This window comes from Diaphorina citri, unplaced genomic scaffold (assembly GCF_000475195.1).
Source record: "Diaphorina citri unplaced genomic scaffold, Diaci psyllid genome assembly version 1.1 scaffold449, whole genome shotgun sequence".
In the NCBI taxonomy this organism is placed as follows: Eukaryota; Metazoa; Arthropoda; class Insecta; order Hemiptera; family Psyllidae; genus Diaphorina; species Diaphorina citri.
This window is the reverse complement of record NW_007377884.1, coordinates 816-144,994: the sequence shown is the minus strand read 5'-3', so window position 1 is coordinate 144,994 and position 144,179 is coordinate 816. Positions and strand designations below refer to the sequence as shown.

The window sequence follows — 144,179 nt, the reverse complement described above, 5'->3', positions numbered from 1 at the left end:
TGCAAATATTAGCATGATTGCAGCAACAAAGAAAAAAAAATGGATACCTTAGCCTGAGATTATTCACAATGAGAGCCAAGAGAAAGTTTAAAGTTAGCTGTAGGTGTGGGTTGCAAGGCAGGTCTAACAACTTTTTGTCTAGTTGTCTATAGATGCAAACTGAGCTAGAACGAGAAAGAGAAGAGAAGAGGGAGGATTTCAATTTTTAGTGGATGTGCCAAAAGTACAATCTTTTTTATGGGATGTGAAAGAAGAGAATGATCAGAATGATTATTTATTTATTTTACTATTATTATTATTTTAAGCTTAAAAGTTTTTGATTTCCATTGAAAAGGTGTACGAGTATCTTGATGAATAAAATGGACTTCCATTATTAATGGAGGTATCAGAACGAAATAATTCGAAACAGAACTCCGCAAAAGCCGTTTTACACAAAAAGAGACTTTGACCATTCTTCGGTAAAAGTCTTCAAGTATTGATGACTTTTCTGACAGCCGGTCATACAGTGTAGTAATTATCCTTCCAAGAAGAAGAATGCCAGTAATGAATTCTGTAACACGTTACAATCATTACTTTAGCAAACATGAGGACATGTCTGTAAAAGGATTCTTTGATTCTAGTTAAAGATGTATGAGAGTTTAGCTTTTTTTATAAATAAACAGATACCTAGTTCTCGCTTTTTCCATTCTCCTCTTCTTGGTTTGTTAACGTAAGAACAAATGGATCTTTCCGAGAAAGAAGAACGAATGGTCATTTGGGAAAGAAGAGAGCCTTCTGTTCCAAGAAATAATTTATTCGACCTTTTAGCATTCGCCGATATTTTGGCATAACATTTAAAAAAATCTACTCATACTTTTAAATTGATAAGAAATTTTTCGTTGATCAGTGGACCATAAAAATAATGAAACAAATAGGTAGAAGAATTTATTCTGATAAAATCCATTCACACATTTCAGACTGAATCCCACTTTATTATTATTATTATTATTATTATTATTATTCTTTTAAGCTTAAAAGTTTTTGATTTCCATTGAAAAGGTGTACGAGTATCTTGATGAATAAAATTCCTCTGATACCTCCATTATTAATGGAGGTATCAGAACGAAATAATTCGAAACAGAACTCGGCAAAAGCCGTTTTACACAAAAAGAGACTTTGACCATTCTTCGATAAAAGTCTTCAAGTATTGATGACTTTTCTGACAGCCGGTCATACAGTGTAGTAATTATCCTTCCAAGAAGAAGAATGCCAGTAATGAATTCTGTAACACGTTACAATCATTACTTTAGCAAACATGAGGACATGTCTGTAAAAGGATTCTTTGATTCTAGTTAAAGATGTATGAGAGTTTAGCTTTTTTTAGATATTCTATGCATCCATGCCAAAGGATTAAAGGAAAAAAGCTAATAAATTATGGGATGAATATGGGATACATTTCTTTTTTTTTCGGAAAAAGTTTTTTTTTTTTTTTTTTTTTTTTTCAGGCTTAAAGTGAATCAATAATTATAGGAGAGAGGGAGCGAGAGAGGCAGTACACGAAGACCAAGAAGAGAGAAGAGAAGAAGAATATAAAAAAGAACAGGAAAAAAAGGAGAAGAAGATCAAGAAGAAATAAAAGAAGAAGAAGACGACAAAGAAGACCAAGAAAAAAGAGAAGAAGAAGACTAGAAGAGTTCAAAAGGAAGAAGAAGAAATAAAAAAAGCCTTATTAGAAGATCATCGAAGAATAAAATCTTATGTACTTAGTACTTACCTAACAAGAATCTTATGTACCAAGCGTATCAAGTACATGATCAAATAAGTATACAGGAAAAACGCAGCAAAAACTATTCCATGCATTTTATCTCTATTGAGGTATCATAGGTATAGATACCCGTACAAGTACCTATTATAGAAACTAGAAAGTGTCTAGGTATGAGCAGAGATTGCCTGGAACTTTTCAATCAAATCTACATAGCGTATAGCTTTAGCTTGTGATTCTGCAGGCTTGCAGTTAGATCTGATGAGGCCGGGGTTTACCGAGTTGGATTAGTATGGGGTTGAGTTCAATGCCAGATCGAGCTGGGTATTAGGCTTAGTTAGTACTTGGATTAATCCGAGAATCTTGTTAAAATATCAAAAATATCAGAAGAAAATCAGAGTAGGTAGGTATATTGACTATACCGAAGTGCGTATACGGAAAACTGATGAAGAAACACAGTGACACGAGATATCCCAGCCCAGATAAATCTGACAATTTTCAGACATTCTTAGCTTTTCAAACCCAATTTTTTCGTTTCTCTTGAACTCATCTTCTTTTTCTTTCTTTATACGTCCTGGATTTTACCTATCAGTTTCCATACACACTACATACGCATCTCAAGAATCTAATAATCCCTTTTTGCCTGTCAAAGTATATTTTAGTCTGGCATATTTATTTGTATCGCAAATTCCCTATCCCCCATTTCTCTTTACAATTTCTAATACGTCTTTTGAAACGGCGTTTTTATTAGAGTGATATTAGATATTGAGCCAGATTTTATTATGGTGCTCATATCGACACAATATTGAGAATGTCATTCTGCTGTGCCTTTTAAAGTTGACTTATTCTGACTTTACATAGAATCTTTTTTCTTCTTATTCTTTATATGTACTTCTTTCTTCTTCTTCTTCTTCTTCTTCTTCTTCTTCTTCTTCTTCTTCTTCTTTTTCTTCTTAGGTACTTTTCCATTCCGCAAGTTGTTGTACCGTAGATTCTTTTCCAATTCATGATTGTAGTTAGTAGCTCTTTCTATAATGGACATTTCCTGATTTGCAACGTATTTCTCACTTTTTTTTTTATTCTGTTTGTCATTCTTTCATAAGTTTTTTTTTTCTCCTTCATTGCCATGTACGTGTATGTTGGTACACTAGAATTAATTATTTCACTAAAAGATGTTCTGATTGAAGTTACTGGCAAAATTTACGAGATGTGTTGTCCCTTTCATGTAGTTCTCAAATACATTGGTTACCACTTTTATCATTGATTGGTTGAAACTAAAATTATGTAAATTTTCATAAGAGTACATTAAAGACAAGACATTTTGCATTTGTCCACAGTTGGCCCGCACATTATTATTCTCTGAGAAACCCTGACCTACTCAATGCTTCGCAGTGATATCAATATTGTTCAAGGTTCTAGGAAAATTCTATGCCTACTAGGCACAAGGACGATCTTAAGATCAGTGTCGAGCCTACGCCTAGCGCCTTCTGAACAACGGAAATCAGTTCTGCGGATGCTCAAAAAGTTGCCTAAAAAGGGGATTCTTTGAAACCTCATTACAAATGGAAAACCATTAATTACTGTCCAAGTTTCACAACTAATTTCGCTTGGCATACTTTGCTTCCTACGTTAAAAATATTTGAGTTGAGCGCAAAAATAAATTCATGATGAATGTTGCAAATGAATGTTTGCAAAATGGTAATAAACTGCGGCACTGGATTACAAGAGCTCTGCGCACGCTTAATATTAAGCGAAAGAGAAAAATTTGTCCTCATCTCCTAAGCTTTTTGGAGGGAGTAAAAGCACCGGGGTCATTGACATATGAGTGGTTTCAACTCTGGCAACAAGTTTTCTAAACGAAGAGCACACAACAAGAACAACTTTGCCAATTCTCTATCTGCTGGCCATTTTGAACTTTTTTTCCTCAACTTGAGCGCAGATGCTGCAAGCTCAGAACATTTAGATCTCTCGATACTCATCCACTTGCAGTTTGCAGTTCATCAGGTTCATACTCGTACCTTCATATAATATAGTTACAGATATGTACCTATCTCGTATACAGTACCTATAGGATTCTATGGCTGGTTACCTGGTAGAGTTGCTAGAGCGTCTTAGCACGGAAGTTCCCTGGTTGGGACCTCTTTTACTTCTTACAACTCATAGGAAGAATCTTTGTTTCAAATAAGGTAGAATTTAATACTCCCCTCTTTCTTGAAGATTCTTTGGTGTAGATTGAAGGGGTATTTGAACCGTAAACTTATGTACCACGGGAAAATATAAGTTATGCACAATTTTCTAATATTCAATATTGTTAGCCATATTGCAGTCCAATTTTTTGTCGGATTTGGGAATCAAAATCTAGATATCTATTGATCAATGTCCAAAACAATTTAATGTTATTTTCTAAGAATGCTGTATTATTTGTAAACCTCAACCTAAATGTTTCAGGAAGATCAAGAGCAGTGAGGCTATCAACATAAACAAATCAATCATCAGTACAAGATGGTAATTTTAATAATATCCGTAAAACAGTTATAAAGTGTGCTAAAAATGCATAAATTTGAATTATTGAAATGAGTAGGGTACTACTTTTTGCAGAGATGCAGAGCCTATCTTATAAAGCTCTTGCAGATCGACACCCGCTTCTATTGAATCAAATAAATTATACCTCGTTTGATTTTAGTTGAAAATTTATGCTTGCTATCTGTTGCTACTTATTAGGATACATTATGTATAAGGAAAAAATCTTATATTAAGTAGGTATGCCTGTATGCATGTTGTGTGTACGTGCACTGGTAAGTGACTAACTGACCTCAAGGTATTTTGCTGTACAATAAATAAAGTAAAATATGAAACTCCGTAAAACGCTTGTCTATTTAAAACTCATTGAATTTCAAAAAAAAAAAAAAAATCATAGGAAAATAGGATATTGTGAAGATTATTTAATTTAATACTATTGTGTTTTCATATGATAAATTATTTAATTTTCCTTGATTGTTATTCCATATGATTCCTATGTCAACATTATTTATTTTCCTATAATCCTCGGAAAATCAAAGGAAAATCATTTTCAGTTGTTTTTATTTTCCGAGCTGCTCTTTGGAAACAATAACATGGTTAACGTCCTGAAAACACAAGAGAGGGCATGCTAAGGAGTTCACAGACAGTCAATGCTAAGAAGATGCTACAGGAGGGCCGGGGTTTCTTGTTTAATTCTTATATCTTAAAGCAGACTAAAAAATGAACCCATTCGGTTTGTCTGCAATATTTTTTCTTCTTCTTTTTTAGACAAAAGGGTCAATAACACTACACGAGTTGAGCGCCGCTGTCAGACGGGCTGGAAATTCGGGAAGCGTTGTGAACGATGTCCAAAAAATATTGCTCATCCCTGATTTGTTCATAATTATGATTAGTCTCATACGAAATTTCTCTTTGGACTAGTTTGGACTGGCAGCGGGTGTGGTAGGGAGCCATTGTCCAAACTAGTCCAAAGGGAAATTCCGTGATGACTGAATTAAAAGTCATATAATCGAATACAATCTCGATTACTCATAAGTTCACAGGTCTGTTGTGAGTTGTGATAAGCTGTGTCCACACATAGTCTACGCCGTCGACTGACCGTCGATCGATGGTCGATCTCGGTAAAGAGGTGACAACATCGGTATCTATGTTGTCGAGGTAGTGTACGCTTTCAGTCGACGTCGGTCGACGGCGTCGACTGTGTGTGGACACAGCTTATAGATTAGTTGTACATATTTTCTTTTCGGAATTTCCTCTCTTCTGAAACTCGTTTCCTCTCTTTTGTTGTGATAGCGCCTGTATTAAACCACAGGAAATCCAAGATGGCCGATCTTACCACTGAGAGTTAACACGGTGTCAAGGGTTTTCTCTAACGTCACCCATTTCATTTACATAGGCCTCAGTATTTCTTGGACTCAGTGGATCACCTGAAACCTCTCTGTGGGCCAGCCTAGCTGGGTTAACGCGCCTGCCTTCTAAGCGCTAATCGCGGGTTCGATTGTTCTTGGTTTGTTAACGTAAGAACAAATGGATCTTTCCGAGAAAGAAGAACGAATGGTTATTTGGGAAAGAAGAAAGCCTTCTGTTCCAAGAAATAATTTATTCGACCTTTTGGCATTCACGGATTCACCGATATTTTGGCATAGCATTTAAAAAAAATCTACTCATACTTTTAAATTGATAAGAAATTTATCGTTGATCAGTGGACCATAAAAATAATGAAACAAATAGGTAGAAGAATTCTGATAAAATCCATTCACACATTTCAGACAGAATCCCACTCCCATGCCGTCATTTAATAAGCAATTCGGTTCAAAATCAATGAATTGCATACTTCAATTCATTGATTTTTAAACAGAGTACTCGTTTAAAAGGTATTTATTTCTTATCAATAACAAGGTTTACGATTTTGGCGGGGCCAATAACCTTTGAATCATCGTTGACGTTTTTGAAAGGCTGAGAGGCTACTGTAGGTACAGAGAGTATTGAAGTCTAAAACCACTATACCTAGGTACTCACAAATTTGGACTTGGAGTGCTTTTTTTTTTAATTTACCTGTATGACTTAAGAGGCCCTAGTTTTCTCCTTCTTCTCCTTCTCCTTCTTCTTCTTCCTCTTCTCCTCCTCCTTCTTCTTCTTTCGATAGGATCGAGTAGGGTGGGGTTGAAACCTTCCCAATATTTCGTACGTACCTATTTTCGACCTACCTGCCTTTAGGTTCGTGGTAAAAGGTTGGTAGCTTTGTACTGGCTAGGACAACGAGTAGGTACTGATTTAGATTTTAATTAGATGCATAATGCAAGGAACGACGGCCTTGTTGAATAAAGAGGATGATAAACGAGCAATAGGACGTGGGAATTAAGGAAAAAATGGTGCAATAAATAATTTCTCTCCATTTCCATAATTTTATTACACTTAATTTGTTGAATTTTTCTCCGTTTAGGAAGGTTCCAATTCTGGGCCATTTAGAAAATAATAACACTAAACGCCTGCCCTGCAGAATTTTTTTTTAACCCTGGTTCTTAAGGTCTTTAGAGTTTTGTAGTTATTTTCTTGGAACCTTTTTTTCTGACCCAGGAATTTGAATCCCCATAGAGAACTTGGATTAGATAATAATATTATTTGGTAGGGGGTTAAGGCTTGTGGGCTTCTACCTCCTGGATCTCTAGACATCGTCAGAGTAGAATATTACCAGTTACTTCTACCAATCACCTCCAATTCGAATGAACAATTCATGAAAATGTGTACCCTCTGCTTCCTGGTCTCGTAGTCAAAAATATGTTTAGATATTCTATGCATCCATGCCAAAGGATTAAAAGAGAAAAAGCTAATATATTATGGATGAAACCGGGATACATTTCTATTCGGCAAAAGATTTTTTTTTTTCTTTTTTTAGGCTTAAAGTGAATCAATATAGGAGAGAGGGAGCGAGAAGTTTTGTAGTTATTTTCTTGGAACCTTTTTTTCTGACCCAGGAATTTGAATCCCCATAGAGAACTTGGATTAGATAATAATATTATTCGGTAGGGGGTTAAGGCTTGTGGGCTTCTACCTCCTGGATCTCTAGACATTCTAGACAATAATGCCAGCAGCACAATCCCAGCCATTGCTTGTTTGCCAGCCGCTTAAAAATTGACTATAACTCCTCCTACAGAAATAGAAAACTCACAGGTGCAACGTACCAAATTATCTCTAACAGACCTCAATGTGGCCTGTTCATAGATACCTATGAAGTACACTCGCGCAGATCCGTACCTATGACTATTTTACCTTTACCTACTTAAAAACTCACAGGTGCAACGTACCAAATTATCTCTAACAGACCTCAATGCGGCCTGTTCATAGATACCTATGAAGTACACTCGCGCAGACCCGTACCTATGACTATTTTACCTTTACCTACTTCAGCGCAGATGCTGCAAGCTCAGAACATTTAGATCTCTCGATACTCATCCACTTGCAGTTTGCAGTTCATCAGGTTCATACTCGTACCTACATATAATATAGTTACAGATATGTACCTATCTCGTATACAGTATCTATAGGATTAGAGAAGGTTTTTCCCGGAACGGCTGGCTTTCTCCTATCCTGTCTTCCTTCTCTCTTCCATTCGGGACGATGAGACCTTTGCAGTTACAGTTCCCTCTATCAAACCTCTTTTAAAAAACTCCCTGTGATAAGATGGGGCATTATTATTTTTATTTCTCTCATAATTTCGCCTGATATTCCAGGCAAAATCTGAACGTGTGTCGTCGGCTTGCAAAGAAATATATATTTTGCGAATATTCTCTCCCTCTTCACCCCCTCCTCCTCTCCGCCTTCGGCAGTCTCGCGTATATATGTGACGTCACATCTATGTGAAACGTCTAGCTTTGTGTTTGCGCAACGAAACAAACCTTGTCGTAGGTCAATGAACTAAGTATAGGATGCCTGGCAAATTTCAGTGTGCCCGGGCAATCGTGCTTTGTTCATGTTAATGTTTTTTTTCTTCTTCTTCTTCTTCTTCTTCTTCTTCTTCTTCTTCTTCTTCTTCTTCTTCTTCTTTTCAGAGCGGGAATTTTGAGGATTTTTCCTCTTTTAGGAAATTTGTTGACGTTTTTGAAAGGCTGAGAGGCTACTGAAGGTACAGAGAGTGTTGAAGTCTAAACCCACTATACCTAGGTACTCACAAATTTGGACTTGGAGTGCTTTTTTTTAATTTACCTGTATGACCTAAGAGGCCCTAGTTTTCTCCTTCCCCTTCTTCTTCTTCTTCTTCTTCTTCTTCTTCTTCTTCTTCTTCTTCTTCTTCTTCTCCTCCTCCTCCTCCTTCTTCTTTTGAATCATCAGAAGGCTATTTTCTTAGGAAGCTAAAATACAGCCAAAAGAATTTGATGAATGGACTGGAGAGTTTTTACTGAAAAAAAGAAGAAGAAAACTGTTTTCTTTCGAACGTTGGCGTTAGACCATCGCATCGTCAGATTGAATCATCAGAAGGCTATTTTCTTAGGAAGCTAAAATACAGCCAAAAGAATTTGATGAATGGACTGGAGAGTTTTTACTGAAAAAAGAAGAAGAAAACTGTTTTCTTTCGAACGTTGGCGTTAGACCATCTCATCGTCAGTTCAATCACTTGATTTCAAGAAGACTGAAGGCAAATTCTTTTGATTCTTCACATTCCTAGATTCACAAAAGGAAAACTAAACGGGATTAGATCAAGACTAGAATTGATGATTTTCACAAAACTGATCAATCACTTGATTTCAAGAAGACTGAAGGCAAATTCTTTTGATTCTTCACATTCCTAGATTCACAAAAGGAAAACTAAACGGGATTATATCAAGACTAGAATTGATGATTTTCACAAAACTGAATTTTAGGCACACAAAGAACTCCTTGCCTAAATTTAATTTGTTGGAATGATGTTAAATCATAACCTCAAATAAACAATCACTCCTCCACAAAAAGAGTAGGGGTCTCAAGGAAAACATAGAGGAAAGAGCCAATTAGATAAGAGAAGTTGTCTGGCTAGAGGTAGGTATTTTTGAGTGTGAATTTTATGGCCACACAAAACCAGAGTTTTCCTACCAATGCCCTAAATAGAGTTATCAATACATTACACGTTATTCACTTTAATTAATGGTATTTATCTATGATCTGTTATTCGAAAATGAAAAAAAGGCTAGAGGTAGGTATTTTTGAGTGTGAATTTTATGGCCACACAAAACCAGAGTTTTCCTACCAATGCCCTAAATAGAGTTATCAATATATTACAATTTATTCACTTTAATTAATGGTATTTATCTATGATCTGTTATTCGAAAATGAAAAAAAGGAAACAAAGAAAATTCACGTGATTACACAAACATAGATACCATTGAATTCTAACCTCACTTTGAAAGAAAAACTTTTCCATTTTTTAGCGGGGACTTTCAAGTTGAATTATAATGACGCGTAAATGTACAACTTCAAGGATTTATCCACAGACCCTCGAAAATTCAAAATTATATTTCAAACAGTACAATGCAAATTGTTGCAGAAAAAATTGCATACAGTTGCATATAATGTTGGTACACAGACTGAGTAGTGAAATAGCATTATGTAGGGTGGATCAATAGGCATAGGCACTTCAGAAAATCAAAAGTAGACAATTTTTCTTGACGTTGTTTTTTCCGAGCAATTTTGAAATATTTTTCTAAAAAAATTATGGATTCTTTCTTGTTTTACGGATTTCCAAAACAGAAGCTCTTTAGAGCGATTCTATTTCCAACTTCAATGAACATGATAGGGGATATTCTAGTTAAAAAAGCATGATTGTCTCCAAGATACCTACTCGTAAGTATTGAGATTACATTAACTACAAACTTTTTGCCTACCGAAAGAAATCGAACTGTATTTTGTTAATGAGATTTCGGAACAAAATTACTCTTTCCAGTCTAATTTTTTTTTACTGAAATGGCTAAATCTCGTATCATGAATTCGGTTGATTACTTCTATGTCATCAATTTATGGCATCTAATGGCAAGAGGCAAATCAAAGGTCACTTTGTTACTTTTCATCCATGACTTGGTTAGAAATTCAAGGCCATTCAGACATGCATTTTATATGTCTTAAAATAAAAGGATTTTGACTTATTTTAGAGTAATAAATTACTAAAAATATACTAATAGCCTTGGTTCATGCAATTTTTTGATACCTACGGATATGCACCTACTTTTTAACTTTTGAAAATATGGCACACCAATTTGCTAGTCACTGTTGTGTGGAGCGAAGGGTCTATTCTTCGACTCAACAGAAATATATTATATCATTTCTAATTTTTATTACCTACCTACTTTGTTTGCTAACCTTTCCCTCAAATATTCTAGGACCTTTGGAAGAATTGGAAGGAGCAAAAAAAGAAGGACGCGGAAAAGAAGGACATTTCTGATTTTTTCAATACCTACCAACTCGTAAGTATTGAGATTACATTAACTACAAACTTTTTGCCTGCCGAAAGAAATCGAACTGTATTTTTTTTAATGAGATTTCTGAACAAAATTACTCTTTCCAGTCTAAATTTTTTACTGAAATGCCTAAATCTCGAATCATGAATTAGGTTGATTACTTCTATGTCATTAATTTATGGCATCTAGTTTGTTCATTATTTACGAGTTCTTCGAATTAAAACAAAGCTGAAACCAAAACTGATCCCCTAAAAGTCACGGAAAATTAATTGCAAATTCCCAAAAAAGAAACTCAAACCTTCGGCGAAAATTCCTTGTTCGCAAAATAACAATTTGAATGAAAACGTCAACAGGTATATTGTCAACTATTGATTGATGGGAAGCTGAAACCAAAACTGATCCCCTAAAAGTCACGGAAAATTAATTGCAAATTCCCAAAAAAGAAACTCAAACCTTCGGCGAAAATTCTTTGTTCGCAAAATAACAATTTGAATGAAAACGTCAACAGGTATATTGTCAACTATTGATTGATGGAACGCTAGGCCTATCAGTCTGAATCACCCAGTAGTGACATAAACCTTGCGTTTCTCTTTGCATCGGCCATGTTTAGGAAAAAAAAAAAAAAATGCATCATGTGATTATTAGGTAGGTACTCATTTCTGCTGACTTATAGGTCATTCGCAATTATATTTTCAACTCCGCCATGCATTTTATCAGCAGATAAAAACTGAATAGTGCATTCACTCTGACCTAGTCCCGAGATAATTATTCTAGTTGGTATCTCTCATAAGTACCATAGTAAAGTGATAGGAAACAGCTCGAATATTTTTAATAAATAATGCAGATAATGTCTGTTTTTCATGCTAATTATCGTAGGAGGGCACATTCCACTTGGGCCTAACTATTACTTCTTCTAATGCTGCTGTTATGGCTACGGTTTCTGGAAGATTTTCAGATACGCCTAATGGAGAAGTTTAGAGTATTTCTGCGTATTTTGGTTTTTGGAAGATTTTCGGTTTCTGGAAGATTTTCAGATTCGCCAAATGGAGAAGTTTAGAGTATTTCTGCGTTTTTTGGCTTTCAAAAGGTCTGCTTTTTTTAAAAGTATGGGTTTTGGAAACTGATAGATAACTGGGGCCATAACTGGATATCTCCTTTTTAACTAACCAATTTGTTTCGCTAGTAAATATCTAGAATCGATAGTTGGTACCTATTTTTCGTCACTATAATTGACGTCATCCTTTTGCCAACCGTCGAATCTTCCCATAATCGAATCTACTAAATGTAATTGTATCTATTTGTAGCCGAAAGTGTAGGTTTAATAAATTAGGTTATTCAATTGATTAAATAAAATAACAATTTGGCAGTCTGAATTTCCGTAAATAAATAAGTATTTATAGTCACCTATAGAAATTATGACATTTGGGGAGATAAAATTGAAATAGGTATTTCAAGACAAGCACATATCTACAATTCTACAATGGCAATTCAAACTCAAAGCAAAACTTCAATTTGGCAACTCGAGTAAAATCCTATACTCATAAAACCCCTGGAATGTAATATTGAGCTATGCAATACAAGTACATTTTTGCCTGGCAATAAGTTCAAAATAAACCGTGAAGAATACTCGTTTTGTATACGAGTCCATGGTGCAATAGGAGAATGAAGAAAAGACCTTGGTCCAACCTGAAGAAATGATGAAGAAGACATAGATAATAACTGTCCAACAACATCCTGAAACAATCACAGGGTAGATTTCAATGTAAGAATAGAGAAGAAAACATGATCCAGCAGCAGACAAATATGTGATGCACATGATTCAAAGACAAAAAAAAGATATCAGGACACAGATTTTAGAAGAAAAATCTTTGTCCATTAGAGGACAAATAATTGTTTTCTCTAATGAAGATGTGCATTTTCAACCTAGTAAATTTAACAATTAAATTTATGAAAATATTAAATTTTCTTGGAGTGGATTTCAAGAACATTGAATATTCATTGACCTTGAACATTCCTTTGTGAGTCATGCCTGTTACCTATGGAGAATCTTTGGTCAAAGTTGGTGTTGGTGATTCCTTTGGCTATGTACTTAAAATCCTTTTCAAGATTTAGATATCTTTTTCTTTCCCTCTCCTTTCTCTTTTTTTAGATTCTGTATTTAACTTATCAATGATCAGCTCTTGCTTCACTAAACCCTGAATCTTAGGAATCTTTAGAATGAAATAGATTTAGAAGAACTAAGAGCTTTTGGTTCAGTAGATAAAATTTAAAAGAGAATTTCACAAGAGCATTTTAAAAGAGACTCAAGGAAACCTTGGTTGAACCAGGAAGCATGCCTTCTAGAATATTAATCATAAACTCACCATGATTTTGAACTAGAAGGTCGTTTGATCACGTTTTATTTAAAACTAACTTTAAAGATTTATTCACTTATTAAAAGGATTTCTTTTATTTAAAATAAAAAACTAACAAAACAAAAATACCTCTAAAATGGTTTAAATTATGACCTTTAAAATGATTTAAGAGAATGATGGTACTCTGATCTCGGAAACCAAAGTAAAATTAAAGGGTGTTGTACTTAAGGAATGCGTTAACTTCCTGATTGGTGGGATGAACTACCATTTTGTATTTTCATAGTAAACAAATATATTCTAGTTATATATCAATCACTTGATTTCAAGAAGACTGAAGGCAAATTCTTTTGATTCTTCACATTCCTAGATTCACAAAAGGAAAACTAAACGGGATTAGATCAAGACTAGAATTGATGATTTTCACAAAACTGAAATTTTAGGCACACAAAGAACTCCTTGCCTAAATTTAATTTGTTGGAATGATGTTAAATCATAACCTCAAATAAACAATCACTCCTCCACAAAAAGAGTAGGGGTCTCAAGGAAAACATAGAGGAAAGAGCCAATTAGATAAGAGAAGTTGTCTGGCTAGAGGTAGGTATTTTTGAGTGTGAATTTTATGGCCACACAAAACCAGAGTTTTCCTACCAATGCCCTAAATAGAGTTATCAATACATTACACGTTATTCACTTTAATTAATGGTATTTATCTATGATCTGTTATTCGAAAATGAAAAAAAGAAACAAAGAAAATTCACGTGATTACACAAACATAGATACCATTGAATTCTAACCTCACTTTGAAAGAAAAACTTTTCCATTTTTTAGCGGGGACTTTCAAGTTGAATTATAATGACGCGTAAATGTACAACTTCAAGGATTTATCCACAGACCCTCGAAAATTCAAAATTATATTTCAAACAGTACAATGCAAATTGTTGCAGAAAAAATTGCATACAGTTGCATATAATGTTGGTACACAGACTGAGTAGTGAAGTAGCATTATGTAGGGTGGATCAATAGGCATAGGCACTTCAGAAAATCAAAAGTAGGCAATTTTTCTCGACTTTTTTTCAGAGCAATTTTGAAATATTTTTCTAAAAAAAAATATGCATTCTTTCTTGTTTTACGGATTTCCAAAACAGAAGCTTCATCCACTAAACATTCTCATTTTTCTCTCCTCGATCAGCATATTTCTTCATTAATTTATGAGATACCTTTTTTACTAGATTTTTTTTTTCATCATTTTGGAGGGGGGGATTGGATTGCAAAAGATGAGGGTTAGAATGAGTACCTACCCTACAAAGGTCAATGGCACTTCTAAGGAGAGGGAGCTTCTTTAATCCTTTGAAGAAACTAACTAACCATTTCATAGTTTTTTCAAGATATTTTTTTTTTTTTTCAAATTATTAATCTGGATTTTGATGGATTCAGTAGATTCAGACAAAAAATGCCCCTTTTAAGTAGGTACAACACGCAACGGCTCTCAATCTACTCAATCCAGATCAAAACTGCACAAGTCCCACTATAACTCCCCCACTGAGGCATTCACCTTTAATGTAGTCTTCATACTTTATGATTTCCCTCGTGATCTAAGATTTTTAAGATCCACCATTTTGGATCTCGTTCTTATACTCCGAAGAGCTACAAGATACCTGTAACATGCTAATAAAAAGATGTAATTTTGCTGCATACTGCATAGGGCAATAAAGTTTCCAGTGAAAGGTAACTCTAGGCGGAGATAATTAGAGGCCTGAGGTATGCTCTACCATTTAACACTGGAATCGGAAGAGTGAAAATAGTCAGCGTCCCACAACTGACTCACAAAGTCTAGGGCCCTTCAAGACCTTCCTGGTAAAATATCAGAAAGGCTCACCAGTAAAAGAAACGATCAGTGGTTGCGTGGAAGAGCGCCTTTAGGAGAACCCTGCCACTTAAAACCAGGAAAAACAGAAAGTAAAAACTCTAAACCTTTTCATGTACTCCAAACCAACAACGAAAAACTGAAAAGTCTTCAAGCCTTTTTCGTGTCATCCGAACCAACAACAAAGATTCGTAGAAGCTTAACGCATCCTTTAGGGCTGTTTGCCCCTACACTTAAGCCTCGGTGTGGGCTCTTCTTGTCTTCTTTTTCTTCGCCTTTTCCCGTGTACAGACGGGGTCGGCGTTTTTTGTCAGCCTCTCAATCAGCCCTAACTAAGGTGATTGCTTTGCGTTGACATTTGGTTTTGGCTACATACCTATTTTACAGGCTTTTTGTATATAAAGAAAGAAGAAAAAAAAAAACAAACAAACAACAACGAAGACCAACGAATTTCACCGTTGAGCCGGCTTGACCTTCACCATGAAAACGGTTTCCAGGTTTTTCAACCCGGAGTAATTGGCCTGTCTGGCTGGTGATCTCTTTTGGCATTGAGACCAGACAAGGTCAAGTAACCAAAATAATTTCACCAGACCAATTCTCTCGTTATGGTACCACGCTGATTATATCATCCGCGAAATACCTGAATCGAGACACGTGTTGCAGATTCGGTTCAGGAGGAGGCACTATGGGGCAGGACTGGGGCTCATTGGCAAGAACTGAAAACTTTCCAGGTACTTTAGTTTTTCCCGCGGCTGGTCTACTACCTAACTTCTTCTGGACTTTCAACATAGCAACGAGTGTCCATGATAAAGTAAGTCTAATTTCCAGGTACAATGGGTCTCCTCTAGTCTAACCGGTCTTTTTTAGTCCGTCCTTCCTTTATTATTACGATAGTAATAAAAAAAGGTATAAGGGACGCCGTCCCTTATACCTTTTTTGGGACGGGCTATTGTATTCGCTTCGGTGTCGTCTGTCAGTCAGTCTGTTTGTCAGTCTGCCTGTCTGTCTATCCCCATAGAAGGACTTATCCAAACCTGGTCGACCTACATATCAAATTAAAGGTCTTTTTACCAGGAACACGAAAGTGGTGGTGCAAATTTTGTCCGAAAAAACAAAAGCCAAAACAAACAAAAAATGTTTTCGGCCATTTTTTTTTCCCACAGAAATGAGCTCTGATCTTGAAATTTGTCAGGACGACCTATGAACCTCAAAGCGAGAAAGTTTTAGATAACACTTCAGTCGTTATTTTAAGACCGGTTTTGGCGTCACCTATGTTAAGCTACGCCGAGCAATGTGAAAAGATCAAGCCAAAAAATAGCTACATTGAAAAACAGTTCTCAGAAACCCAATAAATCGGCATCGTTCCCCTAATTTTGCTGTCAAGTGTAAAGATTACCGGTTTTGGCGTCACCTATGTTAAGCTACGCCGAGCAATGTGAAAAGATCAAGCCAAAAAATAGCTACATTGAAAAACAGTTCTCATGCAGAAACCCAATAAATCGGCATCGTTCCCCTAATTTTGCTGTCAAGTGTAAAGATTAACAAGCTAACAATAGATAGGTACTACTCTTACCCACTGCTATGGAATTGCAAATGTAGGTTACAGTTTTATCCTCGTTGAGATTACGATTATGTATGCAAGCCAGATAAGATGAAGCGAAATGATCAGTGAAAAATTGCGGACCTCGCGTTAATCAGAAGCAGAGGTCACTAAACTACTAATAGAACTAGAGATGTGAAAAGAGTGAGTGAGTTGGAAAAAAGAACTACTCAGCGAACAACTCAAAGAGTCCGATCGTAAAACTAGGTACTCTTCATCTCCCTAACTAAGGAGTTAGGATCTGACTCATTGACTGAGTAGTCCACTGAAAGAGTGGTTCTGTTTTAATGACTCACTCACTCTTTATACATTTCTAGTATGTTACTCCCTTAAGGTGTGTCCAAACATACTCGACCGGCCTTTGATCGACGTGGTGAATCTATGTTGTCGAGGCAGTGTGGACGGTTCAGTTGACGGCCGGTTGATTTTCATTTTGGTTTCTTGCAGGTAATTGGTGAAATGGGGTGGCATATTTGCAAAAGTACAGAGCATACCGAATCTAGGAAAAGAAATTCGGTTGGACATGAGCATTACCGGATTGACACCTCTTCGATCTAGGTCTGACCAAGGCCAAAATAAATCAAGAAAATTTCTGCCAGTTTTCTGTTGAATACCGTATTTCTGCCAGATTTCATTAAAACCAGACGGGCTGTTCCAGAGTTCTGGTAAAACAAATAGACAAACTTACAAAAGACAAACGGAAAAATTGTTGAAATCTTGGTTTGTTCATGAAAATTTCGTTTGTCTTTTGTAAAAATCAGACGGGCCGTTCGACGGTTGATTATGTGTGGACACACCTTCACATTGAGTTTCTAGGAGTATTTTTTGCAACTTAAGCCAACAGCTAAGATGTTTACGCCTGAGTTTAAATTCGCTACCGAGGAGGTCTACAAAGGCCATTGTCCTGACGAGTAAGTATTTGGCCCAGTCAGCCGATCAACCATCCAAATACATGCTATACTCAATGCAAGTTCTTTAAGAGTACGAATTTCATGAGACTACTCCTATAGAACTTAAACTTATAGAACTTATACAACTGTTTTTTAATGATAGAATAGAAATAGATAGAATAGAAAACAGTCCTATAGAACTATAGAACTTGAACATGGAAAGATAAGGTCAGCTTGCTTATTTTAGCATCTTTTTATCTTGGATCGAAAGTCCCCAGGGAAGAGAAAGACGAAGAGAAAGCTTGGGATAGAAAGAGACTAGTAATGGTCCATTTTCGAAGGGGGCCCGAAGGCCCCTTACAGAAAATTGATTCCTTCATTTTATTGAGATGACGTGATGATTTCTACATCCGGGTATCTACCCAATACCACGATTAGAGTCTTTCTGATTTGGGTGACAAGGTGGACATACACCATAATGCCTCTCTTTTTAACGGAATTCCTACATGGTTGGTAGGTACCTACATATTTTAATATTTTATGGATTGAAAAAGGAAGAACCTTAGGGAAGAAAAGAAAGCAGACACGGGATTTTTGAATCTCACAAATACTTGTTCCTCATGGATATTTTTAGCTCATAAATCCGTTTTGTTGCTCACAGATACATTTTCTAGCTCGTAAATACGTCTGTCAAAAAGCTGCAAATATTAGCATGATTGCAGCAACAAAGTGTTGCTCACAGATACATTTTCTAGCTCGTAAATACGTCTGTCAAAAAGCTGCAAATATTAGCATGATTGCAGCAACAAAGAAAAAAAAATGGATACCTTAGCCTGAGATTATTCACAATGAGAGCCAAGAGAAAGTTTAAAGTTAGCTGTAGGTGTGGGTTGCAAGGCAGGTCTAACAACTTTTTGTCTAGTTGTCTATAGATGCAAACTGAGCTAGAACGAGAAAGAGAAGAGAAGAGGGAGGATTTCAATAGATCAGTTGCGCTTACTTGGGTGGTGTTTCAAAGTAATAAGTTCACAGGTCTGTTGTGAGTTGTGATAAGCTGTGTCCACACATAGTCTACGCCGTCGACTGACCGTCGATCGATGGTCGATCTAGGTAAAGAGGTGACAACATCGGTATCTATGTTGTCGAGGTAGTGTACGCTTTCAGTGTGTCGACACAGCTTATAGTTTAGTTGTATTTTCTTTTCGGAATTTCCTCTCTTCTGAAACTCGTTTCCTCTCTTTTGTTGTGATAGCGCCTGTACTAAACCACAGGAAATCCAAGATGGCCGAACTTACCACTGAGAGTTAACACAGTGTCAAGGATTTTCTCTAACGTCACCCATTTCATTTACATAGGCCACAGTATGACAGTATTTCTTGGACTCAGTGGATCACCTGAAACCTCTCTGTGGGCCAGCCTAGCTGGGTTAACGCGCCTGCCTTCTAAGCGCTAGGTTGCGGGTTCGATTCCCTCTTATTCGTCTGTCTCTCCTCTCCATCATTCTTCTTCTTCTCCTCTTTCTCTCCTTCTACTCCTCCTCCTAGACTTTCTCTCTCATCCCTTTTACTCTCAATTTTTCGTCTCTCCCTCTCTCTATTTCCTTTCTCCCGTCTGTATTTTCAACAAAAGGAAATAAACAGAAAGAAAAGATTTTCCATCTTATTTTCGTAAGGAAAAGTGCAGTCTTGTTTCTTGTGAATGTAGAACTTTGTTGGTTATTCTGCTTTTTAGAAAACTTCATCACCATGTAGCGAAATGAAAATACAAGTTGTAGATGTAGGAAAATTATAATACACATATAGGAGGAGATTTTAGAGAAGGTTTTTCCCGGAACGGCTGGCTTTCTCCTATCCTGTCTTCCTTCTCTCTTCCATTCGGGACGATGAGACCTCTGCAGTTACAGTTCCCTCTATCAAACCTCTTTTAAAAAACTCCCTGTGATAAGATGGTGCATTATTATTTTTATTTCTCTCATAATTTCGCCTGATATTCCAGGCAAAATCTGGACGTGTGTCGTCGGCTTGCAAAGAAATATATATTTTGCGAATATTCTCGTACCTACTTCTAGGAGGCTATTAATAACTATTTTAATAAGCGCAAATATTTGCCTGCTTGCCAAGTCTATTAAAAGTAATGTGATTTTCCTTTCACCGCAAGAAACGGTCACTTAATCCTTGGATATAACTAATTGAACCATTATTGTGAATTTTAGGCATTCGTTATATTGATTTGTGAACAGCAATTATCTATCAGCATGTAGGTGTGGTAATTTTCAGAACTTTGTTGGTTATTCTGCTTTTTAGAAAACTTCATCACCATGTAGCGAAATGAAAATACAAGTTGTAGATGTAGGAAAATTATAGTACTCGTACACAAGGAGATTTTATTGAGAGGTCAGTATCACAGCTCACATTTTCTGACGAAGTAAAAGAGTGAGAAGTTCTGCAGTAAAATATAGTGTAGCCACAACCACAACATAGTGATGAAATTGGATGGTGGATGTACCTACCCTTAGGCAAAAAAATGCTTCACCAAAAGTTCGTCTACAATCTACATCAACTGGATCCAGTGGGTACAAATATCTTTTTGATGAATTCGGTGAAATTGAAAAAAAAAAAAAAATCAGTACGGACTTGTGTCAGTCTCAAGTGATCATTCGATGTATGTCTGGATCATACCCACCCTGTTCTGTTTACCAGTCAATCGCCTTTACGTCATTGTTATTTGGTAGTTTCCTCAGGTAGCAGACCTTTCCAAACACCCTGTGCTGTGAGTATTGTTAGTATACGATGATATAGAAACATTATAAGCCGTATAAACCCGTTTTATACCTCACATCACAAGGGGGAAATATTTTCAGCACCCCCTGTCCATTCTTCAGTCCCTCTCCCCTTACCTGAACTTCCCTTTCCTCTTTGTTTACCTCACTCCCCCGTCCGTTATTTAGTCCCTTCCCTCTTATCCCTACTTCGCCTACCCTGTGCTGTGAGTATTGTTAGTATACGATGATATAGAAACATTATAAGCCGTATAAACCCGTTTTATACCTCACATCACAGGGGGGAAATATTTTCAGCACCCCCTGTCCATTCTTCAGTCCCTCTCCCCTTACCTGAACTTCCCTTTCCTCTTTCTTTACCTCACTCCCCCGTCCGTTATTTAGTCCCTTCCCCCTTACCTCCTCAAGCCCCTCTTCCTCTTCCTCCTACAACAAATTTCACTTTCCTTTTTTCGGTGGAACGTCAGACAGGCAAAGAAGAGGAACGATTTAACCCTCTCTGGCTACCTTCAAGGGCGTTGAACCCACCTTTACAACGGAATAAAAGCCCACGTCTAATAACTTAAAAAAAAGAGAGAGAGGTTTCATAGAGGGAACTGTAACTGCTAAGGTCTTATGGTCCCGAAATCGAAGAGCTCTAAAAACTAGATGAAGAGAAAAACCATCTCCTCAGACATTATTCTTTTGATGAAGCTGATGTGTGCACACATTGTCGACACCGTCGATGGACGAGGTGTCGATGCATGCTGTCGAGGCAATGTATGGTTTCAGTCGACGTCGATCAACGGCGGCTACCTTCAAGGGCGTTGAACCCACCTTTACAACGGAATAAAAGCCCACGACTAATAACTTGAAAAAAAAAAAAAAAAAAGAGAGAGAGAGAGGGGTTTCATAGAGGGAACTGTAACTGCTAAGGTCTTATGGTCCCGAATGGAAGAGCTCTAAAAACTAGATGAAGAGAAAAAACCATCTCCTCAGACATTATTCTTTTGATGAAGCTGATGTGTCCACACATTGTTGACACCGTCGATGGACGAGGTGTCGATGCATGCTGTCGAGGCAATGTATGGTTTCAGTCGACGTCGATCGACGGCGTCGACTATGTGTGCATAAAACTTAAGGACCAGGTGAAGACCAAAATTTCAATCGCTTCAGTAGTGAATATTCAGGACGGTAATAGTCCACATTTAGATCACTATTTTGTCGACTATGTGTGCATAAAACTTAAGGACCAGGTGAAGACCAAAATTTCAATCGCTTCAGTAGTGAATTCAGGACGGTAATGGTCCACATTTAGATCACTATTTTGTTAACAATGTAGTTGAACTTTGGAAAGATCATTATGGATCCCCTAATAAAAAGGACACCCGACACCTGTATTTTGTCGACTATGTGTGCATAAAACTTAAGGACCAGGTGAAGACCAAAATTTCAATCGCTTCAGTAGTGAATTCAGGACGGTAATAGTCCACATTTAGATCACTGTTTTGTTAACAATGTAGTTCAACCTTGGAAAGATCATTATAGACCCTCCCAATAGAGAGGACACTCGACACCCAAATGGGTTAATCCCTCTCTTGAAGTCAGATCATTTCCAAATGTTTTCAACACCTCTCTCTTCCACTTTTTCCTCCTTCATCTCCCATTCTCTACTTTCTCTTGTCTCCTACTCTTTCCCTCAATTCTCTTCCACCTCTCCTTCTTCTTTTTCCCTTTTGTTCCTCGTTTCTGTGCGTCTCTCTCCCTCCCATTTTCCGTCCATTTCCTCTCCTTCTTTTCTTCCATTCTCCCTCTCCTCTCATCTTTTTCTTTCCTCTTTTGCCTCTCCTTCTTCTTTCTCCGTCTCTCCTACCTGTTTGCTTTGTATTTTCTCTTTCGCTCTTTATATCCTCTCGTTTCTCTCTTCCTTTCCCATTGCCTCTCTCCTCTTTCCTTATTTTTCCCCTCTCTGTGTCCCTCCCTTTCCCTCTCTTCCCTTCATACTCTATTTTGTGTTGTCTTTTTTATTTACGATGCTTTTTCTCTCCCACTTGAAGTCATTGCTCCCTTATTCAACATATAGAATCTATAATATAGATATTGTTAAGCTTATATTTTTGGTCGTCGCGTAGGTAGGTGGTACGTATGACTGTAGCACCTCGAATCTTTCAAAAATATATCCAAATTCAAAACCTTTAAGGCCAGCCTAGTTAGCTTAGTTGGTAGTGCGTCTGCCTTGTAAGCGCTAGGCCACGGGTTCGATTCCCGCCCGGGGCGGAAATATATTTTTGGTCGTCGCGTAGGTAGGTGGTACGTATGACTGTAGCACCTCGAATCTTTCAAAAATATATCCAAATTCAAAACCTTTAGAATAGAATAGAATATACCTTGTTTATCCTGCTCGAATGAGACTAAAAAGTCCCTCTACCCCTTTAAGACTTTTCATGTCAGTAATAGGTATCAGGTGTGTGGTGGGTAAGTAGCAGGTATGACTACTTAAAGCACATTGGATCTGTCAAAATCTCAAAATTCAACAAATTTAAAGGTTATTGTAATATAAAAACGTGTTTTGGCCCTAAAAACTGACCATCGAAACTTTTGTCGAATAAAAATGTCCTGTATTAATATCCATCTATAAATAACACACACGGGGTTAATACAACCACCTTGGTGTAAAAACTGCACCACTACTTTGGTAATAGGTTACAAGAATGCAAGTAACATGGTCTTTCAATTGTTTCGTATGTTATGGACATACTAATTGGCATAACTGCGAAGTGATTATCACTGTATTTAGGTCACATAAAGCCATGGCGTAGCTGCTATGCAGTTGCATTCGGAGAGGGAGTCCGAGAGAAGAGAATACTTAATATTATAATCGAGAGACAAAACGCCTGATGTCATAATGTGTAGGCAACCTGGAACCTGGAACATCATCTTAGCGACTCTTCTGATTCTGAAAGCGAAAATGAGTACCAAATCTCTTGAAAATCAGACCAACCCCTCGAAGAGTTACGTGGAAAAAAAAGTACCTATTTAAAATGAAAAGTCGTCGATAAGTTACGTCGATAAGCCCGTTCACACTACACAAAACGAATTTTTCTTCCTCACAATTTTTTTTTCGTGAGGCGGCCGGGAGGAGTAGGTCGGTACCTATACAGTAAATTAGTGTGTTCACATTGCCAACGAAGAAAAATTCGTAAAAATTGTAACTTTGGACGAAGAAAAATTCGTAAAAATTGTAACTTTGGACGAAGAAAAATTCTTGCAGTGTGAACAGGCTTTAGTCGTCGAGCTAAAACTAGACTTCACTTCGCTCAATCAATAAAATTCATAGAACCTCCCTTAAAATTGCAGAATATTCTAGTTCTCACTTTTCTAGTTTGAGAATTTCCTTATTACTAGGAATTTGGCCCCAAGTGCCCATTTAATTCAAGTTATTGAAGAATCAGAAAACAGGTGGTTGGCATTGCAGTCCTGCCAATAACCAATGACTCACGCACGTAGGTACTTAAGTATACTTAGTTATAAATTAATATTATGGTGTTTAAATGAAAATTATGTTTGCAGAAAAACATAGATTTATGGTGTACCTAGTAGGTGGTAGTGCACCTTGAAGTAAGTCACATTGCAAATTTGCAATTGAATGGAAGGTCATTAGAGCTAGTTAAAACAAAGTTAAAATAGAAAATCTCGTATGTTTTCATGCAGTTTGTCTATTCAAGAACTTACAAAGGCTTAGGTGTAGGGTGGAAGGTCATTAGAGCTAGTTAAAACAAAGTTAAAATAGAAAATCTCGTATGTTTTCATGCAGTTTGTCTATTCAAGAACTTACAAACCGTCCCAAATCAGTAGGTTACTATTATAACTGTGGTCAAATTCTCAAATTATATTGAGGATGAAATTCCATACCTAGGCTGGGATTGAACCCACGCCCTTCTGTCTTGACCACTACACCACCGAGGCAGATTAAAGGGTTAACTCCTATGATTGGATATCTATCCATACAGAGGTGTAGGTAATTCAATAAATCCTATACGACCAGTTATAAAGTGTGCTAAAAATGCATAAATTTGAATTATTGAAATGAGTAGGGTACTACTTTTTGCAGAGATGCAGAGCCTATCTTACAAAGCTCTTGCAGATCGACACCCGTTTCTATTAAATCAAATAAATTATACCTTATTTGATTTTAGTTGAAAATTTATGCTTGCTATCTGTTGCTACTTATTAGGATACATAATTATACTAAATATTATTTATGTATAAGGAAAAAATCTTATATTAAGTAGGTATGCCTGTATGCATGTTGTGTGTACGTGAACCTACTGGTAAGTGACTACTGACCTCAAGGTATTTTGCTGTACAATAAATAAAGTAAAATATGAAATAGTTATTTAGATTTTACCTAAAATACCTGGTTAATTAGAGACATCAAATTTCCAATAAGGTATCAAATCTAGTGTAATTTGTTAAGATTAGGGGTGATGTGTTACTTCTCCGATACTCTACAAGAAAATCACTTGGAAACTCACTGATCCAATCACTCAGAAAGTGGCAAGAACAGTAGTCCTGATAGTCCAAAGGCAAATGGAGCCCAAAAACTATAATCAGCAATGTCTGGAAGTGTCTATCCACTTTTCCTTGTGACGCTGATGAGTGCGAATTGCAAGCACAAAATCGAGAAAATGTCAACGCTGGCAAGATCTGAATCCGGGACCGCCAGAGTGTAAGATCAGTCATGGACAACGAAGGAAACTTGCGAAGCACCTGAAATCTCTTCAAACCCCCCGTACATTGCCCATATCAGCAACAGAGTTGTAAAAGATGCTGTTTTAGATTCTCCCATTTCGTTGACTATAAACTCTACACTTTTCAGTTCATTCACAGCATGATACAAACTGGATAAAAAAGGTATATTATATTGTTTAATGAATTTACTTTACCTTTCTTTTACCTACCTTCTCAGAATTTTGTTTAATTTTAGAATATTTCCCTTGAACACAAAGAAATGTCTTTGAATAGAATTCTATTATTAAATTAGTCTAAAAAAGAAGTAATAATGAAAATAAACAATGGCTTCAATGAAGTTACAACTTTTCCCAGATAATTTTTCAGTTTTCACCGGGGATTGAACTTTTGAAAACAATATCGAGTTCACTGACCCTAGCGAGACTTTTCATTTTATTTATTAAAGAAAAGTCTACTGACTTTCCCTCTCCTACCATTTTCTTTGAACTCTCTTTCGTCTCCTCGTTCACACTCTCTTTCTCTTCTTCTCCTCTTCTCTTTTTCTTCTCCTCCTTTTCACCGGGGATTGAACTTTTGAAAACAATATCGAGTTCACTGACCCTAGCGAGACTTTTCATTTTATTTATTAAAGAAAAGTCTACTAACTTTCCCTCTCCTACCATTTTCTTTGAACTCTCTTTCGTCTCCTCTTTCACACTCTCTTTCTCTTCTTCTCCTCTTCTCTTTTTCTTCTCCTCCTTGTCTGTCTCTCCTCCTCTTATTCCTGTCTTCCTTCTCTCTTCGATTTCGGGACGATAAGACCATAGCAGTTACAGTTCCCTCTGTCAAACCTCTTAAAAAAAAAAAATCAAAACCTTTAAGACTTTTCATGTCAGTAATAGGTATCAGGTGTGTGGTGGGTAAGTAGCAGGTATGACTACTCATAGCACATTGGATCTGTCAAATAAATCTCAAAATTCAACAAATTTAAAGCTTGATTTTTCATGTTTTGAGACCAAATCGTTCTTAACTCGTTTAATGAAGACCCATCTGTTCCATACACTATTTTCTCCATTTATTTTCCTGTAATTTTTCCTGGTTCTAAAATAGATACTAGATCTGTTCTAAATAGATACCAGTAGATCAGTGACCTGAATCTACTGTGTTTATTTATTATTTGTATCTTTGTCCGAATAGTTTAGAAAATATGATAGAGGAAAAAAAATCAGAATGGAGCAATAGACCTTCCTAAATGGTCCACAGATTTGACCTAAGCAACGGGATTACAGTCAAGGGTTCGGGGTTCGATTTTTCCTTGGCAAACCTCGGGGCAAACAGCTAGTATATATATAATTAAATATACTATATTTAATATTCACTTATTGATTGAAACCTTTATTGTTTTTCATTCAATGTACTCTTACACAAACACAAGAAATAACTTGTAGGCGAAATACATACTGCCTAAGGGCAATCTTCACCACATAACCGTTCCAACCACTCATTTTTAAGTAGGTTGTCTACATGATATTTGCAATTAGGTATTAATTTACCAGCGAAGGTACCTACTCTATATTATTAATTTCATTACAATACATATTACCTACTTTATGACTATTTTATAATCCAAAGTGTTTTTATTTTGTCTATAGGCTAACAAAAATGAAGATAGTACGATAGTTCACCACAATGCAATACGTAGGCAAGTCATAATCCACGAGTTCCTTGACCTGGGACAACAGTCAGGCAACACAGGCCTGCATTCTGTTGGCCAACATGCAAAACGAATCCGCAAAACAGTTTGCACAGAATTCCAAGTATTGATTTTACCAGCAAAATTGTTTTCGTTGCAGAAATTTCCCAACAGATGGCGTTATCAATATGCTTTGTGCACGGAAATGAAATTCCTAACCCTAACTCTATGACTCCTACCAGGAATGCCAGGATGGGTGCGAAAACCCTATTAATGCCCCGGATGGGGTGCAGGAATGAGAACTTTACGTACGTAATATTGTATTCAGGAATATTGCACGGCGTATTTTACTCATTTGTGGAGCTTTCGTAATACATACTGGAATCTTTATGTGTAGATGAAGGTACATTACATCTCTATTCCTAACATGATGATGGTCTATTATGATTTTATTTATTATCAGATTATCACAGATATATATAAAACATTATTCAGCTTGAAAAGATAGGTATCGCCGCGTCTGCCGATTCAAACTAAATAGGGGTACCTCCCTAACAACATTTTAGGTTGAGTATTATGTTAAGGCGGTCTCTTCTTGATCCCTTGTGTGCAGCGCCCATTTTAGTTTAGGACTATTGCACTACAGGTTAGGTTGAGTAATTTTTAGCCTTATGGTATATGTATTTTGGTGGTTGCCAAAATTTATAGGTTGGCACGCTGTCTTACCGTTGGCCAACAGTTCCCACACAATGCAACCTTTTCCCAACGATGGGCGAACCTTTCGATGTTCCAACCATCGATGTTGTTAGGACTGGTACCTTTTTGTTTCTGCCCCAGCTTCAATGAGTCACTAGGTACCTACTGATTATCACATCCGCAATTCACCGCTTTCAGAAAAGCTACTGGAATAAACACTGGCGTCCGAAATATAAACGATTATTATTATTATTAATAGGTACTATTTAAATTATTTCTTCCAATTCATCTCGCGAAGTCCACAAAACAATTTCCCGGCGAGAATTTCCCCGTTAATCCTGCTGCTGAACATGCAAATTGGGTTTATAATAGCTGAGAATTTGTATCCATAAAATGTGCAATATTTTACAGCGGAAATACCACATTTAATTAAGATGTCAGCTAGGAATGAATGTTTTAAATGCTGAATGAATAATGACGGGGATGAAAACTGAATTAACGATCTACATTATTTACTTCCATTTAACCTATTTATCTCTTCCTCTGCTTTTCATAAAAAAAAGGTTTATTTATAGTTAGCTCTCTAGTTACTCACTCGGTGAAAATTAAGCACGGAAAGTAGCCCAACAGGAGAACCGCCAAAAACGGAGACCCCATTAGAACTAAGCAGATTCGTATAAGCTCAACCGGACTTTTAGGGCTGTTTGCCCCAGAGCGTCAGAGTGGACTTTTTGTGTACGATTCTTAAGCTTTAGTTTTTCTCACTTTTCATCTTCCTTTCTTCTTCTTCTCCTTCTTCTTTTTTTTCTCCTCTTCTTTTTCACCCCCTCAGGGAGGATGCCAAATATTATACCTAGAGAGTTACAAACGAGACGTTCCCTCCATCTTTAAGTCCATGACTTGATTGTTGGTAAGTCAAAGTACGAGTGGTAAATCTCTTTCAGTAGGTAGTGGTAAATATTAAATATTCATTTATGTCTGTCCATAAATCACACATGGCTTTTCATTTCTTCTTCCAACATGTTGAAACCAAGATTGAAGTCTTCTTTCTTGTCCTTTCTTTGAAAGTCACCTACCTCCTCAGAAGGCTGAATTTCCCGTCCTAAAATGTGTCTCTAATTTCAAACTTTCCAGTTAGTCTACAAAATACAAATGTGGAGGATTACACAAAGAGTAATAGAGAGAAGAATGTGCAATTTTAGTTTAGTAATTCCAAAGGCTATAAGAAAGAAAGGACTAAAGAAAGAAAGGAGGAAAAACACTTACAAAAGGACATATAGCTAGAACAACGGATAACAGGGACAAAAAGAACAACGAGATGGTACCCAAAAGAAACAAAGGAAGCAAGAGGATATCCACCAACCAGATTGGGAAGATTCAATAAGGAAAGTGGAGGGCACAATATGGATGAGAACTGTACGGGATAAAAGGGAATGGAAATTCTGGGACTTGAAACTTTAGAGGAATCCCCGCTCCACTTTTGATACCACAAATCCATCCAGGTGTAACACTCGTAATATACGTTTCCCGCTTTCTACGATGTCTAGGTAGTAATTTTATGTCACTATTGATTACCTAGCGAACAAGTCCATTATTACTACATTTACTACCGACAAGGAATGATGAAATTGTAATATGGCAAGTAGGATACCTATTAAACTTGTCTCAAATATAATGTCCGACGTTGAATTTAAAACAAAATAAAATAGAAAGCGTTTTGCAACCCTTAACCAGCAATAATTTGGAAAGCAAAGGAGAGGGAAAAGAAACAAGATACCGCCTTCTATAAATTATATAAAGCTTAGGTAGTTTTGATAAAATCAATTTCAACCTAGCAACTAGAAAATTTCCAGCCAATGGGAAAATTCCATTTCGAAACATTTTATTTTGACCAATGGTAGGAGTTTTTACACCCTTTAATGAATCTTTTGGGAAAAATGAGCTAAGGCTCCAAAACAATAATACCTTATTATTAGGGTTGTCTGTTGTTGAGGCATTTTACAAATATTTTTTTTTTTTTTTCAGGTCTTTGTGTTTCTTTGTCTTTATCAAATTTCCGAATATACAATAATTTTTATTGTTCGTACAAATATTTTTTTTTCTTTTTTTGATAAAATTTAATTCAAATTTTTATTTTTCAAAATAACAATTTGTTCCTTTTAAAATAAAATAAATAATGAACTTTTTTTAAAAAATGTAGATATTAATAGTAAACATTTAAATGGAAATATTTTCCATAACAGAATAAGTTCTTTTCAAGATAAAGCACGTTTCTCAAAATGGCTTCAATTCATTTCCGAATGGACGTCCCAGATACAAATCAAGGTAGACAAGTATCCCGGAAAATAATACCAGCAGGAAGCCAAATATGTAAATTCTAGGTGAGAAAGTATTCATTTTCCAACAAAAGGTTTGAATATACCTTGTTGTTACTTGATTGTCTATAGGTATAATATTCCAATAGAAATAAAAAAGGAACTTTAATTATGTTAAGCACAAATGCTTGTCACAAAAGTCGTTCCCCGCTCAACACACTATGCTAAATTTCATGTCTTGACTTGGACTCGAACCACCAACCTTCCAATAGTTATATTCTTGTAGGTACCTACATGTTTTGATGAATATTAGCTTGGTGATAGTAATATAGTGACAAATTGGAAACAGGTCTGTTCCTTTCAAATCGGATGAACCAACAAATAATATTCAGTCATTTCCATATACGAATCTGTTTAGGCAATTGGCATCAATAAAATTAATGAAATATCCCGATGATTAGGTACTTATTAAGGTATTACTAGGTACATAGGCATCTATAAATTTGTTTTGGTATTAATAAATTGAATACACAGTTACTTAGCTACCTGTAGATACCTATTTATCCAAACTTACAACTCAGATTAGTCAGGTAAAACAAAACAACATCTTGTTTAGAAAGTTTGTCTTTATACATTCCATTCAAAATTTCATTGGCATATTTTCTCTGAATTAATGTTTGAACTTTTTACTAGGTCTTTAGGTTGATTTGTTTCACTATCCCCTGTCCTTCCAGTTCAAAATTTAGCAGTAGGTAATTGGTTCTGATCATAGGTAGGTATAATGTTTCCAATATCTTTTAGCTCATAGGTTCTATCGAAATATGATCCTTGGTGATTATAAAATGGAGCTCTAACTTTATCTCAATTCCTTGTGTCATGTCTTCTTCTACTGTACTAGATAATTTGGTGATTTTGGCACATCCACCAAAAACTTTACGTACGTTACTTCTTATTTCCTTCTGCTCAACATTAGAAATTTTGGAATTTTTGCACATCCACCAAAAACATTACTTCTAATTTCCTTCTGCTCTTATCATGAGAAATTTTGGAATTTTGGCATGCACATCCAACAAAAACATTTCATCTAATTTTCTTCTTATCCTATAAGTAGAAATTTTGGAATTTTGGCACATCCACCAAAAATATTTTATTTCGTTCCTCTCCAACTTTCGAGGAAAAGTTCTAATCAGGCAGTAGCCGATACGATAGGTACTCATAAGTTCTAGAATCTAGTGTATCATCAATTTCTTTACAACCTGTATCAAGGGTATCAATAACAATATTATGTTCATATAGATATCCATCAAATTCAAGTTCTAAGCTTGACACAATATACATAGAAATTTAAATCAATTCACTGTCGTAACCAATATTTATACCAGGGTCCAGTTTGTAGAATTACGGACCAAAGTTATTTTAAGATGTAAGGACAACGGATGTTACAATAAGAAAATTTTTGACCGAATACATTACTTTCCTTGTTATATAGTAGGATAATACGGGATTTTAAGGTAAAATTTCTTGGAATTAGGGAAAAATCCTGAAAATTAATTCAAATTTATATACCCCACAAGTGTTTCCCGCAGGAATACAAAGTATTTCGAGTCCTACCTTCATAGATAGCTCAGTATAAAGAAAAGTGGACCCTGAATAAGTTATTTAGTTAATAATGGTGATAATTTGTTTCATAATTAGTCATTAGAGAGCATCACTAGTGCGGTTAGGGCTACTAAGCTCGATTGTTTCAACAACTTTGATTTAGGTCGACAAGAAAAAAAATACCTTTTTATTTTCTTGCTTTTTTTAATCAAAAAAATCTCGTTTTTTCGTCTGATTGTCCTCTGTATGAAGGATTATGAAGAATTATCAAAGAAGAAATGGAACTGAAATATCTAGATTTACAGAAGATCTCAATTGAAATGTATTTTGAAATTCGGACAGCTCCCAATTAGGTAGGTAATAATATTATTATATCTAGTATGTTATTTCACAAAATTCTCTCGGAAATTTTAAATTTTCAAAGGAAGGGCGGAGTTTTCCTACTGTCCATTTTTCTAGGGGTGATGAAATTTTAAAGTAGGTAGATATCATTTTCCTATGGCTAATTAGCTTATCAGTAGCCTGTATCCAAAAAGAGATGGCTTTTCCGTTTTCCCAAACTTTTTACTATGAGAAATGGTCTTACTCTAAAGAACTGTCTAAAGCTCCTGACTCAACTTGCCTATATGTAATGAAAATATTTACATAAATCTAAAGCTTTTATTATTTTTGTCTTTCATGCGACAAACCGTTCTTGAGATATTTTGTTCACAACTTTCTACTTTTTTCCCATTTTAACCTGTAGTACGTGCGTAACGTACAGACCATGGGCTAAAAACCACTTTTTTGGAATCAGGGGACCCGAAAACGGATATTTCCACTCATTTCCCGATCCGTCCTTCCTTTATTATTACTAATAATAAAAGGTATAGTGGACGGACTATTGTATTCGCTTCGTTTCTTATTGGTTGAAATAAAATGCTAACACACAAGCTTTCCCCTATTTTCGTTCTAACTTTTCCTGAAACTTTGCAGGGGATGCTGATCAAAACATTCGAAGATATAGAACGGCGTTTACAAGGGATCAACTTGCTCGGCTTGAGAAGGGTCTTTTTACCAGGATCACGAAAATGGTGGTGCAAATTTTGTCCAGAAAACCATAAAGCCAAAAAACCAAAAAAAACTGGTTTTTAAGGTCTTTTTACCAGGAACACGAAAATGGTGGTGCAAATTTTGTCCAGAAAACCATAAAGCCAAAAATCCAAAAAAAATCCCGATTTTGAAAATTTGGACCGATTGCAATATTTTCTCATTACCTTGTATAGGTTCCCTATACGTAAGGGTAATAGAAAGTAAAAAAATCTCATCAGAACTTTTTACAAATGTCTGGAAAAAGTTCATAAAAACAAATCCCTTTGCCCCTTACTTTCATGATCAGATTAATGAAATTATAAACATGTAATATAAAGGTCCATTATTACACTTTAAAAATAAAATTCTCCCCAGTTTATATAACGGAACCCTACATAAAAAAATATACATGTATTTTTAATACCACTAAAGTGTTTAGCATACACATTATTACATAGAAACCTTTAAATTGTATCCGCCCTTTCTTTAATACCTCGTTTCTTATTGGTTGAAATAAAATGCTAACACACAAGCTTTCCCCTATTTTCGTTCTAACTTTTCCTGAAACTTTGCAGGGGATGCTGATCAAAACATTCGAAGATATAGGACGGCGTTTACAAGGGATCAACTTGCGCGACTTGAGAAGGAATTTTACAAAGAAAATTATGTGTCCAGGCCGCGAAGGTGCGAGCTAGCCTCTCAATTAGGACTTCCAGAATCGACAATTAAGGTACGGGAATGATGTTAAATATCCTTCAACGAAATTTAAATACTTTTATAGCAAAGTTGAACGTTGGAGATTGCAAGTTGTTGCTTACGACTAAAAATAAATTATGGTTCCTAGGTACTAATTTTCATGTTTGATTTAACAAATTTAGTATAAATACCTACCAAACTAATGAAATAATGTTGTATCCATGTTACTAATTTACCATTGTTATATGAACTTGTAACGTGATAGCTGGACTTCGGATCCGGAGGTTGGTGGTTCGAGTCCAAGCATATTTGGCCTTGACATTGGTCTTGTCTAGTTAACAAAGGCGTTTAAGACTCTGTGCGGATTTGTCGGATAGCCTTTTTCCAAAGGGTTCGTTTAGGCATGAAATTTATTTACCGTTCGCTTATTATTAGGTAAACTTTAACATGAAAAAAGTTATAGCAGATGGAGTAAACATTACTTATCAATACCAGAAGCTTTGACGGTTCGGAACAAGTTTGAAAATTCACACCTCGCGAGACAAGATTGCAGAAATAAATAATTGCTTTACTGATAAGATTTCTGTGAAGAACTTGAGATTGCAAAATTCAAATCCTTCTTTTTTGTAAGTGGTCATTTAATTTGGCACAAAAAAGACTAAAGAAGGTCATCGTGTAGCTTGTAGATCTTGTCCTAATATTATTATAATTTTATTGTGACATATTCTATGAAAGTGTGTTGATAAACTTAGCATAGTTAATTAGTTATAGACTTGGTGAAATATTGCTGATTTGTCTTATGAATAGAAGCGGCTGGAAAAGTTGTAATTTCCAGGAATAGATCTGAATTTTCCGAACCCTCGTGCCTTGAAATTCTTGAATAACATTATAATGACTCATCAAGACAGCCAAGTATTGTACAGTTTCCACGAATGTTTTTATAGACATATTAGGTAGTCCAAATTTTTAGACTTTGGGACATCTTTCCTTCTTTAAAGCGCTTTTTCAATGCTAAAGGGGATAAAAGAATTTTCGTTCTTTTTTTTTCCAGTTTTTCCATAAATTTATTTTAATAGGTACCTAGGTAAAAAAAAGATCCAAATTTTTAGACTTTGGGACATCTTTCCTTCTTTAAAGCGCTTTTTCAATGCTAAAGGGGATAAAAGAATTTTCGTTCTTTTTTTCCAGTTTTTCCATAAATTTATTTTAATAGGTACCTAGGTAAAAAAAAAGAAAAAAATCACAGGAAACACTTCTTTGGATTTTTTGCCATACTGTATCTAAAATTATAACGCACTAGACTCCTCATTTTGGCTGAGCTTAATTATTGAGATTCTGAAAATACACGGGTAAAATACGATGCTCAAGCAAAGAAGGAAGTGTTTAACATTGTTTTTCACAGTATGGAAAAGTTATGTTGGATTTACCACATAATTATGTTCGTATCTTATGCGAGAGGCATGTTTTACTCGTTTACCTATGGTAGCCCAAAAGGGCGGACTTGATAAGGTAAAAAAAAGAAAAAAATCACAGGAAACACTTCTTTGGATTTTTTGCCATACTGTATCTAAAATTATAACGCACTAGACTCCTCATTTTGGCTGAGCTTAATTATTGAGATTCTGAAAATACACGGGTAAAATACGATGCTCAAGCAAAGAAGGAAGTGTTTAACATTGTTTTTCACAGTATGGAAAAGTTATGTTGGATTTACCACATAATTATGTTCGTATCTTATGCGAGAGGCATGTTTTACTCGTTTACCTATGGTAGCCCAAAAGGGCGGACTTGATAAGGAAAAAAAACTTCCTAAATCCCCAATAAAAAGTAAAAAGTTTGTAATCGAGCAAACCCTGTTGTAATCTTTTGGCACACGTTTCAAGTGTCCCGACCTACCCAACTCTATCAGTCCAACTAATCACAAGACTCATGTACTTACGGCTTTGGGCGGACGCCTTTTTTGGTCACCCACTTCGCTTCTTTTATGAAAAAAGATCCTTGTTTCTCTCGGATAGATTTCAATAGATAAATACTTGAATGGTTCTGTTATGAGGTTAAAAATTGTTAATGGTCTGCGAGTGTTCGTGTTTCCTCTACTCCATTTAGATGTTTATCTCTATTCATTGAGTGCTAAATAGACGCCTTAGACACGGATCAGGAGAGGCATACGTATAATCACCTGTTACCAAGAGTTACATAGTAATTATAAGAATAGAATGGCCTTAACTTAATGTGTGTATGTGTTTCTAGATAAGCAATTATACTGGAGGGATGTAAAGTACAAAACCCGTCGTTGGTAAGAGAAAAACGTCTCTTTAGAAAACTTGCAAAGCTAGAAAATGGAGTGTTCCCACGCACCACACGATACGATGGCAGCTCTTGAGTAATAATGACGAGTATTTATCATAGTACAATATAAAATATTTTTCTCTAGGTAACCACCATCATACTCTTGTAATCAATTATTGATATATTCGAAGCACGTAGGGTCTAGAACTCCTCAAAGTCTAGACTTTCTGATGATATAGAAAATCTTCTTAATTTCCTTAAGAGGCATAATTATTGCAGCCCCACCTTTTGATGCATTTTAATAATAAGAATAAGATTTAAACATACATACAGTTTATATTTTCCAAGCCACTAAAGGCCTACGTTCACACCAGAGCTTCCATTACAGCAGCAATGTTCTTCGTGTAGTAATGTTCTCTTCAATCCACAAGTAGTGTTACTATGCAAAGTGCAAAGACTTGACAGCTTAGGCTTAGACGAATACATTTATTCAGATTTTCTGACTAATCAAAGCCCCTTTCATTCTTTTCTCCAAATCAGTATTAAGTTTCATCTTAGTAAGTAGCGAGGGAGTGGCTTTTGGTGAAATGTCAGTGGAAATCCATAATCTCCCTGTATGCCTCTCCGCGAAATGATAAATTGCTCATTAGTTGTCCGCTGCATAAATCATGCCATTAATAAATAATTCATCACGGTACAAATCCAAAGTACATAATAATTACAGTGCATTCATAAAACAAACTTTAAGGATGAAGAAAAACGTCTTTTCCTTCGCGTCAAGATTTGATTAGAATTGCTGTGCTAGATCTCAAGTCTAATGCATTTTGTATTGTTGAAATACCTTAAATGCCTGATCAAGGTTTCCGATCCATAGCGTTCATATAATCTCCATTACAAGGCTGTGGATTCAAAAAAGAATTAATCTAATCCAATGTGTGAACAATTCACACATATTTTTATGGCAATACCATGTTATATTGAGCTATGCAGAGATATTTTACTGCTATACAGTAGTAATTTAGGTGCCTACCTGTCTTAAAAAGTTGAGCATATTTTCGCCCGGTAATAAATAATCGTAACCGCTACCATGTTGCCAAATATTTTATAATAATTATCACATTATACGGGGGCGTGTAACATGAAAAGCATTGCTCTTATTAACTTAAGATACAGTAGTAATTTAGGTGCCTACCTGTCTTAAAAAGTTGAGCATATTTTTGCCCGGTAATAAATAATCGTAACCTGGTAGCGGTTACCTGTTGCCAAATATTTTATAATAATTATCACATTATACGGGGGTGTGTAACATGAAAAGCATTGCTCATATTAACTTAAGGGGGATTAATAATGTCGAAAAAAAGTTCCCATGCAGAGGCAAGAAAAGTTCTAGACAATGTGGTAAAAGGCAAGTGAAAGTATAAAATGCCACACTGAGAAAGGTAATAAGAAGATTAAGGTTAACCAAAATAAGTTGCACCTTGCAGTAATCTCTAGTCATGAGCTTTTCATGGAGCAGGCACATTGTCTCCTTGATTTGACGAGATATTCCTCATATTTATTATCCCGGATATTATTAGGCTTCATGTTAATTATGAAATCAGTCGATGCTTTCATCGGAAAATAAAAGTTTACTACTTATTTTTAAATAACTCGGAAAGAACAGTGTATGTTTATTGAAAACTGGAAACATAAAGAGAGAATAAGATGTCAGAACTAGAACAGTAAAATAATCATTTCCCTTTCTTTACAATAAGTGAATTCTTGATCTTGTTGACAGAAAATAAAAGTTGTGGAGTAGTTACTTGTCATGTTGAGGCCAAAAATAGAAACATTGAAGTTTTCCAATACCTTTTTAATGTGTTTTATACCTATCGATATAATTGAGGTCGTAAACAGAGAGACCTGAACGCTGGCATAAAATTACAAAGGATTATTCTACTCACGAACCAAACAACAGAATGCTATCTAATTGTTGACAAGTAGGTCTGAATATTTCCCTCTGCTTCTATTTTTGGATCAGAATCGGTTGAAAAGAGATTTTCCTCGTTCTGTTTTGGCAAATTGGTGGAAATAGTACCTAAATAAACAAGATCTCCTTACATTTAAGGTACATTTTAATGGTATTACCTGTTTTCAGTACATAATGTACTAGATCCGGATGAAGTCCAGTGAACACCCAGCGTAAAATTCTATCTTATGATACACCATACATTGCTATCCTTGAAATACTGAAGCAATTTTATTAATCAAGTTATAACTTTACTGTAAAGAATTTCTTAAATTAAATACCTAGATACCGATCCTATTAAAGATTTTGCTTAATACCAATGAAATCACCAATTCAATTCATGAGACGTAATACTTACCTATGTTCATAAAGAGAAGAAGAAAATAAACTTGTCCTCTTACCTCTGTACATATTACAAAATTTGGTAGTTTTGGCACATCCGCTAACATTAATAACTAACTACTCTCCCTTTCTCTCTCTCTCTCTCTCTCTCGGGGATAAATTTAATGGTCTGTTGGGTCTGTTCCCTGTTCCTATCTTGTTGAAGTTTTCTTTTTCCTCTCAAGACCCCAAGTATGTTCATTAAAGTCATTATAAAAGTTAACATGGAGTAGCCAGGGCATAAGTACCTAGAGGACATATTACAGGATTGACAGGTTGAATTTTTCTCTCTAATCTTTATGAGCCATGTTATATTGAGCTATGCAGAGATATTTTACTGCTATACAGTAGTAATTTAGGTGCCTACCTGTCTTAAAAAGTTGAGCATATTTTTGCCCGGTAATAAATAATCGTAACCTGGTAGCGGTTACCTGTTGCCAAATATTTTATAATAATTATCACATTATACGGGGGTGTGTAACATGAAAAGCATTGCTCATATTAACTTAAGGGGGATTAATAATGTCGAAAAAAAGTTCCCATGCAGAGGCAAGAAAAGTTCTAGACAATGTGGTAAAAGGCAAGTGAAAGTATAAAATGCCACACTGAGAAAGGTAATAAGAAGATTAAGGTTAACCAAAATAAGTTGCACCTTGCAGTAATCTCTAGTCATGAGCTTTTCATGGAGCAGGCACATTGTCTCCTTGATTTGACGAGATATTCCTCATTTTTATCCCGGATATTATTAGCCTTCATTTTAATTTTGAAATCAGTCGATGCTTTCATCGGAAAATAAAAGTTTACTACTTATTTTAAAGAACTCGGAAAGAACAGAGTATGTTTATTGAAAACTGGAAACATAAAGAGAGAATGAATTAAATACCTACTCTCTCTCTCTCTCTCTCTCTCTCTCTCTCTCTCTCTCGGGGATAAATGGTCTGTTGGGTCTGTTCCCTGTTCCTATCTTGTTGAAGTTTTCTTTGTCCTCTCAAGACCCCAAGTATGTTAATTAAAGTCATTATAAAAGTTAACATGGAGTAGCCAGGGCATAAGTACCTAGAGGACATAGTACAGGATTGACAGGTTGAATTTTTCTCTCTAATCTTTATGAGACCTTACATTTTTTCGAATGACAAACATTATGTTCTATTTATAATCAGGACGGGACTTTAAACGTGCTCAATTCTCAGGAAAGTTTTACTGGTCGCATTAATTCTAACACAAAATCAATTCCTCTGTAGACAAGTAGGTCTGAATATTTCCCTCTGCTTCTATTTTTGGATCAGAATCGGTTGAAAAGAGATTTTCCTCGTTCTGTTTTGGCAAATCGGTGGAAATAGTACCTAAATAAACAAGATCTCCTTACATTTTTTAGAATGACAAACATTATGTTCTATTTATAATCAGGACGGGACTTCAAACGTGCTCAATTCTCAGGAAAGTTTTAGCGGTCGCATTAATTTAACACAAAATCAATTCCTCTGTATTTTCTTTGATAACAGAGGGTAGACAGGTATTTTACTAAGAGAGTAAACCCTTAGTAAAATATAAACTCATACACGCTAGCTAGTACTAGCTCAGGCATAGTGGTCTAGTGTAACTTGATTTTTTAAAGTCAACTAGTTGGCCAAAACCTTGAATTTATTAAACTCTATGAGTCTAACGTATAGAATGATACATAAATTGAATTGTGAAAATTGTTCGTACGTAACCAATGTGGTATGCAGTGTTAATTGATAGGAACTTGATTTTCCTGAATTTATGATCGCAAAACGTAGTAGAAGTGCCTAGCTGGTTTTTAAAAAGTCCCATGTTGTGGGTTGACTCACCTTATTGTAACATTCCACTTCATCCCAACTTATTCAGAAGTACCTAGATATTGGCTCAGAACTAGAACAGTAAAATAATCATTTCCCTTTCTTTACAATAAGTGAATTCTTGATCTTGTTGACAGAAAATAAAAGTTGTGGAGAAGTTACTTGTCATGTTGAGGCCAAAAATAGGAACATTGAAGTTTTCCAATACCTTTTTAATGTGTTTTATACCTATCGATATAATTGAGGTCATGTTTCATTAGGAATTTTAAATTATGTTTCTACTTACACCTAGTTGTATGTTTTGCGAGGATTACAGATGTTTTAAGTATATGTCCAGCAATTGATAGACACCAGTGGTGTAAGGAAAGAATTTGTGTCTCTAATGTAATTTTGAAGTACGAGTACAAATTGTCGTTTTTCGCTCCACCTCTGAAAATCCATTTAAGAATTTCAAGTGTATTCTAATTTATTGCATCAATCTCTTCACTCTGGAAATTTGAAAATAATGCAAAATGTGATCAGAGATAATAGATAAGCTTTTTTAAAAAAATAAAGTCATCAAACTTGGCTGAGACTGGAGATTTAAATATTAAATTCAAATAGCTACTAACGTGATCCCGTTTCAACATTACATCATACCTAAAATCAGAATTTGTGTCTCTAATGTAATTTTGAAGTACGAGTACAAATTGTCGTTTTTCGCTCCACCTCTGAAAATCCATTTAAGAATTTCAAATGTATTCTAATTTATTGCATCAATCTCTTGACTCTGGAAATTTGAAAATAATGCAAAATTTGATCAGAGATAATAGATAAGCTTTTTTAAAAAAATAAAGTCATCAAACTTGGCTGAGACTGGAGATTTAAATATTAAATTCAAATAGCTACTAACGTGATCCCGTTTAAACATTACATCATACCTAAAATTACTGGCACCGAATGAATTGGTCAATGAATTCTGACTGAATTCTTCAGGCTCATCAATGCCAATATATTGAAGATTATTTTATGGAATTTCAGAAACTCTGAAAAAGGTAACACAAAGGACTTGGAAAAAGGTCAAAGAGCCACTCTCAAATTTATATCAGTGTAATTATTTACTATTATATTTTATTTATCAAATTTAAAAAGCACCGTGCCCATGCTAGTAATTATGCTGTATTATACCGTGTAAATTTGGCCTTAGCTTTATTAGAGACCTTTCAGTCTTGTGAAGAGGAACATCAAGTCTCTCCTACATTCCTTCCTAACTGGTCTTGTGCTTTATTGTTTTGAATTTATAAAAATGGTAATAATTTGGGGCATGTTCTGTACACTCTGCACTCCCTAGTTTCTAAACCAAGCACAGGAAAAATGTCGTACCACTGGTCTTGTGCTTTATTGTTTTGAATTTATAAAAATGGTAATAATTTGGGGCATGTTCTGTACACTCTGCACTCCCTAGTTTCTAAAGCAAGCACAGGAAAAATGTCGTACCGTTTCGTTATTTACTGTGCGAGACGTGAAAATCAGGGAGTAATAATAGTCCGATAATTTACTCAGAACAGTCAGATCAATTGAGTTGGGAGTAAAAGGACAAAAAGAGCGTTTATTATTTGATTCATAAATTTGAAACTAAATAGTCAGTGAATATCAGAATATACACTTTACATTGGGTTCAAGATAAAGAAGTACAACAAAGTTGGAACTTTATTACATCTTAACTAAGTTTTCTTGTTCGAAATCCTGGGAATTATCAAATTCGAAATCTCGGTAAATCAATAGATTAAGAAAAGATTAGGCCATAACAGTACCAGAGTCTTAACCCTTGGCTTGTTTCAACATAGAGTGATTTCGTCACAGTAAGTTGGAGTAAACCGTTTATGACTATATCTAGGTGTTTTGTGTCTCCAAAATATTGTAGGAGTCAAGAAGACAAGTGGTGCAACAAACGGTTAATCCTTTTTTAAGCAAGAAACTTTTTTCTAACCTAGTTTTCTATGCAGTTATGCTAATTTTATGGCTAAAACCGTTTATGACTATATCTAGGTGTTTTGTGTCTCCAAAATATTGTAGGAGTCAAGAAGACAAGTGGTGCAACAAACGGTTAATCCGTTTTTAAGCAAGAAACTTTTTTCTAACCTAGTTTTCTATGCAGTTATGCTAATTTTATAGCTCTATAGTACTTGCTTCATAGATGTTGTACAATACTCTACTCACAGGTTCAAATCCTCGAAAGCTCTGATTCAACACCCTGAAGCTTTCACCAGGCATCTGATGAACTTCTAGTTCTGATGACGCGATATAAGCACCAAATTTCCAACAAAGTTTACATAACTTTTCCCAGGACTTCATTCAAATTTTAAGAAACATTTATGAAGAATTTCGCAGGCATAATAAGCATGTATAATGTATAACTTATCATATGGTCCAAATTTCATGAAAATATGTGGAAAATTACCGGAGATATGATAGGGGTAAAAATGCTTCGAAATGTTTCGTGTAATATACACACTATACCTAACTCATAAATTTCTGAATTTCACTCTCATTTTTATGCCTCCATCCAATGCCCGAATACATGTAGGTCCACGAGAGTACAAACTTCTTTGTAATCGCAATGCTTTGTGATCTGCATTGTACGAGATTTTGTCCGTCATAATGGGCTCTCAGTTGGGTGAGGTTTGGCCTCTGAATTGTGACTGTTTGTAAATAGACCATTGTTTTATCTACCAATTTTCATCAGGCGATATAAGCACCAAATTTCCAACAAAGTTTACATAACTTTTCCCAGGACTTCATTCAAATTTTAAGAAACATTTATGAAGAATTTCGCAGGCATAATAAGCATGTATAATGTGTAACTTAACATATTATGGTCCAAATTTCATGAAAATATGTGGAAAATTACCGGAGTTATGATAGGGGTAAAAATGCTTTTATAGCTCCTATTATTTAGACCTCAAAATAAAGTTGTAAAATGAGTTCCTGTGTTGAGACTTGTAACGGGGTTTCTTTAAAAGTCTTTACATTGTAGAAGTTATGTCTGTGTTTTTGTCAACAGAAATTAAATAACTGAATTTTAGTTGCTTATTATTTTTTTATGAGCTACTAAAATCTACTAAATTTTACCAAATTTAGAAACTCTTTACAATGTTCACCTGTGTTTAAAGGACTATTAAATCAATGTTGATATTTTAAATCATGTTTTCAAAATGATGATGTAAATCAACAACTATGACATCATCTTTTTTTCCACTCTGGGAATTGAACCCCGGACTTCCTGTCTGCTGAGTAATTTGCACAATTCTTTTCAAAGCTAATAGAATCACACTCAAAAACTTAAACTAATAAAAAAAAACCATTGTATATCTCTGGGAATTGAACCCCGGACTTCCTGTCTGCTGAGTAATTTGCACAATTCTTTTCAAAGCTAATAGAATCACACTCAAAAACTTAATTAAACTAATAAAAAAAAGCCATTGTATATCCCCCCCCAAATTCGAATTCTCCTTAAAAACGCACTGAAAGTTTTCCGGTTATAATTGAATGAAACCGTCAAAAGTTCTACATGCTGAATAAAATTATAAATCAAAGAAAAAATATCTATGACTAACTAACCCAGTATGTAAAAATGTACAGAAACTTCATCATGGCGTATAAGATTCTGTAGGCGAAATTTGTAGGAGTTTTTGTAGGGGTCATGGTCGCTTCTGTAAGCGAACGACGTATTTTTTCTCTCTTATTTTATCAGAAGAAACTGTTCTATTAAAAATTAATTTTGCAGTTTTAAAAAATAGTTATTTTGGAGAGTTTTGGACTGACAGAGTTTTACGAGTCTGTAGGTATCATTTTGAGGACGGTTCAGACATTTCTCGTTCAAATCGATCCCTACCAGAGCTATGATTGTTTTAACTTCAAAGTGTGAGGTGGTTGGAAGGATTCGAATAAGTAGTTTCTCGTTCAAATCGATCCCTACCAGAGCTATGATTGTTTTAACTTCAAAGTGTGAGGTGGTTGGAAGGATTCGAATAAGTAGCAATTACAGTCATACTCGTATGTATTGTATTGTTTGGTAGCAAATATATTAGTATTCACATCTTGGTAGACATCTTCCGAATTCTGACAGCAAGAAATAAACCAGACTGCCACCAAAAAAAAAAAAAAAAAAAAAAAAAAAAAAAAAAAAAAAAAAAACATGGACCGTTGTGGTGTGGTAGTAGGTACTAATAATTATGCTTTCATATGTTTGTGTCCACCTTCTTCGATTCCTCAAACTTTCGGTTGCTCCAAAGAGAGATTGGCTAGAGAAGATAATGGGGTTTTTCAGCCTTAGGTTGTACCTGGAAATACAGAATGAGATAAAGGAGATATTATTAGTGGATGTGCTAAATGTACCAATTTTCTAATCGAGGAGCAAGGGAATGTGTAAAATTTTCCAACAGTGTAGAATGTGTAAATGTATAGGTACCGAATTAGTGGATGTGTAAAATTCCCTATTAGAGTGGTGAGAGGGGTATAGGAAGCTTTGCAAAATCCATGTGCAATAATGTAATTTACTTAGTTATGGCTCACGTGATTTGCACATTTGAATTTATTAAAAAAATCTACTGGTAAGTAATTTGATTCACTTCATAAGCCGTGGCCATGAGCGACTTTAACAATTGTTTCATTACTGCTAAGTGCTGACATTAGCATTCAGCAATGAAGTCTTCTATAGGAAGCTTTGCAAAATCCATGTGCAATAATGTAATTTACTTAGTTATGGCTCACGTGATTTGCACATTTGAATTTATTAAAAAATCCACTGGTAAGTAATTTGATTCACTTCATAAGCCGTGGCCATGAGCGACTTTAACAATTGTTTCATTACTGCTAAGAGTGCTAAGTGCTGACATTAGCATTCAGCAATGAAGTCTTTACTAGACTACATTTAGTAGCTATTTGCTAAGTTCAGTTGTCTTGATAATAGATCAGTTGCGCTTACTTGGGTGATGTTTCAAAGTCATAGAGCAGGAAAAATGAGGACCAACGGAATTTTTCTTTTTCTTCTACGACTTCTAGATCCCGAGATAAATCGATTTAAAAAAATACCGGTAAAACGTGAACTTTGACGTCACGGCATACGCTCCCATAGGCGATGACGTCACATCAAATGTCCTGAGCAAAGCTCCTTCGCAGGCAACACATTAATGTGTTTGTGCGCATTCGTTTCTGCGCATTTCTTTCTGCTCCTCCGGAAGCGTGCTTGCATACTGGCACTACCTAGCGAACGAAAAAAACAACTGCGTAAAGTCTGACGTCACACATCTTTGAATTCTCTCCATTAATGTGTTTGTGCGCATTCGTTTCTGCGCATTTCTTTCTGCTCCTCCGGAAGCGTGCTTGCATACTGGCACTACCTAGCGGACGAAAAAAACAACTGAGTAAAGTCTGACGTCATACATCTTTGAACTCTTTCATTAGAACGGAAAATAACGGAAATTTAGACCTTTGACATTTATTTTTTCGGAGTTTTGACCTCAGATTTGGATTTTTCCCAACTTTTTACATAGGAATCGACCATTTAATAATAATTTTTACTTTAACATTTATTTTTTCGGAGTTTTGACCTCAGATTTGGATTTTTCCCAACTTTTTACATAGGAATCGACCATTTAATATACATATATTTTTTACCCATTTGCAACTGCTCCATTCACCTAATTTTCTGAAGCATACAGGTAGGTAGTAAATTACTACATGACACAATGGCACATGCTCGTTACTGATGGTTTTGTAAGTTTTGTTTACTCACATAGCTCGATCAGTTCAGAGAGAAGATATTTATTTATAATTTTTACCCATTTGCAACTGCTCCATTCACCTAATTTTCTGAAGCATACAGGTAGGTAGTAAATTACTACATGACATAATGGCACATGCTCGTTATTGATGGTTTTGTAAGTTTTGTTTACTCACATAGCACGATCAGTTCAGAGAGAAGACTGGTGTTTTGAAGAGGAACCCAATGCAATGAGAAGAAGATTCCTAATCATTGTTAAATTATAAATTAATTTCAACAACTTCCATATGGTTGGGTTTCATTTTGGATATTACAAACTCCCCCCAGTTGTGTATTTAGTACCTTTGTATGTGTGTTTAGTAAGAGTTTTAAGAGGTAACTAACTGTAGGTACCTCCTTGAATTAAGAAGTTGGCTCCATTCTTCCAATCTATTTATGGGTAACAACCTTTGTTAGGTAGGCATTAATAGGTATATAAAGCACGGATCAATTAGTTTCACATTTTCAAAGCGTTTCGTTCTCTCTTTCATACCAAACCAATGCAAAAACTAAAGTTAGGTACCTCCTTGAATTAAGAAGTTGGCTCCATTCTTCCAATCTATTTATGGGTAACAACCTTTGTTAGGTAGGCATTAATAGGTATAAAGCACGGATCAATTAGTTTCACGTTTTCAAAGCGTTCCGTTCTCTCTTTCATACCAAACCAATACAAAAACCAAAGCGCAAAGTTTCAGTAGATACCACAAGATAAAAGAGTAATGTGCGAATTTTTTTCAGCATTTCTCTTTCAATCCGATTTACATTTTTTTGGTAAATAATTCAAGGTTGTATGAATCTAATCACTTGTTTCAGTAGATACCACAAGATAAAAGAGTAATGTGCGAATTTTTTTCAGCATTTCTCTTTCAATCCGATTTACATTTTTTTGGTAAACAATTCAAGGTTGTATGAATCAAATCACTCGGAACTCCAAGCACGTAATGTTGCCATCTTGTAAACCAGTGCGACTATATTAGGCATTCAATTTTAGATAAATTATCATTTTTAAACACCAAAGAAATGAGATTCGGATTCTTTTTGTTTCCAATCCTCAAGTCAGTCAAGTACATTTCATTGATTCTTACATAATGGGCGGTACTAGATGGAAGGACAAAGTGTGCTCCTGAATAGTGTTGAACATAAATATACATTTCGCTATAGATTCGCTGCTTACAATTATTCGTCTGTAAAAAAAAAAAAACCTTACTCCGTTTTCCAGCTATCATTATGACGAAGAGTTACGTAATTCAGTAAAATATGCAAACCTCCTTTGGAAAAGGTCTTGTAGGGGCCAAGTAGCGTAGGCTCACCGAGGCCCCAAAATCGGTGTCCAAGGAGCTTCGACGGATACAAAACTCATTGTTACATCTGATTAATTTGTACTCTGGGACCTGTAGGTTCTACTAAGCTTGCAATGAATGAAAAGGATTGTACAGGTTACTATGAATGTCCTCTTCCTACTCCTAGGACAAGGACCTTTTGCTTCATTGATAAGGAGCTAAAACTACCCTACTATGTCGTCAATGAAAACATGACCTCAGATTTGTATGTTGTAAGCTTGCAATGAATGAAAAGGATTGTACAGGTTACTATGAATGTCCTCTTCGTACTCCTAGGACAAGGACCTTTTGCTTCATTGATGTCAAGCGTAATAAGGAGCTAAAACTACCCTACTATGTCGTCAATGAAAACATGACCTCAGATTTGTATGTTATTCTCATATCTTTTTGGCTTCATTTCTGATAAAATTATATGATTGAATAGGGTCTAAAATCAGGGAGCTCCTCGTTGGAAAACCGGAAGTTCTGTAGCCGAAGCTGTCTGTTTTGAATTTTAATATCTAGTTTTAATTTTTCTGTAGCCGAAGCTGTCTGTTTTGAATTGTAAATATTTACTTTTCATTTTGAGGAATTCCTAAAAATAGAATAAAACAATCATATTTTGCTGTTTGGCTGTCAACTTAATATCTCCATTCCGTTAGGATCCAAATTGATTACTCCCTTTTCAATCACTAGTGGCCATTGGGACCAAGGCAGGTAGAGTGCAATGAGTAACTGCAAACATAAATATGTATATGATCTGCTCAGAGATCTTGTTTGTGTGTTTAACACTCACACACAGTCGTAATAAATCAACCCATTCAATAGGTCTTCCACAAGAAATCTGCATAGATAGAAAAAAAACTGGATCTTTTGTTTTCCGAGGCAGCTCCTTGCAACGTTTGTAAACTAGATGTAAACTCTAGGCATATACAGTGCTAACACTTGAAGCTCAGGTGAGCATGGAGTTATAACAGTATTAATACTACAATGCTGTTTGTACTGTTCTAGTGCTAGTTTAATAGGCAATAGGACTAAAGGGTCCGTCTAACTTAATAGTTACTTTTACTGTGCTTCAATTTTCAAAGAATAGTGAGGAAAAAATTCCAAACTTCGCCTGAAATTGAAACCACGTTTTCTTGATTACCAGGCGAGCGTACTGACCACTACATTTAATCTCATTGTACGTGGCGGTAGAATAAGTCAGCCACGGAAAAAGCACCGTGCCCATGCTAGTAATTATGCTGTATTATGCCGTGAAAATTTGGCCTTAGCTTTATTAGAGACCTTTCAGTCTTGTGAAGAGAGGATCAGTTATAGTACTTGCTTCATAGATGTTGTACAATACTCTACTCACAGGTTCAAATCCTCGAAAGCTCTGATTCAACACCCTGAGGCTTTCAGCAGGCATCTGATGAACTTCTTGAGTAATCTTTCATTATTAACGGTTACAAAGAGGGGAAGAATTATCTCAAAGATGAGAAAGAGCAAAAATAGCAGACGATTAAAATGGTATCACAAATAGGTAACCTGTACTCATATCAACAGATACATATAGGCATTGATCGTATTGAACGGCAGTTATTAACAATTATTACATATTAAACATACATTGTACAGACCCAAAGCAAGTACCAAACCTATTATTATGTTAAGGTGGTCTCTTCTTGATCCCTTGTGTGCCGCGTCCAGGCAATTTTTAGTCCTATATCCTATAAAGGATTTTAGAGATAAACTTTTTCCATGCATTCATTTTACATTTTTTCACGTCCAGCTTCGCCAGACGATTAAAATGGCATCACAAATAGGTAACCTGTACTCATATCAACAGATACATATAGGCATTGATCGTATTGAACGACAGTTATCAACAATTATTACATATTAAACATACATTGTACAGACCAAAAGAGAGGTCAATAAAACAGTCCTGTACTTTGTGCCAAAGCAAGTACCAAACTAAAAGCAAAGTATCGTTAAATATTACGTTCAATTAATAATCCAGATAATTTTTTTCTACTCTTAACAACAAAACGTTACGAAATAATCTTTTCTTATTCGCAAGACAACATAATATCTACAAAGTATTTTAACAAATTGAACTCAACTTTCCCAGCGATATTTTCATTTGGTAATGTTTATTATCGTGAGCAAGAGAGCCAAGGTTCCGTGGGTCATGTACATAAACCACATGGTATAATAATTAATTACTATGTAGTACTCACATGTCGAAATTGATAAATAGACTAATCAATAATGTTATTAATGAAAGAGCTGTCAAAAATATGATTTGGTTGACACATATGAATGAGAGGGGATGTCTATTTTTGTACAAAGTTACTCGTATAATGTTGGAACTTTCAACAGTGGTAGGTTTCTATGCAATACTCCAAAGTTTTCAATAGGCATGAGTAATCTTTCATTATTAACGGTTACAAAGAGGGGAAGAATTATCTCAAAGATGAGAAAGAGCAAAAATAGCAGACGATTAAAATGGCATCACAAATAGGTAACCTGTACTCATATCAACAGATACATATAGGCATTGATCGTATTGAACGACAGTTATTAACAATTATTACATATTAAACACACATTGTACAGACCCACAGAGAGGTCAATAAAACAGTCCTGTACTTTGTGCCAAAGCAAGTACCAAACTAAAAGCAAAGTATCGTTAAATATTACGTTCAATTAATAATCCAGATAATTTTTTTCTACTCTTAACAACAAAACGTTACGAAATAATCTGTTTCTTATTCGCAAGACAACATAATATCTACAAAGTATTTTAACAAATTGAACTCAACTTTCCCAGCGATATTTTCATTTGGTAATGTTTATTATCGTGAGCAAGAGAGCCAAGGTTCCGTGGGTCATGTACATAAACCACATGGTATAATAAATATGTCATATGTTGTATTATAACTACAAGGTGTCTGTAAACCAAACGCCATCAGTGGGTCATAAATTTGAAAAAAGATCTTAATCTGGTCTTGGACAACCTAATTATTATGAAAGTGATTGACTGCCGTCCAGGGACTGATTTCAAAAAATATCGCCCCCACATAACCCGTTAGCAATACTTCCAGTTATCCATTGTACCTAGGGTCATAAATTTGAAAAAAGATCTTAATCTGGTCTTGGACAACCTAATTATTATGAAAGTGATTGACTGCCGTCCAGGGACTGATTTTAAAAAATATCGCCCCCACATAACCCGTTAGCAATTGTGCTGCTAAAATTTATTAATTTTGAGAACGAACTTGGCAAAAATCTATATCAAAATTTCACAACAACATAGTAAATAAATACTGAACAAAATCACTAATCTATTTAGCAGCCCACTAATCTGATCTTCAAAAATTTGAGCTTATTTGCTGACCATCATCCGTGATAGCTCATAGCTTTCAGTAGTGTTCAAAGTGTGGGTGGATTCTACAAATCACAATTTGTGGAATCCCATCGTGTAAGGTGGAGTTCTACATACCCGTGGTTAATTCCTTTGTACTTTTAAGATTGTTAAGAAAATTTGGAAAATTCGGGGGCCCAAAGATAGCTTTCAGTAGTGTTCAAAGTGTGGGTGGATTCTACAAATCACAATTTGTGGAATCCCATCGTGTAAGGTGGAGTTCTACCTACCCGTGGTAAATTCCTTTGTACTTTTACGATTGTTAAGAAAATTTGGAAAATTCGGGGCCCCAAAAGTACGGTACACGATTTTTACCAAGTTCTTGTTCTAGACTAATCTAGACAGGTCAAATTGGCACCGAGTATCAACCATAAGGTTCAATTACTTTCCGTACACACTGTATTAAAAATACGACACAAGAATAAATTATGTAAACGGCCTCATTACCTAGACCTAAACTATATTAAGGATGCTCCATTCTATTATTATACATGAAAACCTTAATAATTAGGATGGATTTTTTCTACAAAAAGAATGGTCCCCGCGATTATCACCATCTGTACAATTTCTCCATGCATGCGTCATTCAAGGTTATGCAGAAGTTACTCATCTGATTCGGGGCCAGTCTCTTTCCAAATAAGGAAGTCCTCAGCTACACAGCTACTAACGATTGACAGGTATACCTTCTTATTAAGGTTACATCTACCAAATACAAAATACACACTTGGAGACCTTTTCAGTCCTGCTTATCTAGGTTTGTGTATTGTCCTTGCAAATTGCTCGTTCCATTCAAGATCTGAAAGTTATTTTCTATTGTAATCTTTCATGCAAAATCAATCAATGCTTTTAAAAATTGCAAGTTATGAGCGGAGGTAAATGTATACCTTTCTATTTATGTATATAACCAATATAAAGTTATTTTCTATTGTAATCTTTCATGCAAAATCAATCAATGCTTTTAAAAATTGTAAGTTATGAGCGGAGGTAAAAAGTTATTTTCTATTGTAATCTTTCATGCAAAATCAATCAATGCTTTTAAAAATTGTAAGTTATGAGCGGAGGTAAATGTATACCTTGCTATTTATGTATATTGAAACTTATAACCAATACCTTAAAACCAATATCGCGGAGGTAAATGTATACCTTTCTATTTATGTATATTGAAACTTATAACCAATACCTTAAAACCAATATTTTGAAACAACCGGTGCTACATTGACTGTTGAGATAAAGGGACTATCTCTTCTACTTTAACAGTCTAAAAAACTTGTAAAACTTGTACCTCTCAACATTTTGGAAGAGCATGTCAACCACAAACCCACAATATCCTTGTGGTAAAATTGTCTCTAAGCCCATTTTCATCTTGGTAAGGTGTTTCCAATAGCATTCTGAAGTACGGACTATCTCTTCTACTTTAACAGTCTAAAAAACTTGTAAAACTTGTACCTCTCAACATTTTGGAAGAGCATGTCAACCACAAACCCAATATCCTTGTGGTAAAATTGTCTCTAAGCCCATTTTCATCTTGAAAAGGTGTTTCCAATAGCATTCTGAAGTACCCTACGTCTTGAGTTATGTCAACCACAAACCCAATATCCTTGTGGTAAAATTGTCTCTAAGCCCATTTTCATCTTGAAAAGGTGTTTCCAATAGCATTCTGAATTATCCTACGGCCCAGCTTGTTTTCTTTTCTTCTCCTTATTCTTGTTCTAAGTTTAGATGCTTCAACAAATGGCGAATTAGGTGGCTGAAGATGAAGGTAGATCAGGTGATTGAAAAATTAAGGAATAGGTATTCGAATAATGCGCCTTTTCCGACTTGTGTCAGAAATATTGCTGTATTCATTCTTTGTGTTATTAAAATCAGATAAAAATAATAATATTTTCATCAAGACAATTTCAATTCGAAGGTTTCAAATTGGTGAGCTTTCGATACCACTCAGGGCATCATCGTCAGACCAAGATAGATGTTGACATTGTTGACTCTATCTTTGTGTTATGCCAAAGGTGTGTCTCAGCAATTTATAGATATTTTTTCTTAATTTACGATTATTTTACTATTATATCTAATGGATTTCTCGAATTTGTTTTCAGGTGCTATACTTGGAAGGGCCATCGTTAATCCACTACCCATGTTAGGGGCATGCTGGTTCAAACAACGGTATGGAGTCTCGGATTGGGCTCGACTACATAGTAGAAAATCCAGACTACACCACCAAACTAGCTGCAGGTAAGAATCTGTACTCCTAGACTCTAGGGGAGGAAGAATGGTCCAGACGCCATGGTAAAATGAATGACTCAGAAACAGTTCTGACTAACCCTAATGTCCCTAGATAAGAGAGAAGAGAATAGAATTTAGTGATTTTTAAGAAACGAGCCTAGGGGAGGAAGAATGGTCCAGACGCCATGGTAAAATGAATGACTCTGAGTCAGTTCTGACTAACCCTAATGTCCCTAGATCACCACCAAACTAGCTGCAGGTAAGAATCTGTACTCCTAGACTCTAGGGGAGGAAGAATGGTCCAGACGCCATGGTAAAATGAATGACCCAGAAACAGTTCTGACTAACCCTAATGTCCCTAGATAAGAGAGAAGAGAATAGAATTTAGTGATTTTTAAGAAACGAGGAATTAAAGTTAAGAACAAATGTTACCAATGATTGAGTTAGTCCAAATCAAAGTTCCTACTATTTGAAAGCTACCCCAGGGGCAAGTTTGAAAATCTCAACATTCTGGATTAGCCGATCTACATCGCTAGGTACATTCAAACGGAGTGCTAGATTCCTAGAACTCCGCACGTAAAGCTAGCAGGTAGGGCTAGAAAGCCCTTTTTCAATTTCCAACAGCAAAAAAATCAGAAAACTATTTGCTGCTGAAATTTTGACAGTAATTATGTACAGAGAAATTGCCTACATTAGAAAACAAAGAAATTAATTCGAGTTATTGGAATGCAAAGGTGCACGAAAAGGCCAAACCGTAAGACGAGCATTGGTATTTCTGATTCCACTCTAACCTATGAGAAATGTATTTAACCCGAAGCTTAAGGAAGTCTATTATTTAGAAAAAAAATGTATATTATTATTGAGTAGGTAAGTAGGTAGAGATACCGAACACCAGGGGCCTGAGAACAAAGGAGTATCTTGGATACTAGCCATTGAAAGGGGACGAGCATTGGTATTTCTGATTCCACTCTAACCTATGAGAAATGTATTTAACCCGAAGCTTAAGGAAGTCTATTATTTAGAAAAAAATATGTATATTATTATTGAGTAGGTAAGTAGGTAGAGATACCGAACACCAGGGGCCTGAGAACAAAGGAGTATCTTGAATACTAGCCATTGAAAGGGAAAACTCAGTTTTAGTGGAGGTGTCAGTCCCATGTTGTGGGTTGACTCACCTTATTGTAACATTCCACTTCATCCCAACTTATTCAGAAGTACCTAGATATTGGCAGTGTTATTTCGAGGGTAGCTTTTTTCTCGAGACTTGTAGTCCCATGTTGTGGGTTGACTCACCTTATTGTAACATTCCACTTCATCCCAACTTATTCAGAAGTACCTAGATATTGGCAGTGTTATTACGAGGGTAGCTTTTTTCTCGAGACTTGTGTAAATTTTATAAGTTCATGAACCAAATAAGAGCAAGGTGCTTTTGTTGTGTACCTAGCTGATGTAAAAGCTTAGAATAAACTGTATTTTTCAATAAATTTTCGACTACCCCATTTGTTAAGTCCCTGGTTTATTTTATTCATTTATCTATTTAATTCACCAATTTTTGTCAATTTGTCAAATAAACTATCCTCTTATTGAATACCACTCATTTTTTAATAATTATTTCGAGTCAATCTTACTTTGAATTTCTCATTGAACATTCCGCTTCTTACATCATTTTTCAGTCATTTACTACTTTAGCAATATGAGCATTAGTGCTAAATACTCAATACACACTCATATTTTATCGTTCAATTTATTAAAAGCTTAAAACATCACCCATAATCCGATTCCTCTTTTTCATTAGGAATTTTAAATTATGTTTCTACTTACACCTAGTTGTATGTTTTGCGAGGATTACAGATGTTTTTAATTTTGAGAAATTTTAAAAATAGAATAATCATATTTTGCTGTTTAGCTATTAGCTTAATATCTGCATTCCGTTAGGATCCAAAGCAAATTCCTCCTTTTCAATCACTAGTGGCCATCGGGACCAAGGCAGGTAGAGTGCAATGAGTAACTGCAAACATAAATATGTATATGATCTGTTCAGAGATCTTGTTTGTGTGTTTAACACTCACACACAGTCGTAATAAATCAACCCATTCAATAGGTCTTCCACAAGAAATCTGCATAGATAGAAAAAAACTGGATCTTTTGTTTTCCGAGGCAGCTCCTTGCAACGTTTGTAAACTAGGTGTAAACTCTAGGCATATACAGTGCTAACACTTGAAGCTCAGGTGAGCATGGAGAAACTAGTTATAACAGTATTAATACAGTGCTGTTTGTACTGTTCTAGTGCTAGTTTAATAGGCAATAGGACTAAAGGGTCCGTTTAACTTAATAGTTACTTTTACTGTGCTTCAATTTTCAAAAAATAGTGAGGAAAATATTCCAAACTTCGCCTGAAATTGAAACCACGTTTTCCTGATTACCAGGCGAGCGTACTGACCACTACCTTACCGAGGCAGGTCTTCTTAGTTTGGATTAAACTGGGGGTTCGACTGTGACAAAAGATAGTAATTTGGTAATCTCATATCTCAAACTCTTTTTCCCGCTCCATATCTATGAAGTACGAAAACGTAGAGGGAGTTTTGTCACATCCACTAATAGTAACGTAGTAGTAGGCTTCTTGTTACCAATTTATGTATTTCAAAACCACGCATGCTCGGTGGACGGTGATTGCTAAATACAGAAACGCATGCTTCTTGCAACGTGTGGCTCAGAAACTCCATAATGAAAAACAAAGAAGTAGGTATATCTCGGACTTTATTATTTGCGAAAACAATGCAATCGTTTTTAGAAATCAGTTCAATGCGAAGTGTTGAAAAATGTACAACCTTAACCAATTGGTAATTTGAACAAAAGCACACATAATGAATTAAAAGAATACCTAGTTACCTATTGGAAGTGGAGTACCTAGTTACCTATTGGAAGATAGAGGCTTCTTAAGTTCTACCATTTAAGTAAACCTAAAGATAGCTGAAATTTTCTACACACCTTATTGAGATCTTGAATTATTTATTAAAAACATCATTGCTGAGATCATTCAATGATGTTTGCCAAAGAGATACACTGTACAAATTCAAAGTTACCAGTACTTGCTGCTTCATAGATGTTGTACAATACTCTACTCACAGGTTCAAATCCTCGAAAGCTCTGATTCAACACCCTGAAGCTTTCAGCAGGCATCTGATGAACTTCTAGAGATCTTGAATTATTTATTAAAAACATCATTGCTGAGATCATTCAATGATGTTTGCCAAAGAGATACACTGTACAAATTCAAAGTTATTTGATAAAATTAGATTTTATGTGGAACTTGAATAGGTGATTAAGAATTAATTCACGAATAAGGAATTTTATTGAATTCAGTCTTTCCTACATTCTTACACTACACATTTTGTATTCATATTGCTATCTGTGGTAATCCTCTTCTCAGCTGTCAATTTTACTATCTACAAGTCTTTCCTACATTCTTACACTACACATTTTGTATTCATATTGCTATCTGTGGTAATCCTCTTCTCAGCTGTCAATTTTACTATCTATTTTCCTTCTATCGAGCACATTATATCAGGTACCTTCAGAAAAGGCCAAACAGGTTTTCTTTCATGCTTTATTACTATGAACGAAAGTTAAATTTTGTTTCTTTGTCATAGTTTGAGAGCTTGGGACCAAAGAGCTCAACCAAACACATAAGTCAATAAGTTCCACCTTACACCTATGTCCTGTGGGTTACCTAACTCATAAATTTCTGAATTTCACTCTCATTTTTATGCCTCCATCCAATGCCCGAATACATGTAGGTCCACGAGAATACAAACTTCTTTGTAATCGCAATGTTTTGTGATCTGCATTGTACGAATTAGGTAGGTTAGGTACTGATTTTCTCTAATCACGATCGAATAAACTACGGGCTAAAAAATTCCTGGAGGGACGGGCCCAGCTTGTTTTCTTTTCTTCTCCTTATTCTTGTTCTAAGTTTAGATGCTTCAACAAATGGCGAATTAGGTGGCTGAAGACTTGAAGGTAGATCAGGTGATTGAAAAATTAGGGAATAGGTATTCGAATAATGCGCCTTTTCAGACTTGTGTCAGAAATATTGCTGTATTCATTCTTTGTGTTATTAAAATCAGATAAAAATAATAATATTTTCATCAAGACAATTTCAATTCGAAGGTTTCAAATTGGTGAGCTTTCGATACCACTCAGGGCAACATCGTCAGACCAAGATAGATGTTGACATTGTTGACTCTATCTTTGTGTTATGCCAAAGGTGTGTCTCAGCAATTTATAGATATTTTTTCTTAATTTACGATTATTTTACTATTATATCTAATGGATTTCTCGAATTTGTTTTCAGGTGCTATACTTGGAAGGGCCATCGTTAATCCACTACCCATGTTAGGGGCATGCTGGTTCAAACAACGGTATGGAGTCTCGGATTGGGCTCGACTACATAGTAGAAAATCCAGACTACACCACCAAACTAGCTGCAGGTAAGAATCTGTACTCCTAGACTCTAGGGGAGGAAGAATGGTCCAGACGCCATGGTAAAATGAATGACTCTGAGTCAGTTCTGACTAACCCTAATGTCCCTAGATAAGAGAGAAGAGAATAGAATTTAGTGATTTTTAAGAAACGAGGAATTAAAGTTAAGAACAAATGTTACCAATGATTGAGTTAGTCCAAATCAAAGTTCCTACTATTTGAAAGCAAAAAAAAAAAAAAAACATGGACCGTTGTGGTGTGGTAGTAGGTACTAATAATTATGCTTTCATATGTTTGTGTCCACCTTCTTCGATTCCTCAAACTTTCGGTTGCTCCAAAGAGAGATTGGCTAGAGAAGCAAATGATGTTTTTGATCTCTTGTAAAGAAAAGACATAGGTAAGTATTTTTTCTTGCAAGCAAAGTATCTGGCTAGAGAAGCAAATGATGTTTTTGATCTCTTGTAAAGAAAAGACATAGGTAAGTATTTTTTCTTGCAAGCAAAGTATCTGGAAAAAAACAACAGTAAATTGACGGTATGATTATGATGAATAGAAAACAAAATGGACTAAGAAATGTCTGAAGAAAATTTTCTTCACTATGTCTTTCACTCGTTTTTTTAATGATCAGGAGTCGTCCTGTTACATCCCGGATTCTTTCTGATTGAGAATTCTTGATACTGAAATTATTTCCAATAAAATGTTGGTTATAGACAAGGAAGTTGAATCTCTAACTTCCGAAAATCCCATTCTAACAAGGATTGAAGAGCTATTTGTTGCCTAACTTTCTTGGCCAATTCTGTAACTGTACTGCTAATAATAACATATGAATTAATTACATTGAAGAGCTATTTGTTGCCTAACTTTCTTGGCCAATTCTGTAACTGTACTGCTAATAATAACATATGAATTAATTACTATGTAGTACTCACATGTCGAAATTGATAAATAGACTAATCAATAATGTTATTAATGAAAGAGCTGTCAAAAATATGATTTGGTTGACACATATGAATGAGAGGGGATGTCTATTTTTGTACAAAGTTACTCGTATAATGTTGGAACTTTCAACAGTGGTAGGTTTCTATGCAATACTCCAAAGTTTTCAATAGGCATGAGTAATCTTTCATTATTAACGGTTACAAAGAGGGGAAGAATTATCTCAAAGATGAGAAAGAGCAAAAATAGCAGACGATTAAAATGGCATCACAAATAGGTAACCTGTACTCATATCAACAGATACATATAGGCATTGATCGTATTGAACGGCAGTTATTAACAATTATTACATATTAAACATACATTGTACAGACCCAAAGCAAGTACCAAACTGTGCCAAAGCAAGTACCAAACTAAAAGCAAAGTATCGTTAAATATTACGTTCAATTAATAATCCAGATAATTTTTTTCTACTCTTAACAACAAAACGTTACGAAATAATCTGTTTCTTATTCGCAAGACAACATAATATCTACAAAGTATTTTAACAAATTGAACTCAACTTTCCCAGCGATATTTTCATTTGGTAATGTTTATTATCGTGAGCAAGAGAGCCAAGGTTCCGTGGGTCATGTACATAAACCACATGGTATAATAAATATGTCATATGTTGTATTATAACTACAAGGTGTCTGTAAACCAAACGCCATCAGTGGGTCATAAATTTGAAAAAAGATCTTAATCTGGTCTTGGACAACCTAATTATTATGAAAGTGATTGACTGCCGTCCAGGGACTGATTTCAAAAAATATCGCCCCCACATAACCCGTTAGCAATACCTCCAGTTATCCATTGTACCTACTGCTAAAATTTATTAATTTTGAGAACGAACTTGGCAAAAATCTATATCAAAATTTCACAACAACATAGTAAATAAATACTGAACAAAATCACTAATCTATTTAGCAGCCCACTAATCTGATCTTCAAAAATTTGAGCTTATTTGCTGACCATCATCCGTGATAGCTCATAGCTTTCAGTAGTGTTCAAAGTGTGGGTGGATTCTACAAATCACAATTTGTGGAATCCCATCGTGTAAGGTGGAGTTCTACATACCCGTGGTTAATTCCTTTGTACTTTTAAGATTGTTAAGAAAATTTGGAAAATTCGGGGGCCCAAAGACAGATCAAATTGGCACCGAGTATCAACCATAAGGTTCAATTACTTTCCGTACACACTGTATTAAAAATACGACACAAGAATAAATTATGTAAACGGCCTCATTACCTAAACTATATTAAGGATGCTCCATTCTATTATTATACATGAAAACCTTAATAATTAGGATGGATTTTTTCTACAAAAAGAATGGTCCCCGCGATTATCACCATCTGTACAATTTCTCCATGCATGCGTCATTCAAGGTTATGCAGAAGTTACTCATCTGATTCGGGGCCAGTCTCTTTCCAAATAAGGAAGTCCTCAGCTACACAGCTACTAACGATTGACAGGTATACCTTCTTATTAAGGTTACATCTACCAAATACAAAATACACACTTGGAGACCTTTTCAGTCCTGCTTATCTAGGTTTGTGTATTGTCTTGTCTATTAGTTCTAGGCGATACAGGGGTTTTGCGAAGGAAAAACTTTCCGACGCTGTATCTAACGTTGGAAAGTGTTGTCAGATATAGCTTGGTCTATCTGAATCGTATAATCGAAGAAATAGAAATGAAAATAGGACAGCGAAAAATAAATAGCTTGTATTTAGGGGTCATTTTTTAAAGAATCTTGAAAAAGTTAGGTAGATGTTAAAAAAAAACTTCAGCATTTACAACATTGCCTCGAAGGGAGTTCAACTTTGGCTTAGAGAGGTCAATAATGGAAATCACCAAATTATAATCAACATTATTCATAAATTTCATTTTAATCCCTGAAAAATTAGGCAGAATGTTAATCCCTTGTGATACTCCTGCAGGTGTTGAAATGGTGTATTGTCTTGTCTATTAGTTCTAGGCGATACAGGGGTTTTGCGAAGGAAAAACTTTCCGACGCTGTATCTAACGTTGGAAAGTGTAGTCAGATATAGCTTGGTCTATCTGAATCGTATAATCGAAGAAATAGAAATGAAAATAGGACAGCGAAAAATAAATAAATAGCTTGTATTTAGGGGTCATTTTTTAAAGAATCTTGAAAAAGTTAGGTAGATGTTAAAAAAAAACTTCAGCATTTACAACATTGCCTCGAAGGGAGTTCAACTTTGGCTTAGAGAGGTCAATAATGGAAATCACCAAATTATAATCAACATGATTCATAAATTTCATTTTAATCCCTGAAAAATTAGGCAGAATGTTAATCCCTTGTGGCTTACTCCTGCAGGTGTTGAAATCGGCAATAAGAGGACGCAATTTTAGAATCACCACCATTTGATAGTATTGTCACATTTGTGATATCACTTCTTGTTTTCAATATTCACAAACCATATTGTCTATTTCTTTCAAACGGACATTAAACCGAAGAGGTTAACGGTTTTGTAACATCTCATATGAGCACAAGGTACAAGGTACCTATCCGTGGCTCCATCAATCTACATTATCAAGGGCACCAGACTTTTTTCAAGAGCCTTCTCTTTGACTTTCAGAGTAATAAATATTTGCAATTATCAAGTTCACACTCGGGTAAACTTTAAAAGAACTTTCCATTGCATTGGTGAAATGGAAATGTCTGTTTTCTTAATTCTATTACCTATGAAGTACGTACAGATGTACGAGTCCCAATAGTACTTCTCTATGACCTATGAAAGTATAGATACGTACGTCAGTTGCATAATCCATAATTCAATTTGTATTAGGTACCCGTAATAGTGTCTGTGTTCTTAATTCTATTACCTATGAAGTACGTACAGATGTACGAGTCCCAATAGTACTTCTCTATGACCTATGAAAGTATAGATACGTACGCCTAAGTGGGTATTATTAATTGAAGTCGACAAGATGGTGAGTCAAATAGGACAAAGTAGAAGACCACAGAAAGTAAGCAGTGAGCGAGTCATGTGTACACTAGTGAAGAAGAATAACCAATAACCAATCACGAAATTGACAAGTTTTATGACGCTAACGTAATTGAAATCAAATGAACCTTCTTCAAAATCTCACCAAATCTGCCATTTGTTATTCACCTCACGACAAATGGAAACCAGAGGCAGGGGACCTTCCTACCTTGATATGGGAACATTTCTGGGATCTGCGAGCACTTACTTATTTGTAGTTCGTATCTGTGGTGAGCTGATGAGGACTTAAAAGTCTAAAAGAGCTATACTTGTGTAACTCCTCTGAGGTAACTCCCTCCGATAAGACAGGACCGAAAAATTTTCCTCACGTATTTTATGTAAATTTTGAGGGTCTGGGGTCTGCAAAAAAGAGGATCAGTTATAGTACTTGCTTCATAGATGTTGTACAATACTCTAATACTCACAGGTTCAAATCCTCGAAAGCTCTGATTCAACACCCTGAGGCTTTCAGCAGGCATCTGATGAACTTCTTGTTCTGATGACTTGCGATCTAAAACTTATCACTCTGATAGTAACTTTGGTTCTGGAGATAATTTTCTCATGCTGGTGATGAAATTTTAGCCTGTCTTGTAACAAATGTAATTGATATCTTCGAGTCCACAATGTGAATATGATTAAAGAATCCGATATTACCGATGTATCATTATTGTTGGATTCTTTTCCTGTCTTTGTATAACCCTTATTTGTCCTAATGAGCTAAAGATAGCAAGTTTTATGCCTCGTTCCAACGCTTCCTGAAGTGTCTGTCTTTCTGATGATAGACCGATGTATCATTATTGTTGGATTCTTTTCCTGTCTTTGTATAACCCTTATTTGTCCTAATGAGCTAAAGATAGCAAGTTTTATGCCGCGTTCCAACGCTTCCTGAAGTGTCTGTCTTTCTGATGATAGTTTTTAGCCCGTCCTTCCTTTATTATAACGACAGTAATAAAAAAAAGGTATAGTGGACGGGCTATTGTATTCGCTTTGGTGTCGTCTGTCTGTCCCCATAGAAGGACTTATCCAAACCTGGTCGACCTGTATATTAAATTAAAGGTCTTTTTACCAGGAACAAGAAAGCAGGGTGTCTACCAAAATGGAAAAATAAAATTCCCTGACTTTTCCCGGTTTTCCAGTCCAATTTTTCAAAATTTCCAGTCTACTTTTCCAAGATTTTCTAACCTATTCCCACTGCGCCGCAGCCCAAATGGAAACCAGAGGCAGGGGACCTTCCTACCTTGATATGGGAACATTTCTGGGATCTGCGAGCACTTACTTATTTGTAGTTCGTAGCTGTGGTGAGCTGATGAGGACTTAAAAGTCTAAAAGAGCTATACTTGTGTACCTCTGAGGTAACTCCCTCCGATAAGACAGGACCGAAAAATTTTCCTCACGTATTTTATATAAATTTTGAGGGTCTGCAATGTCTGTTTCTGGTGTTCAAATGGAAACCAGAGGCAGGGGACCTTCCTACCTTGATATGGGAACATTTCTGGGATCTGCGAGCACTACTTATTTGTAGTTCGTAGCTGTACTGCTGTAGTCTTGAGTCAAACCTTGGGTGTGGGGATTCGGGGATTAAGGCAAATTTTTGGTCAATTCTTCCTGGTAGTACCTTCGATGTTTCTTGACCATGTCCACCTGCATTTTGCTACTATTTATTATTTTTGTGATTGACTTTCACGCTTAACCTTCTCCTTTCACTTACTTGTAATGAAGGTTTTGCACAGCCCAAAATTTTGAAAACCCACGGTTTCGCAACAAATTAAAATAAACAAGGGTATTCCTACGTAAGTTTCAATCTCATTTATAAATAACAAGAAAACCGATCAAAAATTCCATTACATACCTACCTATACCGTTATTTACTATCAATTAAAATGGCAACACAAAGTAATTATTTGTTTTCGCTTTTGAAAGTTGCATAATCCATAATTCAATTTGTATTAGGTACCCGTAATAGTGTCTGTGTTCTTAATTCTATTACCTATGAAGTACGTACAGATATACGAGTCCCAATAGTACTTCTCTATGACCTATGAAAGTACAGATACGTACGTTTAAGTGGGTATTATTAATTGAAGTCGACGAGATGGTGAGTCAAATAGGACAAAGTAGAAGACCACAGAAAGTAAGCAGTGAGCGAGTCATGTGTACACTAGTGAAGAAGAATTACCAATAACCAATCACGAAATTGACAAGTTTGTACGTTTAAGTGGGTATTATTAATTGAAGTCGACGAGATGGTGAGTCAAATAGGACAAAGTAGAAGACCACAGAAAGTAAGCAGTGAGCGAGTCATGTGTACACTAGTGAAGAAGAATTACCAATAACCAATCACGAAATTGACAAGTTTTATGACGCTAACGTAATTGAAATCAAATGAACCTTCTTCAAAATATCACCAAATCTGCCATTTGTTATTCACCTCACGAATTTCCAACAAAGCTGCGGTTATACGTCACTTAACTACTGGAATTTCGTTTATAAATAACGTTTAACATTACAATAGTTTTATCAACATTCATTTGTGCATTCTCGCGAGCAATGACTTGGTGTAGATTGGGCGGTCTACAAATCTAACCAATTCGTCATTCAAAGAACCAATAGTCCAATAGATTTGTCATGAATGGATTTTGACGTAATCTCTACTCATGTGCGTCCTTACAGCAGAATCACAAGTGCAACAACCTTGAAAGCAGCATTCTCACTTGGATCGCACACTTAGATCGATCTAAATAATATTGGTCATACTTCATACTTCAAGTGATGATATTTGAAGAGATTAGAAAAACATTCAAATGGCGGGAGTGCATTTTCAGAATGTTTGAAATGGCTGACATTATGATGCACAAATTGATGATCCATCAAAATACCTAATACGAATACACCTTGATCTTTATTTATTTGGTATATGATATGACAAACAGTTACCTTGATAACTTCATAGTAATCATAGAATCATAGTTTTGAAACTTTGACCAATGATGTCTTCAAGATATTATGCTTCTTACATGAACGGACATCATTAGGGTATTTAAAAATGAAATGTTTCCAAGAATAATCTCGGAACTAATCATCTGTAGAAGAAAATACCTACCTACTTTATGCACCCCAATTTTTACATTTAATAATTCTCTCCCCTTTTTGTTAATATGTTTGAAATGGCTGACATTATGATGCACAAATTGATGATCCATCAAAATACCTAATACGAATACACCTTGATCTTTATTTATTTGGCATATGATATGACAAACAGTTACCTTGATAACTTCATAGTAATCATAGTTTTGAAACATTGACCAATGATGTCTTTAAGATCTGCTACTTTTAAGAAATTGGACATCATATTTAAAAAGTAAAAATTAAATGTTTCCGAAAATAATCTCAGAACCAACCATCTGTAGAAACAAATACCTACCTACTTCAAACACCCCAATTTTTAGATCCAATTCATTCCCCTTTTTGTTAAATGGTTAAGCTTCCTGAGCAGATTCTGTATCACCTCTTAAATTAACTCTTAACTATCATTGTCATACAGGAGAGCTATTTTGGTATCCGCATTTGTTCATAATTTATAATTCTTGTAGGAAATGCTCTCGTGTTATTAATGTGTTATTCTCCTGGGGGCATTGGATCATTTAATTTAAAATGTTCGAAATTTAAGGTTGAGTTATAAAATGTGGATTTCCACTGTAGAACATAATCTGTGTAATATTTTTAGGAAGGAAAAGAAAGTGAGGGGATTATTGCAATCCTATATTGAAATTCGTATAACGAGTGATGCATCCTGTCTGATAGGTGATGCTCAAATACATATTCATAAAATTAAACAATGAGCAAACAGTGTATGTGTTACACTACTGGGTACAACAAAAACCTCATACTGATGACAATATCGGCAGCGAAGGTCCCTGATCGAATTCAGTCGAAGATCTTTAAACCTGTCTGTCAAGAAGAGGAAAATTTTACTGTATTTCTTTTCTCTCCTGTTACATTCTTTTTCAGTCCAATTAAAGTTTTTTTAGCCTAATTTGCTGCCAAAAGGCTCGAGGAATGAGCACGCCGACAATATCGGCAGCGAAGGTCCCTGATCGAATTCAGTCGAAGATCTTTAAACCTGTCTGTCAAGAAGAGGAAAATTTTACTGTATTTTTTTTCTCTCCCGTTACCTTCTTTTTCAGTCCAATTAAAGTTTTTTCAGCCTAATTTGCTGCCAAAAGGCTCGAGGAACGGGCACGCCAATATTCGTCCTAATTCTCACAATATTTCCAAGTCTGGTCCATGTAACCACAGTACAAAAAGTCAAATGACCTCTCATAATGGCAACTTATAACCCTCATTATTTTATTATTTATACTAGCCTCATATCAAGCATGTTAACATGAAAGATGCAAAGTAAATTTCGATTTTTTCGCCCAATACCATTTATAATATACTTAGAGCGATGATATTTTATTTACGTTTGTTTGAAAAAATGTATGTCAGATTTTATAATGATAGTTCACAATTTATGATTGAAGCTCTTAGCCCATCGCACATTGATTCAGTGAAGTATGTAGGGGGTGTATGAATGATTTTGTTTAGTTAGTCTGTGCCTACTCACAAGTAGAATCTTGAAAAGAGCAATACTCTCGTCTCTAAAAAAAATAAAAAAATAAAAATAAAAATACATTTTAGATTATAGGGATTGTAGGATAAGAAATCTCGATTTTGACCCCGCCGAGAATTGAACTCAGGACTTTAGAGTTTGTACGCCCTGTGTGATATTCACTCAGCCACAAAGGTTCCTTTTTTTACTATGATCATAAATACTCACCAATAAAATTCCAAATTTGTAGAAAAAGTCTAGAGATATCTAGAACTAAAAGGGGTTTATTCTGATTCCATTTTGAAGGCATAAAACCTCAATTTCATATAAATTATTGTAACAAATAAAATCGTTCCTTCCATCTGTTCTTACAACATCTATCTGATCTAACACCTTCCATCTGTTCTTACAACATCTATCTGATCTAACACCTTCCATCTGTTCTTACAGCATCTATCTGATCTAACACCTTCCATCTGTTCTTACAACATCTATCTGATCTAACACCTTCCATCTGTTCTTACAATATCTATCTGATCTAACACCTATCTGTTCTTACAACATCTATCTGATCTAACACCTTCCATCTGTTCTTACAGCATCTATCTGATCTAACACCTTCCATCTGTTCTTACAGCATCATTCTCATGTTGCTACTGGGAGTTGCACATTAGGTTCTTGTATATATTATGATGCCAATATTTTACCTCCGAGCTATTGGGACTGACATTTCATTTAGTATAAACTTAGTAAAGTGCCATCCACTCCTATTAACAAGAGAATCTATATTAGAATACGAACCACCCAGAGAAAAAGTAATTTGTTGGGAGTTCCAATGAACTTATCTTTAGATTTCACAATGAGATTCTAAGTTCCAACCTTTTTATTGCAAAACATCACTGCAAAGATAAACTATCCTCAAAATCGTGCCGAATCGCGTGAACCTTTGATTCATTGGTCTCTTATTTATGTCTTTATTTGACGGTGGTGGTGCTAACTAAGCCTAACTTACCCATGCTAGTGTTTATGGTGTGCTGATACTTCAAGGTGAGAAAAAGTACAACTTTTTGCCATGCCAAGATTTATCGCCTTAATGTTGTGACCAAGCCTATTCTTTTTATCTATCCCCTTTAACTTCCGAGAATCTTGTGACATTATGATGTTTTGATCAAATTTGGTAATCTTCTAGGACTTCTAGGAATTTCCGGTTCAATGTTGTGACCAAGCCTATTCTTTTTATCTATCCCCTTTAACTTCCGAGAATCTTGTGACATTATGATGTTTTGATCAAATTTGGTATTCTTCTAGGACTTCTAGGAATTTCCGGTTTGTGACCAATAGACCTGAAAATTTAATGATTGACTGTTGTCTTCAACAAACGATTACTCATTCTCATTTTCTCATCTTAGAGCTTTTCAAGTTAAAAACTATCTACTAGATAGATTGTGATTAATATGTAAAATAATTTATGCAACTATTATTAGGAAAATTTAATGATTGACTGTTGTCTTCAACAAACGATTACTCATTCTCATTTTCTCATCTTAGAGCTTTTCAAGTTAAAAACTATCTGCTAGATAGATTGTGATTAATATGTAAAATAATTTATGCAACTATTATTATTTTCGTCTTCTCTGAGTTCGTCAGGTCCCATACTGTCTAAGAGTTTAGTTTCATAGATTTACCCAGTGTAATTTTGGTCAGTCCTCTAATAAGATTTTGTCAATTAGATTTCTATCTGGAAGTGAAAGGTTATCTATTTTACTTTTTAAAATATAAAGGAAAAAGGTTCTGGCCATGTTATGACATAGTTCTCGTACTTATGAGTCTCATGACGAATAATCATGTTAAAGTAATTTGTAACAGCTCAAAGGCAAAAGTTCTACACCTAACATACATCACCATTACGAACATGTTCCCAGACATGAAGATTATTTATATATTTTATATTTATATAAAATAACTGTCTACAAGCATGAGCATGCGTGTGTAAACGCCTATGCCTCTTTCTGACAGATATTTCGCAAGCAAATTTGTTTCAAAACAAACTTCAAAAGCTTCACTATAATATGACAGATAGATTGGTAATATTTAAATAGAAAAGGCAACAGTCAAAACAGACTCTCGAGTTGGAAAGTAACCATCAGACGAGGTTATTGCTTGAGGCATTTTCTGCCATATTACAGAGTTTCGCTATTAATCCGTTAATTATTATGATCAAATCGCCTATGAAACGGCTGAAATCCAAAACTTTGACGTAATAAAAGGATCATCAGGGACATAATGAGGACACAACAAATCTACCTTAATAGCGTAATAGAACGAGAAAATTGGATATTATCAATAACCAATTTTCGATTTCAGTCGACATTTCTTATCCCAAGTTACGGAAGGATTTCATACCCTTCTGAACAACTAAAAACAAATGTGACATTGTGACAATGAGTTCATTATGTCAGTACTTATCGTAAAGAAGCAAATGAAAACCAAGTTGTCAATCTTCTGGTTCAAAAACGCCCCGGCAAATATATTCATTTGGAAAGGAAATACCTTGTTCCACCAGACCGGCAAATTTCTTATCACAGTCGTATACGTTTGAGTGCTGAAAAGTTCATTGAGCTCAACAAAACACCTCCTTCCTATCTACCTATGTCTAGCTACCTCTACCTCTGTCAGATATATGACAGATAGATTGGTAATATTTAAATAGAAAAGGCAACAGTCAAAACAGACTCTCGAGTTGGAAAGTAACCATCAGACGAGGTTGTTGCTTGAGGCATTTTCTGCCATATTACAGAGTTTCGCTATTAATCCGTTAATTATTCTGATCAAATCGCCTATGAAACGGCTGAAATCCAAAACTTTGACGTAATAAAAGGATCATTAGGGACATAATGAGGACACAACAAATCTACCTTAATAGCGTAATAAAACGAGAAAATTGGATATTATCAATAATCAATTTTCGATTTCAGTCGACATTTCTTATCCCTTTTTTATCTATCAAAAACTATAAAAGGCTTATTTCTCTGTTTCAGACACTAAAAAACGAACGATACAGACTGAAAGTTGTGGTTGACGAGTTACAAAATGCCGAGGCGGTGGATTACCAAACTGTCATTTTGGCGTTTATTAACTGCCTGATCATCTCGACACCTCAACTCAACGATCGAATACGGATACGAAATGAATTCATTGGTAAGTGACTACCAGATTTTCTTTTCAGGCCGAAGGGCTTGTATAGCCGACATGACGGGGTGGTACCGTGGTATTCGCCGAAGGGCTGGTACAGTTTATAAAGAACTTAGATAGATAGGTATATTTTCAGTAGTACCTATTAAATTTTGGTATATTTTCTCTAAAAAAAGAAAAAAAAAGATACAATCTTTTGAATTCATCTCGACACCTCAACTCAACGATCGAATACGGATACGAAATGAATTCATTGGTAAGTGACTACCAGATTTTCTTTTCAGGCCGAAGTACTTGTATAGCCGACATGACGGGGTGGTATTCGCCGAAGGGCTGCTACAGTTTATGAAGGGCTTAGATAGATAGGTCTATTTTCAGTAGTACCTATTAAATTTTGGTATATTTTCTCTAAAAAAGGAAAAAAGATACAATCCTTTGAATTATGGTGTTACAGAAGAATTTTGAGTATATCATGGACAGACAGAGTTACAAACCTGGAAGTATCGAAAAGAATGGGGAAAAAACTAGAAGTCATGGACACAATCAAAATTAGAAAGCTACAGTATTTTGGCCACATGCTGAGGGGAGAAAAATACAACATTTTACAGCTCATAATAGAAGGGAAGATCACAGGAAAACGAGGCAGAGGAAGGCGTAGAACCAGCTGGCTGCAAAATCTCAAGGAATGGTTTGACTACAACACCAGTCAATTGTTTAGAGCCGGAAGAAACAAACATCACATAGCCATCATGGTTTCCCACCTTCGATAGAAGAGGAACATAGCCAGCAAGAACAAGTTGGAGACGAATTGAGAGAAAAATATTGAAATGTAAATAAGAACACGAAGGAAAGGAAGAAGAAGAAGAAGAAGAAGAAGAAGAAGAAGAAGAAGAAGAAGAAAAACATAAAGAAGAAGAAGAAGTATTTTCTCTCACATGCGTTTCGAAAATAACAAGGAGATCATTTTGTAGATGAAACTCACAAGACAAGATTACAAGTCTCTCGGAAATTACAGGACTCTTAAGACCCAAGTTCTACGTATACGAAATTGGCTCGGTTTTCTTTCCCAATTTTACACATAGGAGTCACAGGACCAACTTGTGTAAGAATTAAACCTTGGGCAAACCATATGTTTTTTTACCTTTTTTCCACAGAAGAAGAAGAAGAAGAAGAAGAAGAAGAAGAAGAAGAAGAAGAAGAAGAAGAAGAAGAAGAAGAAGAAGAAGTATTTTCTCAGTGCACCCACTTATCTTGAGATTCCTTTTTTCTACTTACCTAGGAGTACTTGTATATTATTTTATATACCTACGTGCCTATCAGTTATCTATTACCTTTCTGAATGTAGATAGAGAAATAACTGTTACACTTCACAGGTAGGTACCTATGTTTAAGGATTTACTTTATTGTTTCAGACATGTTTCGTCCGTGAGGGCATCATCAGCTTCACCGCAGACTTTTAGAAAAAAGTAAGAGCAACTTGGAGATAATTGTGATAATATTATCCAAGCAAGGTTAAACTTGTAAAAAAAAGGATATATTTACATCATGAAGAAACCTCTGATTGCAATTATGTTATTAACAGTTTGTCTTTTTTTTTAACGTTGTAAATAATAAATTGAGCCAATATCGGAGGCACAGATAACGCTAATAGGCTTTGGCTATAGAAATCTTGTATAGCCCACACACATACATTTTTCAATTTATATATTTTGCTACTAGCTATCAGTTTGTGTGAACTTGTCTGTAAGAATTTTAAATGTGGATCTCAAACAATTTGAAATTGTATCTCCGAAGAAACATTTGACATTGGACCGTCTTCCAGCGCCATAGGAGATCTATATCATGAACAAGGGTCACCAAAATTTTGAACCTTCGAATTTATAACTTTCTCAATTACATTTATCCCCATTAATCAGTTTGTGTGAACTTGTCTGTAAGAATTTTAAATGTGGATCTCAAACAATTTGAAATTGTATCTCCGAAGAAACATTTGACATTGGAACGTCTTCCAGCGCCATAGGAGATATATCATGAACAAGGGTCACCAAAATTTTGAACCTTCGAATTTATAACTTTCTCAATTACATTTATCCCCATTAACGACCCGGCAGCTAGGATCGGAACGTCACCTTTATGGCGCGACCAGGCAGCTCGGCAGCGCTGCCGGGTCGCGCTGCCTGGCAGCTAGGATCGGAACGCCACCTTTACATAGTTTTCCCTGGTTTTGTAGTTTTCATGTTGCGTTTCCACGAAAAAATGGAAATTTTTTTTTGCGTGTGATTTTTTCAGATTCCAAGTAAATATTGTAGTTGGAAGAAACAAGCTCAATCATTGATACTCGTACGTTTATAAAAAAGATGTTAGTGAAAATCAAAACACATCATCATGTCAAATACCTACCTGTAATCATACCTAATTAAATATACTAATTGGCCAATATAATGGTGTTAGTCGTTGTTCATTTCACTCATAGTGTCAGAATGGATTAGATTGATATCATGATAACCAAGGAACTTGTAAAACATCCTGGATTTATTGCTTTTTCCATCAATTTCACTTTTAATATGGACTGAAATAACATACAATAACAAATTTATAATACCAATGCTAAAGCAAGCTCTCTATAAGGTGGTTGAATGAGGTAGTTGTATTGCTATACATTGTCAGTACTGTTGATGTCATAGAACCAACAGGCCTTTTATTGCGAAGGACATTAAAATTTATGTGTAGATTACTCTTGATATCTTTAGGTCGTTTTGAGAAGAAAAAGGAGGAAATCCTAAATTATTTGACAAAACTATCCAAAGACACAAAGGAGAAGAATGCAGATTTATGGAATATTTATTTCATGACATTGGTCCCTCTAAAAGAAATTACCCAATTTGTGTAAACCATCAGAGCTTTCACAAAAGTTAAAATTAAATGAAATTGAAAACGTATTGTTCTAGATTCTAGAAAGTAAAAATCAAACGTAGGAATCAGAAAATTTATTTCTAAAAATATAGAAGCTGTAAAACAGTACCAACAATACATGTAATCACGTATAATGAATACATTTCTTTTGTTCCTTTTTCTTTTGTTCTTTTTCTATTAAAATTGAAGAGCATTTCATTTGTTTTGTTACCTAATTAAAAGTTCAGGTTATGCAAGAAAAATGCAAAGAAATTTGTGCAAGTAAAAGGTCATGTAAAGCCTTTCTGATAGACTTTCTGGAGCTCCTCTGCCTTCGCTCTCTTTCTTGTTATTATTGCTGTTGTAAATGCGCAGATTAGGTACTCCTCATTTTTCTCTTCCTCCTCCACTAGTTCCAAAAAGATTTGGGATGGGTCCATAGGTCCTATACTGTCAGGGTCTTTGGTTGTTGTGCGCAAACCTTGGTTCTCTTCATATCTAATTCCGAAAGAAAAATTAAAGGAGGTGTAGGTACTCCTCATTTTTCTCTTCCTCCTCCACTAGTTCCAAAAAGATTTGGGATGGGTCCATAGGTCCTACACTGTCAGGGTCTTTGGTTGTTGTGCGCAAACCTTGGTTCTCTTTATATCTAATTCCGAAAGAAAAATTAAAGGAGGTGTAAAGGAGTTAAAGGGATGTATTTTCCGAGGTTTTCCTTCACTCATTCTCGTAACAGAAGGTGTAGATTTGGTAAATATGGCATTATGTTTCTTGATATGTGTGCTATAAAGTTATGAGACTCTGTAATATGCACGGTGAGCCTTCGGGTGATTCTTATTTTGATTCCCACACACGCTAGTTGTTTGTTGATAGGACTTAGCCCGTTCTGTCTGAAGTCAAAAGAGTATGATATTGGGAGAAGTAGATAGTTCGTTTTGTTCTTCAGTAATTTTGTGAAGCCATATTTCCATTTTGATCAGAACTATCAGAAGGAAAAAACAATTGTTTTCTTGTATATTCTTTTGTTGTTATAGGTATCATAAATCGTGAACTTTTGGTAGTCAAAAGTACGAAATTGATAAATAAATGATGTACTCTTAGCTAGATAATTTGTTTCTACGAGGTGGTAAATAACTTGAGGTTATCGAATTCTGTATCATAAAGCTATTCTTATCTACTGTTACATCTTATTCATGTATCTAAAATAATGAAATGGTTTACAGCCTGCTTCGTTGTAGGTATTTTCTTCATTTATAACTCTGGTTCCATTGTAAACTGTCGTCTCAATGGCTCATAACTCCTTTCAATATCAATAAAGGATGAGCATTTCGATTATAAATTTATTAGAAATTTGAGAGAAACAATACTTTTCTCAATTTACTTCGGTAATGAAGTGTTCTGAAAACAATGTAAAATAAATTTTATCTTCCATTATGCTGTGCAGAGTGAGTAATTCTACCAAGGAAGAGTCAAGAGTATTCATCGCGGATTACCGTAAATAAAACTATCAATAAAGGATGGATCTTCATTTTATTAACGCATATGGCATAACGCAGTTGTCTTGTAACAGATATACTGGAATGTGATAGGTTGTGATACCTGGCTTCAAGAAAGGAATATAGTGAGGGTTTTTCTTCTTTGATTTCATTGAGAATTGTAAAAGAAAAACTACTAATCCAAGTTCTGTTAAACATAATTATCATGTCAGCAAAAGGAATTATTTATTTGAAAGTTTATTCAAGAATTTCCAGTTGCTTGATCTATACATCATATCATGTAAGGATGTCTAAACTCTTGAATATTATGCATCCAACTTTGTCATAAACAAAATTTATTGGCCATCTACCTTCAAACAAATCTAATTTTGCCACCTAAATATTCTGATTTTGATAAATAGATTGAAAATGATAATGTCCTAAATTTTCTTTTTAATAAAATGTACAATGTTTGATATCGGGTATGGTTTTGCCATTTTTTTTTGCGATGTCTCTTGAGGATTCAAACTCCTACCCAATACCTTCCATATATTCCAAACTTCTTTAAGATGAATACCAACGACTAAAGGAGGTAAAACATAGGAAATAACAAGCTATGGAAGTGTAGATACTGAAATAACATACATCTGTCAGATAAAAAAGTCAGGAAGACATCTACCTATGTCAGATTTTTACCGATCTGAAATAATGGATATGTAACTCAAACAGTTTACGGGGCTAAAATGTTGCCTTATTTTATAACAGTCCGAGACAAATTTGAATTGAATATAAAGAAATATCCTTATGGCACACGTCGATAGGTAAGTACCTACCATGTGCGAGTATAATGACGATTTATAGAAACGCTGTTTTGCGTTACCTAAGAACATAAGAAAGCATTCTTCATTGTTCTTTTTTTACTGACTAAAGTTCAGGTAAGTACCTACCATGTGCGAGTATAATGACGATTTATAGAAACGCTGTTTTGAATTATAAGAAAGCATTCTTCATTGTTCTTTTTTTACTGACTAAAGTTTATTTTAAAACTAAAGAAATAAGGACTGAAATAAACAATCGATATAAAATCTTAATAGAATTCTACTTATTTCCTAATATTTTGATAAGTATTATTATATTAGATCCTACGTCTTGTAAAATGTTCTCTGTCATTTCCGCAAAACACTTTCTATTATTCTTTTAAGGCTCAGACAGATTGAGATAAGGTTTGATAGTTTTTGGATCTTTAAACAAGTTCGAAATTTATAGTTCTATTATTCTTTTAAGGCTCAGACAGATTGAGATAAGGTTTGATAGTTTTTGGATCTTTAAACAAGTTCGAAATTTATAGCTCGGTCCTCGGTATTGTACATTTAACCTCAGCAGAAAGTGAAAACCATTTGCGAGAAATATTGCAACTCGTAAATGGCTTTTGTTGAAAAATATCAACTTTTACCAATAGCAATAGGTGACGAAATATTTGGCACAAAAAGAGCTAAAAATCTCAATAAATTGAGCTGTGTTAGTTATTCTGTTTCTCATTACAGAGTTACCTCGTGTACACTTCGTAATAGATGAATTTCATTAATAGTTTCCTATTGCTTCACCAGGTTTTATTTCTTTGGTCTATTATTATCAGCTCAACTGGTGTGATATTGGCAAATTCAAGTTTATATTGTACTAAAGTTCAAACATAGAACTTGGCAGAACTCTTGTTATGGCCTCAGCAGAAAGTGAAAACCATTTGCGAGAAATATTGCAACTCGTAAATGGCTTTTGTTGAAAAATATCAACTTTTACCAATAGCAAGAGGTGACGAAATATTTGGCACAAAAAGAGCAAAAAATCTCAATAAATTGAGCTGTGTTAGTTATTCTGTTTCTCATTACAGAGTTACCTCGTGTACACTTCGTAATAGATGAATTTCATTAATAGTTTCCTATTGCTTCACCAGGTTTTATTTCTTTGGTCTATTATTATCAGCTCAACTGGTGTGATATTGGCAAATTCAAGTTTATATTGTACTACTTAAAGTTCAAACATAGAACTTGGCAGAACTCTTGTTATGAGGTGATAATGATATTGGTTTTCTTTTGGATTTGGACTCAAAAAGAGTCTGTTTGAATTTAAACTTTTTCTTTAAGATTTGAGAGATTAAGTTGAAGAATAAGTTTGCTGATCCCCTCTATTGAAATTTTACAAACAGTAGGTATCATTTACCTACATCAAAGTTTCCCTTCCATATATTCCAAACTTCTTTAGGATGAATACCAACTACTAAAGGAGGTAAAACATAGGAAATAACAAGCTATGGAAGTATAGATTGCTGATCCCCTCTATTGAAATTTTACAAACAGTAGGTATCATTTACCTACATCAAAGTTTCCCTTCCATATATTCCAAACTTCTTTAAGATGAATACCAACGACTAAAGGAGGTAAAACATAGGAAATAACAAGCTATGGAAGTGTAGACATTGGGTGACTTTTTTAATTTATTGATGAAAAACTACTCGTATTTTGTAAATCACATCATAACTAAACCTTAGAAGCTAAAGGTTAAATAACAATTTATTGTTAAATTTAAATAAGATAAAATATTTTGATTAATAAATTATTGATTTGATCGTTTTATTTCATTAAAATTAATCGTGTATGTCCTTTTTCCGTCCATTTTTTCCGTGGGATAAAATTTCGTAGTAAGATAGGTGTAAAAGTTGTCTTAATAAAACACTTCGATTATATCAAGATTTCAAGTCAAAGTTAGGTATACGATGATCTCATTGTTACTTTGGGTTTCAAATCATCACAATTGATAATAATAGATTCACAAAATGAAAATCTATTTATAAAATTCTTTATAAAATTTACATTATTCAATACAATTGGAATACGAGTAGATCTCCAAAAATTTAATCTTATTCAACCTTGGTGATATAAAATTACCTATTAAAACCAAAGAAACTATTTTATTTACCTTACCTCCTCCATGGAAGTAATAAATTTTGTAAGACAACTCCTCTGCAAGAATTAAAAGCATACCTATATGACGAATATAATCCAATATTTTTATTAGATCAATCATGAAGCCCTCGTTATGTGACGTTGTTCAAAGAAAATATCTAATCAATAACTGGTGGGGGCTCTGAATTCAGCAAATTCCGAAAATATTGACGTCCGGGAACTGAAGAACGGTTTGAAAATACCCTCGGAGGATTTTTTTTCCTATCCAATTGAGAACAATGGAAAACCTATCGTACAGAAGCAGACAATTGAAATGGATTCAGTCTGACTGACAATACCTATATACTCATACAATGTTTTCTAATTCCAATGAGATGTATAGGTCTGGTGGAACTTGGATATACGTAATATCCCAAGTCTCCATGGTTACATTATCATCAGATTTGTTAAGTAGTTATTTTACATGCGTACATACACGTATTCAAGACGACCATTGAAAGTTGTGTGCCAATTATTGGAACAAACATCAATGACAGTTTTCCTTAGAGTAGATGATCTAATAGTTGATCCACAAGACTCTCTTGATAATTTGATATTGGTCCATATTACTACTCTCATTTTCTTTTAGACCTTTTTTTCCAAGGTTCGTTTGCGATCCATTGTTTAGAATAGGAGCAGATTGGTCAAATCTCTAGCATTAGGACCTCAAGAATCGTTGCGTTGTCAATAACTGAAAATTTTACAGTGTAACTTTTGAGCATCACCGACCATTAGCATCAACAAAACTTGACCTATGTTACCATACAAAGCACAAGTCCGCTACCCAATTACTTTTTAGTAGATAATATTATGGATACCTATTTATCGACCTATTAGTAACATTCAGATGTCTAGCATCACTCAAAATAGAATTCCAACTGTTTCTTAATGATAATGTTCGTCAATTAAATCACGTCCAATCTCAGGAAGGAAGAGCTAACGGAATAAACATCCTCAATTTACTTCGGTAATGAAGTGTTCTGAAAACAATGTAAAATAAATTTCATCTTCCATTATGCTGTGAAGAGTGAGTAATTCTACCAAGGAAGAGTCAAGAGTATTCATCGCGGATTACCGTAAATAAAACTATCAATAAAGGATGGATCTTCATTTTATTAACGCATATGGCATAAAGGAGTTGTCTTGTAACAGATATACTGGAATGTGATAGGTTTTGATACCTGGCTTCAAGAAAGGAATATAGTGAGGGTTTTTCTTCTTTGATTTCATTGAGAATTGTAAAAGAAAAACAACTAATACATGTTCTGTTAAACATAACTATCATGTCAGCAAAAGGAAGTATTTAATTGAAAATATATTTAAGAATTTCCAGTTGCTTGATCTATACATCATATCATGTAAGGATGTCTAAACTCTTGAATATTTTGCATCCAACTTTATCATAAACAAAATTTATTGGCCATCTACCTTCAAACAAATCTAATTTTGCCACCTAAATGTTCTGATTTGATTCAGTGAAGTATGTAGGGGGTGTATGAATGATTTTGTTTAGTTAGTCTGTGCCTACTCACAAGTAGAATCTTGAAAAGAGCAAGAGGTACTCTCGTCTGTAAAAGAAAAAAAAAAAACATTTTAGATTATAGGGATTATAGGATAAGAAATCTCGATTTTGACCCCGCCGAGAATTGAACCCAGGACTTTAGAGTTTATACGCCCTGTGTGATATTCACTCAGCCACAAAGGTTCCTTTTTTTATACTATGATCATAAATACTCACCAATGAAATTCCAAATTTGTAGAAAAAGTCTAGAGATATCTAGAACTAAAAGGTGTTTATTCTGATTCCATTTTGAAGGCATAAAACCTCAATTTCATGTAAATTATTGTAACAAATAAAATTGTTTTAGGGCTAGAGCCCTTTTTCAATTTCCAACAGCAAAAAAAATCAGAAAACTATTTGCTGCTGAAATTTTGACAGTAATTATGTACAGACTACAGAGACATTGCCTACATTAGAAAACAAAGAAATTAATTCGAGTTATTGGAATGCAAAGGTGCACGAAAAGGCCAAACCGTAAGACGAGCATTGGTATTTCTGATCTAACACCTTCCATCTGTTCTTACAACATCTATCTGATCTAACACCTTCCATCTGTTCTTACAAAATCTATCTGATTTAACGCTATGAGAAATGTATTTAACCCGAAGCTTAAGGAAGTCTATTATTTAGAAAAAAAATGTATATTATTATTGAGTAGGTAAGTAGGTAGAGATACCGAACACCAGGGGCCTGAGAACAAAGGAGTATCTTGGATACTAGCCATTGAAAGGGAAAACTCAGTTTTAGTGGAGGTGTCAAAATTACCGCACCTAAACCTTACCCTAAAATAATGGGGTTTTTCAGCCTTACGTTGTACCTAAAAATACAGAATGAGATAAAGGAGATATTATTAGTGGATGTGCTAAGTGTACCAAATTTTCTAATCGAGGAGCAAGGGAATGTGTAAAATTTTCCAACAGTGTATAGAATGTGTAAATGTATAGGTCCCGAATCTGTTCTTACAACATCTATCTGATCTAACACCTTCCATCTGTTCTTACAACATCTATCTGATCTAACACCTTCTATCTGTTCTTACACCTTCTATCTGTTCTTACACCACCTATCTGATCTAACACCTTCTATCTGTTCTTACACCACTGGCTCTTTGTACCCACAGCTTTGTACACACTCGGTAATTCTCACATATTATATTGTATTTGTTCAAGTAATAAAAGTCCATGGGCACAACAGATAATGGGGTTTTTCAGCCTTAGGTTGTACCTGGAAATACAGAATGAGATAAAGGAGATATTATTAGTGGATGTGCTAAATGTACCAAATTTTCTAATCGAGGAGCAAGGGAATGTGTAAAATTTTCCAACAGTGTAGAATGTGTAAATGTATAGGTACCGAGTTAGTGGATGTGTAAAATTCCCTATTAGAGTGGTGAGAGGGTTTTTTACAACAATTTTTGACAGTTACTTTTAAGGGTTAAGCTGCACCCATTTTGAATAATTTTGGTCAAATATATTTGTGAGAGGGTTTTTTACAACAATTTTTGACAGTTACTTTTAAGGGTTAAGCTGCACCCATTTTGAATAATTTTGGTCAAATATATGAAATCAAATATCTGAATTTACCTACTGGACCACATCAATAACCTAGGAAGCTAAAACATCAACAAGTGTCCTAGTTAGGGTGATGAATTTGGATCTTTATAATAAATTATTAATCTAGTGTTGAATAATTATCATGTTAGGCTTCGCAGACCTATAGTTTTAGATGAATTGCAAGGGTAAAGGCCATTTTTAGTCCTATTATTATGTTAAGGTGGTCTCTTCTTGATCCCTTGTGTGCCGCGTCCAGGCAATTTTTAGTCCTATATCCTATAAAGGATTTTAGGGATAAACTTTTTCCATGCATTCATTTTACATTTTTTCACGTCCAGCTTCGTCCTTAGCCTCCCCCTCATAAAATTTCTCCTACTAAAGTCGAAGAATAAAGAGTTACGTCAATAAAATCCACACTTGTCTTAATTTACTAACCCTGCTTAACCTCGCGATCGACTAACAATGGAGACGTGATTCTCCTAGTGGTATTAATAATAATTATGTACTCCTCAGAATCGATAGGGGGCCCTTTACTTCCAGAGGTACAAATCGGGATTGACGATTGGCTCTGGGAAGGAGGTAAACAGAAACTTTGAGGAACCTAGAGAAGGATTAAATTTAATATTTGCTAGAAACTAGAACAGAGCAAGGAGTTGTCGAGATTTTCCACCTTCTGATATTTGATTGATTTATTCATATCTTAGTAGATTTCGTTATTGGGAACTTTATTAAGAACACTATAGTCAGCACAGCAAAGAAACAAGAAATCAGCAATTCAAGGACACTTTTTTGTAGGCGATTAAATTTAATATTTGCTAGAAACTAGAACAGAGCAAGGAGTTGTCGAGATTTTCCACCTTCTGATATTTGATTGATTTATTCATACGAGTATCTTAGTAGATTTCGTTATTGGGAACTTTATTCAGAACAATATAGTCAGCACAGCAAAGAAACAAGAAATCAGCAATTCAAGGACACTTTTTTGTAGGTTAGAGAAGGATTAAATTTAATATTTGCTAGAAACTAGAACAGAGCAAGGAGTTGTCGAGATTTTCCACCTTCTGATATTTGATTGATTAATTCATACGAGTATCTTAGTAGATTTCGTTATTGGGAACTTTATTCAGAACAATATAGTCAGCACAGCAAAGAAACAAGAAATCAGCAATTCAAGGACACTTTTTTGTAGGTGCTAGTCAAAACTATGAAGAAATCTCACATCACCAATGGAACACCCGAATACCTATTTAGTACTGCACGTAAGAAGAACTTGAATTAGGAATTCCATTTACTAAAGAATCAAAGGGACAGGATACCAGGATAGACCTAAACTTAAACCTGTAGCGTTATTCGAGTGCTGATAGCAACTATGACTATTGACTATAGCATAAATACTCAATCCTATTTGAAGAGCGATCAGGGGCGGCATAATAGAAAATAACTCCATCCCGGTGTTTAGTGCCAACATACCTACACAAGCATCAAATTGCTCATGGATGACTTGCAAATTCCTAAACTTAAACCTGTAGCGTTATTCGAGTGCTGATAGCAACTATGACTATTAACTATAGCATAAATACTCAATCCTATTTGAAGAGTTCAAACCTTGGGTGTGGGGATTCGGGGATTAAGGCAAATTTTTGGTCAATTCTTCCTGGTAGTACCTCCGATGTTTCTTGACCATGTCCACCTGCATTTTGCTACTATTTATTATTTTTGTGATTGACTTTCACGCTTAACCTTCTCCTTTCACTTACTTGTAATGAAGGTTTTGCACAGCCCAAAATTTTGAAAACCCACGGTTTCGCAACAAATTAAAATAAACAAGGGTATTCCTACGTAAGTTTCAATCTCATTTATAAATAACAAGAAAACCGATCAAAAATTCCATTACATACCTACCTATACCGTTATTTACTATCAATTAAAATGGCAACACAAAGTAATTATTTGTTTTCGCTTTTGAAAGTTGCATAATCCATAATTCAATTTGTATTAGGTACCCGTAATAGTGTCTGTGTTCTTAATTCTATTACCTATGAAGTACGTACAGATATACGAGTCCCAATAGTACTTCTCTATGACCTATGAAAGTACAGATACGTACGTTTAAGTGGGTATTATTAATTGAAGTCGACGAGATGGTGAGTCAAATAGGACAAAGTAGAAGACCACAGAAAGTAAGCAGTGAGCGAGTCATGTGTACACTAGTGAAGAAGAATTACCAATAACCAATCACGAAATTGACAAGTTTTATGACGCTAACGTAATTGAAATCAAATGAACCTTCTTCAAAATATCACCAAATCTGCCATTTGTTATTCACCTCACGGTGACAAGTTTTATGACGCTAACGTAATTGAAATCAAATGAACCTTCTTCAAAATATCACCAAATCTGCCATTTGTTATTCACCTCACGAATTTCCAACAAAGCTGCGGTTATACGTCACTTAACTACTGGAATTTCGTTTATAAATAACGTTTAACATTACAATAGTTTTATCAACATTCATTTGTGCATTCTCGCGAGCAATGACTTGGTGTAGATTGGGCGGTCTACAAATTTAACCAATTCGTCATTCAAAGAACCAATAGTCCAATAGATTTGTCATGAATGGATTTTGACGTAATCTCTACTCATGTGCGTCCTTACAGCAGAATCACAAGTGCAACAACCTTGAAAGCAGCATTCTCACTTGGATCGCACACTTAGATCGATCTAAATAATATTGGTCATACTTCATACTTCAAGTGATGATATTTGAAGAGATTAGAAAAACATTCAAATGGCGGGAGTGCATTTTCAGAATGTTTGAAATGGATTTTGACGTAATCTCTACTCATGTGCGGCATTACAGCAGAATCACAAGTGCAACAACCTTGAAAGCAGCATTCTCACTTGGATCAATCAGCTGTTCCAATATCGAAGCCGTTTACGAAAATTCCGGTTTTACTTTTAGCTTCTGGATATCGATAACCGCGGAGGTGTTATTGTTATCAGCTGTTCCAATATCGAAGCCGTTTACGAAAATTCCGGTTTTACTTTTAGCTTCTGGATATCGATAACCGCGGAGGTGTTATTGTCTTTCAAAATAAGAACTTCCTCCTCTGACGTCAGAGAAAGGGATAATTCATAATTACGAGCATATTCAACGATCCTCTCACCCAGCAATCTGACGTCAGAGAAAGGGATAATTCATAATTACGAGCATATTCAACGATCCTCTCACCCAGCACTTCAAATCGTGTAAGTCTGGACGAACCCTATAGTCCCTATACTATACCTCGGTGAACATTATTCATTATCATAATATTGAAACAAATGATGTATCTGATGCTGTAGATGCCATTAATGTAATAAATAATATTATCATGTACCTACTTACTTGTAAATATTCAAATGTGCAGTGGGTAATATAAGGTTCGCCTGCAGATAACATGATCTCGAGTAAATTGTTACATTAAAAGTAGGTAAATATTTTTGAAAACATCTTGAGCAACTTTATAGCTCTCGGATCAATAGTATGGGCGCGATTGATTGGGTTCTTAAAAGTTCAGTTCAAAATTTGTTTCTTCCAAGTTACGAGGTAAATATTTTTGAAAACATCTTGAGCAACTTTATAGCTCTCGGATCAATAGTATGGGCGCGATTGATTGGGTTCTTAAAAGTTCATTTCAAAATTTGTTTCTTCCAAGTTACGGAAGGATTTCATACCCTTCTGAACAACTAAAATCAAATGTGACATTGTGACAATGAGTTCATTATGTCAGTACTTATCTTAAAGAAACAAATGAAAACCAAGTTGTCAATCTTCTGGTTGAAAAACGCCCCGGCAAATATATTCATTTGGAAAGGAAATACTTTGTTCCACCAGACCGGCAAATTTCTTATCACAGTCGTATACGTTTGAGTACTGAAAAGTTCATTGAGCTCAACAAAACACCTCCTTCCTATCCTATCTACCTATGTCTAGCTACCTCTACCTCTGTCAGATAAAAAAGTCAGGAAGACATCTACCTATGTCAGATTTTTACCGATCTGAAATAATGGATATGTAACTCAAACAGTTTACGGGGCTAAAATGTTGCCTTATTTTATAACAGTCCGAGACAAATTTGAATTGAATATAAAGAAATTTAGTTCTTACAACATCTATCTGATCTAACACCTTCCATCTGTTCTTACAAAATCTATCTGATCTAACACCTTCCATCTGTTCTTACAACACTAGAAGGGAAGATCACAGGAAAACGAGGCAGAGGAAGGCGTAGAACCAGCTGGCTGCAAAATCTCAAGGAATGGTTTGACTACAACACAAGTCAATTGTTTAGAGCCGGAAGAAACAAACATCACATAGCCATCATGGTTTCCCACCTTCGATAGAAGAGGAACAAAAGAAGAAGAAGAAGAAGAAGAAGAAGAAGAAGAAGAAGAAGAAGAAGTATTTTCTCTGTCTGTTCTTACAACATCTATCTGATCTAACACCTTCCATCTGTTCTTACAACATCTATCTGATCTAACACCTTCCATCTGTTCTTACACCACTGGCTCTTTGTACCCACAGCGTTGTACACACTCGGTAATTCTCACATATTATATTGTATTTGTTCAAGTAATAAAAGTCCATGGGCACAACAATAATTTATCCGTGATGATTGTTTATTTATTTTAAGCTCATTTATGAATTCTCTTTATCCGTGATGATTGTTTATTTATTTTAAGCTCATTTATGAATTCTTAAAGCTCTGCTATTTGCCAACTTGTCAATATTTTAAAAAAGGGGACCCATACGTAATGTTTACAATAGAGAAAGTTAGACACGTGTATAATGTGGCGAAGTTAGTTGGATTCTTGAAATTTCAATTGCTTTCTTAGAAGTGTTGAAGAGTGTCTGAGAATACGTACATCAGTGTTCAAGTCTCATAAGAGACACAAAAGGGGGACCCATACGTAATGTTTACAATAGAGAAAGTTAGACACGTGTATAATGTGGCGAAGTTAGTTGAATTCTTGAAATTTCAATTGCTTTCTTAGAAGAGTGTTGAAGAGTGTCTGAGAATACGTACATCAGAGTTCAAGTCTCATAAGAGACATACATTTGTTACAGTGTCAATTCGATTTGGACAATTGTAAAGGTTTAAAGAATCCGTGTGGCGAAGTTAGTTGAATTCTTGAAATTTCATTTGCTTTCTTAGAAGTGTTGAAGAGTGTCTGAGAATACGTACATCAGAGTTCAAGTCTCATAAGAGACATAAATTTGCTACAGTGTCAATTCGATTTGGACAATTGTAAAAGTTTAAAGAATCCGATCCCTATTGGAAAGGGAGGTTTGACTATCATAACCATAACTGATAAAAATCTGATCTATGAACTTCAATTTGAAAGCCAAGTACAATTTATCAGACCATTGTGATCTACCAGTTCACCAAGATTAAAAGGGGGACCCATACGTAATGTTTACAATAGAGAAAGTTAGACACGTGTATAATGTGGCGAAGTTAGTTGAATTCTTGAAATTTCATTTGCTTTCTTAGAAGTGTTGAAGAGTGTCTGAGAATACGTACATCAGAGTTCAAAGTCTCATAAGAGACATACATTTGTTACAGTGTCAATTCGATTTGGACAATTGTTAAAGTTTAAAGAATCCCTATTGGAAAGGGAGGTTTGACTATCATAACTGATAAAAATCTGATCTATGAACTTCAATTTGAAAGCCAAGTACAATTTTATCAGACCATTTTGATCTACCAGCTCACCATAACTGATAAAAATCTGATCTATGAACTTCAATTTGAAAGCCAAGTACAATTTTATCAGACCATTTTGATCTACCAGCTCACCAAGATTACATATGAATACTTGGTAAACTATTTAGTTAATTTACCATTGTTAGAACGGGTATATCAGTGATGATTAGTTACGTAATATGCTCATTTATGCTAAACTTAGCTATCCGTGCTTCACTAGGAATATAAAACATATTGGTCATTGTTTCTTCTATTGTGCGGGAATCGAACCTGTTTTACCGGTATGCAAATCGACATTCAGTGGCATTGGTCTGGTCATTTTCAAGGGATTTTTCAGCTGATTCAAGGAAGGTATTCCCCACTGTTTTATCCTAGACAAAAACACGTGGTACTTTGGCACACCCACTAGGAGAAAAATCAATAGGTATGTTGGTCTGGTCATTTTCAAGGGATTTTTCAGCTGATTCAAGGAAGGTGTTCCCCACTGTTTTATCCTAGACAAAAACACGTGGTACTTTGGCACAGTATGTTTTCTCTCCTTCTTCATTTCTTTCTCTATGGCAATATTGTAGCCACATACCCTCGTCAGTCATCACCAAGATTAGGGTTAAAAGAAGACCAAGACCATCTTGATTGGTCTGGTCATTTTCAAGGGATTTTTCAGCTGATTCAAGGAAGGTGTTCCCCACTGTTTTATCCTAGACAAAAACACGTGGTACTTTTGCAAATCCCACTAGGAAAAAATGAATACGTGTTTTTTCTCTCCTTCTTCATTTCTTTCTCTATGGCAATATTATAGCGAAATACCTACCCTCGTCAGTCATCAAGATTAGGATTAAAGAAGACCAAGACCATCTTGATATCCAATTCGATAGAAACCTTCATGAAGCCAAAGGCAATAATGATCATGTGATCTATACATGTGAAATCTGCAAGAGAGAACTCAAATCTAGAATACTTTTCATCCGGGATAATCATTTCACAAAGAGATAAGCAACGGCGTGTGTGATTTCTAAATGTTAAATGCCATCAGACTGAAGAAATTGTTCGTCAAATTGAGACATTTCTCTTTACGTCAATTGGGTGCTTTGAAGTGCATAAGGTGTGAGGTTATCGGGATATTGATCATGATTGGTTTCCAAGTCTTCATGCCAGATGCCAGGCCCATAAATTTCCAGAGACAAATTGATTAATCTGGCATGATCCATTAACATTTTGAAAACCTGTTGAATGGACAATATTACAAAACGCAATAGTAAAAATATTATTCAATTCGGAATCGATCGTATAGAGGTCTAATCTTAACAAAACTGAATTCTAATTGGTTAATTAAATTTTGCAGTATCAATATTTACTTAGTGCTTTTATGCACGAGATACCTACCTACCTGAAGGAATATTAATATGATCCAATTAGGTATTTTAAAATTGAGAAATCAGCAACCTGTTTGAAATTTGTTTGTGTAATTGGTGATTTTTCGTAGATAAAGAAGCTAGGTGGACTAAAGTGATTCAATTGTGCACTAGACCTATAAATTGCTTGGTTTCAAAGTCACTTGACCAGCCGATATGAAGCCTATGGGTAAATTATTATTCATCAATAAGTTAACCGACATTGATAGCTGATTTTAATTCTTTTTGTTTATGTTTACTATCTGGAAGAAACAAGCTCAATCATTGATACTCGTACGTTTATAAAAAAGATGTTAGTGAAAATCAAAACACATCATCATGTCAAATACCTGTAATCATACCTAATTAAATATACTAATTGGCCAATATAATGGTGTTAGTCGTTGTTCATTTCACTCATAGTGTCAGAATGGATTAGATTGATATCATGATAACCAAGGAACTTGTAAAACATCTTGGATTTATTGCTTTTTCCATCAATTTCACTTTTAATGTGGACTTAGATAGATCTTTTTTAAAAGACTTGTGTCATGTTAAAGAATCGCAAACATCCAATATTTTTTGAATACCTTTTGAACTAAAATATGTACGGGACAAGAAGGAAAAGATCAACTTATTGATCTCATCAATATTTATCCATGATGATTCAAAAACGGTCTCGAAATGTTCACAAAAGTGATTGATATCATGATAACCAAGGAACTTGTAAAACATCTTGGATTTATTGCTTTTTCCATCAATTTCACTTTTAATGTGGACTTAGATCTTTTTTAAAAGACTTGTGTCATGTTAAAGAATCGCAAACATCCAACATTTTTTGAATACCTTTTGAACTAAAATATGTACGGGACAAGGAGGAAAAAATCAACTTATTGATCTTATCAATATTTATCCATGATGATTCAAAAACGGTCTCGAAATGTTCACAAAAGCAATATATTTACAAATAGAGCTCCAAAACCAGGACTTCTTAGAACGTCAGATTGTTCGGCAGAACAAAGCAGTGTAGGCTGTAGGTAGTTAGCATAGTTTGTTCCGAAGACCTCGATGTGTCTTTACGTCTCGAAAATAACTTTATCTCTGAGGACATCGCATTACCATGGATAACTATAGGTACCTACATAAAATTCTGTAGCTAGTCAGAATAACAGAATTAGCATCAATTGTTTCTAATGAGGTGCTATTTTTATTTTATGTATATGTATTAAAAAAAAAAAAACAAAATCACAGTTGTTGCAAAACCCCACACCATGTGTGTATTTGTGTATAGGAAGTGTGAAAAAAAAAAAAAAAAAAAAAAAAAAAAAAAAACAAAATCACAGTTGTTGCAAAACCCCACACCATGTGTGTATTTGTGTACTATTGTAAGCACAGAACATTAAATACTCGGCTAATTTAGCAAACGATTACCAAGCAACTCCTGTTTCATTCGACATAATCTGTTGTAATTTTTGCAAATCTTATATTTTATCATCTTGCAAGCGCGTGATTCTACCATATATTAATCGTTTGATTATCATTTTCATTATTTGCAACTACTTCGTTCATTCAATAGAATGACACTTAGCCATGTTTTATGTAAATGAACTCTTCATTAAATATTAGCAAAGGGGATAACTAGGTATGATGGATCAATGACAAACTGATGTTGAAATTTATCGGTATAAAAATGATGTGATTAATTAATTGATGATGTTATGTTAGCAATACCTATCTATCACATATTACGGATCCTGAACTTCTTGGGAAAATATGAACTAATATGGATCAATGACAAACTGATGTTGAAATTTATCGGTATAAAAATGATGTGATTAATTAATTGATGATGTTATGTTAGTAATACCTATCTATCACATATTACGGATCCTGAACTTCTTGGGAAAACATGAACTAATGAAAAATCCTGATCTCCTTTCCTCGTTGCAGGTTTGAAAGTGCTGTCAGTCCTGAATGAGTTGAGGTAAGTACCAACAATATGTAAATCATACCTTTTATCGTCTCTTATCATTCTAGTTGATCATAACAACTTCACAATTATGCAAAAATATTTTTACAACATGATTTTGTCCTGTCCCCTTGTAAGATTGTACAGGGTTGCCAGATGGGGCATTTCGTAAGTTGTTTTATTGTGGCGTAATTTCTTATGAGCGCAAAAATATTTTTACAACATGATTTTGTCCTGTCCCCTTGTAAGATTGTACAGGGTTGCCAGATGGGGCATTTCGTAAGTTGTTTTAGTGTGGCGTAATTTCTTATGAGAAACTTTTTGTATGCAGACTTTGTACACCTTTAAAGCTATTATGTGCCTATTTAGAAATGGCTATAATTACGTAAAAGTAGAAAATTAATTGTGTTAACTATAAAATTTGCCTAGCAAGAAGTGGTTCCTAATTTTTCCACTAATTATCAGCTGTTCCAATATCGAAGCCGTTTACGAAAATTCTGGTTTTACTTTTAGCTTCTGGATATCGATAACCGCGGAGGTGTTATTGTCCATCATATCATGTAAGGATGTCTAAACTCTTGAATATTATGCATCCAACTTTGTCATAAACAAAATTTATTGGCCATCTACCTTCAAAAACAAATCTAATTTTGCCACCTAAATATTCTGACTTTGATAAATAGATTGAAAATGATAATATCCTAAATTTTCTTTTTAATAAAATGTACAATGTTTGATATCGGGTATGGTTTTGCCATTTTTTTCGCGATGTCTCTTGAGGATTCAAACTCCTACCCAATTGGTATATGAGAAAATAAAGTGGTTTTATATTTAAATTTCAATTCAGTTGTGAATTTCAATTTGTCAGAGCCAAAACGTTTGATTCCATGTGTCATTTTTCATATAAAGTGGTTTTATATTTAAATTTCAATTCAGTTGTGAATTTCAATTTGTCAGAGCCAAAACGTTTGATTCCATGTGTCATTTTTCACTCATTTATGTTAATATCTTTTTCTTAAAGCCCAATACCACACTGAGAACTAATGCTACTTTTCATTCATAACGTCACATGAATCACGTGTGTGGTCAAAAGTATCTTTTCTTTTCTCTCTCTTTAGTGATTTTTTTTTTTTTTTGAAAGTCGGGTAAAACTATACCTAATCATGTTGCTCGGTATTTATGTTCTTCTAAAAAATGAGGTGTCAGAAATAAATCGAAGTATAAGTACCTAATCGTTCAAAACCCAACAAGAGTCGTATAAATTCAAAGTGTCTTATTTCACGATCTTTATCAGTGAGATATATGAGAGCTTCAAAGACCTTACAACTTCTGTGTGTGCTTTTGATACGGGTATTAGAGCTAATTCACTTGATGACAGGCCATTTAGTACCGCAAATTTTACGACCGCTTCTAATAATATATGACAAATTATAGGCGATAAAAATGGAATAAAAAAATGGTTTGGACTTTTTAGTACACGGATTAGAAATATTATTACCTACGGATCGAAATATTTTGTTGAAAATATTGATCATTTATCAAATGAAGAGTTGCCAATCAGTACTTACGTCATATTAGCTTGGAAATTAGACGGATGCCACAAATCAACTCACATCTAAGCACCAAGTCCATACATTGTCCCAGCATATTTCAATGGGTTTAAAATATCATTTTCAATACAGGTACACAGAGTAACAACAGAAGTAACTTATAAATATACTGGGTCTTCCAAAGAGTGTTAAATTTGACTATGAAGTGAATAAAAGGCGGGGTACAAAATTGATTTCTAATCTTTTTTGGGGTGGGATGGATTTTTGTTTATTTTTTGTGGTAAACATTACTTACGTAAGGGAAGTATTGGGCTTCCTTCCCTCTACAAACAGCATGTTCTAATGAATACGTCACTAGTTCTGAATAACGTGAGTAATGTCTGATACAGGAATATCATTGTGTAGCCAAACAAGAATTACAATAGAGGACATTAAGGGAGAATTGGAGAAAGAACGGAACGAAGACGGATGAAGAATTTTGGTTAAATTTGCAGGCAATAAATCCGAAGAGCGGAATTTTCGATCTAAGGAACAATAGATGATATATTTATCTATAATTCTATAACTTGTTAATAACAACCTTGCTAACTAACGATCATCAAGGAACGATCACAAGTTATTTTCCAACCTCATGTTAATCGCCAAAAACAATGGAGATCGAATGTATCCTTCTGGTTAAATTTGCAGGCAATAAATCCGAAGAGCGGAATTTTCGATCTAAGGAACAATAGATGATATATTTATCTATAATTCTATAACTTGGTAATAACAACCTTGCTAACTAACGATCATCAATGATCGATCACAAGTTATTTTCCAACCTCATGTTAATCGCCAAAAACAATGGAGATCGAATGTATCCTTCTAGAAGACCCCGTATACTTTGAATATTGAATAAGAAAATAATTTACACACCTAAGTATAATATTCTAATATCATCTCGAGTTACCATGAGTATACCTACGAATTTTATACCAAGACTGTCTTCAGGAGAGGTTGGTTGTGATAGGTACCTCGATAAGTATACCTACGAATTTTATACCAAGACTGTCTTCAGGAGAGGTTGGTTGTGATAGGTACCTCGATATTATAGTATGAATTATATTGGAAAGAAAGACCGTGGTAAAATACAGAAGTCAATCGAGGCCATCAGAAGATGTCATGTTTTTTTACCTCGATATTATAGTATGAATTATATTGGAAAGACCGTGGTAAAATACAGAAGTCAATCGAGGCCATCAGAAGATGTCATGTTTTTGGAAAAAAGCTGATCATAGTACCCATCTTTCATCCTGTCCTTTATCTGAACAACTTGTCTTCGTAATCTAAAAAAACTTTGGCCTTTCTTTTGGACTGTTTGAGAAGTCAGTAAAGATTGCAAGATTTAATCTTTGAATCAGGATATATCAGATTCTATATTTGCCAAAGCTGATTTCTCGGGTTTGTCAAATTTCATTTGGTTAGTCCCGGCCCTGAATTAGTTTCCCCTTCTCAATACTCTGTGACAACTGACATTCCTCTCAGAAATATAATGACATATAATTGAAATATTAGAACAAAAAACCATTTCATACAATTAGGTACATTACAGTATTCTCAACGTGTATAGGTGCATAGGTGAACCTATACTCAACGTGCACCTATACTATACTCAACGTGCATAGGTGTGACTACAAGAATTTAGACGCCATGAATATTTTTTCAATTAAGAATTTTGAAAATATTCACAGGGGTATTTTTTATAAGGTCATGTTGACGATTTGTATTGGTGTTTTTCAATTTGCTTATTGAAAATGTTGAAACCATCATGATCATCAGAAACATCATTGAGTGTCTTGTCTCCTTTTATATTATTATTTATCTTAGTGTTTGTCTTTAGATTGATTAGGACAGAGTTGTGTCCACTTGAGATTTTTACGATTCGATTTGAATATTCTTCTAATTGAGTTTAGTCAATTAGTAAGTATTTATCGCCTAAAGCTGTTAAAGAGATTATGCTCTTGACGCCAATCCTTTTACATGGTTTTCCCTGGTTTTGTAGTTTTCATGTTGCGTTTCCACGAAACAATGGAAAATGTTTTTGTGTGTGATTTTTTCAGATTCCAATTAAATATTGATATGAATGCTCTTGACGCCAATCCTTTTACATGGTTTTCCCTGGTTTTGTAGTTTTCATGTTGCGTTTCCACGAAACAATGGAAAATGTTTTTTTGCGTGTGATTTTTTCAGATTCCAAGTAAATATTGATATGGTGTTGGTAGAAACATGAGACTGTTTTAGACCGAAGAAAAAGGTGAAAGCAGTTTCATTTGAAATAGGTACAAAAATATAATTTTCTTGAATAATGTTATTTTTTCACATGAAACGGTAATATTTCTTTGTGTAAACAGGAACTCCTTTACAAGTAACTGTTTTAGACCGAAGAAAAAGGTGAAAGCAGTTTCATTTGAAATAGGTACAAAAATATAATTTTCTTGAATAATGTTATTTTTTCATATGAAACGGTAATATTTCTTTGTGTAAACAGGAACTCCTTTACAAGTATACCGGTGAAATAGGTACAAAAATATAATTTTCTTGAATAATGTTATTTTTTCACATGAAACGGTAATATTTCTTTGTGTAAACAGGAACTCCTCTACTACCGATACAAATCTAATGTCCTAATAATTTATTAACCTGTTACGTTACCTAGGTATTAGTGTGACATGTTTCAAGAAGCAAACGGCAATGTGGTTTTGCAAAACGCCAAGAGCCCAGACTGGGGGCTATAGACACATAACAGACCAACTTTGCGAAATTGCTTCCATGTATTTCCACCCACATTGATTTGTTACGAAACTCAAGAGAAATTAACACTCAAAGTTTGAATTTTATTTGTGTAGGTAACCCTATGAGTTTCGTAAACTCTCATTACAGTATCGTCCATTAGGTTGCTGTATGGTATTAATCTTCCGCCCATTTAAAGCACCACTAATTAAAGCTATAGACAAGCAACAAGTCTAAATTATAGGATTCTAATTCTAATGATATTGACAAGCAGAAAAAAAGAAAATGTCTGGTATATTTGAAGCAAATTTAGTCACACTTGAAGAGGCAAATAACCTCTTACATCTGAGAGTTTTGTTTTTTCAGTGTGAAGTTCACACAGGGTATACGCCAGTTTCAAGCTCTTCAGAAAACTCCATCGCTCTAATTCTGAGCAGTCAAAACTGAAATGAAAAAATGATGAAAAGAAGGCAGAGTCTCCTGGTTAACTTGTTTCTAATAGAATGTCACACTTGAAGAGGCAAATAACCTCTTACATCTGAGAGTTTTGTTTTTTCAGTGTGAAGTTCACACAGGGTATACGCCAGTTTCAACCTCTTCAGAAAACTCCATCGCTCTAATTTTGAGCAGTCAAAACTGAAATGAAAAAAATGATGAAAAGAAGGCAGAGTCTCCTGGTTAACTTGTTTCTAATAGAACTGAAGGTTGTAGATCAAAGCATAGTCCATAGAAATCCAAATGATTCTCTGTCGGCCTCCATCCTGATTGTCAAGAACTTCTTGTAGGCACACGAACAACATAAATGACATTGCGTGACCTACCAATAACAGTCATAAACAAAGGAGATGTGAAGTTCATAAATACAAGCATAGTAATAGATTCTGTTATCGTAATAGTTACTGTTATAATTTGACGCACAGCTCGCAGACGCTGATTGTACTGTTTCTTCTTTCCTTAGATACCTAGGGATACAATAGTAAGGCGCTTCTAACAGTGGGGGCTCTGAATTCAGCAAATTCCGAAAATATTGACGTCCGGGAACTGAAGAACGGTTTGAAAATACCCTCGGAGGATTTTTTTTTTTCCTATCCAATTGAGAACAATGGAAAACCTATCGCACAGCAGACAATTGAAATGGATTCAGTCTGACTGACAATACCTATATACTCATACAATGTTTTCTAATTTCAATGAGATGTATAGGTCTGGTGGAACTTGGATATAGGTACGTAATATCCCAAGTCACCATGGTTACATTACGACAATACCTATATACTCATACAATGTTTTCTAATTCCAATGAGATGTATAGGTCTGGTGGAACTTGGATATACGTAATATCCCAAGTTACCATGGTTACATTACCATCAGATTTGTTAAGTAGTTATTTTACATGCGTACATACACGTCGACCATTGAAAGTTGTATGCCAATTATTGGAACAAACATCAATGACAGTTTTCCTTAGAGTAGATGATCTAATAGTTGATCCACACAAGACTCTCTATTGATAATTTGATATTGGTCCATATTACTACTCTCATTTTCTTTTAGACCTTTTTTTCCAAGGTTCGTTTGTGTTGATCCACAAGACTCTCTATTGATAATTTGATATTGGTCCATATTACTATACTCTCATTTTCTTTTAGACCTTTTTTTCCAAGGTTTGTTTGTGATCCATCGTTTAGAATAGGAGCAGATTGGTCAAATCTCTAGCATTAGGACCTCAAGAATCGTTGCGTTACCGTTGGTTCAGACTTACCAAGTGTTTGGTTCACACTTCATCCTTAGCTGAAATCTTTAATTTTCCTCATTCGACACTGTTTATGTTTCAAACGTTTATGTAAATTTCAAGTAAATGAGCCTCCATTTTATTTTATGCGGGTCTGAAAGCGTATCCATAGGTATAAAAATAGGCACGATCATACTATTAATATTTCGTATGCAGTAAGGTGCACAAAACGTAAAAATACGGTATAGGTAACATATAACATGGACTGTGCTTCATCCTTAGCTGAAATCTTTAATTTTCCTCATTCGACACTGTTTATGTTTCAAACGTTTATGTAAATTTCAAGTAAATGAGCCTCGATTTTATTTTATGCGGGTCTGAAAGCGTATCCATAGGTATAAAAATAGGCACGATCATACTATTAATATTTCGTATGCTGTAAGGTGCACAAAACGTAAAAATACGGTATAGGTAACATATAACATGGACTGTTTTAAAACGTATTTCACAGTGGAATATGGAGGAAAACGCCTAGGTACCCATTTAACTCCTTTATGAAAAGTCTTTCAAAGCTTTATTTTTGCTCGAGATTGGTTGCATCAAATCTAAAATTTATTAATTTATCATGTGTTTAAAACGTATTTCACAGTGGAATATGGAGGAAAACGCCTAGGTACCCATTTAACTCCTTTATGAAAAGTCTTTCAAAGCTTTGTTTTTACTCGAGATTGGTTGCATCAAATCTAAAATTTATTCATTTATCGCCTTTTTACTGATTTTGATGCCAACCTCCTGAAAGTTTAGAAATGGTAGGAATATGAATGAGTAGGTCTCTCAAAAGGTACTAATTTAGGTCACATGAACATGATAAGAGAGTATTGATTGATTTATTGTTTATTTCTCTATTGTGCTCCCTCAAAACTAAAACTCAGACTAGTATCTCTCAAAAGGTACTAATTTAGGTCACATGAACATGATAAGAGAGTATTGATTGATTTATTGTTTATTTCTCTATTGTGCTCCCTCAGAACTAAAACTCAGACACGTATATATTATGGAGTATAAATAACATTATTGTGCTTTATTTGTGTTTCGAAAAGGAAAGGAAAACATATATGAGATCTACAGAGGCACATGGCCTAGCCCTGTCCCCCTTCCTTTAGTTTTACATCCCAATTTAAACTTAAAATATGTTTTTGCTGGAATTATTCCAGTTCCATATACCTCCAGTTTTTATGAACGGAACGCTCAAACCGTTCCGTCTTTATTTTCTCTTGTGAATCAAATTATTGAAATTTATGCATACGTATTTTTTACTTTTTTTTTATTTGAAAAGAAAATCCATTTCTTTTAAATCAGACTAAAATAGTTGAACGGAACGCTCAAACCGTTCCGTCTTTATTTTCTCTTGTGAATCAAATTATTGAAATTTATGCATACGTATTTTTTACTTTTTTTTATTTCAAAAGAAAATCCATTTCTTTTAAATCAGACTAAAATAGTTTAATTCCTTTATAGCTCAATTTACATTTTATAAACTTGTTTCTTCTTGAATGAGAAAGAGGTGTCGTTTCATTTGTCGTTTGTAAATATCTATAAAGTTTCAGTTAGGTAAGTGATTTAAATCGTAACTGCCTATTTCTGTTCGAATTCGAGGTACGTATATAGGTATATTCAATTACTCTTACTGTGCTAGGTAAGTTGGAGATAAATCCAAAAGCTTCAAAGATACCTTTTGTCGAACTGTAAGGACTAAAATAGTTTAATTCCTTTATAGCTCAATTTACATTTTATAAACTTGTTTCTTCTTGAATGAGAAAGATGTGTCGTTTCATTTGTCGGGTGTAAATATCTATAAAGTTTCAGTTAGGTAAGTGATTTAAATCGTAACTGCCTATTTCCGTTCGAATTGGAGGTACGTATATAGGTATATACTCAATTACTCGTACTGTGCTAGGTAAGTTGGAGATAAATCTAAAAGCTTCAAAGATACCTTTTGTCGAACTGTAAGGACCCATAACACGGGCGTTATTTTTATTGTTACTACAAAAGCTCATCAAACAGACATACCACATTGTCTATTTTATCTGTTTCCAATTAGAGATGTGAATTTATTTGTCTAGCGTACATATCTACATTATTATCTACAAAGTTCATATTGATATATTCATATTGATTGGGTTTCAGTATTATGGAAAAGAATAGATTAACAAAAAAAAAAAAAAAAATCGTTTTGCAGATCTTGAGCAGCTCAAAATACGCCTAATAGTCGATTTCTTATGGGAATAAAGGGATGAACTAATTGTCCTCCAAGGAAATGTAGTTCACAATGTTTGTTTATTTAAGTGGATCTATGGGCATTCTAAGTACTCCTCGAATAGGGAACAAAGACAAATATAGGAACAAATGAGAGGAGATAATACGTCGAAACAATGATATTATCTGAGTTCTCTGAGATTGGGTTTCCTTCCCATGATGGGTTTAGATTGAAACAATTCATACTTAATAGCACCAACACTGAGCGCGTTATTTTAATTACCTATAGAAATTTATTGGTATAAAGAACATCAGAAATACCATTAAATAAATTTTGTATAGTGAATTTTAAATTCGTGTAGGCAGCTCGGAATGGTCACTTGGTCAGCAGTGTCAGCACCCATCTTTAAGTACCTATGATTAAATTTTATTATTATTTTTAAATTAGGCAATAAAGAAAGATCTTTGATGTTTTTGATATCCTTATGTGTTTGGCTTCTTTGTTTATATTTCATAATACTCGTAACCATAACAATTCCTTAATTTTGAGCCTATATAAAATGTTGAATCTGATTCATTTATGAATCCGATGAAGTGTCCTCAGAACTCAAAAAAGCGTAAAAAGAAATAAAAATTCGGCCGGACTACTCCCAAAAAGACCACGATAACTACCTACGTGCTGTTATGTAGGCCTAGAATTTTAGTGACATTTCTATGAGCTATAAAAATATTATTATTTTTCCCTCGAAACTTTTGGAATGCTTTTTCACCAAAGTTTCTTGCTGATGATTCAATTAGTACGAGGAGAACAATTGGTACGCTGTGCCAATCTGAATTTGAAGTCTGCTATGAAACGTTCAATAATAAATTTCACGCTGTGTTTATTCATAAGAGAAAAAATGATGTACCTACGAGCTATACGTACAAGTAAAACAGTAATCTTGTTAAATACATGGTTTGATGTGTCCAAAATTTGTAAAATTATGAAAATGTTAATGAACCATGAAATTTCAAATTCTATATGGGCTATACAATATTTGTGTTAAATGTGGCTGGCAAACGAGAAATATTTTCCTGGCAATTTACATAATGGAGTCTGTACTGCTCGTGGGCTTTTTACCCGTTTACCAGCCTCTTTAGTTAAGCTATACGCTATTCGTAACATTTATAATTATGTGTTTTAGTTTGCTCGTGTTTAATTTGTTTGTTTTTTTTCTTCTGTTTTCAGAAAGAAGAAGAAGAGCGACAGTAGCAATGACCTGTCAGTACAACTTGATGTGTTTGATGAACAGAAGGAGAGTGATGAGGCCCAAATATTAGGCGCTCCAGATGGTGTGGATTTGAACTCACATCTGGACGTGTTCTATGCAGTGTTGAGACAGGTAAATAGTCCCTGCTAGTACAGTTGACTAAGGTAGAATTTGGATTCGTAACGGAGGAAAATTACGTAATAAAAAAATGTTCCACGATTCAACAATAAATTTAATTTTCCAATCACAACTTTATTAGTTCCTCGTTTTCATGCACAATTGGCTTGGTGCTTGGTTAAACAAAGTAATAAATTCGCTCACTAAGCCTCATTCTAGTATCTAGTATGTACCAAGACGTAATGCTAATTTTCTTTTCCAAACGAACCGTGGTTGATTCTAAATTTCTAAGTAGGAGAATAAACATTGTAAACAATAAGGAAAACATACCTGGTAGCCCTTGAACCCCTTGATATAAACATTACAGCGTTGGGCAAGACGCAATGGACATTTGATCTGAAATTTTAACGGGCGAAAAACAATTCTAAATTTCTAAGTAGGAGAATAAACATTGTAAACAATAAGGAAAACATACCTGGTAGCCCTTGAACCCCTTGATATAAACATTAGAGCGTTGGGCAAGACGCAATGGACATTTGATCTGAAATTTTAACGGGCGATAACGGCGGAAGTTGGGATCTGTCAGACCCTTTTTTAAAAATGATGTTTTTGGCAAATCCACTAACAAAATATTAACTCCTCTCTTCCCCCTACCCTTTCTCTTCCTGTGTAAACTGTACCGGTGTACGAGTACTTACCTGTTGGAAAATTTTATAATTTTGGCATAGGTACCCTAAGAGATCTTTTTGGGTTATTAATGTCACTTTTTAAATATAGAAGTTTTATTTACAACGGAAATTCTCAGCACAATTTTCTATCAATGGTAAAACACCTCAAGTAAATTCCCATCAATGGTAAAACTACTCATTCAATACTTGCAGGTTGTAGGCCGACACAACATCTGGTCCCTAGTGGCAAGAAGCCACGAGCATTCTCCGCAGACAATTCTGGACTGGGCAGAAATGGAGGGACTATTCTGTCAGCAAACTCTGTCCACTCCCACGCCCACTTCCCAGTCTTCCCCCCGAGCGTCCAGAAGTGAATCCGCAGACAAACGTAAAGACGTTACCTCAGAAGTAAGTATCACTGTTCTAGCTAAAGACAACCGTGTAATATTGCCTTTTCATTCAAAGGTTGCTGATTCGAATGTATTACGCGACAGTTGGCACGTCAAGAATTCCTCTTAAGTTGTTGAAGTGACCGAAGAGAATGATGAATGGTCTAGCAATAATAGGTGTATATTGAGATTGAATGGACCATTCTTGTATTATAGACTTGAACTTGACATTTGGCGCAAGTTACCGGCCTGCAGAAGTAGTAGCCTTCTGAGATCAAAACAATACACGCAATCCATCATAATCCAATGATCATATTTTAAATTTGATAGCTGTAATAAACCAAATCGATATCCTACCAGTCGCGGTGATTCCTTTTCCTGACAAAATTATTGATTTGTATCTCTCAAGGGCGCAGTCAATTTGAAACTTGATTTTTCGTTTATTGAGTTAAGCAGTCAGGTACTGATTTTAATGGCTCCATAATGATTGGTGGGAAGTAAAAGTGGTTTGATCAAAATTCGCAAATGTTACTTTTATAATGGTTGTATTATTATAAGGATTGAATATTTTCCAGACAAAGTTGATTGCTCTATTACATTTTCTTGGAACCTTTCCCGAAATTGCAAGGTAACAAACTTCTCATACAAAGGTTTCTACCGAGTGAGCCTCTGTATTTTATCAATTGTACTGGTACTACCTATAACAATTGACAGATCAAATGCTTGTCGTAACAATGACAATGTGGTAAAGAGATTCAACAAACGTTTTACATAAGGAATCAGGAAATTTCAAGTTCAAAATGAAAACAATAAAATAGCATTACATTACAACATACTTGTTATTGGCTTTGAAATCCAATAGTAATACCGCAGTATCTGTGTATTAAGTCTATGTGATCAGATAATGTAGTGTAGAATTCGCCCAACACGATAGCCCTACCTCTACGCTCGATCCTTAGTAATGAGCAATTGAGCACCTCAGCACCCTTGACAAGATACAGATATTCATTATTTTATTTAAATACCGCATCAGAGTGATATCATGAATAATGTTACCCTTCTGCTTCTCATGTGTTGAGCCGGCCAGGCAGAAAACAATATTACCTTAGAAGTACTGAAATTCAAAGTCATCTTGAAATTAATCCATGTTCAATGATGTTCGACACCGTAAGAAAATAGTAATGTAGGGACCAGCCCTCATTGAAGGGTATAAAATAATGATTATCGCTATTATAGTATTCCATAAAAAGCTAAATAAATAATAATAATTATAATAATAATAAATCCTATAGGTTTTTGGGAGTAAGTATCCTGGAAAAGAGTAGATAAAGAAAAAAAAATCGTTTTGCATATCTTGAGCAGCACAAAATACGCCTAATAGTCGATTTCTTATGGGAATAAAGGGATGAACTAATTGTCCTCCAAGGAAATGTAGTTCACAATGTTTGTTTATTTAAGTGGATCTATGGCATTCTAAGTACAACTCGAATAGGGAACAAAGACAATTATAGGAACAAATGAGAGGAGATAATACGTCGAAACAATGATATTATCTGAGTTCTCTGAACATAATTAGTTTTGAGAAATAACTTTGTAGGATGGTTTATACAGGGTGACCGCGAAGTATTTGAAATCAAGGTTAACCTGTTAGGTGTGAGTTAAGGAGAGTAGAAACAAGGTATGCTCACGTTTCTGTTGGCAATGGCGAATTGTACTAGTTGACAATTTGTAAAAGTGGGCTCAAGTTGAATTCTAGCACAAAAATTGTGATTTATTTTTCTATATCAGTTTGTATAAATATATAACCTGAAAGTCTTTGATTGTGTCTTTCAAAAAGGTCACTTTGTTTGGACTTGTGATTTATTTTTCTATATCAGTTTGTATAAATATATAACCTGAAAGTCTTCGATTGTGTCTTTCAAAAAGGTCACTTTGTTTGGAAGCTAATGCATATTCGTGTTTGATTTTTAATCTCACCGTTTGTCAGATATCTCAGGCTCAAAATGTTTTTGTTTACAATTTCTATTCAGCGATAACTATGAGGAAACTTGGCAATCGTAATTATACCTGTGACAAGAGCATCAGGCTCAAAATGTTTTTGTTTACAATTTCTATTCAGCGATAACTATGAGGAAACTTGGCAATCGTAATTATACCTGTGACAAGAGCGTCTACGTTCAGTATCCCTAGTGTGAAGTTTGTTTTTGTCTACAACAACTTCATTGGCATTGTTGGCAAAGTTTGCAAGTTATACTTCAAACATAATGAAATAGTAAAACGAACAGGCCTTCACATTTCCCAATACAGTAAGCGAGATTGAAGTTTTACCTAGCCCCGGGGCCGCTGTTAACAATTTGCTAAAAACGGAAAATGATCGGTATTAGACCAAGCGAATAAGTACGAGATCTTCTGTTGGAATACTGTTAAATATCCGGTACAGCACAAAAACGTTCTTAGAACATTCCTATAAGTGGTGTATGATTGAAGTTTTACCTAGCCCCGGGGCCGCTGTTAACAATTTGCTAAAAACGGAAAATGATCGGTATTAGACCAAGCGAATAAGTACGAGCTCTTCTGTTGGAATACTGTTAAATATCCGGTACAGCACAAAAACGTTCCTATAAGTGGTGTATGTTTTACCAATCAACCTGGCACTTTTGACGTTCCAAAACTTGCCCAAACCCCTGTATCTCTCTACTAATGGAAACTTTTGGAATGCTTTTTCACCAAAGTTTCTTGCTGATGATTCAATTAGTACGAGGAGAACTATTGGTACGCTGTGCCAATCTGAACTTGAAGTCTGCTATGAAACGTTCAATAATAAATTTCAAGCTGTGTTTATTCATAAGAGAAAAAATAATGTACCTACGAGCTATACGTACAAGTAAAACAGTAATCTTGTTAAATACAAACATGGTTTGATGTGTCCAAAATTTGTAAAATTATGAAAATGTTAATGAACCATGAAATTTCAAATTCTATATGGGCTATACGATATTTGTGTTACATGTGGCTGATTTATAAGGCGACTGGTAAACGAGAAATATTTTCCTGGCAATGTACATAATGGAGTCTGTACTGCTCGTCGGCTTTTTACCCGTTTACCAGCCTCTTTAGTTAAGCTATACGCTATTCGTAACATTTATGTGTGTTTTAGTTTGCTCGTGTTTAATTTGTTTGTATACAAACATGGTTTGATGTGTCCAAAATTTGTAAAATTATGAAAATGTTAATGAACCATGAAATTTCAAATTCTATATGGGCTATACAATATTTGTGTTAAATGTGGCTGGCAAACGAGAAATATTTTCCTGGCAATTTACATAATGGAGTCTGTACTGTTCGTCGGCTTTTTACCCGTTTACCAGCCTCTTTAGGCTATACGCTATTCGTAACATTTATATGTGTTTTAGTTTGCTCGTGTTTAATTTGTTTGTTTTTTTTCTTCTGTTTTCAGAAAGAAGAAGAAGAGCGACAGTAGCAATGACCTGTCAGTACAACTTGATGTGTTTGATGAACAGAAGGAGAGTGATGAGGCCCAAATATTAGGCGCTCCAGATGGTGTGGATTTGAACTCGCATCTGGACGTGTTCTATGCAGTGTTGAGACAGGTAAATAGTCCCTGCTAGTACAGTTGACTAAGGCAGAATTTGGATTCGAAGTAGGTGGAAGATTTGGATCCCAGTAGTGACTTAAGTCAATTCGGAGAAGAGCGTATTGTAAGATTATGTACAAGCATACAGCTAGGTGGAAGCACATGGGAACCTTGCTAATAAATACCTTGCTAGTATGACCTGTCAGTACAACTTGATGTGTTTGATGAACAGAAGGAGAGTGATGAGGCCCAAATATTAGGCGCTCCAGATGGTGTGGATTTAAACTCGCATCTGGACGTGTTCTATGCAGTGTTGAGACAGGTAAATAATCCCTGCTAGTACAGTTGACTAAGGTAGAATTTGGATTCGAAGTAGGTGGAAGATTTGGATCCCAGGAGTGACTTAAGTCAATTCGGAGAAGAGCGTATTGTAAGATTATGTACAAGCATACAGCTAGGTGGAAGCACATGGGAACCTTGCTAGTAACTGTTTCTTTTCCACTTTACTTTCAGGTAGCAGAAACTCCCCAGGAGATCCCATTCCTCAGCATCCTGCAACATCTGTTGCGCATAGACCCGAAGGAAGCTGTTAGTGACATCATCTGGGACACTGCCGAGACTCTGGTACATCGCGCCACGCTGCTTGAGTCCCGTCAAGACGCTACCAAGCTGTTGCGCTCACCCAGTCTGCAGAATAAACTGTGCTGCCACGGGCACAGGGGGTTTTATCTCAGGTTATTATCTTTAATTATACAGATTCTATAATTAGGATCTCCTATACACATGTAGACAATAAGAACTCCAAGATATTTGTTGTCGATAAATTGTGCTTTGGACGAGAAAAAGTTTGGGCGTTTGATTCTATTTACTTTTACGGATTCAATCCGTAATTTGGACGAGAAAAAGTTTGGGCGTTTGATTCTATTTACTTTTACGGATTCAATCCGTAGACGACAGGGAGGTTCGTCCAGATGACTTGGAAAGACTATTTTATAGGTATGAACAAAATGCTACATAATGAAATAAAGGAGAGATTGAAGACGATCAATAGTACAGATGACTTAGAAAGACTATTTTATAGGTATGAACAAAATGCTACATAATGAAATAAAGGAGAGATTGAAGACGATCAATAGTATGAGTGATCTCTATGATTACCTATTTTTTCATTAGAGAAACGGACTCTCCTATCTACTGTATGATTACCTATTTTTTCATTAGAGAAACGGACTCTCCTATCTACTGGTTCAAGTTCAACCCTTTTCACTCATTCTGTTTTTCATTACCTATTTGTTAATTTCGCTAGATCTGTGTACTTTTGACCTGGTTTGACGGTAGTTTGACAACAATGAGTAAGCATGAAGTACACTGGTTCAAGTTCAACCCTTTTCACTCATTCTGTTTTTCATTATTTGTTAATTTCGCTAGATCTGTGTACTTTTGACCTGGTTTGACGGTAGTTTGACAGCAATGAGTAAGCATGAAGTATTCTAATGTCATCGGTATTCTTCCTGTTTGCAGATTTTACTTTTGGACGGCAAGAGAAGCTTGAATGTAAATATCTTCTTGAAACAGTTCCGTAGTTCCAACGAAGACATAATCCATCTGATCAAGAATGGCGATCACGACGAAATTGGAACTGAAAAGTTGCGCGGACTTTTGAAAATATTACCTCAGCTGGATGAATTGGAAATGTTGCGCAACTTCGATGGCGACAAGAGTCGTCTTGGAAACGCTGAAAAGTTCTTGTTGCAGCTCATTCAAGTGCCCAAGTAAGTGTTTAGAAAATCAGAAAATGTAGAGTAAGGTCTCCTCTTACGTAGGGCACAAGGCTGTCTACTACACTACATGTTGTGTTCTATCAAAGTCTAGGTAGTACTTTTCAATTTCCTTATTTCATTTTTGCTTTATTAATATTTGTACCTAGTCTTGTTGAAAGGAAATGATAACTATTACTCTTCATTTTCGGTTCCAACTTCGATGGCGACAAGAGTCGTCTGGGAAACGCTGAAAAGTTCTTGTTGCAGCTCATTCAAGTGCCCAAGTAAGTGTTTAGAAAATGAAAAAATGTAGAGTAAGGTCTCCTCTTACGTAGGGCACAAGGCTGTCTACTACACTAGTAACACTACATGTTGTGTTCTATCAAAGTCTAGGTAGTACTTTTTAATTTCCTTATTTCATTTTTGCTTTATTAATATTTGTAGTCTTGTTGAAAGGAAATGATAACTATTACTTTTCACTTTCGGTTCATTTCCTTTTCCTTTCAATATTTCATGGAACTTCACAAAGTTACTGAGTCTTCCATCAAGATTTGTAGCCTTACTTTGCTTTTGGAACCTTTTTGCCAAAAGGCCAAAGGACGCCTTTTGACGATCAAGTAGAACATTGTTTTGACTATTATTTTCGGTTCATTTCCTTTTCCTTTCAATATTTCATGGAACTTCACAAAGTTACTGAGTCTTCCATCAAGATTTGTAGCCTTACTTTGCTTTTGGAACCTTTTTGCCAAAAGGCCAAAGGACGCCTTTTGACGATCAAGTATAATATTGTTTTGACTATTTTGTTTCAGCTACAAACTGAGAATCGAAAGCATGTTACTGAAGGAAGAATTTGCCACAAATATGAGCTATTTGGAACCCAGCATCAATTCCATGATAGTTGCTGGAGAAGGTATGTTTGTTTTTCCATAGTCAATTTATTTTATTTATTTATGATGTCAGAAAACTGATGTTCCTAAGGTCATAGGTCTAAGTACTAATACGCATGTTACTGAAGGAAGAATTTGCCACAAATATGAGCTATTTGGAACCCAGCATCAATTCCATGATAGTTGCTGGAGAAGGTATGTTTTTCCATTGTCAATTTATTTTATTTATTTATGATGTCAGAAAACTGATGTTCCCAAGGTCATAGGTCTAAGTACTAATACATACCTATTAGTTCTTATTACCAATTTTCCATTTTTCTTCCAGATTTGATGTCAAACAAGGCCTTACAAGAAGTTCTCTACATGGTTATATGTGCTGGGAATTTCCTCAATTCGGTAAGTTGCAATCACCTTTAAATGTAAAAGTAGAGTTATAATATTACCCATGTAGGTACTTGTTCTCTTTGCGGATGGGCAAATGTTCTCTACATGGTTATATGTGCTGGGAATTTCCTCAATTCGGTAAGTTGCAATCACCTTTAAATGTAAAAGTAGAGTTATAATTACCCATGTAGGTACTTGTTCTCTTTGCGGATGGGCAAATAATAGACTAAATAGACCATCAAGCAAGGCAATTTGCATTGCAATCCCTCCATTCCGTTTTATTTACCCTAATGGCAGGATATTTATGTAAGGATTTTTTCCCCGTGCTGGGAATTTCCTCAATTCGGTAAGTTGCAATCACCTTTAAATGTAAAAGTAGAGTTATAATTACCTATGTAGGTACTTGTTCTCATTGTGGATGGGCAAATAATAGACCATCAAGCAAGGTAATTTACATTGCAATCCCTCCATTCCGTTTTATTTACCCTAATGGCAGGATATTTATGTAAAGATTTTTTTCCACACCAAAGAAAGTAAAATTTTGCATGTAAGATGGGTCCAAAGTGAATTTCCGGAGATAAAATAGTCCCCTGCTTGGATCTCCAGATCAGGATAGCTTTGTGTTCTAACATCTTTATAGAATGCTGGCGGAATGCCTGTCGTGGAAGCCAGCTGGCAAAGTAGGAAAATATTGGGACGCGTGGGAAAATGACCTAATGGTCAATTGACATTCTTTTGCATATTTTATTTACCCTAATGGCAGGATATTTATGTAAAGATTTTTTTCCACACCAAAGAAAGTAAAATTTTGCATGTAAGATGGGTCCAAAGAGAATTTCCGGAGATAAAATAGTTCCCTGCTTGGATCTCCAGATCAGGATAGCTTTGTGTTCTAACATCTTTATAGAATGCTGGCGGACTGCCTGTCGTGTAAGCCAGCTGGCAAAGTAGGAAAATATTGGGACGCGTGGGAAAATGACCTAATGGTCAATTGCCATTCTTTTGCATAGATGAATTCCTTTGCATACTTATAATGTTTTTAATTTTCTTTCCATAAAACATCTCTTTTTGTTCCTACATTTACACATAAATGTATTTTTCATTTTTATTATTTTAATTATTTTAATAAAATCCTGTCACTTCAAATAAAGTATTTATTAAAGTGAGATATACTTAGATGTTTCCTGCTTTTAATGTTTTTCTTACAGGGTGGAAATAGATATTTCTTGCATCATTATGCTTTTCTTACAGGGTGGTTATGCAGGCAATGCGGCAGGAGTCAAGCTGAGTTCTCTACAGAAACTGACGGACATCCGAGCTAACAAACCTGGCATGAATCTCATTCACTATGTCGCTCTGGTAAGACAACTCACAGTTTCAAAAATTGTACGTATTTGAAAAATTGGAAAATTAAACACCTCTGGGTATCTCAGCTCAGAAAGAACTTAGATAGGAGTAATCTCATAATTGAATTTCATCCAACTACGATCAAAAACCATTCTCTCTTGAGATTCATCAATAGAATATCTATTTGATGTACCTACAAAGGTACAATAAAATACCCAGGCTGATTTTATTCATGAGTTTATTATTCTTTCAGCAAGCTGAGAAGAAACGGAAGGAGCTTTTAAACTTTACTGAAGATATGGGATTCCTGGAAGAAGCAACCAAGTAAGTAGATATGTACTTACCTATTAGGTACCTACTTTATAGAGGGGCCCCAACTATAAAGGCTTTGTAGGTATACTTTTCATAATAAGGCAGGGCATAATAACAAGGAAGAAAATAATAAGACACACATTACTGATTACCTTGTCAGTCAGTAAATACATGGTATTTTCCTCATCCCTCAGGACAACTGTGGAGCAATTACAAAATGAAATCAACGCCTTGGACTCCAGAATCAAACAGATTTGCAAACAAGTTGAATTACCAACCACCCGGCCAGAGCTGAAGTTACAGATGGAAGATTTCTTGAAGGTAATTTAAGAAAACATCATTAAATCTACAATATGTTGCAATAATCTCTCCCATTTCTTAAATGTCTTTAGGAGGGAGAGATTTCCATATTTTATTTAAATTTATCAATATAAATCTTTTTCCCAATAATGTTAAGACCAACGATTTGTTCAAAACTGGTTTTCATATTATAAAATGCTGTCAAGTAATCAAAAGTTATATTCCTCATAAAACTTTGTGGGGGACTTCTAGCATTTATTCACGCCTAATAGCTGTACCCTCATTCAATAGAAATAAAAGGTTATTTATTAATTTCGGCTAATTATTACGTTTACGGGCGATAAAATTAATTGATTTCTAAAACACTCATAAACACATTCAGCGTCCATCTTGAATTCTTGATCTTCGAAATATTCATGTTAAGGTTGTGTTCATCATTGATAAACTGCAGCATCTTCTCATTACAAGACTTGATAACTCATCTTTCGCCTTGACCCAGACTTTACCTGTAGATTACTAATGAGTCGCTATAGACTGGACCCACAAATTACTATCGGTTGCATCACAAAGCACCAGGGGGAAGAAGTCAGGTTATTTTGGATGGAAAACGAGTTGTCCGAAATTTATGCATGCCTAAATTTAAAATTCATCTCTTGGTTTTGGGCTTGGAGGCCTAAGGGCATGTCAAATCTAAAATGTCGCACAAGTTATAAACCAGTGTACTCCGAATGGAAACCAACTTTCGACAAAACAGATGTGGTTGGCGCAATGGAAGCGATAGCCGGTTTGTGTTTGGACATTTATTTTTTATTACCCAATTTTAATCAGGAAAATTATTATAATGATGGATGGATTTAACCAGGAAATAAATAAACGAGACACATCTTGCTCCAATCTGTTATGAAAAAAATTATCTAAATTGGGAGATTCCAGTATCCTTTGCACTTATAAGTAAACCTCTTGTTTGATTGAACAGTCTTACCCTTCGAACCGTATCTTCTTGCCTTTGGGCATGGTTTGACTATGTATTTACACTAATCATTTCATAATTTATTGGTTTTTATGGTAATTTCAGAAGCACAACCTGCGGTCAAAGACAAGTCTCTGTGGAGGAAGTCAAACTTGAATGTTGCCAATTCAACGGAGGAAATTGAAGCAGATGCAAGGAAAATTAAACGAATGAAATCTCAAACTAATCAAGAACCTGTTTCAACACTACAGGTAAACCATTGATTTACCTAGATATACCCCAGGTACCTATTTGACATAAATGTCAAATCTAAAATGTCGCAATACTATTCTTTACTTTGAGTAAGTGTTATAGAGGTTATCTCAGTAAGGGTAAGGGCCCACTTGTTTTTCAAAGATGGCACATCAGGTGTCTACTTCTATTGGAGAAAAAGGTTGATATATTAATTCATTTACTTGAGATTAGTGACTTAGCAGACATAACCCGTCAAATCTAAAATGTCGCAATACTATTCTTTACTTTGAGTAAGTGTTATAGAGGTTATCTCAGTAAGGGTAAGGGCCCACTTGTTTTACAAAGTTGGCACATCAGGTGTCTACTTCTATTGGAGAAAAAGGTTGATTAATTCATTTACTTGAGATTAGTGACTTAGCAGACATAACCTAACATTTTACTCGTATTTAACATATTTAAATAGATGGTCAAAAAGGGGAAGGTATAAACCCATATACGGTACAACTATGCCTATTTGCTGGTAGTCTTAAAATCCAGGTTAATCACTCACTATTTTTGGGAAAAAAGGGATGATAAAAAAATGCTTAGGCAAGTATTTTTCCCCCACCAAAGAAAGTAAAATTTTGCATGTAAGATGGGTCCAAAGTGAATTTCCGACAAGTTATAAACCGGTGTACTCCGAATGGAAACCAACTTTCGACAAAACAGATGTGGTTGGCGCAATGGAAGCGATAGCCGGTTTGTATTTGGACATTTATTTTTTATTGCCTAATTTTAATCAGGAAAATTATTATAATGATGGATGGACTTAACCAGGAAATAAATAAACGAGACACATCTTGCTCCAATCTGTTATGAAAAAAAACTAAAAACGGGGTCTGACGTGACGTGGAAAAAATAACAAAAATAACAACACAAATACTAACTAACTTAAATAGGTTTGGTATGGGTTACAACTTGGACAATGTTTGTACAACAAAACCCCGCAGAATTCAACACATCTTTTAATGAATACATCAAATTTTGAGAAGGCAATAGGTAGCCATAATAAATTTATAGACATAATTATTCACTCTTAGCAGTGCTTAAGGTCACCAAAAATGTTAATAGTGAAGAATCGTTGTATTAATATTTTCCAAATTTAAGTTTAAGCAATTATCCGACTAACTTGACTGTCGATCATAAATTTTATTTCTTGTAATGTGTCTGAGCTTTTTAACTAATGAGTGACCTCACTTCTCACTTCTCAAATTCACACAGCCATTATCACGTCATCAGACTAACATTAGCTCTTTCCCAAGAATATTATCCGACTAACTTGACTGTCGATCATAAATTTTATTTCTTGTAATGTGTCTGAGCTTTTTAACTAATGAGTGACCTCACTTCTCAAATTCACACAGCCATTATCATAACATTAGCCCTTTCCCAAGAAATTCTTCGCGTCTTGTGAAATATTCAAATAATTTGAGAAATACCTTCCCAAACAGGCCAAAACGTACCTACCTCAATCCAAATTCATCTCCAATAAATTTCGTGATAACAGATTTGCAATATGCAATCATAGAATTATGATAGGTATCATATTTCTGTTAGTATACATTGAGGATTGCAAAAATTCATTCTGATAGACAATTCCGATTATTGGATAAGAATTATGATAGGTATCATATTTCTGTTAGTATACATTGAGGATTGCAAAAATTCATTCTGATAGACAATTCCGATTATTGGATATAGGTACATATCTAAAAGTAGGTACCTCTACCAGTTAATCTCATACTTCTCTCAAGATACTGTTGTACCGAGAATATTTTTATTACTCTGTCTACTGCATCTTTCAGACAATACCGGAAAAAATGAGGACGAAGTAAATTGTATAAAGTCAAGGTCAGAATTGTCGCTCAAAAGGTTTTAGATGAGTCGTACTACAGGAATTATTCCTATAAGGAATTATGTCTTTCTTAATGCGGGAAAATTGATTAAGGGCCGGGGGCGAAGTCTCTTCTTTACAAAATTTATTATTAAAGCTTCCGTAATAAATAAATAATAGACATTCGATTAATCAAGTTTAAGCATTAATAGAATAATGAATAGCCTAAAGGTCTTTTAAACCAAAGATGTTTTTCCTTTTTTAGGTTAACCAAGTTGGGACAAGCCTAACCAACTTAATTTTCATCTTGGTTAGGTAGCCTAAAAAAATAATGGAAAAAAGGCCTCATCAAAGTAACTTGCTGGCCCCGGGTTTTGTAAAGGTCACTTGTACCCAGGGTCCAGGGTTCAAGGGGAGGTAACCTACTCGTTTTTCGTCTTAATTTACCCACTTTTCAACGGATATGAAAAAAATGAAAATAATCCCGACACATTAATGTGCCTTTGGCTCTTCAAGTTCAAGTTTTAAAAGTTATCTTAGGAGGACACTTCACACTCTTTAAGATAACTCACTTATGTAAAAACATAATATTATAAAGAAATATAATTATATTTATATTGTTGATTGATAGATAGTAGATAGGTAGGTGGGTTTTTTATTATTTAATAGGTAGAGATTTTTTTTTTTTAACTTGACCAGATAAATAAAAGTGGTGGCAGATAAGTAATTAAATTTTGCTTCTTCAAACATCCTTGCGGATATGAAATTACTTATGGCACTGAACTAGTGAACTGTGGACTGTGATGGCTTTATGGTAATTACCTATCTGTGGTATAAAATTATGAATTACCACAATTAGTTTAATAAAAAATGTTAGTGTATTCAAAAGATGGGTGTACAGTGTACACTGTGCGTTTTAGATGTGATAAAATGAAAGTTTTAGATGAAATTCAGAGAGCTGCAAAATAATAGGTAGGTATATTAAAGGTGTTTGAAAATGATGAAAATCGAGAAGGACATTGGAGCATTGGTTAGGCACATAAGTAGGTACTTACCTGGTCCCTAATTTTTTAATTACCAATCCCAATTTAATGAAAAGATAATATTCTCTGTGTGAGGAGGAGCCTATCTGTGGTATAAAATTATGAATTACCACAATTAGTTTAATAAAAAATGTTAGTGTATTCAAAAGATGGGTGTACAGTGTACACTTATACCTGAATCTGCGAAGATTAATTAAGTGGATAGGGCCGTTTGTCTGGATGTACCAATCATCACCGAAGGCTTGATTAAAGTAGGTAGGTACATGTGCACTGTTTAGAAAATGACTTTTTAAGTTCTTCTTTTACACAAAACTAACGACGTTTTCAAATTATTCCTTAGCATGTCGGAGTTTTTCCTAGGCAGTAAGCCTATAATCCTTTTTACCTCTTGATAATTTTCAACAATTTTAGCCTTTATTTTCAATTTTAGTGATGATAGAAATGTGACTCAAAAGCATAGTTTCTATAGAAGGCTTTTTATTACTTTCAAAAAACGCAATGAATTTATAAGTTCCCATAAATTGTTAACTAGGTACAAAGGAGTTTCATTTTTTTTCTTTTTACCCATGAAAACTTCGTAACTAAAAATAGGTACTCACTAAAACATCTTTTGAAAAGCTTTTTTCTCTTTCACTTGATATACTTACCTCTATTCACTAGTCATTTAATGCAACTCTCCTTTGCAGTAAAAATCGTATCCCTTCACCTATGTGTAGTATCCATCTACCTTCTCATAACTCTAATATTTGTTGAGAAAAATTCAAAATTCCCATCAGGATTCATAAGCAAGAGGAAAATATCAAAATAACAAATCCTAGTTTAACTATAAACGTGAAATTTTCTTTACCTTTGTCTCTGACGGTTCTTGAAGTGTACAAACTCTTTGAACTACTCATATTATACTTTCTGATAAAAGCGTTTAGAAAAATTTGGTATAACTTATTAATTAGTACAACTAAGTGACTTCCAGAGCTCTATAGAAGGCTTTTTATTACTTTCAAAAAACGCAATGAATTTATAAGTTCCCATAAATTGTTAACTAGGTACAAAGGAGTTTCATTTTTCTTCTTTTTACCCATGAAAACTTCGTAATTAAAAATAGGTACCTACTCATTAAAACATCTGTTGAAAAGCTTTTTTCTCTTTCACTTGATATACCTACCTCTATTTACTAGTCATTTAATGGAACTCTCCTTTGCAGTAAACATCGTATCCCTTTACCTATGTGTAGTATCCATCTACCTTCTCATAACTCTAATATTTGTTGAGAAAAATTCAAAATTCCCATCAGGATTCATAAGCAAGAGGAAAATATCAAAATAACAAATCCTAGCTAAACTATAAACGTGAAATTTTCTTTACCTTTGTCTCTGACGGTTCTTGAAGTGTACAAACTCTTTGAACTACTCATATACTTTCTGATAAAAGCGTTTAGGAAAATTTGGTATAACTAACTAATTAGTACAACTAAGTGACTTCCAGCGTTTAGGAAAATTTGGTATAACTAACTAATTAGTACAACTAAGTGACTTCCAGAGCTCTTCTAAAAGCTCAAATCTTCTCTCCAAATTCTCAAAAACCTGAAATCACGTCAAAATTTCCCATTAGCTTAAACCGGTTCAAAGGGATGAACAGACAAACGGACATTGACTCGTTAAGTACCGGTCTGAACTTGCTGGCAAATACCTTTGCATTTAAATACCTCAAACATACCAACCACACACAATGTTGCAAAGTTTTATTCGAATCATTGATTCCTTTTCGATATAAGTCAATCTTCTCTTTTCTTTCTTTTTCGCGAGATCAGAACTAAGTTTGCACCAACTCCAAACACAAAAAGCCCAATTCCAGGCTTAGATGTCGGGGCTAAACAGCCCTAAAGGATGGGTTAAACTTCTACGAATCTACGAAGTTTGCACGAAAAATAATTTTCCCATTTTCCCAAATTTTGACCTCCAAAAATTTCTCGTTTTCCTTGCAGGCAATCAGCTTCGTGCCAGAGCTCTTCTAAAAGCTCAAATCTTCTCTCCAAATTCTAAAAAACCCGAAATCACGTCAAAATTTCCCATTAGCTTAAACCGGTTTAAAGGGATGAACAGACAAACGGACATTGACTCATTAAGTACCGGTCTGAACTTGCTGGCAAATACCTTTGCATTTAAATACCTCAAACATACCAACCACACACAACGTTGCAAAGTTTTATTCGAATCATTGATTCCTTTTCGATATAAGTCAATGTTGTTCTCTTTTCTTTCTTTTTCGCGAGATCAGAACTAAGTTTGCACGAACTTCAAACACAAAAAGCCCAATCCCAGGCTTAGGTGTCGGGGCTAAACAGCCCTAAAGGATGGGTTAAACGTCTACGAATCTACAAAGTTTGCACGAAAACTAATTTTTTGACTCCTAGTCAAAATTTGACCGTCAAAATTTTCTCGTTTTTCTTGCAGGCAATCAGCTTCGTAGCCCTCTTCATCGCCGTGGTTTCTGCCCAAAGAGGACCACCACAGTATGCCCCCGGCCAGTTCATTCCCATCATCAGCTACCAGAATGAACCCAACCAGGGAGATGGCTCTTACAGATACAGGTGAGAATTCCATCCCTTTATTCCTCTCTATCCCGGTCTTCCCGTTGTAGTAGTATGCCCCCGGCCAGTTCATTCCCATCATCAGCTACCAGAATGAACCCAACCAGGGAGATGGCTCTTACAGATACAGGTGAGAATTGCATCCCTTTATTCCTCTTTATCCCGGTCTTACCGTTGTAGAAAGTTATTGTTTTATGCAAATTGCAAAAAGAACAAAATCATATTGATTTGAATAGAGTGATGTGCATGGACCTGATCACCATAATGTTCCACTGTGAATAATTGTACATAGAGGTAAATAAAATTAACATTTTTTGTCCAATATTATTTTTCTAATGCACGATCTGTTTTATTTAATTTTTTTAACGAGCTACAATTAATATTAAAAACATAGGGATCTCAATAAAAGCTTGCTCTTTTAAGTTGTGATGATTTTCTATGGCAATAAAAAGTTCCTCGTAGATATCTTCTTCTGATATTCAAGGTGATTTATGATTTTATTAAAAACTATCTTGTGAAATGATTTACTCTTTACATTTCTATTCATGGAACTCTAATTAGATGGGTATCATTATATGGTTGTACAATTTTATTGCATGATTGACACAACAACCTTTCGTTGTTCTCCAGAGACAAAAGGAAGTGTGATGATTAGGCCACGCAAAACATTAGAATAGGTCTTAAATCAAGTTGCATATTGATTACAGTTTAAATTTCAACGTACAACTTGACACAAGATGGTTAACATTTTACGATTATGTACCTATTTACTTCAGCGGCACCTGTGATAATATGTGATAAATACATAATAAATTGAATGTTAGTTGGGTAAGTACCCGCATGAAGTTTTATATTCTATCTACTAGTTACAGTATACAGTCTAGGTAAGTAAGTAGGTAGAAGTACCTATGCACTTGATTGCTGGTAAAAGGTGTGAATTGAAGCCATTGAAGGTGATGGTTAATTGGTTGTGTATTGTTATACAGATTATTGATTGTTCATATTTCCAATATATGCTGATTAAGACCAATTCATTAGCCCTTATTAAAATAAATCGTGGACCTTTTGAACTGATCAATGCGGTTAATACGTATGAAATATGTGGGAGATGTGGAATCATTAGTTCACTTGGATCTCAGATGATTAATTGAAAACGCTTATAACCATAAAAAGACTTCAACATACTCGAGAGATGACCATAGACGTTCATTCCTATAGACGAGGCTAGAGAAATTGTGCTCTCTAAATCGCCGTACCTTAGTATTGACAGGAAAATCAACAGAATTTTGCAATCTATATATGGAAAAATCGGGAACTCAGGACATTACAAGTGTACATAGTAAGTTTAAGAAAATGAAGTGTGTCAGTAAACAAACCAAATGGACAGTAAAATCAGCAAAGAAGAAACCAGCACAGAAGGCGATCAAAGCAAACTACGAATTTATTTGTAATTCTATAGGTATTCCAAGATATTACAATGAATTCTATTTCGCTCTGTATCTAATAGTGTACATGTTCAATGATGATTCACTACAAAGCTACAATATTAGAACGGTATAGAGACACCTTAAAGTTACGCACGTACATTTTTCACAAGTCTTACATGTAAAGCAAGTTTCCAAGTTTGCTTGAAAAGTAAGTGAGAAGTCTGAAAGGTAAGTGAGAAGTCAATTTCGTTGCTTCATGGTACTTTGGTCTGAAATAGAATTTCTAATAAGACAGAAACGTCATTGTGGCTGTGGAATAATCTCCTGAAAATGTGTTACAACAATTTTCTCACCACATTTTTCCGCAATCCGGATTTTTCCTCATTCCGCAATGGAGACAAAATCAAATTTTACAAACACGTTAAAGACTAATGAGCTAATGAGTGTCCTAATAATATTAAGATTCAAAAGAATTAAATTCATAGGATCCTTGTACTATTAGATAAATCTCCAAGTTTAATTTCTTCAAATCTGTGGATGAATGTGCAACTTTGTGTTCATACTCTTAGTGTATAATTTCTTCAAACAACTACATTTGCAGTTATGCCCACATAAAGTATGATAATGATTCTATGAAATAATGAGTTCTTAGCAGGTGTACGGTACTATCAACTATCATACACAGTTCCATTCTGTTAGTACAAAGATCTTGGACTTAATTACAAAATCAAATTACAGTGCATCTGATGATACGTATTAGCGGCGATTAGATGTCATCATATATCTACATTTTAATTTTATTTCAATCACAAAGATACTGAAAAAATAACTTGAACTCAAGCTTTGGGTTGATCTCAATCTTACAAAACAATTAATTCAGGCAGTAGAGGACTTGGCGATTAAGACCTAGATGATCTTCAGATGTTACATCTTCGGCCTTCAGAGCCCGCACACCTTTAACGGGTAATTTACAATTCGAGACTACGCGTAAATAAAGTAAAAAAATAATATGACTGACTTTTATTGAGATATAATCCGAATCTCAGTTAGGTACGTACATAGATAGGTACCACTCATTTTTAGGAATTTTCGGAGATTGGGCAATGCTTTAGGCAACCTCAAGCTTGGTACTTTAACTAAGGGTTGGAGATATTCAGAAAATTAGACCATACTCTAATGACCTATTGCTTATTTCGGTGGTTGCTAGATTACAAGACTGAAACATATAAAAACTTTGCTATTGAAAGCAAGCAATCATGCTCGTTTCAGGAACGAGCATTATCAGATTTTTGTGTTGTCTTATCATTTTTGATCCAAAAACAATCACTGGTTAATTTAAGGTCAAGATCAGCATTGAACACATAAAACTTAATGGTTTGATGCTATCATAAGGAAATATTCAAATAGGTTCTGTTTTACTCATACCTGAATCCGTTGTAGTGGAGTATCTGAAGATTAATTTCTAAACAGAATTTTCAGTGTCATTTCGGTACTCCCTATAAATAGGACATTAGGAAAATTGGTATTTCTATCACATCCACTAAAAAAAGTGTACCCTTTTCTCCCGCTCTCTTAGTATTTTTGGCATTTTGGCACATCCACTAAAATTAACAAATTCTTTGTGTTTGTAAATGTGAGCACTATTGTGTTTGGTTCTCCCTTTATCTCTCATTCTCCTCGCTTTCTACCTTTCTTTTTTTCTCCCTTCTCTCTCTTCACCTTTCTCTCTCTCTTCGCCTTTCTCTCTCTCTCTCTTTCTCCCTTCACTCTCTCCCTCTCTCCGTCTTTCTCTCGTTACAAAAAATGTCAATATCTCAATCAACATTTTTTTCGTATTTCTATCACATCCACTAAAAAAAGTGTACCCTTTTCTCCCGCTCTCTTAGTATTTTTGGCATTTTGGCACATCCACTAAAATTACCAAATTCTTTGTTTGTAAATGTGAGCACTATTGTGATTAGTTCTCCCTTTATCTCTCATTCTCCTCGCTTTCTACCTTTCTTTTTTCTCCCTTCTCTCTCTCTCTCTGCCTTTCTCTCGTTACAAAAAATGTCAATGTCTCAATCAACATTTTTTTTCTGTTCCCCAGTTACGAAACCGGCAACGGCATCGCCGCCAACGAGCAAGGCTACCTGAAAAATCCAGGACAGAAAGATCTCGAAGCCCAAACCGCCCAGGGACAATTCACCTACACCGCCCCCGACGGCACCCCCATCACCGTTCAATGGTTCGCTGACGAAACCGGTTTCCACGCATCCGGAGCTCATCTGCCAACCCCACCACCAATCCCAGAGGCCATCCTCAAATCCCTCCAACAAGTCCAAGTCTCTCCACCAGGCCCCAACAGATTCGGAAGAAAATAGAGTGTTCGCTAGCTTAGTGTGAAGATATATTTTTGTATATAAAATATGAATAAAGACCAAAAAAATGCAAAAAATGTACATAAAACTAAAACAGCTCAGTGTTTCATTCTTTTTCCGCCTTTGAAACCGTCTAAAATAAATTGAAAATGATGAAAATCGAGAAGGACATTGGAGCATTGGTTAGGCACATAAGTAGGTACTTACCTGGTCCCTAATTTTTTAATTACCTATCCCAATTTAATGAAAAGATAATATTCTCTGTGAGAGGAGGAGGAGGAGGAGAAAGAAATTAAGGAAGAAAGAAAGAAGGAACAGAGGAAGAAAGCGAGGATAAAGTCTTTGCTTAAATGTTTTTGGTCCTATCGGTGATCGAACTTGCACCTTCTAGGTGTAAGCGTGTTAGTTATGGTTTCTGGTTAAGGCCAAACAAAATGGTTGTCGGTGCAAGTTCGATCACCGATAGGACCAAAAACATTTAAGCAAAGACTTTATCCTCGCTTTCTTCCTCTGTTCCTTCTTTCTTTCTTCCTTAATTTCTTTCTCCTCCTCCTCCTCCTCTCACAGAGAATATTATCTTTTCATTAAATTGGGATAGGTAATTAAAAAATTAGGGACCAGGTAAGTACCTACTTATGTGCCTAACCAATGCTCCAATGTCCTTCTCGATTTTCATCATTTTCAAACACCTTTAATATACCTACCTATTATTTTGCAGCTCTCTGAATTTCATCTAAAACTTTCATTTTATCACATCTAAAACGCACAGTGTACACTGTACACCCATCTTTTGAATACACTAACATTTTTTATTAAACTAATTGTGGTAATTCATAATTTTATACCACAGATAGGTAATTACCATAAAGCCATCACAGTCCACAGTTCACTAGTTCAGTGCCATAAGTAATTTCATATCCGCAAGGATGTTTGAAGAAGCAAAATTTAATTACTTATCTGCCACCACTTTTATTTATCTGGTCAAGTTAAAAAAAAAAAATCTCTACCTATTAAATAATAAAAAACCCACCTACCTATCTACTATCTATCAATCAACAATATAAATATAATTATATTTCTTTATAATATTATGTTTTTACATAAGTGAGTTATCTTAAAGAGTGTGAAGTGTCCTCCTAAGATAACTTTTAAAACTTGAACTTGAAGAGCCAAAGGCACATTAATGTGTCGGGATTATTTTCATTTTTTTCATATCCGTTGAAAAGTGGGTAAATTAAGACGAAAAACGAGTAGGTTACCTCCCCTTGAACCCTGGACCCTGGGTACAAGTGACCTTTACAAAACCCGGGGCCAGCAAGTTACTTTGATGAGGCCTTTTTTCCATTATTTTTTTAGGCTACCTAACCAAGATGAAAATTAAGTTGGTTAGGCTTGTCCCAACTTGGTTAACCTAAAAAAGGAAAAACATCTTTGGTTTAAAAGACCTTTAGGCTATTCATTATTCTATTAATGCTTAAACTTGATTAATCGAATGTCTATTATTTATTTATTACGGAAGCTTTAATAATAAATTTTGTAAAGAAGAGACTTCGCCCCCGGCCCTTAATCAATTTTCCCGCATTAAGAAAGACATAATTCCTTATAGGAATAATTCCTGTAGTACGACTCATCTAAAACCTTTTGAGCGACAATTCTGACCTTGACTTTATACAATTTACTTCGTCCTCATTTTTTCCGGTATTGTCTGAAAGATGCAGTAGACAGAGTAATAAAAATATTCTCGGTACAACAGTATCTTGAGAGAAGTATGAGATTAACTGGTAGAGGTACCTACTTTTAGATATGTACCTATATCCAATAATCGGAATTGTCTATCAGAATGAATTTTTGCAATCCTCAATGTATACTAACAGAAATATGATACCTATCATAATTCTATGATTGCATATTGCAAATCTGTTATCACGAAATTTATTGGAGATGAATTTGGATTGAGGTAGGTACGTTTTGGCCTGTTTGGGAAGGTATTTCTCAAATTATTTGAATATTTCACAAGACGCGAAGAATTTCTTGGGAAAGGGCTAATGTTATGATAATGGCTGTGTGAATTTGAGAAGTGAGGTCACTCATTAGTTAAAAAGCTCAGACACATTACAAGAAATAAAATTTATGATCGACAGTCAAGTTAGTCGGATAATTGCTTAAACTTAAATTTGGAAAATATTAATACAACAATTCTTCACTATTAACATTTTTGGTGACCTTAAGCACTGCTAAGAGTGAATAATTATGTCTATAAATTTACTATGGCTACCTATTGCCTTCTCAAAATTTGATGTATTCATTAAAAGATGTGTTGAATTCTGCGGGGTTTGTTGTACAAACACTGTCCAAGTTTAATTTACTATGGCTACCTATTGCCTTCTCAAAATTTGATGTATTCATTAAAAGATGTGTTGAATTCTGCGGGGTTTGTTGTACAAACATTGTCCAAGTTGTAACCCATACCAAACCTATTTAAGTTAGTTAGTATTTGTGTAGTTATTTTTGTTATTTTTTCCACGTCACGTCAGACCCCGTTTTTAGTTGAACTTTTCTAATGCCTCTTAGTAGGAAAATCCCATTTTAAGATTCATGCCAGTTACTTTGAACTTCTTACAGCCAAACATCCAACCTTTAATTTTTCATCACTATGCTTTCTTCAGACTTTGATTTGTAAAATCTACCGCCTCAAGTGTAGGTAATTTGATGTAGGTATGGGGTACTCATGCACTCGTAGCGAACACCATAAAGACCATACCTATTCATTTTACAGTGGTCCATGCAGTACCTTTTTATCAGCATTGATTACAAAATTAAAATTAATATCTACCTATTAGGTGTCTGCTTATTCCATGAACCTAACATATTTTCTGATGAGATGAAATATGAGGTTCAAATTATTAATGTGTTTTTTCTGCCACTTTGAGTATTATGCAAAGCATTCTTTAAGCCAAAACAACATGTCACAACTTGGATTGTCACTACCAAGTTAAAATTGATTTATTTTCAAGATGATTTTCTTCTGTTCTAACCTCTATCAATGATCCTCTAATGGCGTTATTTATCAATCTATCACGCCTCTTATCTTCTCTTCAATATTGTCTTCACTTATCTGATTACTCTGAGTATTCTTTCTTGTGGGTACTTAATGGTCAGTTCTCAGTTCACAGTAAAACATTATGGTGATCAGGTCCATGCACATCACTCTATTCAAATCAATATGATTTTGTTCTTTTTGCAATTTGCATAAAACAATAACTTTTTCCTCATTCTTCGTGTGCTGTTTACGTCTCAGAATTTGACTGACCACACAGGAATAAAGTTTACACTGTTCAAATTACAAAGAAAACAATTAATGCTCCAAAGGTGCCATTCACAAACACGTTCTCGTTTCTTCAAACGGTAAACTTAAAAGAACCTTTTCGTGGTTTTTGATCTCTTACAAACAACTGGTTTTAGGAGAATACTTGGAAGATCATACAAAAGACAGGAGGCAGAAAGTTGCTGAGGCCAAATACCAACAGGGGTATAAACGACCAAGAATAGCTGAAGAATGTTTGCAATATTTTTGTTTTAGGAGAATACTTGGAAGATCATACAAAAGACAGGAGGCAGAAAGTTGCTGAGGCCAAATACCAACAGGGGTATAAACGACCAATAATATGTGAAGAATGTTTGCAATATTTTCAAATGGTCAGATCGTGTATGGATCGCCAGAGTAAGAAAGAAGCTTGCATGTATTCTGCATAATGTATCATGCTATATATTTGGAGTAATTTTTACAGACGGTCTAATTCTTTCCGAAGTAAATCCCATTTCTTAAAAACCAAGCTAAATTTTACTCGTAAATGCAATTTTATACCCAAAGCCAACGTAAGTACCGAGATATCAAGCGTTTGGTGCATTGCTTCTTTTATCACGCCTAGGTGGAATCGTGGATTACATAATTTTTATAGTTCGGAATATTTTTTGTTATTATCATCATCATTATTCATGATATCATGACGCACCGCTCAAGTCATGTTTATTCCTTATTCATGTCTCAGACGGCACAAATAGGATGGCAGACAAAAATAAGTAACATGTACCTACCTACTTTAATCAAGCCTTCGGTGATGATTGGTACATCCAGACAAACGGCCCTATCCACTTAATTAATCTTCGCAGATTCAGGTATGAGTAAAACAGAACCTATTTGAATATTTCCTTATGATAGCATCAAACCATTAAGTTTTATGTGTTCAATGCTGATCTTGACCTTAAATTAACCAGTGATTGTTTTTAGATCAAAAATGATAAGACAACACAAAAATCTGATAATGCTCGTTCCTGAAACGAGCATGATTGTTTGCTTTCGATAGCAAAGTTTTTATATATTTTAGTCTTGCAATCTAGCAACCACCGAAATAAGCAATAGGTCATTAGAGTATGGTCTAATTTTCTGAATCTCTCCAACCCTAAGTTAAAGTATCTAGCTTGAGGTTGCCTAAAGCATTACCCAATCTCCGAAAATTCTAAAAAATGAGTGGTACCTATCTATGTACGTACCTAACTGAGATTCGGATTATATCTCAATAAAAGTCAGTCATATTATTATTTTTTTTTTACTTTATTTACGCGTAGTCTCGAATTGTAAATTACCCGTTAAAGGTGTGCGGGCTCTGAAGGCCGAAGATGTAACATCTGAAGATCATCTAGGTCTTAATCGCCAAGTCCTCTACTGCCTGAATTAATTGTTTTGTAAGATTGAGATCAACCCAAAGCTTGAGTTCAAGTTATTTTTTCAGTATCTTTGTGATTGAAATAAAATTAAAATGTAGATATATGATGACATCTAATCGCCGCTAATACGTATCATCAGATGCACTGTAATTTGATTTTGTAATTAAGTCCAAGATCTTTGTACTAACAGAATGGAACTGTGTATGATAGTTGATAGTACCGTACACCTGCTAAGAACTCATTATTTCATAGAATCATTATCATATTTTATGTGGGCATAACTGCAAATGTAGTTGTTTGAAGAAATTATACACTACGAGTATGAACACAAAGTTGCACATTCATCCACAGATTTGAAGAAATTACACTTGGAGATTTACTTTGTACTAACAGAATGGAACTGTGTATGATAGTTGATAGTACCGTACACCTGCTAAGAACTCATTATTTCATAGAATCATTATCATACTTTATGTGGGCATAACTGCAAATGTAGTTGTTTGAAGAAATTATACACTAAGAGTATGAACACAAAGTTGCACATTCATCCACAGATTTGAAGAAATTAAACTTGGAGATTTATCTAATAGTACAAGGATCCTATGAATTTAATTCTTTTGAATCTTAATATTATTAGGACACTCATTAGCTCATTAGTCTTTAACGTGTTTGTAAAATTTGATTTTGTCTCCATTGCGGAATGAGGAAAAATCCGGATTGCGGAAAAATGTGGTGAGAAAATTGTTGTAACACATTTTCAGGAGATTATTCCACAGCCACAATGACGTTTCTGTCTTATTAGAAATTCTATTTCAGACCAAAGTACCATGAAGCAACGAAATTGACTTCTCACTTACCTTTCAGACTTCTCACTTACTTTTCAAGCAAACTTGGAAACTTGCTTTACATGTAAGACTTGTGAAAAATGTACGTGCGTAACTTTAAGGTGTCTCTATACCGTTCTAATATTGTAGCTTTGTAGTGAATCATCATTGAACATGTACACTATTAGATACAGAGCGAAATAGAATTCATTGTAATATCTTGGAATACCTATAGAATTACAAATAAATTCGTAGTTTGCTTTGATCGCCTTCTGTGCTGGTTTCTTCTTTGCTGATTTTACTGTCCATTTGGTTTGTTTACTGACACACTTCATTTTCTTAAACTTACTATGTACACTTGTAATGTCCTGAGTTCCCGATTTTTCCATATATAGATTGCAAAATTCTGTTGATTTTCCTGTCAATACTAAGGTACGGCGATTTAGAGAGCACAATTTCTCTAGCCTCGTCTATAGGAATGAACGTCTATGGTCATCTCTCGAGTATGTTGAAGTCTTTTTATGGTTATAAGCGTTTTCAATTAATCATCTGAGATCCAAGTGAACTAATGATTCCACATCTCCCACATATTTCATACGTATTAACCGCATTGATCAGTTCAAAAGGTCCACGATTTATTTTAATAAGGGCTAATGAATTGGTCTTAATCAGCATATATTGGAAATATGAACAATCAATAATCTGTATAACAATACACAACCAATTAACCATCACCTTCAATGGCTTCAATTCACACCTTTTACCAGCAATCAAGTGCATACTTCTACCTACTTACTTAATCAATAATCTGTATAACAATACACAACCAATTAACCATCACCTTCAATGGCTTCAATTCACACCTTTTACCAGCAATCAAGTGCATAGGTACTTCTACCTACTTACTTACCTAGACTGTATACTGTAACTAGTAGATAGAATATAAAACTTTATGCGGGTACTTACCCATCTAACATTCAATTTATCATGTATTTATCACATATTATCACAGGTGCCGCTGAAGTAAATACATAATCGTAAAATGTTAACCATCTTGTGTCAAGTTGTTCCAGGCATGTCAAACTGGCGGCCCGCGGGCCGCATGCGGCCCGCCTGGTCAAATTGTGCGGCCCGCTGCGAGCCACAAGGGTATAATAGATATTAAATAATAAATTAATAATATTTCACAAGGAGACTTTTTATTTATTTATTTATTTATTTTTTTATTACTTTAATCTTTGAAACAAAGTGAAGTTAAAAAGTACTTCTTGGTAAACACATCTAATACAAACAGTTCTCAGTTTGTTGTTCAGCACAAATTTAATACAGTGAGATTTAATGAAAAATATCTTTTTCCAGTAGGGCACTCTGGAGAGATGTAAGATTTCCATCTGCGGATCTGCGTAAAATTTCATACAAACATATCTTACTGGATAACAGTCCTTGTCCAATGAAAAATCCAATAATTCACTTATTTAACTTGTTTTGAAAATATCATTTTCTTTTCTGACACTTAGAATAGCCAGTTCTCAGTTTGTTGTTCAGCACAAATTTAATACAGTGAGATTTAATGAAAAATATCTTTTTCCAGTAGGGCACTCTGGAGAGATGAAAGATTTCCATCTGCGGATCTGCGTAAAATTTCATACAAACATATCTTACTGGATAACAATCCTTGTCCAATGAAAAATCCAGTAATTCACTTATTTAACTTGTTTTGAAAATATCATCTTCTTTTCTGACACTTAGAATAGAATGATGTGTTTACACGTTTACTGACAAGATAGGTATCAGGAATGAATTTAGAGAGGTTCTCATGTCTTGTATCTCTATTAGATCTCGTATTCTGTTGAACTGCAAGTTTGGTTGTAGGCTTCTAGAAGTCCCACGGACAGATTAGTTAGCAAGATAAAATTGTGCTTTAATTTATTTTGACACTGGGTATGGGTAGGTTCTTGGACAATTAATATCTTTAGATTTGTTGAAACCTCCTTAGTACAAGTCAAATTATAACTAAGCTTTTGGGGCTTTTGATTTCATTAATGAAGGATGAAGGACACACAATACATGACCTGGGCTTGTACTGCTAGTTTTGAGCTGTTGTTATCAAAAATCAAAATTATTTCCTTCTTTCTATTTTCCTTCTTTCTTCTATTTCGGGACGATAATACCTCCGTTGTTACAATTCCCTTTATCAAACCTTTTTTTTAATAATATCCCTATGTTTTTAATATTAATTGTAGCTCGTTAAAAAAATTAAATAAAACAGATCGTGCATTAGAAAAATAATATTGGACAAAAAAATGTTAATTTTATTTACCTCTATGTACAATTATTCACAGTAAAAAGACCTTTAGGCTATTCATTATTCTATTAATGCTTAAACTTGATTAATCGAATGTCTATTATTTATTTATTACGGAAGCTTTAATATTAAATTTGTAAAGAAGAGACTTCGCCCCCGGCCCTAAATCAATTTTCCCGCATTAAGAATATTAATAAAGACATAATTCCTTATAGGAATAATTCCTGTAGTACGACTCATCTAAAACCTTTTAATTTTGTTCTTTTTGCAATTTGCATAAAACAATAACTTTTTCCTCATTCTTCGTGTGCTGTTTACGTCTCAGAATTTGACTATGAGCAATTCATACAAACATATCTTACTGGATAACAGTCCTTGTCCAATGAAAAATCCAATAATTCACTTATTTAACTTGTTTTGAAAATATCATCTTCTTTTCTGACACTTAGAATAGCATATACGAATTTGACTATGAGCATATATGGAATCTAACGTTTGCTGACAGCTTCTAGAAATAACAGCAGTTCGGCATTTCAATGAGGTTAAGATGTTTATAAAATGCTCTAGAAAAATTGGATCTTTAGTTTTCTTCAGGCGAACCTATAGGTATTACCTAACTGTTTTATGATATTGAACCGATGAATAAATCGGAAAACTTTGGTCCTACACCGACTTGAAATTGTCCCCGATTTTGAATTTTCCTTTTGCTCTTGAGAAACCAACATTATCATTGGCATGACTTTGCCGTTTTGAGGAAGCACAGAACAAAGGCTTTAATATAAAATAGCAAGGTGACAGGTTTTTGATTGGTTCATATCATGTACTTAGATTAATAAAAACGTAAGGATAGCGTACCTAATGAAAGCCGCAAGTCGAACAACATTATGTGTACCTTTACCTTGCTTTTACTTATGGAACGGTGAATGTCCAATATTATGAACCCCTGTCAAACAGAGTAAAATAGAACAAGACCATCACAAGGCATAACAATACGAGGAGGGTTTCCGCCTTCAGATCATGATAGGTTATGAGATGCATCATCTTCAAGGCCTCGCCAAATGTCAGACACTTCGCTGAGGGCCTTCTGACCTCAATAGATTTTGAAATTGTCTTAAACTGCAAAACAGCCATTTCAATTCAAAGTGCATGAGACATGCTTTTCTTCGATAACTATTATGATTGTAGTTATTGTTTTTATTAATAAGGATTTTATTATAATCGCCACACTCATTTATGAGTCAACAAGACTGCGGCACGAACAAGATGTGTTTGCTAATTTTTATGCAAAACGATGATTTGCCTCTCTTTGGTTTTGGTTGAACGATCATCAAATTGTACCAGAAAACATTCGAGTTTATGTAACGCAAGGAGATGAGTATTTAGATAATGCAATTTTGACTCCTCGCAAAGTTCATTGAGTCCAATATTTATGTAGGACCTGATCTCAATATGAGTCGAAACAATGTAAATTTTAGGAGCAAGTGGTTTGTTCAAGACTGACTCAGCTATTCATGAACCATTCCTTGTAGGTAACAAACACATTCATTAATGTAGGAATAATGAAGAATAAAGACTATCGAAATAAGACAGAATCTCAAGTGTGCCTGATTGAGAAATGCAGGCATTTTTAACTTTACAATTCTTCAGTTATTTATTTGATAAAATGAACAGATATACAACTTATTCTTTCCAAGTCAATATCTGGCTTCACAGTAGTTAAATATGAGGTTTGGTACTCACTGAGACCACACAGGGTTTTCTGTGCGGTTGGACCTTTTGTGTTCTGAAGATTCTCTGTGAGTGACTTGATAGCATGTGTATATTTCTTGATTCCTGGTATGTTATTGGCAGGTCGGATAGTACTTACAGACGAGGCACTATTCAGAGAGCTACGGGAACTTTGTAGACTGCTTTTAGAATTTGATCGTTCTACCTTCTTACGCAATGGTGCTCCTTTCAAACTAGATTTAGAACCTGACTTTTCTAAAGGAAATGCTTTCTTGACTACCGGAGGTTGTTGAGGTTTGTTCACTGAATTACTTCTAGTCAAGGGTTTGTAATTTGATTGAGTATTTCTTGGAGTCAGAACTTTGGACTGTACTGTACTTTGAACAGGCGCATTTGTTTTTACAATACCACTTGTCTGTGGTGAGGCCCTGCGAAGGCTCAAACTTCTCTTTATGGGAGCGGCTGTAGGTTTGTTCTCGTGTTTGAATGAAGCACTCACTGGTTTGTTGCGATCTAGTGTGACAGGATGGGTAGGGTTACTACTTGTGGTATCGGCACTGCCACTGCTATCAGCTCTGTACAGTTTTGCATTCTTGTTGGTTGGACTCACATTTTCTTGTTCAAAGTTTCCGGAAGATGTTCCTTGGCTTAATGTTTCTGAAACCAAACTTTGAGATTCTTCAAATCCTTCATCGTGCATATCTAGTTCTCTGTGTTTGTTTGGAGTTATAGCTTGAACTCTTATCTCTGGAATGAATTCACTTTTGACTTTAGACGAAGGAACAAGATTATCGGAAATATTTACATTTGTGACCACACAGGAATAAAGTTTACACTGTTCAAATTACAAAGAAAACAATTAATGCTCCAAAGGTGCCATTCACAAACACGTTCTCGTTCCTTCAAACAGTAAACTTAAAAGAACCTTTTCGTGGTTTTTGATCTCTTACAAACAACTGGTCTTAGGAGAATACTTGGAAGATCATACAAAAGACAGGAGGCAGAAAGTTGCTGAGGCCAAATACCAACAGGGGTATAAACGACCAAGAATATCTGAAGAATGTTTGCAATATTTTCAAATGGTCAGATCGTGTATAGATCGCCAGAGTAAGAAAGAAGCTTGCATGTATTCTGCATAATGGTCATTATTAATAGCCTACCAGAAAATTTTCCATCTTTCGCATGACCTAACTAATACGTAGCGCATGTCTGTTGTACCCATTAGTCAGGACGGTCAGCATATTTACCAAGAGTACCTGGTAATTTATCGGGTTTTCCATCTTTCGCATGACCTAACTAATACGTAGCGCATGTCTGTTGTACCCATTAGTCAGGACGGTCAGCATATTTACCAAGAGTAGGTACCTGCTAATTTATCGGGTGGTACCGGGTGATGGGATCTAAACTCTGATGCTTTCCGAAAAATTAAAGTCTAAAGTTAGTGGCATTTTATCCTTGGAATCTAGAGAAGTCTTGCCTAAGCATTTTTTTATCATCCCTTTTTTCCCAAAAATAGTGAGTGATTAACCTGGATTTTAAGACTACCAGCAAATAGGCATAGTTGTACCGTATATGGGTTTATACCTTCCCCTTTTTGACCATCTATTTAAATATGTTAAATACGAGTAAAATGTTAGGTTATGTCTGCTAAGTCACTAATCTCAAGTAAATGAATTAATCAACCTTTTTCTCCAATAGAAGTAGACACCTGATGTGCCATCTTTGAAAAACAAGTGGGCCCTTACCCTTACTGAGATAACCTCTATAACACTTACTCAAAGTAAAGAATAGTATTGCGACATTTTAGATTTGACATGCCCTTAGGCCTCCAAGCCCAAAACCAAGAGATGAATTTTAAATTTAGGCATGCATAAATTTCGGACAACTCGTTTTCCATCCAAAATAACCTGACTTCTTCCCCCTGGTGCTTTGTGATGCAACCGATAGTAATTTGTGGGTCCAGTCTATAGCGACTCATTAGTAATCTTCAGGTAAAGTCTGGGTCAAGGCGAAAGATGAGTTATCAAGTCTTGTAATGAGAAGATGCTGCAGTTTATCAATGATGAACACAACCTTAACATGAATATTTCGAAGATCAAGATGGACGCTAAATGTGTTTATGAGTGTTTTAGAAATCAATTAATTTTATCGCCCGTAAACGTAATAATTAGCCGAAATTAATAAATAAGCTTTTATTTCTATTGAATGAGAGTACAGCTATTAGGCGTGAATAAATGCTAGAAGTCCCCCACAAAGTTTTATGAGGAATATAACTTTTGATTACTTGATAGCATTTTATTTATGTGTTTGTAATTTTCTTTGCTACCTATACAATGAGATAGCATGTTTGTCTCTTTATTGTTCCGATACATGAAGAAGTATAGCTACAGAGGAATGTTGAATGAGAGTACAGCTATTAGGCGTGAATAAATGCTAGAAGTCCCCCACAAAGTTTTATGAGGAATATAACTTTTGATTACTTGACAGCATTTTATTTATGTGTTTGTAATTTTCTTTGCTACCTATACAATGAGATAGCATGTTTGTCTCTTTATTGTTCCGATACATGAAGAAGTACTTATAGCTACAGAGGAATGTACCTACCCCTAAGGGTCTAGAGCTTAGTGCTCCCTAGAGACAACAAGCTCATACCCCTGGGGCCCTCTTTTTCGCTTCATGGTCCTCGGCCCTGTCTGCACGTGGACTTCGTACCGAGTTTACTCACTACAATAGCTATTTACTTAGACGATCGCTTTACAAGAAAAATCTAGAAAATCAACACAAGCTAACATCTTCTCGTGTTTTTTCCAACTTGTGCCTCGAAGACATTGAAATGACGACAGCTAAATAATTGCTCAAAATAATTAAATATGCCTCAATGAAAAATCTTTCATATTATTATGAGAAAAATCTTTCATATTATTATGAAGCATCATGAAAGTTGAGTCAGTTGTTTATTAATAGATTTTTGGATGACTCGATTCAGGCTTTGTTCTTTTTTCTTTTGTTTTGGCTAATCATTTGGCTGATTTATTACCTGCTTGCGTACTTATTATCCTAAATTATTACCTACACTACACGTGTTTACCTACCCTAATTTAAGCCAATTTTCCAGAGTTTTGCGCTGGGACCCGCTAGGTGCCCATCGAAATCTCGGCGTAACATTGAATAAAGATGTTGATCAAAAACAGTGGGTTTTGTTGAATACATAAAATATAAATACGTGTTAGGTTGTTTTATTACTACACAAAATATAACATAGAACATTGGGTTGTAAATAATATGTATCAAAAATACACAAATCATATTGTATAGGTACGAGACTTCAAAGAAACCTAATAAAGACCTGTATGAGAAACTAAATAAAAAGAAGTTTTTGATAGGCTTTTGATTAGACGTTTTGTTTTTGTCTTGTGTTTAAATTAGGTCCAAGATTAGATTCTTACCAGTCTCTAAAAAACAATATTTCTTTTTCTATGTAACATAATTATACTAGCTTAGAACTTATTATAAAGTAAATAAATGGGTGTTCGTTTAATATAAGACCATTTCTTCTAATCCTATTCCAGTTAATCAGAGTACATAAATTAAATTGAAGGAAAACTAAATTTATGACTAGGTGAATACTTGTAATAAAAATAACAATTATAATAATATTAACTGTACATACTTTGTTAAGTTTGTTTAGATTCAAACTGAATAATTATAATAAAAAGTGTCCTAAAAAAACAATGAGAAGAAAAATGAGGATCTCGTATAAACTTAAGCATGATCTTTTCCTCCGGTAGAGAGTTTTGGAAAATTACCTCCAAGATACATTTAGAATACAGCATTTGCCTTCTCCTCTAGTCTGACTTTGAGGAGGAAGATGGTAGTAAGAAAACCAATACGAAAAAGGGAATCGGAAAAAAAGCATTACCTAAATAATACAAATGATACCTTTTGTTACTAGTTAGTACGAGTTTATTTGAAACTCCGTAATTTAGGTTTCAGCTTTTTCAAGGTTGGGTCAGGGGCATCTTTGGCTGTGCTGGCTGCAGTGGGTCTCATAAAGCTAAGGCCTGCAATGCTGCTACTACTAGAGCTACTTCTACTGGCAGCTACACGGGATGGAGCTGTCACATTCACATTCTCTTTGATATCAGAGCTGGCTGTGGTTTTCATAGTTTTCCTCAGAGTTGGCCCAATGCTACTCCCTGAGCTACTGCTGCGACTGGCTGGTACAGGAGTTTTGGTTTTCTGTGCGGTTGGACCTTTTGTGTTCTGAAGATTCTCTGTGAGTGACTTGATAGCATGTGTATATTTCTTGATTCCTGGTATGGTATTGGCAGGTCGGATAGTACTTACAGACGAGGCACTATTCAACATGTCTTCCAGAATGGCAATTCTGGAATAAAAAGATCATAATATCAAGAAAAAATGAGCAAATCTTTGTCGAAAAAGTAAGATGTTCGAGAATGTTGCCAGGGTTGACTGGTAGAGTTGAGTGGTAGAGATTGCCCAAGGAAATAATCTCGCCCTTTGTTTGTAATGTCTTGTATTGGCTTACATTGAATTATAACCAATAAAGAGTTAAGTATAAATAAATAAATGTTAGTTAGGTATCTGTGGTAAGTATTTACCTGGCGAGAAGTTATCTTCTCTACTGCTATTTAGATTAGGATCCCCGGATAGAGACCCCAATCTTCTTCTCATTACAGCAGGGGAGCTTGGTACAGACATAACCACGTCTTCTTCTGCTGAAGTTCCTCCGTTCTGCACTTTTCTCAGCTGAAAGAAAACCATTCCAAGATTATTCGCCTTTCCTGATCTATCATTAATCATTACGCTTACTAGCTACCTAAAATTTCAATCCCTGGATATTTAGGTGGGAGCGTGTAAAACAGTCCGTCTTCTTCTGCTGAAGTTCCTCCGTTCTGCACTTTTCTCAGCTGAAAGAAAACCATTTCAAGATTATTCGCCTTTCCTGATCTAAAAGATACGCTTACTAGCTACCTAAAATTTCAATCCCTGGATATTTAGGTGGGAGCGTGTAAAACAGTTCGTCTTCTTCTGCTGAAGTTCCTCCGTTCTGCACTTTTCTCAGCTGAAAGAAAACCATTTCAAGATTATTCGCCTTTCCTGATCTAAATGATACGCTTACTAGCTACCTAAAATTTCAATCCCTGGATATTTAGGTGGGAGCGTGTAAAACAGTCACATCCACTGAATATTCATAGCACATTGCATACCCAAAATAGTTTCAAGGCGTTCATACAAAATGAGAGTTCCTGACTTAATATTCTTAAAACAGTCACATCCACTGAATATTCATAGCACATTGCATACCCAAAATAGTTTCAAGGCGTTCATACAAAATGAGAGTTCCTGACAATATTCTTACTGTACTTACTTTGGTCTCTTTATCCAGGGGTCTCTTTTGGGCAGTTTCACAAATCAGGCTTTCCACAATGCTGGGATCCACATCTCCCGACACACCATTGACTGAAACACATAGAGAGAAATGAGTAAACTTCTAGTGTAGATATTCTGATACGGACTTTACTTCTTCAAAACAATTTTAAATGGGCAGTTCTGTATCTTCTTTCGCTTCTAAGGACGATAAATAATAAAAACAATTTGCTACAGATTTGGGATTTGTCACCGAAACTGTTATTATTTTATTATATCAGAAAAGTGATTTTTGTTCTTATACCTACTCACTTTCGCTTCTAAGGACGATAAATAATAAAAACAATTTGCTACAGATTTGGGATTTGTCACCGAAACTGTTATTATTTTATTCAGAAAAGTGATTTTTGTTCTTATACTCACAATACATAAGTTCATTTTATCTTATTAGCTAATCAACAATTGACTAATAAGATAGTGATACTCACAGAATTTCCTCTTATTAGCCAGCTGTTGCTCTTCCCTCTGTCGGCGCCGCGCGGCTGATTGCTCCTCCTGAATTCTTCTCCTCTCGTTCTCCGCCACTGCCTGCTTGAACTTGACGCAGAATCCGTGGAACACCTTGTAGCATTCTTCCAGCTTGAACACATTCGAGTCTTCGCAGAAAAAGTCGGCCAACTTTTTGCGCACCGACTCCAGCTCTTGCATGTCTTCTTTGAGAGTGGTCACTTCATGATCTGCCATCTGAGGAGAAATAAGGTTTAATTGAATGGAATATATTTATTTATTTTATAGAATAAACCCGGTATGAAACTTGTATAATGTTAATGATAATGTCAAATAACTTGTAGGTATAATAATGTTAATGGAATGACCGAATGAAGTTTCACCCCACCCCTTGGTAAATGGGCACATCCACTACTCTGGCAGATGTTTCACCGTCGACTTTAACAGGTGTGTACGTATCTTCCCCAATTATCTTTCGGTTCATAATCGATCTAAATCTTGTTGATCGTGGCAAGGTTGCAGATCTTTGCAGGTTCTTCAATTCCTCTCCAGATTTAGTGATGTGCATCATGGCATCCTCTTCTGTATCTTTGTATTGTATCTTGTCTTTCCATCTCTTGAGGCGAGACTCTGAATCCTGAGGTTCTAGTTTATTAACAGCAACAGATTGTACTTGCAAGGTATTTGGTCGTATAAGCTGTTTGCTAGGTATAAGCTCAGAGGTTGGCACACTAGCGGTTCCATCTTTCCTTCCAGCATTTTCTTCGTCTGTATTCTTCCTATATCTTCTTGTGCAACAGATTGTACTTGCAAGGTATTTGGTCGTATAAGCTGTTTGCTAGGTATAAGCTCAGAGGTTGGCACACTAGCGGTTCCATCTTTTCTTCCAGCATTTTCTTCGTCTGTATTCTTCCTATATCTTCTTGTATGAGGCGAGACTCTGAATCCTGAGGTTCTAGTTTATTAACAGCAACAGATTGTACTTGCAAGGTATTTGGTCGTATAAGCTGTTTGCTGGGTATAAGCTCAGAGGTTGGCACACTAGCGGTTCCATCTTTTCTTCCAGCATTTTCTTCGTCAGTGTTCTTCCTATATCTTCTTGTACGACGAGCTGCAGAGAACCGATCAAACTGACCATCTCCCAAGGTAGCTTCATCTCCTAATTTCGGTTTCTTTTCAGCGAGGGCAGCTTTGTTCAATGCAAGTAACTTACGTGTAGCAGGAGGTGTTTCTATATTATCAGAATCAATTTCTATTTTGTCTGTAACACCCATGTCAGGAAATTGACCTTTACTTGATCCCAACGGAGGTAAAGTTGAACAATGTTGTTTGTCGCTAGGGGTTGAACTAATATTGATGACGGTGGTGTTGTTTGCTTTCTGATTGACGGTGGAACTTTTAGTCATAGTTCTTGGATCAGGAGCGTGAGATGGTCGTCTAATGTACACAGTCAAACTTTCGTCCCCTGTTTCCTGACCGAGCGCTCCAATGAAACCTTTTCTTTCTTCTTCAATAGCCTGAAAGTTGAATGATGAAAGAAAAACTTAAGGTAGGTAGTGTAGCTATTTGAAAATTACCCAAGGATTACACAATTCCACCTACGCCTGGGCATCATTTAGCAAAGCTTGGAACTGACCCATTATAAAATACAACATTTATGCATAAAATATATGTACCTACGAGTTGGATGAGCCGACCAAGAGATTTATAGGTTGAGAATATGGCCTTGTAATCTAGAAGTCACAGGTTCAATGCCATGACACGCTGTTCGGACTTTACAATTTATGTCAAATAGGTACCTGGGGTATATCTAGGTAAATCAATGGTTTACCTGTAGTGTTGAAACAGGTTCTTGATTAGTTTGAGATTTCATTCGTTTAATTTTCCTTGCATCTGCTTCAATTTCCTCCGTTGAATTGGCAACATTCAAGTTTGACTTCCTCCACAGAGACTTGTCTTTGACCGCAGGTTGTGCTTCTGAAATTACCATAAAAACCAATAAATTATGAAATGATTAGTGTAAATAAATAGTCAAACCATGCCCAAAGGCAAGAAGATACAGTTCAAAGGGTAAGACTGTTCAATCAAACAAGAGGTTTACTTATAAGTGCAAAGGATACTGGAATCTCCCAATTTAGATATTTTTTTTCATAACAGATTGGAGCAAGATGTGTCTCGTTTATTTATTTCCTGGTTAAGTCCATCCATCATTATAATAATTTTCCTGATTAAAATTAGGCAATAAAAAATAAATGTCCAAATACAAACCGGCTATCGCTTCCATTGCGCCAACCACATCTGTTTTGTCGAAAGTTGGTTTCCATTCGGAGTACACCGGTTTATAACTTGTGTTCAGCGCCAATTTGCCTTCCGGTAAGGGGTCTAAAGTGCCTGATCTGCCATCTGATTCTGGAAATATGAGAGGAAAATAATGAAATTTGATGCAGAACTCGAAAAATTTAGATTAAAAAAAAACTCGAAAAAGATGTAATAGGATTTTTTTTTTTTTTTTTTTTAAAAAAAAAGAGAGGAAAGAAAAGAAAATTTGAAAAAAAATTTAAAAAATTAAAAAAAAAAAAAAAAAAAAAAAAAAAACTCGAAAGAGATGTAATAGGATTTTTTTTCAATTTCAAGACATTTCAAAAAGGTAACCGATTTGGATGATTTTTTTTTTTTTTGAAAACCGACACATTAAAAAGGACATGTCTTGATTGAAAATATAGGTAAGTTACAAAATTCTCTTTCATTCTGAATTTCTTTTTCTCAAATTTATAACTTACCCGAATCTTCAAGGGACCAACGATTCTTTGGAACTCTTCTCGTACTTTCTTCAGCTTGCTTTCCTTCCTTTTCATTTTCTTGCAACCAAGCCTCGATTTTAGCTTTCCAAGCTCTGAAATAAATCATATTGGAACAATTGTTATTTAAATTTTACATACAAAAACTTGAATATAATGTACAGCTATATGGATATTGAATTTTCATGACTCTTCAGAACATGCATATGCCATCAAGAGTAATAACCTTTGTGGTCGTAGCACCAATAGTGGTCATTCCATTCAGTCAACCACCATTGAGTAACTGCAAGGTGGAATTTCAAGGTCAATGATTGGTTTTAATTACGTAAAGTTCATGTGTCATGTCTTAACACCTATTAATTCTATGTACCGTATGAAGAAGGTAATGATAAATTGTTGGATTAGTTCCAATAGTTAGAAATAGAGGCTTCAGTGGATCAAATATATTCCCTTTCGGGGTACATTGATTCGAAAAAGTTAAAAAGGGATTGTGGGGAAATTTCCTGAACAAATATTTATGCAAGTAACTACAAAAAATTACAATTCTACAAATGAAAATTTCCAATAATTTTATTATTCCCTCACGGTCGTGTAAACTTGGCAAGTCAGAGATAAATTGTTGGATTAGTTCCAATAGTTAGAAATAGAGGCTTCAGTGGATCAAATATATTCCCTTTCGGGGTACATTGATTCCAAAAATTTAAAAAGTGATTGTGGGGAAATTTCCTGAACAAATATTTATGCAAGTAACTACAAAAAATTACAATTCTACAAATGGAAATTTCCAATAATTTTACTATTCCCTCACGGTCGTGTAAACTTGGCAAGTCAGAGAGAAAAAGATTGACAAACATGGAAATAGGACTTACTTGGGTTTGATATCTTCCTCCGAAGTAGAAGGGGCAGGTACAATGGGTTTATTTTCTATCAAAGGAGAAGGAGAGCCTGGGCGCTCTCTGTCCCCGTAGAAATCAGCGTTCAAAAGCTCGGGCCTCTTTTTGAATCCGGGACCTCCACCTCTTGCTCTTCTAGCCCAGGATCGATCTGGAAAAAAGGATAAAGATGTGAATTCCGTCAGTAAGAATATTTTTGTAATTCAGTCTTACTTCTTACGAGGTGGGTTCTACCTACTCGAGCTTTTGGTTTATACTACGTAACCATTTCTTGTTCCATGATCATGTTATTCTAAAAATTGCCAATTATTACTATTTGGAGCTTACCAGCATAAGAGAACTAGTAGGTGCCTCTTTTCAATTCGTTGAATCGTCAAGGCAAATGAAACGTTAAACCAAAGTGAGCTGGTCTGGATCGATCTTATACCTATCTATAGTTTTTTCTTCCATTAAAGAGTGATTTCTGACAAGTATATTTATGAATCTATTCAATCCTAATATCATATCGTTCAGGCACTCACCCAAACTTCCCCAGGACTTCCGATTTCCAAACCTAGTAGGTGCCTCTTTTCAATTCGTTGAATCGTCAAGGCAAATGAAACGTTAAACCAAAGTGAGCTGGTCTGGATCGATCTTATACCCATCTATAGTTTTTTCTTCCATTAAAGAGTGATTTCTGACAAGTAGATATATTTATGACTCTATTCAATCCTAATATCATATCGTTCAGGCACTCACCCAAACTTCCCCAGGACTTCCGATTTCCAAATTTACATTTGTAGGCTTGGGACTCATCGGGCTTTGTCTCCCCAATGTACTTAAAGTATTCACTTTGTCTGATCCCATGCTTGAGATACTAACATTGATGTTTCCTCCATCTACTGAATCTCTGGCAGTTGGGGAAATTTCCTGAACAAATATTTATGCAAGTAACTACAAAAAATTACAATTCTACAAATGAAAATTTCCAATAATTTTATTATTCTCTCACGGTCGTGTAAACTTGGCAAGTCAGAGAGAAAAAGATTGCCAAACATGGAAATAGGACTTACTTGGGTTTTTTACATTTGTAGGCTTGGGACTCATCGGGCTTTGTCTCCCCAATGTACTTAAAGTATTCACTTTGTCTGATCCCATGCTTGAGATACTTACATTGATGTTTCCTCCATCTACAGAATCTCTGGCAGTTGTTTCACCGTCAACTTTAACAGGTGTGTACGTATCTTCCCCAATTATCTTTCGGTTCATAATCGATCTAAATCTTGTTGATCGTGGCAAGGTTGCAGATCTTTGCAGGTTCTTCAATTCCTCTCCAGATTTAGTGATGTGCATCATGGCATCCTCTTCTGTATCTTTGTATTGTATCTTGTCTTTCCATCTCTTGAGGCGAGACTCTGAATCCTGAGGTTCTAGTTTATTAACAGCAACAGATTGTACTTGCAAGGTATTTGGTCGTATAAGCTGTTTGCTAGGTATAAGCTCAGAGGTTGGCACACTAGCGGTTCCATCTTTTCTTCCAGCATTTTCTTCGTCAGTGTTCTTCCTATATCTTCTTGTACGACGAGCTGCAGAGAACCGATCAAACTGACCATCTCCCAAGGTAGCTTCATCTCCTAATTTCGGTTTCTTTTCAGCGAGGGCAGCTTTGTTCAATGCAAGTAACTTACGTGTAGCAGGAGGTGTTTCTATATTATCAGAATCAATTTCTATTTTGTCTGTAACACCCATGTCAGGAAATTGACCTTTACTTGATCCCAACGGAGGTAAAGTTGAACAATGTTGTTTGTCGCTAGGGGTTGAACTAATATTGATGACGGTGGTGTTGTTTGCTTTCTGATTGACGGTGGATCTTTTAGTCATGGTTCTTGGATCAGGAGCGTGAGATGGTCGTCTAATGTACACAGTCAAACTTTCGTCCCCTGTTTCCTGACCGAGCGCTCCAATGAAACCTTTTCTTTCTTCTTCAATAGCCTGAAAGTTGAATGATGAAAGAAAAACTTAAGGTAGGTAGTGTAGCTATTTGAAAATTACCCAAGGATTACACAATTCCACCTACGCCTGGGCATCATTTAGCAAAGCTTGGAACTGACCCATTATAAAATACAACATTTATGCATAAAATATATATGTACCTACGAGTTGGATGAGCCGACCAAGTTGATCTCATTTTGTAATTGCTCCACAGTTGTCCTGAGGGATGAGGAAAATACCAAGTAGGTATTACTGACTATCAAGGTAATCAGTAATGTGTGTCTTATTATTTTCTTCCTTGTTATTATGCCCTGCCTTATTATGAAAAGTATACCTACTTACAAAGCCTTTATAGTTGGGGCCTCTATAAACTAGGTACGTATTCTATGTAAAAATAATACAAAAGTATAATAACATAAGAATTACCTAATAGGTAAGTACATAATTATCTACTTACTTGGTTGCTTCTTCCAGGAATCCCATATCTTCAGTAAAGTTTAAAAGCTCCTTCCGTTTCTTCTCAGCTTGCTGAAAGAATAATAAACTCATGAATAAAATCAGCCTGGGTATTTTATTGTACCTTTGTATATCAAATAGATATTCTATTGACGGAAATCACGAGAGAATGGTTTTTGATCGTAGTTGGATGAAATTCAATTATGAGATTACTCCTATCTAAGTTCTTTCTGAGCTGAGATACCCAGAGGGATTTAATTTTCCAAATTTTCAAATACGTACAATTTTTGAAACTGTGAGTTGTCTTACCAGAGCGACATAGTGAATGAGATTCATGCCAGGTTTGTTAGCTCGGATGTCCGTCAGTTTCTGTAGAGAACTCAGCTTGACTCCTGCCGCATTGCCTGCATAACCACCCTGTAAGAAAAGCATAATGATGCAAGAAATATCTATTTCCACCCTGTAAGAAAAACATTAAAAGCAGGAAACATCTAAGTATATCTCACTTTAATGTAGGATCTTTATTTGAAGTGGCAGGATTTATTAAAATAATAAAAATAAAAAAATCGATTTATGTGTAAATATGTAGGGGAACCAAAAAGAGATGTTTTTATGGAAAGAAAATTAAAAACATTATAAGTATGCAAAGGAATTCATCTATGCAAAAGAATGGCAATTGACCATTAGGTCATTTTCCACGCGTCCCAATATTTTCCTACTTTGCCAGCTGGCTTACCACGACAGGCAGTCCGCCAGCATTCTATAAAGATGTTAGAACACAAAGCTATCCTGATCTGGAGATCCAAGCAGGGGGTACTATTTATCTCCGGAAATTCACTTTGGGACCCATCTTTACATGCAAAAATTTTACTTTCTTTGGTGTGGAAAAAATCTTTACATAAATATCCTGCCATTAGGTAAATAAAACGGAATGGAGGGATTGCAATGCAAATTGCCCTTGCTTGATGGTCTATTATTTGCCCATCCGCAAAGAGAACAAGTACCCTACATGAGGTAATATTATAACTCTACTTTTACATTTAAAGGTGATTGCAACTTACCGAATTGAGGAAATTCCCAGCACATATAACCATGTAGAGAACTTCTTGTAAGGCCTTGTTTGACATCAAATCTGGAAGAAAAATGGAAAATTGGTAATAAGAACTAATAGGTATGTATTAGTACTTAGACCTATGACCTTAGGAACATCAGTTTTCTGACATCATAAATAAATAAAATAAATTGACAATGGAAAAACAAACATACCTTCTCCAGCAACTATCATGGAATTGATGCTGGGTTCCAAATAGCTCATATTTGTGGCAAACTCTTCCTTCAGTAACATGCTTTCGATTCTCAGTTTGTAGCTGAAACAAAAATAATGGTCAAAGCAATGTTATACTTGATCGTCAAAAGGCGTCCTTTGGCCTTTTGGCAAAAAGGTTCCAAAAGCAAAGTAAGGCTACAAATCTTGATGGAAGACTCAGTAACTTTGTGAAGTTCCATGAAATATTGAAAGGAAAAGGAAATGAACCGAAAGTGAAAAGTAATAGTTATCATTTCCTTTCAACAAGACTACAAATATTATTAAAGCAAAAGGGTAATAGAAAGTAAAAATGAAATAAGGAAATTAAAAAGTACCTACTACCTAGACTTTGATAGAACACAACATGTAGTGTAGTAGACAGCCTTGTGCCCTACGTAAGAGGAGACCTTACTCTACATTTTCTGATTTTCTAAACACTTACTTGGGCACTTGAATGAGCTGCAACAAGAACTTTTCAGCGTTTCCAAGACGACTCTTGTCGCCATCGAAGTTGCGCAACATTTCCAATTCATCCAGCTGAGGTAATATTTTCAAAAGTCCGCGCAACTTTTCAGTTCCAATTTCGTCGTGATCGCCATTCTTGATCAGATGGATTATGTCTTCGTTGGAACTACGGAACTGTTTCAAGAAGATATTTACATTCAAGCTTCTCTTGCCGTCCAAAAGTAAAATCTGCAAACAGGAAGAATACCGATGACATTAGAATACTTCATGCTTACTCATTGCTGTCAAACTACCGTCAAACCAGGTCAAAAGTACACAGATCTAGCGAAATTAACAAATAATGAAAAACAGAATGAGTGAAAAGGGTTGAACTTGAACCAGTAGATAGGAGAGTCCGTTTCTCTAATGAAAAAATAGGTAATCATAGAGATCACTCATACTATTGATCGTCTTCAATCTCTCCTTTATTTCATTATGTAGCATTTTGTTCATACCTATAAAATAGTCTTTCCAAGTCATCTGGACGAACCTCCCTGTCGTTTACGGATTGAATCCGTAAAAGTAAATAGAATCAAACGCCCAAACTTTTTCTCGTCCAAAGCACAATTTATCGACAACCAATATCTTGGAGTTCTTACTGTCTACATGTGTATAGGAGATCCTAATTATAGAATCTGTATAATTAAAGATAATAACCTGAGATAGAATCCGTAAAAGTAAATAGAATCAAACGCCCAAACTTTTTCTCGTCCAAAGCACAATTTATCGACAACCAATATCTTGGAGTTCTTATTGTCTACATGTGTATAGGAGATCCTAATTATAGAATCTGTATAATTAAAGATAATAACCTGAGATAAAAACTGGCAGAGTCTAAGTTAATTGTTAATGATTAAACCTAGGCTAAGCATTGTAGGTATTGTTTGTCACTTTGTCCCATTAGTAGAGAGATACAGGGGTTTGGGCAAGTTTTGGAACGTCAAAAGTGCCAGGTTGATTGGTAAATCATACACCACTTATAGGAATGTTCTAAGAACGTTTTTGTGCTGTACCGGATATTTAACAGTATTCCAACAGAAGATCTCGTACTTATTCGCTTGGTCTAATACCGATCATTTTCCGTTTTTAGCAAATTGTTAACAGCGGCCCCGGGGCTAGGTAAAACTTCAATCTCGCTTACTGTATTGGGAAATGTGAAGGCCTGTTCGTTTTACTATTTCATTATGTTTGAAGTATAACTTGCATACTTTGCCAACAATGCCAATGAAGTTGTTGTAGACAAAAACAAACTTCACACTAGGGATACTGAACGTAGACGCTCTTGTCACAGGTATAATTACGATTGCCAAGTTTCCTCATAGTTATCGCTGAATAGAAATTGTAAACAAAAACATTTTGAGCCTGAGATATCTGACAAACGGTGAGATTAAAAATCAAACACGAATATGCATTAGCTTCCAAACAAAGTGACCTTTTTGAAAGACACAATCGAAGACTTTCAGGTTATATATTTATACAAACTGATATAGAAAAATAAATCACAATTTTTGTGCTAGAATTCAACTTGAGCCCACTTTTACAAATTGTCAACTAGTACAATTCGCCATTGCCAACAGAAACGTGAGCATACCTTGTTTCTACTCTCCTTAACTCACACCTAACAGGTTAACCTTGATTTCAAATACTTCGCGGTCACCCTGTATAAACCATCCTACAAAGTTATTTCTCAAAACTAATTATGCTCAGAGAACTCAGATAATATCATTGTTTCGACGTATTATCTCCTCTCATTTGTTCCTATATTTGTCTTTGTTCCCTATTCGAGGAGTTGTACTTAGAATGCCCATAGATCCACTTAAATAAACAAACATTGTGAACTACATTTCCTTGGAGGACAATTAGTTCATCCCTTTATTCCCATAAGAAATCGACTATTAGGCGTATTTTGTGCTGCTCAAGATCTGCAAAACGATTTTTTTATTATTATTATCTATTCTTTTCCAGGATACTTACTCCCAAAAACCTATAGGATTTATTATTATTATTATTATTTATTTAGCTTTTTATGGAATACTATAATAGCGATAATTTATTATTTTATACCCTTCAATGAGGGCTGGTCCCTACATTACCATTTTCTTACGGTGTCGAACATCATTGAACATGGATTAATTTCAAGATGACTTTGAATTTCAGAACTTCTAAGGTAATATTGTTTTCTGCCTGGCCGGCTCAACACATGAGAAGCAGAAGGGTAACATTATTCATGATATCACTCTGATGCGGTATTTAAATAAAATAATGAATATCTGTATCTTGTCAAGGGTGCTGAGGTGCTCAATTGCTCATTACTAAGGATCGAGCGTAGAGGTAGGGCTATCGTGTTGGGTGAATTCTACACTACATTATCTGATCACAGATGAATATCTGTATCTTGTCAAGGGTGCTGAGGTGCTCAATTGCTCATTACTAAGGATCGAGCGTAGAGGTAGGGCTATCGTGTTGGGCGAATTCTACACTACATTATCTGATCACATAGACTTAATACACAGATACTGCGGTATTACTATTGGATTTCAAAGCCAATAACAAGTATGTTGTAATGCTATTTTATTGTTATCATTTTGAACTTGAAATTTCCTGATTCCTTATGTAAAACGTTTGTTGAATCTCTTTACCACATTGTCATTGTTACGACAAGCAAAGATCTGTCAATTGTTATTGGTAGTACCAGTACCTACAATTGATAAAATACAGAGGCTCACTCGGTAGAAACCTTTGTATGAGAAGTTTGTTACCTTGCAATTTCGGGAAAGGTTCCAAGAAAATATAATAGAGCAATCAACTTTGTCTGGAAAATATTCAATCCTTATAATAATATTAATAATACAACCATTATTAAAAGTAACATTTGCGAATTTTGATCAAACCATTTTTACTTCCCACCAATCATTATG

At 35.1% G+C, this 144,179-nt stretch overlaps 3 protein-coding genes and 1 long non-coding RNA gene across 4 annotated transcripts; 3 read left to right on the top strand and 1 right to left on the bottom strand.

Moving 5' to 3' along the window:
- Positions 1-68,655: 68,655 nt before the first annotated feature.
- Positions 68,656-97,679, top strand: LOC108252367. Its single transcript, XR_001809504.2, has 3 exons — positions 68,656-68,709; positions 88,025-88,058; positions 97,579-97,679. It is a non-coding gene; the product is annotated as an uncharacterized LOC108252367 (long non-coding RNA).
- An 889-nt stretch (positions 97,680-98,568) lies between these two features.
- Positions 98,569-107,879, top strand: LOC103508943 (FH2 domain-containing protein 1-like). The gene is made up of 8 exons (XM_017443972.1): positions 98,569-98,793; positions 103,891-104,141; positions 104,939-105,039; positions 105,342-105,412; positions 106,652-106,759; positions 107,001-107,071; positions 107,254-107,380; positions 107,784-107,879. The coding sequence occupies exons 1-8, from the start codon at positions 98,569-98,571 to the stop codon at positions 107,877-107,879; spliced, it is 1,050 nt and encodes a 349-aa protein (XP_017299461.1).
- Positions 107,880-108,725: 846 nt separating this feature from the next.
- LOC103508942 (endocuticle structural glycoprotein SgAbd-2-like) lies at positions 108,726-117,941 on the top strand. The gene is made up of 3 exons (XM_008473527.2): positions 108,726-108,737; positions 113,930-114,066; positions 117,583-117,941. Exons 1-3 carry the CDS (start codon positions 108,726-108,728, stop codon positions 117,854-117,856), a joined length of 423 nt encoding a protein of 140 aa, XP_008471749.1. The 3' UTR covers positions 117,857-117,941.
- Positions 117,942-127,358: 9,417 nt separating this feature from the next.
- Positions 127,359-141,450, bottom strand: LOC103508941 (the record flags this gene model as incomplete). Its single annotated transcript, XM_017443971.1, has 20 exons — positions 127,359-128,270; positions 131,453-131,822; positions 132,063-132,205; positions 132,828-132,919; positions 133,315-133,570; positions 133,722-134,139; positions 134,204-134,850; positions 135,165-135,310; positions 135,602-135,742; positions 136,114-136,226; positions 137,001-137,175; positions 137,546-137,588; positions 137,763-137,933; positions 138,177-138,995; positions 139,178-139,214; positions 139,453-139,523; positions 139,761-139,868; positions 140,513-140,583; positions 140,718-140,818; positions 141,200-141,450. Coding segments are annotated over 20 exons (5,085 nt in total), but the record flags the coding sequence as incomplete, so codon positions are not given.
- Positions 141,451-144,179: the final 2,729 nt, after the last annotated feature.

What these genes read in the sequence shown, in the direction of transcription:
- LOC103508943 (XM_017443972.1), top strand. Translation starts at nt 98,569, where the DNA reads ATGGTAAAACTACTCATTCAATACTTGCAGGTTGTAGGCCGACACAAC. An exon ending in CAGCTCATTCAAGTGCCCAA is followed by an intron (nt 104,142 to 104,938) that starts GTAAGTGTTTAG and finishes ATTTTGTTTCAG; the next exon opens with CTACAAACTGAGAATCGAAA. An exon ending in TCATTCACTATGTCGCTCTG is followed by an intron (nt 106,760 to 107,000) that starts GTAAGACAACTC and finishes TTATTCTTTCAG; the next exon opens with CAAGCTGAGAAGAAACGGAA.
- LOC103508942 (XM_008473527.2), top strand. An exon ending in GATGGCTCTTACAGATACAG is followed by an intron (nt 114,067 to 117,582) that starts GTGAGAATTCCA and finishes TCTGTTCCCCAG; the next exon opens with TTACGAAACCGGCAACGGCA.